Genomic DNA, 108,724 nt, shown 5'->3' with positions numbered 1-108,724 from the left:
TGCTGGGCTGGGGGTTGTGCACCGAGGGCCGGAGCCCTGGGGATTTCGCAGCCTGCGCGCTCGGTTCAGCTGTGAAGCCCGGCGAGATGATTTGAATAATTTAATACCGGGCTGTGACCAAGCCTGGAGAAAGGGTAAAGGAAACAAAGAGGCCCCCAGCCCCGAGCAACAATAGCTCTTGAAACGACAAGCCGAGGCACGTCCGTGTGCCGGAGGCAGAGAGCAGCCCCGGCAAATAGGCCAGTTGCATTCCTCACGTCTGCTGCTTTGTTTCCCTGCAGAAGCTCCCGGTGAAAACTGCAGGTCTCAGGGCTTCTGCCGTGAGCCTTGCTTTGTCCCTGCACCCCGGTGCTGGAAACGCCTGGAAGAGCTCAGCTGCAGCCCAGGGGCTGAGCACATCCCAGGGCCGTGATGGGACCGAGGGCTCCCGGTCCCGGGTGGTGCGTCCCCGAGTCCCCGGCGGTGCTGACCTCACCTGGGTGCCCAGGTCTGTCCATTTACACCGAGATCTGGTCATTTTCACTGAGGAAAAGCTGCCTGCAGGGAGGGCCGGGCAGGAGGAGCCGCAGGCGGGCAGGCTCCCAGGGCTGCAGGTTCCCATGCCTGCTGAGCTGAGCTGTCCCACTGCCCTCAGCCCCGTGCTGTCAGCAGGGAACGGCCAAAACGCGCCCTGAGCTGATCTGGGTTGGTGCTGGCACCTGGCCTGGGCACAGCCCCATTCCCACGAGGCTTCACAGCCACTGTCCGTCTGTCCGTCCATCCATCCATCCATCCATCCATCCATCCGTCCGTCCATCCGTCCGTCCGTCCATCCAGCACCTCGCCTTCTGCAGGCACCAGTCCCCAAAACAGGGAGCGAGCTCTCCCCACTCCTTCCCCCGGGGCAAAAGGCGCCACCTTGGCTTCTTTAGAAGCCAGAGCTTCTGTTTTCTGGTTTTCTGTCCCTAAACACAAGGAAAAGGGAAGGAAGGAGGAGAAGGAAACCTCCCCGAGCCCAGATGGGTCCAGGGGGGGACATGTCCCCTCTCCAAAGGCGAGTGCCCTGCCCGGAGGTTGAGCGTCGCCTTTGTGCGAGACAAACGCCGGGGCTGTGATGTGGAGTGCAGGGGGGGGCTCTCATTAGGGACAGGGGGGGAAAGGAGGGAGGGGAGCTTTGTTTGCAGGGTCTGACACCTCTGATGGCTTTGTCAGCTCCGGGCTAATTAGCAGAGGTTGCTCCTCAGCGAGGTTAGAAACGGAAAAATTGGGGAACATCAAAGAGATGGGGGGAATGGTGACAAAACTCCGCCTGCTCCGTGCCTGCGGTGGGAGCTGGGGGCTCTCCGGGCTCACGGGGAGCTGCTCAGATGCCTTCTGCAGGGGGGAGCCCCCTGGGCGCAGGGCCTGCAGGACCCTCCTGGCCGTCACCCCATCCCACAGTCATGGCCAGGGATGGTTTTGGGATGGGGCCGTGTCTCAGGGAGCTGGGACGGGTGTCAGGCTGTGGTTGTTGTGTGCTTGGTGACTTGGTGGCACAACCAGAGGGACCCAGGGCTGCCACTGGGTCCTGCCCTGGGGGCTCCTGGCTCTGAGCAAACCCCCCCAGGAGAAACCAAATTTGAGCAGCCCAAACCCCCCGTGACAGCTGGCGGGTGGCACCGCTGCCAGCTCCCCGCGCTCACCCAGCTGTCTATTATTATTATTTTATTTTAATTTAATTTTCATTTTTTGCACGTTGTGTTTCCAGGCTCAGGTTTACCCCGCTGCTCCCCGCTGTCAGCGTGTCGGGGCCCTCGGGAAAACCCCGGGGGTGGCCAAATTTTTTTTGTGCTCAGCACACGTGGGGCCAAGCTTTGCCCAGGGCTGTTTGCCACCAAACCCAGGGGATAGGAGCCCCAAAACCTCTGCTAACTGGGAACCACTTCCATGGGGGGACTGGAACCAGTAACCCCAGCTGCTGGGAACGAAGCCCCCCCAGCTGCTGCCCCCATCCTTGGGGCTCAGCACGAGCTCCCCCCGGTACCCCCTGCTACCCCACAGCCCGCCCTCCATCCCCACCACCCCTAAACCCCCTAAATCCACCCCAAACCCATCCAACCACCCCCGGGGGGGGGCGGGCAGAGGGGCTGGGGGCGGTGTGGCTGCGCTTTTGTCGCCGCCCCGGGGAGGAGCCGGGTGTCGGGAGCCGGGAGCCGGGGCTCGGGCAGGAGGAGGAGGAGGAGGAGGAGGAGGAGGAGGAAGGCTGAGCGGGGCCGGGAGCCGGCTGCGGGGCCGGGGGTGGGGTGGGGGGGGGCGATGCCGGGCTACGACTACAAGCTGCTGGAGCGGCCGCGGCGCCGGGTGCTGTGCCCGCTGTGCGGGAAGCCCATGCGGGAGCCCGTGCGCGTCTCCACCTGCGGCCACCGCTTCTGCGACACCTGCCTGCAGGAGTTCCTCAGGTGAGGACCCCCCCCCGGACCCCCCCAGACCCCTCCTTTTAACCCCGCCGGGGTATCGCGCAGGGTCCCCCCCCCACCTCTCCACCGCACCCAAGGGCGCGGGCGCGCACGATGCAGGGGAAAAGGGGGAAATAGGGGGGGGGGGGTGCAAGGTGGCCCCCCCACGCGTGACAGCGAGCCGGGGGGGGGGCGAGGAGGAAGAGGAGGAGGAGGAGGAAGAGCAGGAGGAGGAGGAAGAGGAGGAGGAGGAAGGCCAGGCGAAGCGCCGCGCTCCCAGCACCCTCCAACATCCTGCCCCGGCCGCGCAGGAAGGAAGCAGCACCCCGGAGCCCCCCCCAAAACCCCCTCCCCGGAGCCCCTCGGGGTCCCCCCCCCCCCCAATTCTTTTTCCCCGTTCCCCTCCATCCCCCCCCCTCCCCGGGGTTGCTGCGCCCCCGGCCCCGTTTTCCGCCCGCCGCCGCCCCCGGCTCAGCCTCGCCCCGCTCCGGCGACCTTTGCACGGTCCCCGGGGGGGGGGCACCGGGGTGCCCGAGGCCGGTTTCGTAGAAACCGGGCGTTCCCGGGGCCGGTGCCAGGCTGTGCCTCCGCTCCCGCACCCACCCGGGGCTGTGGGGCTCAGTTCCGGACACGGGGGGATCTGTGCTTCCCCCCCCCCCCCAAAAAAAAAAAAACAAAAAAAAAACTTCTATTTGGGGTTTTGGGGGGGGGTCCTGCCCCTTCGCCCCGGCTCGCCACGAAGGTCAGAGGCAAGGACGGTGCCCCCGGTGCTGCCTCAGCACATTCCCTGCCCGGCCGAGCGTGAGGAATGGGGAGGCTTTGTCGGGGATTCACCCCCCCGGACCCCCGCCCCAATGGGGATTCTGGCCCCCGCACCCCGATACTGGGCAGGGCCGGTGCTGCCACCCCGCTGCGTCCCCTCCCCAAGGCCATGGGGCGATGCCACCTCCCAAAAAGGGGCCTGGGGCTGCTGCTGGTGGCGGTGGTCCCGAGGGAACGCCCAGCAAACACAGCGGGCACGTGGCAGAGTGGGGCTGGATGTGGCCGTGCCCCGAGGGCTCGCACCCCGCTGTTGACCCCATTATCCCTTGGTCCCCAACACTGGGGCTCAGGGGCTGTTGGGGATGTCACCGAGCTGATCCCGGTGACATCCCAGGCCAGCACACGCTGGTGGCACTGCTGGGGTGGCCACAACACCCCGCAGCCCCTTGGCACGCGGAGTGATCGGGGGCACGGGGCCACCTCGTCCCCTTCACATCCCGGGGGGTGCCAGAGCTCAGGTCCCTGCCTGTCCCTGCTGCTGTCCCCAGGGGCAGCACCCAAAGCTTCCCACCCCGGGCACGGTGCTATGGGGTGACGGTGGCTCCGTGGGGTGACCGTGCCCGGTGCCAGGCTCCCCGTTGGGCTCCGTCCCCATCCTGCGCCCAAGGCTGGCTCTTGGCACGAGCTCCCCCGTCCTGCTGGGGGTGGGGTCGCAGCATGCTGGGGGTACCACGGCTCCGTGTGCAGGGCCCAGCTGCAGGTCCCGTGTCCCCCCCACCCCGTTCCCACCTTGCCGGGGTGGCTGGGGGGGCCGTTTCCTGGCGAGGGGCAGCCCCTGGGGCCGGCGCATCCGGGCTGCACATCTGGAGCCCAGCTGCTGGTCCCGGCACCGGGGGCTGCCCTCGGCCTCCTCCAGCCCCTGCCTCCATCCATCCTGGGGAGGGGGTGTGAGGGGGCTCCAGATGGTGCCAACCCCCCCCCACCCTCCCCGACAGCAGGGGGGCAGCCCCGGGGGGGCGTCTGGCGGGGGCATTTCCCAGCTCTGACAGATGGAGCGGCTGCCGCCGGGATTAGGGCTCCCCGAGGGCTGGATTTGGCACGCCGGGTGGGCAGCACGGATGGGCTGGGGGCTGGGGGCTTGGGGGGGGGTCCCATGGGATGCCGTGGATGTGTCACCGCCGTGCCCCCGCCCTGCCTGACCCCCCACCCCTTTCTCTTGCAGCGAAGGCGTCTTCAAGTGCCCCGAGGACCAGCTGCCCCTGGACTACGCCAAGGTGAGCCTGGAGCTGCAGGCACGGGGCCAGGGCACCCCGCTGGCAAGGAAACGTCCCCCATGTCCCCACCGAGGGTCTCTGAGTCCCCCCCTCCTTGGCACGGCCCCGGTGCCTGGCACGGGTGCCCGTGCGGAAGCAAGAGCCCTTTGTGCCGCCGCGCTGGGAAACGGAAACCCACGGCCGACAAAGGGCGCTTGTTCGCGTGCCGGCGGGGGGATCCGGCCCCGGGCACCGTGCCCACAGCTCCCCGCTGGGTTTTGGGGGGGGCGAGGTGGGGGCCGGTGGGGGATGCTGACAGCCCGGTGCCGTCCCGTTGCCCAACAGATCTACCCCGACCCCGAGCTGGAGGTGCAGGTGTTGAGCCTGGCCATCCGCTGCATCCACAGCGAGGAGGGCTGCCGCTGGAGCGGGCTCATCAAACACCTCCAGGTAGGAGCTGGTGGGCAGGAGAGGAGCGGGGGCTGCGCCTCGGGGGTGCTTTAGGACCCCCCCCCCCCTCTGACCGTCCCTGCGCCCCCAGGTCCACCTCGGCACCTGCGCCTTCAACGTCGTCCCCTGCCCCAACCGCTGCAGCGCCAAGCTGAGCCGCCGCGACCTGCCCGAGCACGTGCAGCACGGCTGCCCCAAGCGCAGGGTCAAGTGCGAGTTCTGCGCCACCGACTTCACCGGGGAGGCCTTCGAGGTGGGCACCGGGGTGGGGGACACGCCGGGCCGGGAGGGGGACACGCAGATGGCAAGGGGGGGGTAGCAGGGTCTCAGGGGGTGCAGGGTGGCCGTGGGGGACCCGGATGGGGGACCTCGTGGGGACAGATCCTGGCCATGGGGACAGATCCTGGCTGTGGTTGGTGACGCTGCTGCTGCTGCTGCGGTCCCCAGGGCCACCAGGGGACGTGTCCCCAGGAGAGCGTGTACTGCGAGAACAAGTGCGGGGCGCGCATGATGCGGCGCCTGCTGTCCCAGCACACCCTGGCCGAGTGCCCCAAGCGCACGCAGCCCTGCACCTACTGCGCCAAGGAGTTCGTCTTCGACACCATCCAGGTGAGACGGGGCCCGTGGGGACGGGGCCACCCCGATGGCTCTCGGTGCCACCACCTGACCGCCGTCCTCTGTCCCCAGAACCACCAGTACCAGTGTCCCCGGTACCCCGTGCCCTGCCCCAACCAGTGCGGGACGCCCAGCATCGCGCGGGAGGACATGCCCAGCCACCTGAAGGAGAGCTGCAACACTGCCATGCTGCTGTGTCCCTTCAAGGAGGCTGGCTGCAAGCACCGGGTAAGTGTGGCCCCAGCCCCGTGCCAGCGTCCCCATCCCCATCCCATCCCGGTGTCCTTACGCCACCGAGTGCCCCGCAGCATCCCCACAGCTCTCCTGCCCTGACGTCTGTCCAGTTCCTTGTGGGGTTCCTGCTCTGCTCTGCCCCATCCCTGCGGCCACTTGGTGTCCCCATCCTGTCCTGTGTCACTTTGCCATCCTGGTGTCCTCCCCATGCCATCCTGGCTCGATGTCCCCGTGCCATCCCATCCAGGTGTCCCCGTGCCACCCCACGGTGACATCCCTGTGCCAATCCACCCTGCTGTCCCCATACCATCCCAGCCACCTGTCCCCGTGCCACCCCCTCCTGTCCCACCCCGTTGTCCCCGTGCAGCCCCGCGCCACCCCTCTCCACCACCCCCATTCCCCAACTCCCTCCCCGCGGCCCCCTCCTCTTTCCCCATCCCACCCCCCCGCTGACGTCCCCGCCGTCCCCGCAGTGCCCCAAGCTGGCCATGGGCCGGCACCTGGAGGAGAGCACCAAGGCTCACCTGGGCATGGTGTGCGCCCTGGTGAGCCGGCAGCGCCAGGAGATCCTGGAGCTGCGGCGCGACGTGGAGGAGCTGTCGGTGAGCAGCGACGGGATCCTCATCTGGAAGATCGCCGACTACGCCCGCAAGCTGCAGGAGGCCAAAGCCCGCAGCAACTACGAGTTCTTCAGCCCCCCCTTCTACACCCACAAGTACGGCTACAAGCTGCAGGTCTCGGCGTTCCTCAACGGCAACGGCAGCGGCGAGAGCAGCCACCTCTCCGTCTACATCCGCGTGCTGCCGGGCGAGTACGACAACCTGCTGGAGTGGCCCTTCTCCTACCGCGTCACCTTCTCCCTGCTGGACCAGAGCGACCCCTCGCTCTCCAAGCCCCAGCACATCACCGAGACCTTCCACCCCGACCCCAACTGGAAAAACTTCCAGAAGCCGGGGAGCACGCGCGGCTCCCTGGACGAGAGCACCCTGGGTTTCGGCTACCCCAAATTCATCTCCCACGAGGACATCAAGAAGCGCAACTACGTGCGGGACAACGCCATCTTCATCAAGGCCTCGGTGGAGATCCCCCAAAAAATCCTCGCCTGAGCCCCGCATTCAGAGGGGGGGGGACACAGGGGGCCATGAGCTGCACGCCCAGCCCGGGCTGACCCCCATGGTGCTGAGCCCCCCGCCCCGGCGCTGGGGACCCCGCGGTGGCCGCGCCGGTGGCTCTCAGGGAGGCGGTGGGGGGGCTGCTCCCGTGCCCCCCGCTGGGGCTGGGACCCCGCCGTGCTCGGTGCTCAACCCCTTCTCAGGTGCCCGGGGGGTGCCGGGGGGCTGGGCCCCCCCCAATTTCCTCGCTGGGGTGCCCGGTGGCCCCCACCAGCCTTGCTGGGGACCCAGCTTGGGTCCCCGCTGCCCAGAGCCATATTTTGTAAGCCGGTGCCCCCCCCGGGAGCACGTTTGTTATTTATTACCCTGGGCCGGGGCCCGATGCCCCCTTCCCTGCCTCTTTTATTTGTTTTTTGTTTTTTTTTTCAATAAACTGTTCTTGTATTTATTAGGGCTGCCTGGAGCTCCTTCCTGCCCCCCCCCTCCCCGTGGCTGGGTGCCACGTCCTGGGACAGCACCGGGGGGGGGGCTCCACGTCCCCGTTGCCTCCCCACAGAGGGGCCGGGGGGCACGGCGTGGGTAATCCCTGACCCACATCCCTGCGGCAGACGGGCTCGGGTGCAGACGGTTAATTCGGTAATCACCGGTTTGGGGGGGGCACCGGGCCACCCCTATTATCCTGCAGCCCCCCTCCGATGTCCCCCCCCAGCTCTTCGTTAGCTCAGGGGCAATCAGGGCTCCAGGGGAGGCAATAATTTGGGGCAGACGGGGGGCGGTGGGTGGCCATGGGGGTGTTGGGGTGGTTTGGGGGGCTCGGCTGGATCAGACCCCATGGGGACCCCCCCAGTCATCCCAGTATGATGGGGGGGGCACTGCCCCCAGTCCGATCCCACAGCTGTGTTCATGCTGCCCCACTGGACGTGGTGCCCCCCAAACTGATCCCAGCTGGGCTGGGGGGCACACAGGGCAGCTCCTCCTGCCCTGGCCCTCCCTGGCTGTCCCAGTGCCACACTGGTGCCCAGTGCCAGCTTTACTGGTGCCCAGTGGCCACTCACACTGGTGCCCAGTGCCAGCTGTACCGGTGCCAAAAGCCAGCATTGTACTGGTCGATGCCAGCGGTGCTCAGTCTCAGTTCCCATTGGTGCCCAGTGCCATCCCATACTGGTGCCCAGTAACAGCCTTTACTGGTACCTGATGTAATCCCATAGTGGTGCCCAGTAACAACCCATACTGGTGCCTGCTGCTGTCCCTTGCTGGTGCCTGGTATATTCCTGTACTGGTGTCATCCCATACTGGTGCCCAGTATCAACCCATACGGGTGCCCCACCAGTCCCATACTGGTGCCCAGTATCAGCCCGTACTGGTGCCCAGTATCAGCCCGTATTGGTGCCCCACCAGTGCCTTACTGGTGCCCAGTATCAGCCCGTACTGGTGCCCCCCGGTCCCTCCGGTGCTCGCTGCCGCCGCCGCGCGGTGCCGGGGCTCGGGGCCGGGGCTCGGGGCCGGGGCTGGGGCCCCCCCTCCCGGCCGGCCGCGTTCCCTTCCCGGCGGCTCCTCCCGGAGCCGGGGCCGGGCACAAGCCGGGTTTTTCCCTGCAGAGCCCAAACCCGAATTTCTCTTTATTTTTTTGGGGGGGCTCTCGCTTTGGAGAGCGCACAGGGCGCCAGCACCAAAGCACGGAGCCGGGCTGCCCCCCCCCCCCCCCCCCCCCCCCCCACGCAGCCTTTTGCTGAGCCTTGCACCAAAAAAAACAGCCAACAACCCATGGAATTATGAAAAAGGATTGATAAAATGAGCTGAAAACTGCAGGTCTCACCCCAAAAGGCCAGCAGCTGCGGATCCATGTTGCTGTTGTGCGGCGCGATGCCCAAAAACTGGTGGCACCCACCCCAAAAATAACCACAACCCCAAGCTGCCTTTTCCCCATTTTCACCCCCCATTTTTTTTTTTTTTTTTTCCCCTCTCTCCCTTTTCAATCTCTGGTGTGAAATTTGCCCTCCGCACAGCTTCATCCCGTACCCGCTCCCCTTCACCTCTCCCCTTCCACGTCCCTGCGGGATCCGTTCGGAGCCGGGGAGGGCAAATCCCCGGCAAAAACTGGGCTGAGCAGCAGGAGATGCTCTTAGAATTCACGGGGGGGGGGAGGGAGACAAATCGATGCGCTGCTAAAATTAGATTCAAGCAGAAAGTTTAAAAATAAACTTCCTGGAAAGTTGTGGGAAATTCAGTGCAAAGGACCCTAAAATGTATCGGGGGCTCCCAGCCCCGCTGTGCCCCCGGCTTGGGGACACACCTTCAGCCGAGCTGTCTGACCCAGGCATTAATATTTCATTAAGGTAAAATAAAAAAAAAAAAACACACAAAGACAAAAGTGTTTTTTGCGTCCTTTATTAAAAACCTGCCCGGGCTCGGCCGCCTCCCCCAGCCCTTCCCAGGTCTGCGGGGTTTGAGCACCAGGACATGAAGGGAGAGGGTTTACGGGGTGGGCAGTGAAACCCCCGCTGTGATTTCAGCTCTTCGGTTTTAACACATCTCCCAGGACTGAACCCACGGCTTGTACCCAATTGCCTCGAAATTAGCTTAAACTAATTAGATAAAACACTCCGGGAATTTTATTACAATTTGGCTGTGAGGCTGGATGGCAAATCTGGGGCCAAAAACGAAGAATTAAATTGGTTTTGTGGCATGGGCCAGGCTGGAGCAGTGTGGAGGCACCGGGCAGGAGCCACCCCCTGCCCTCACGCCATCCCCAAGCCCCCTCCCTTCAGCTGGGGGGAAATCTGGGGACACAGCGTGGCATTTGAAGATTATGGGTGAATTTAAGTTTAATGCTGTCCCGTCCCCAGCCTGGTGTTTTATTTGCTACAGCTTCCCGTGTGCTGATTTTCTACACCTCTCCTAGCGCATCGCCTACCTTGGACCCAATTTAATTTTGGCAACGTGAGCCCAGCACAGGAGGAAAAGACCAAACAGAGCAGCTGAACCATCAAAAAAAAAACCCCCAAAAAACAAAAAAAAAACACACTCGACCTAAAGGAGAAGTTTCTGAGGGCTGAGCCCACGCTACCTCCCCCCAGAGGTTGGGTTCCCCACGCTGATGCCAGGGGATGGAAGAGGCTTTGGAAGAGGAGGCTGATGGAGACAGCAGACACCGAAGCGTGGTTCTGGCAACCCCAGGAAAAATGTTTGTTTGTCGTCAGAGAAAATTTAGACGCCCGTGTCTTTCGAGCAAGTGCAGAGGGGGTTGGAAAAAATCAGTTGTGTTTTTCTCTCTTCTTGCAGAAAAAAAAAATCTTTAAAAAAATCTTTAAAAAATCTTTACTTAGTTTTACGCTGAGAACCCAAACTGGGAATTTATTGCACGCGCTGTTGGTGTCAAGGCTTCAAAGGGCATCGCTGGGAGCAGCCCCCCCATAGCCCGAGCCCTTCTCCCCCCCACCCCATACACGCAGACCCGACCTCAGAATTTGTCCCACCCGGGCAGGACGTCAGCCTCCTCGCCCCCCCGGCTCTGTGAGCAATTCCTTCAGCACCTCCCTGCCTCTGAGCATCGCCTCTGTTCCTCCAGCCCCCCCTCTGTGCTCTTAGGGGAGAAGAGCAGCCAGGTCGCACCCCCCGCACCCCGAGCCCCCTCCCCAAATTCCTTCAGGACGTGCCCAACCCCAGCCAGCAGCAGGCACCCGCTGGGTATTTGGGTATTTCCGTACCCCCCCACGGTACTCGCCCTGCACACAAACAGCACAAGGGGCAGAGGGACCAGGGCTCTCTTTCTCTCTCTCTGTTTTTTGTTTTTTCTGCTTTACTTTTTTTTATTTTTCCTGCAGACAAAAAAAAAAAAGATCTAGTTCATACCCGTAGCACATAAGAAGCAGCGTATAGAATCAGTATGTGGTTTAATCAAATACAGCAGCAATTCCCCGTTGTCTCCACCGTGAGCCCCAGCAAACATTTCTGTTTGGTTTCTACGGGAGTGGCCGAGTCCCACGGAGACGTCTTTCACAGCGTAAGCTTAAAGAAAGGAAATTCACAAGTGTCTTTTTTATAAAACGGTAACTTTGGGCTGTAACAAACTGGGCTTGAGATTTAACAGCTTCAAAGCTTCTGCTCAAAAGAAAAGACACGGAGATGGAAGCTTCCTCCTGGGAGGTTTTACACCACTTTCCTGTTGAACCCTTCCCGAAGCTATTTCATGCCAACCTCCGGCTGGCAAGGGTGGTGCCAGAAACCACCAGGATAACGAGATTCTGCTAAACCAGTGTGATACGGGACAGGGGACAGGGGTTGGTGCTGACAACACAGCATAAATAATTCCAAAAAAAACCACCTGCAAAGACCCTGCTCCTTGCTCGAAGAGCAGAATTGCCACCTGCGGGTACCCAGGCTCCGCGCACGAGCGTGGAACCAAAAATCTGGAGCTCGCATTTCCTGTGCTGGAGGTCATGAAACAATTAAGCTAAGAAAAAAAAAAGGCAAAAAGGCAAGAAGGGAAGGATCTGAGCTGGGAGCAGTGCTGTGAACTCCTGGAAGGGAGCTGAGGGGTGCTGGTCCCTGCGCCGCTGCTGCCACCGCGTTGGGCACCGCGCGTGGCACCAGCCTCCGGGCTGTCCTCCAGCAAGGGAAGGACCCACAGAGCGTGAAATAAATGGCACAGAAACAGCTCCTACCGCACTGCGGGGCCACTGGTCTTGGGATTAAGCCTCACCCGCTCCTCCCCGGGCAGTGGTGCCCCACGGGGCTGCCCTGCAGGCTGAGGCTGGGGTCCCTGCGCCTGGGAAGGAGGCAGGGTGGTGGCTGTTTCTCTGCAGATCTGCTGGGGAAGGAGAAAGGAGAAGCTGTCAGCTGCCGTTCAAAAAAGCCCTCGCTCCTAGAACAACAAAAAGGAAGCGTTTTTGCATCTTTGACTCGGAAAGCGAGGGCTGTTTTTTCCAGCAGGCACCTGGCACCGTCCCGCCTGGACGAGGTTTGGGAATATTTTTGCTCGGGAATGGTTTTTGCTTTTTTTGCTTCCCGGTCCTGCGGTGCCAGGGCAAAGTCTCGGGGGTCGTGGCTCTCTGCAGAGCAAATCACAGCGGCTCCCAGGGCACATCCAGCGCTAGCAGCCACAGCAAAACCACGTTGGCAAAGACCACGACAACGGGGCTCTGCTCAGGGCTCTCTCTTAGGAGAAGAGCAGGAAAAGGGAAAAAAAAAAAAAGCTTTAAATAAGAGTCTGGGGTGAGATTTGCAGCAGGCTAACGAAGAGAGGAGATGGCAATATTTTATTTAGTAAAAAGGTAGGTATGCAGGTAGCCAACACCTTACAGGAACTAACTTAGCAGGAAAGGTTAAAGTCATAGCACAGCCCTAGATCGATGTGGGGAGAGGGGAGACGACAGGGAGGCTGTAAGGGAAGCAGCTTCAGACTCGAACCTTGGCTTCCAATATAATGTATTCAGAAAAATATTGCATGAAAAGCCTCAGGGTTTTCGTTCTTTCATAGATGTATATTTACCAGTTTTCACAAAGACTGCAGGAATACGATTATAAACAATAAATTAGGACTTCATGTTGCTATCATTTGGCATAACACAATCAGGCAATTTTTCCTTTTTAAATATAAGGCAACACAAGCCAACACATAATTTAATCCGTCTTTAGTCAAATTGCTTAACTTTGCTAAAGAGTTATCACTAAAGAACGGCTCAGAGTACACTTAAAGGAATTTAAATAATGACATAAGTGTACTACCTTACGCAAGGAGTCAGAAAACGTACTCTGCTAAGCTTTGAAACCTAAATATTTGTTACAGCCCAGGACTACACATCTAAATTAAAAAAATACAAATAAATGTTTTCTAATTTTTCCATTTACGAAAAAACTTTTAAGAATCTCTAGCCAACTATGACGTCACTTCAAAACTTGTAAGTTTTTTTTTTTTGTGTGTTTTTTTTTTTCTTTTTTTTTTTTTTTGAGTTTTTGTATGATGTCTTAAGATTTTAAACCATGCTCGTTAAGGAAAGTTCAAGGAGCAAATACTTAAGGCTTTGTTTTTCAAAGGGCTGTGAGGGAGGCCAGTGGATGGCAGAGGCCAGTGGGTTCACCCATACACAATGCTACTCAAACCCACACTACCAGGCGACATTCATACAGAAATATTACACTTAAAAGTTACAGTGTAGAGCAATAGGTTTTTTTTTTTCTTTTTTTTTTAGCCAGTGTACATATAAAGAATCAATGCATTTATTTGTTGTTTTGTTTTTTTTTTTTTGTATTTTTTTTTTTTTTTAATTTCCAAACTTGATTGTGATCATTATGTTCAAGTATTAGCCTCGTTGACAGAGATGAGGAATTTTCTACTTACAACAAATTCGGCTCTCGGAAAAGGAAAGGTTTCAAGACATGGAAGAGAACAAGACGCTGAGGTTACCACCACTTAGTGTCCTACCGGTCACTGACTCGACTAGCTGCTGCGAGTGATTTGGGGAAGGAACAGAAGGAGTTAGGCACCGAGACTCCGGGAAGAAGAATATTGGTAGGTTATTAACAGCTCCGCTAATTCCCAGAGAGGAGGGGCGGTCCAGTAAATCAGCTGGGGCGTTTTTGCTGGAGGATACGGGACTCTAAAGCCCCCCCCGGGTGTCTCGTGGCCGGAGCTTCGCTTCGGATCCACCGCCTCCCGCTCCACCAGAACCGCTGCTGGAATGTGAGAGCATTGAGAACGTGGCCCCGCGCCCCCGGAGACGAGCTGGAGTTAGGTCTCCTCACCCTGAAATTCATCCTAGCTACAGGAGGAAAGAGGCTGAACCCCTTTTTTGGAGTTGTCAGTGGGTCTGGATTCCCGGCCCTTCGCCTGGGGACGGCCAGACTCCTAGCAGCGAGGGGTTCAGACGACGTTAGCTGGCCAAAGAGGAGCGGGGAAGGGAAATGGGATGCAGAAAAAGGCAGCTACCGACGGCAGCCAGGCTGCCTGGGCCCTAAAACCGCCAATCCCCCTCTCCCCACACCCTGTCTGTAAAAAAAAAACAACAAAAGTGTCGGAAAAAAATAATAAATCTGTTGGAGACTTTTGACTTTGGACAAAGTCTAAACGATAAACGGCTGGAAAGCTTCTTCCTATGTTAATGCCTCAATACGTACCCCTAGCTAGCTCTTTGCAAACGTCGGCTTCTTTTTCAATTAAATAGGCCTCTAGACAGTGCAAATGGTCAATGTTTAATGCATTAATGAAATGGGCTTTCGAGCTGAAAATAAGCCCTGCTTCCTGACAAATTCTGTTGCTCTTAATCTTCAGAGGAAATGGAGATGGAAATGTAAGCGGCTACACTACCTGGCTCTTCGAGGAGCTGGCGAACAGATGCAACTGCGAAACCCTGCAGCAACTCAACATCAGTCCAGCACGCAGTTACTAAGCAGAAGGCAAAAGCAGCACAAAGGGGATTCTGCGGTGAGGAAACAGCTGTGGCGTGGAGTAGTGTAATGAAATCCTTTGAAACAAAAGGCATGTTAAATATTTGATGCATAAAGGAGAGAGAGATAACACGTAGGCAAAGCTTTTCAATATACAGTATGTCTTCTTCCAACGGTTACTATAATGATCACACAAGTTTGCAAGTTAAAAACGCCTTGCTTATTAATTAAAATTAAGACTAAACCTCTAATTTCTGTCTGTGAAAGTGACTGCAGCCTATCTATACCCTGGGTGTTGAATATGAAGATTTCGACTATCGGTTGGTTCAGGTGCTCGGTTGATGGGGGGCCGATGGACTTTTCCCAGCACGGCCATGCTCTGATCTCTGAAGCAAGCCTGCTGGAAGTCCCCGCTTAGGTAATCCATGGTCTGCATCACATTATTCTGGCTGGATGGACCAGCTCCAGCTCTGTAATGAGTTCCCCCCGCGCAATCCAGCGGCGCTCCTGCCGCCTGGCCCCCGTGGAAAGGCATGGCGAGGTCCTGGGACCCGGAGCTGTCGCTGTTGGGGGTGGGCAGGATGTTATTCCACATGGGCTGGAAATAGTGCCCGTTGGTGTACGGCAAGGGTCCCTGCAAGCCGTTCACCGGCGGAGAGGGGGTGGGCTTCTCGAGGGGGGGCTTCAAGCCGAACGACTGGCCCATGCACAGTTCTTGGGGGTAGCCGGCCGTCTTGCCGGGGAAGCTCTGCCCTGCCATCTCTCTCTGAGGGTGCTTCCCCGCGAGCCCGGCGGGCCCAGCAGCGTCCCCGCACATTTGCTGCAGGTGTGCAAGCTGGTGCTGGTTCCAGGCGACCGGTTTGATTTCGTTCGGGTAGGCGGGCGGCACCCTGTTCATATTCACCATGGGCACGTTAACGGAGGCAGAAGGAATAGCAGCAGCAGCATGGTCCGCAGGGTTTACTCCACAGGAAGGCATGGGCGTGGGGACGTTGTGAGTAGATACCCTGGTACTTGCATTGATAAGCAGGTTGCGACTTATGGGGCTGGGGTTGGCGATCTGTCCCTCACAGACTGAGGTAGTGCTAATGCCAGCTCTGGCCTGGCAGAACTGGTTGATCTGATGCACGATGCTGCTCAGGTCCGGTGGCTGGTTCTGCTGCAGGGTGGCAGCCATAGAGAGGGGAATGGTTGAGGTAGACACGGTCACATTCGGCGGCGCGTCTGCATCCGGCATCTTTCTGCTTCCATGTAAACCCGGCTGCAGCAAAGGGGCGGGGGGGTGCTGCAGAGTCTGGTGCGCCATGGGCTGAGGATGCTGCAAGCCCTGCGGCTGCTGCATATTCTGAGGGTGCGGCAGCGCCTGCGGGATCCCCTGAGGGTGAGCTAAGCTTTGTGGCTGTGGTATCCCCTGAGGGTGCTGCAAAGTCTGCGGCTGCGGGATGCTCTGGGGGTGCGGCAAAGTCTGTGCATGCTGGAGAGCCTGCTGGCGAGCAAGCGCCTGGGGGTGGGTTAAAGTGCTCGGTGCAACGTAGGGGGTGGAAGGGGGATTCATCATCGCTTCCGGCAGCAGGCGTGTGCGTGTCCCGTCAAAGTCCTTGAGAATTCCTTTCGCTGGAGATTTGACTATGGCCAGGAGGCCCGTTTTCGTGGTGGCCTGAGACGGGTAAGGACTGTACCTCTGGCCCGAAGTATCAAGTCCGTTCACAGTACGGCGAATGTGTTTCCTCTGGGGAACCTTGACGCTGTTGGGGAAAATCTTTATAGTCAGTGGGTTGTTGGCGACCTTCTTAGCATAAGCATCCAATTCTGCTGGGGTAGGATACTGTGCAGATCTCATTTTCTGTGTAGTGTCCCCTGCGGAGAAAGGAAATTCATCAATGCTGACTCTGGCAAGCCAGGGACCAACCCCAGGACACGACAACCACGCGGCGAGGGGAGGAAATCTCCAGGGAACCGAGAGGCACAGCTTCACCTCCCCACACCAGCAGATCATCCACCACATCCCTCGTTCCCTTTATTACCTGGAGACCAACAGCACCCCCAGTTCAACTTCAGGATAAAACTGCCCAGAGGAGCCAAACCAAACCCGTGTTTTGCTCAGAGCACGTTTACAGCTGGACAAAACCAGGTAACGTGCTCTCAGCACTGCAGCCTGCAGTATTTATTGTGGCTGGTGGTGGTGGGCCAGCCTTTCAGTCTCTTAATTTAAGGCTGCCTCCCCGTGACCCTTCGAGCCATTTGCAAAATCTTTAGCGTGTGATTCAGAAATCAGAAAGTTATGAATTAAACATGACACTCGCGTAACGCCGAGGTGGGAGCCTTACAGAGCACTTCGGCTCAAGCCTCCACTTAAATCTGAGCTCTCTTCTAGATGCTGCCATCTGAAAGCACTCTGAGTGTCTTTTTGTCCATTAGGAAGTCCTCGTCAGTCCAAGTTCAGCAAATGGAAGGAGGCTCCACGTACGGTATTTTACGGCTGGCAATTATTTCTTCGGCTGAATTTTCAGCCTGGCACCTTGCTAGGGACAGCAGCCCGCTATCAAACAGCAGAATCGTGCGATTACCTCACAAGATTAAAACCGTGCTGCTCCGCAGACACAGACAAAAGACTTCTGGAGGCAGAGGTGTGGTTTCACGTAGGCTGATTTACAGATACCTACCTTGCCTACCAGCTTGAAGTGCTTTTGGAAAGAACTTCAGAAATCTGGGGAAGTGCTTGTGCCTCCCGTTGCAAGCTCACTCCAAGCAGAGACTTGGGCCCTTTCCCTACCACGAGACTCCTACTTCAGGAATCATTTTGTAATCTTCAAATAATGGCTCGCAGCTTTTACAATCCCACTTTGCTTTTGCCTTTTTTTCCCACCCCCCCACCTTGCAAACAGGACAAAACGCCCATCCTTTTTGCTCCACTTCTCAGCATCCCCGTGGCTGAAAGGAGGTGAAGCACAGGAGCCAGCTCCTCCAGAGCCCAAGAGCATCCCAGCCCTGCATCTGGCTCTCTGAGCCGCGGAAATCGGAGTGCTTGATGCTCTCAGGCGAGCAGCCTTTCCTTTTGAAAATCCATCTCTGATTCTTCTGAGCAAATTGCCTCCAAAAGGCTCCCGAATGCAGCTGAAGCCCGAGGAGCAGCCGGCTCGCTCTCGCTGTCTCTGCGTCCTGCGGCTTCCAGCCTTCCCGAGCCAGGAGATCAGTGCTGCCCTAAGAGCACTCACCGTCGGAAAGCAAGGGCCAGAAAACGGGAAATGGGATGAATACCGAAAGGAAGATAATTATAGAAGTATTAAAAATACCTTTTGTGAAAGGAGAAGCTCTGCAGGCGGGCTGCCGCGGGTCCCTAGCACAGCACGCACCGCGCTGCCGTTTATGCTCGTCCCCTCTGCGTGCTGCCCAAACACGGGCACACAGCACCCTTCTGCTTAATCAAAGCGCTCATTTGGTATTAACCTGAATATCCTCTCTGTTCCTATCCCCGTATCTTCTGCCGCGGGCAGGTGGTTTCTGTCTGTCCTTTTGAGAGCTGCTGTGTCCCTGCCGGGGAGCAGAACCTCTGAATCGCGTTCATCAGAGGCCAAGGCCTCCGTGAGCTTCCCAACCTTTATTTTTAGCAGTGTCCCAAACTCATCCAGTTCTGTTTCTTCCCCCTGGGGCGACGAGTCAGGGAAGAGCCATCAACAAGGGACAAAGGAACGCATACCTTGCGTACCTGCAATCCTGAATCTGGATGGATTCCTTCCTCTGAGGGTGAAAACAACCCCTCAGCCAGGCTCAAGCAACACACCAACGTCACCTTTGGTACCCTACGAAATGGTAAAGCATCTTTTAAATCCCTTGGATGGGATCTTCAGGAACCAACCATTCGAAACACATCCCTTTTTGTAGGCAGCTAACTCGATGCTCCTCTTACTGTGAACTACCTCAGTCCATCTCCTTAGGCCTGGCCGAGATGCTGGGTCCCAGTGTGCTGCGTAAAACTTTGTGCTGTGCTGGTAGTTCCACAGGCAAGATCTGACGACTGGAATAGTTAAGGCAACAAAAAGAATCATGAAAAAGGAGAAACGTATTATGGGCTGAATATCTGACCAAAACACCCTATAAACCAGTAAAAAACGATTAGGTCTTGTAGCTAAGGGAATGGAAAACCAGAATAGACTGAAAGAAAATGTTGCTATGAGGAAGAACACGTGTGATCTGTGGGCAAGCACCACAGCTCTGTACCAGGCCACAAAGGTTCCCTGACGAATGGGATGGTGAACGCGAGGCCGGACACTTTTTGTTGAAAAGCAATTATTTGCTGTTTACTACAGGGTAAAGCCGTGCATCCGAGCAATTACCCCATAAACTGACGGTGCTAACGCCGAGGCAAGCGGCTCATCTGCTGGCATCCTTGCAGGCGTCGCACCACGCCGGAGCTATTTTTGTCAGATGAGATCCACTCCTCTGCCTCACCTCAGCGCTAATGCAGCATCTTTCAAGTGCACTTCACATTAAGCCTTTAAACCCCACGGCTTTTCGAATTGCCTATGGTTAAATTTTCATCACCGTTAAATAAAACACACCCGGGCCTTCAGGATTCCTGCCCTGTCGAGAGCGGCTGCAGCAGGGTGAGCGAAAAGCAGCCGTGCTCGCCTTGTGCACAGGGGTCTCGGCTGCAGAAGACTTGAAAAAAGGAGCCTCAGCTCCCAGATCGGAGGTGATTTGGGCTGAGGATGCTGCCTTCAGCCTCAGCTGCCCTGTGATGCTGTCATAGGCTGGGATTCGAAGGAAAATAGGAAACCTGGAGTCCCTTAGTGGTTCGGTTTCAAAAGGAAGAAATATAAGTGATCAATCCTCAAAGCTCCTACTCCACGGACCATCTTTAAGAAAAATGTCTCTTATTTGAAAGTAGGAAAAAAAAGATAATCGAGCCAGTGTGGAATTTTAAGTGTGAATAAAAGTCTGATCCAGAAACCGACACTTCAACCGTTAATACAAACATGCTCAGCCTGAATAAAGGTTATCAGGTGGAGTTCTGTGCCTTTTGCTGAAGCAACAGCACCATTATTAAAGCCCTATCCCACCCCCCATCAAAAGTCACGAGTCACTGTTCATTAAAAATACTCATTAACTCAGCTTTCCCTTGGCCAGGGGCTAGAGCACTCGTGCATATCCAGCGCGGAGAGAAACGCACCAATTAATCTTACACACATCTGCAGCAGGGGTGAGCGAGGTCTGTGTGAGCAGTTTCCTCCTCCATATAAATCAGAACAAACTGGAACAGCTGAGCACTACCACCGCCAGCCAGTGCCTGCCAGCTACTTTTGTCCTAAATTCTTTTAACTGCAGTGCCCCGAACACTTCACCAAGCAGCAGGCAGCGATGCTTTCGGCGCGGGGATGCGTCGTTCTCCGGAACAGCTCCGGGTACCATCAGGTTAAAACACTGCCTCGTAAGCTGTGTAATTAGCAAACACCTGAATTATGCACGGCTACGCTGGCATGAACCGAAGTGCTTTGCTTTCAGAGCTGAGCTTTCCAATCCTCCACAGACGCTTCTCGCCTCTCCACGGCAGCCTGCCTTTTGGGTAAGCTGGTTTTAGTCAGCAAAACTCAGACTGGAAATGGGAAGGGAGAAGGGGGAAGCCTAGCTTCGCACCACCTACTGAAGTCCTTTTGTGAGTAAGGATTTCTGCTGTAGCCACAAGTGTGGTTACAGGCACCAAGCCTGTGGAATCGGCATAAATGCTCCTCGAGAGGTGCTGGGGAGCACACGTGTAGGTGAACAGTGTCACGCGCCACCGGCAGGACTGGTATTTTGGGAATGTCACCCTCAACTGCAAAATTAGCTTACCTATTTTCAGCAGCACCTTACCACCTTAACGATTTAGCTCTAACCAGAGTGTTAATTACTTGGTTTTAAAGAGTAACGAGTCCACGAGCAGACCGAGGGCACCAAGATCTCCCGGTGCACGTTTCACGCACAGCTCACATCCCTGTGAGCCACGGACACGGCTCTGACGTAGAAACCTTCTGAAATTTCAGCTGAACAATCAGGGTACAACAATAAAGAGCAGAGAGAGCGTCAGATTTTAAAAACCTCTAGCCAGTAACCCTGTAATCCCAAGTGTAAATCCTGAAAATACCACTTCAGTTATCGACAGGAACACCGGAGTTATCGCAGTTCTCTGCAGACAGATTTTGAGAGGCACCAAAGAGACATCAGAAAGAAGACGGAAACTTTGAACTTTAGTAATTTGGGCTGGATCACTAATATTTGCAGTACGTGCCCCAGGTGTGTACAACAAGAGAGCTGACCTCAAAGGGTTTGCATTAGCCCGGTCTAGCTTTTACGGGTGTCTACGAGTCATTAAACGAATCGAAATGAAAGAGAGTCGGGAAAAAGTTGTGTTAAGGAGCAAGTCAACCAACCGGCACGCTTTTAGCTCAACGTGTTTCCAGCAGAGGCATGAATCTCCCAGAAACCTTGCCTGCATTTTGGCTCGTGGTGGTTCAAATTCCCCTTTGGAAAGCCTTGCTGCACGCACGTGAACCTCCACAGCGCTTTCTCGTAGCCATTGCTGAGGGATGATGCCTTGAAGGCACAACGAAACGAGGCCTCTGACATTAAACGGTTTTTCCACTGTACCCTACATGTTTATTTCACAGCTGTACCAGAGCCAGATTTAACAGTTAACCACATCCTGCAGACAAAACGTCACTCACATTTCTGAAGTCCAGTGTTCATCTGCGTGTAAGAAAGAAGCTGAAAGGAGAGGTCACCTGGTCCTGGCAGACAGGCCAGCATGGCAGACAGGCACTAACACAACATGGGGCATTCACTCCTCTGCACACTGCAACAACAGAGAGACAATTCAAAGTTATAATACACGGAGGAACACGGAAAAGAAAGGCAGAGAGCCGTCCCTGGGTGAAGGCCTGACCAAGCACAGACGCGGGACCACTGGCCTGTACCGAACCTCGTGGCAGCAGTGGAAACGCTTTGAGAAGTGGCTCAGCTACCTGCTTACACCAAAATACCTGTCTTGCTCTCACGGGCTCAGAGTTTCTGGCCCCAAGCCCTCACACCAAAAGCACCGAAGCTGTTTGTATGCAAGCTCTGCACCGCTACGCTCGAACCCCACCATCGGTGTGCCAGTACAAGGTGGGTCCAGCAACAAAACCAGCTCAGGATTCCAGTCTCCCAACATCACCAAGGCTGGGGAGAGAGTTTTTGGTTGGAATAAGGTCTTTAGAGGGCACCTGGCCCAAGCCCTTGCTGCAATCCCCCCTCCTACACAGGACACAGCACTGAGAGCCAGCCACGAGCGCTTCACAAAGCTCAGGAAAATGATGCAGCTGAGCCAAGCTGGAGAAATCCGTCCCATTTTCCTTCTCGCCCAGATCTCCACAAGCATCAGCGCTGCTCTGCAAGCACTAGACCACACGCACTACCAGAAATGGAAGATGTGCAGCTGTAAAACCTTGCAAAACCAACTCCACGCCTGGATTTTCTGCTCGCCCTCTGCAGCAGGCGGAGTGCTCAGAGTCCTTCCCGAGGTGCTGAGACGCAAACACCCATCGCATCCACGACTCAGAGGAACTTTAGCAACTGAGACGTTGCTTGCCGTCCACAGATGAGATTTCCTCATGACTCTAAGTATGCAATATTCAGGGAAAACTTCACAGACATCCTGTGGGCAGCAATTTCTTGCCTCAAATTACACCCAGCAAGACCAAAAGGAAAAATAAGGCTCCAGCTCCTTTTAATCAGGAGACAAAACCACCGTACGCTGCCTGAGCTTTACCTGCGTGAGCAACAGAAATGCTCGGAGTCAGCAAGAGAAAAAAATGTATTTTTCTCATTTCATCATCCTTTTAAGACTAAAAAACAAGAGCTATTTCTCAGTGGAAAGCAGGCAACAAAATTAAGAACCTTCACCGCAGTCAGAAAGCCACCAGATCACATCCAGCCAACTTTTGCTCTCGTAAGGTGTGGTGCCAGTCCAGGATCACTTCTTAACTGCATGGCCAAGAGAGTTTGGTGTCTGAACCATCACTGATAGTGAGTGCAGCCCTGAAAGAGAGCAAAGCCTGCTGCAGAGCAGCACAGCACCCGGGCAGCAATTCCCTCCAGGAGACAGGGGCAGGGGCTGCTCACCATCAGCAGCAGCATCCATGACAGCCCCAGCACCCAGACATGGATTTCAATATTTTAGAGCATGCTGTAAAGGCAAGTTGCTCCTGCAGAGAGATAATCACTTCGGGCAATGCCAAAGGTTCACACAAGACTGGGGTGGCAATAATAATTTTAAACGAAATATCTGACTTTAAAAAAAATCATTTTAAGTGGAAGCATAAAATCGTTCTCTTAGCCTGATTTGCAATAAGCAAATTGATGCCATCTAGGTCACTGCTGAGCATTAAAAAAAGGAATTCAGACTTAGGCAGAAGTGCTGACCAGGACTCCATTACTGAATTCCATATTATAATTAAAATCCTGCTCCATTTTTTGTTCTCCATGAAATTAACATTTCTACCAAACGGGTATCTCGGCACTTGACAACAAACGCATTTGAGACATCTTTACAAATGCATTAATTATTTTTTTTTTGGTTAGAAATTAATTGACATTTATTCCTTATGGGATTTCTCCTGCTGACCCTCACCAGGAGCTGGTGCAGACAGGTCGAGCAGACCACGGGGCTGCCACAAACTGGGAGCTGCTGCGTGTTTGGGTTAAGGCGAGCATCCCTGGCTGCCTCGCACCCTCATTACACCTCAGGGTCCTGACACGGGGGCTGCAGGGCCCATCGCCCCCTCTTGTGCTCGGCTTTATTGCCTCTAATTAGTCCAGAGCTGGAGATAAACTGAACTTGGCACGGCAACAAATCCCACCAGCAGCCTTGGCTCCGCGGCTGCAACTTGTGTGGGCACCAGCACCTGCGAAGCTCCCCACGCTGCCTCGGTCCTGGGAGCACACCAACTGTGTTACTGGGGGAACTGGGAAGGGTCAAAGCACTTTGTACTGTGCCGGGCTCAGCGACACTGTCCTCTAAACTGGTCAAACTGGGCAGCAGGCTGCCCGCTAGGCTCTGGCAGCTGTAAAGCCCTTACCTTCCAAGTTTTTCAATCGCATTGTAAAGCGCTTCTGTGCATCACCAAGCACAGCTGAACGAGCTCTGTCTTGAGAACGTATGTAAAAAGATAACGTACGGCGCTAGAGAAAAACAATCATTAGATTAAATAAACAAATACCTCTCTTTGAAGTGATTTTAATCTCATCTGGCTGCAGGATAAAATCCTACCCGCACGCGGACTGCAGCACGCTCTAGGAAATAGTTAGCAGGTTTAGACACATGAATAGATTTTTTTCCTCCTAAGATGCATTAATAATTAAAATGTTTTAAGCTTAACAAGGATTTACAGTGCTTGGGGTTTCGGAGTAACTATAACGTTGCCACAAGGACTGTTCCAGCCAGCCTTACCTTGGTTTTTTGGTCCAGGCAGCGCATCCTGCGGAGGGCAAGCCAGGGTTCAGGGCACGACGGGGAAACTCACCTCTACCCACCGCCAGGGACACCGCCCTGGATAATTTCAGCAAAACTTACCAAATATCGCCTTTCTGGACTGAATGCATTGCGAAAAAATACACGCATGATTTTTTGGCTGATACTCCAAGCGTACCACTGCCTCTGCCAGGCGGAACTTTGACACGGCGGAGTAAAAGCGAGGTGTAAAGCGACTCGGCACGGGTAGGAAACTTCTCATACTCCAACACAGCTTTATCATCACATAAACAGACCCCACACACCGAGTCATTGCCAGGATTTTAAATACGAGTGCCTGAAGCTCTCGAGAGGCCTTCCAGGGGAAGCACACAAAGGAAACGCTCCCCGTAAACCACCCCCGGGCAGTGAAATATGGGAAGCCGAGCTGCTTTAGACGAAAGCAAGCTGCTGAAGTCTAAAGTTAGGTTCCTGAAAGTAAACACGCATGTTTGAAATTCCAAACTGCGGGCTCGGGGCGGGAGGATCTACCCGCACAAAAAGAAAAGCTCGGAACTATTCCAAGTTTCCAGCACCCCGGGGTCCCGTCAGCTGGGAGTTAAAAGCGCTCGGGGCTGACCGACACGCTTCGTTTCCCCTCCTCATTCACAAGGTGGCCACGTGAGGTTCCCTAACTGGAGGCAGGATTTATGGAGAACCCCGACCACGGGCTGCACGGTCCAAGTTCACCATATATATATGTGTGTATATATATGTAAATGATGCAAACGAGACCAAAAACGAAGGTGGGTTGTGAAGTTTTTTGGGTCCAAACGTTTGCAGGAGCTTTCCAGGGAATATAATTAAATTTGGGCGCATCCTCCTGCTCCAAGGGAACCTCGGTGTCTCATTTACCCCCAGCAGGCTGCTCGGGACCGAACGAGACTCAGTCCTTTTCCTTCTCCTGAAGTAACCTAAACATAAAGGGGGGAAAAAATTTGTTTCCATCAGCTGCACACGCCGAATCCCCTGCCAACCTCGGTGCTCAGGATGTTTTTTTTCCAGCCTGCTGGGTTTTATTCAGCACCCTGGTGGTCCTGCAGCTCCCTGCCTCTCTCCAGCCCTGCACAGCCCTCTCTGCCCGGCCACTCACTGCACCCTCTGCTTGCTCGGGGCTGCTGAAAAGCCAGAGGAAGATCTTACCTTTTCCTGGAGAGAAATTACCAAAGGAGCACCGTGCTGGTAGCTCATCCCCCTTAATGATTTTTTTTCTAAAGGGAAAAGTGCAAAATAAGGTGCGGAGAGGCGGTCTTTTGAAACGGCGATAAATCACGATAGCACCCGGAGTGTTTGGGGGTAAATAAAGAGGAGCACTGAACAATAGCAAGGCACCTTTCCTAACCGTCTGCCTGGACGGGACCTCTTGGCTTCCTGCACCCGGGCGGACCTTTTGCAGAGCCCTGCAACAGTTTCCATCCAAATCAATCCCTGCTCCTCGCGGTTTAATTACCTATGATTTCGCTTGTAAACCGCTTCACCTTTCAGGCTGACCTCCATTTACGACGTTACTCAGGCAACAAAATTAAATAGTTTGGAGTGGAGAGCGGGGAGAACTGAAATGTACGGGGCGTGCTTCGGGGAAAGGGCAGGCACCTGCTGCAGCACAGCTCCCTCCCCGAGCCAGGATGGCAACGCTAGGTGAGTGGAGGAAAAAGCAGAAGCTTTTGGGTAAGAGCACTTAAATGGGACGCTGCTCGTATCACGCTCCTCGTGCCACGCGTGACATCAGCTCCATCAAATCCCCTCCTCGGCTGAAGCGGCAGCGAGCTCAAGGTTATGCTCTCGGAGTTTTAAAAAGCTGTTTTTAGGTCGGTCCCAAGAGATTCTTTTAAAACACGGCACAAGGCAGCTGCTGGAGAGGAGAAGAGTCGGCTTTAATTGTACGATGGGTTTTTACATAGCTTCTGACCTTTCGTCTAATTGAGGCCTGAAGAAGGGAAAAAAAAAAAGAGGAAAAGCTCCCCGTCACTTCGGTTATTAAAATCCATCAGGCTCAGACTTTAGCCCTGGGATAACCGCAGCCAAAAAATTGACTCGCAAGTAATTATCACTGCTATCTGCAATAAAAGTTAATTGGACATAATTGAACTAAAGCCCTAATCTGAATGAAGCTGTTGCTGGCAAGAAGCCTGCTCCTGCCTGCACTTTGCAAATGAAACTGCTAAGCAGGGAAATGGACAAACGCGGGGCTGCTCCCACAGCCTGCAAACAGCTCGTTAGCTGCGCCAGGAGAAAGCCATTAGCGGGGCCCGTCCTCACCAGAAGAACCTTCTGACGATACCCAAGTGGGACAGAGGGAGAGAGTTTCCAAAGCAAGTTTCAGTTTTACAGACCTCGTCGTGCTATTGAGCAAACCCTCGTATGTCAAAAAATGCTCAGTTTGGTGAATCTCCTGTTGCTGTAAATATCGGTACAAATTATGCACTTTTGGAGATGCTAACTCCAAAGGTTTCCAGTGTTGATAATTCACCACCTTCATGAAGTCCAAGAGCCTTTCCTGAGCTAGGACGAGCTGCTCTCATCTCCTCTGGGCAGCAGTGAGCTGCACAGTGCAGGTGGCTGGTGGCAGGGGGTGTGGAACCAAATTCTCGCCGATTTGCCCGTCCTGGTTTGCATTTTTGTGAACTATCAGACCAGAAAAGGGCAGCCGTCTCCCGTGCTGCTTTAGAACTTCCTCCCAGTTTTAATTATTAACACCCTGCCCTTCACCAAAGCGTATCGAAGCGCTTTACAAACATCACCGAGCCCGCACAACCGCTCCGAGACGGGCAAAAATTGCACAGGGCTCATTTTACAGAGGCTTGAGGGGTTTTTGGACCAGCTTTATGTTACAGGACGGGTCTCATGATTATGGAGCTCGCCTATGACAGGAGAGGTTGAGGGCTGTAGCTGGCTCACCACGGATCCCTGATGTAGTTTTGGATGAAGCATTTCATCACCCCATGCCACGGTCGCTCCTTTTGAAAAGGATGGGAGCGGGCGACAGTTTGCTACCACGGGAGAACATCCAGGGAGACAAATTAAACTGCAGAGCATCCAATACCCCCTCGGCGGATCACTTACAAGGTCAAAATCTGGGAAGGAAGGAACTGGAATCGGACCACACTTCGTACGCCTCAACTCCATTTACTCACCGCTGCTCCTCTTCATTTTCATGTGTCAGGACAGAGGAGAATTTTAGCTCAAGAAAGCTGCAACAGAGAACTAGTGATATAAATTCCCTTTCATGACCTAAATCAGTGGCTTATTTTACTTTACTCAAAGCCTATCACCTCTTTTTAAGCCTATTTTTAGATTTAACTCCACATTTTGCAATGTGGCAGGAGCTGATAGACAACACAGCCCTAAGTAGGTCTCGCCAGGTGTTGCAGGTCTCTTCTCAGGCTAAGGGAAGATGTAAAAAAAGACAAGTCAGAACGTTTGCAGGGCCTGGCCACAGCTTCAAAGGAGGATTTCTGGCTGTGCTTGAAACACAGATGCCAGTGGTCAGCTCTGAGACAGACGAGATACTGCCCTCACCATGGGAACTCGAGCAAGAAATAGGAAAATCAGCCCAGATTCAAAGGGAATTTGAATAACTTTGGATCTGCCTCCTCTGAATTTTCGCTAGACTAAAGCACTCTGACCTTTAATTAATTTTCCTTCTCCTTTTAAATGGTAACTTCCAGCTCCGAGGCTTTTAACGCGGTGTTGGCGGGGGTGCAGGAGCAGGCTGGGCTGTACCCCAGTGCACAAACCTGCACGGTCATTTCGGAGAGAGCACAGGGTGCTACAACGGCTGAACTGCCACAATCAGCATCAGGGGCTGGGTAAATACAGCCCTGCCATCGATGTCAGGGCTTGCCCAGGATATTAGGCTTCGATTCTCGTTCTCAGAAGACAAAAAGCTCCCTGCCAGTCACTGCAAAGGCTTCGATTCTTATTTTCAGAAGACCAAAAGCTTAACTTTCACTGAAAATACCACGTTTTTCAACGAGGTACTAAGGGGAGCGAAGAAACATTCCTTCCTCAAAAGCATCCGTTACCTTCACGGCAAACTAAAGCCACGTTCCTCCGATTGCTTGAGCACCATCCCTGCTGTAACGGGGAGCACAGACCCAGGAATCCTACACGCCGGTATTTCGGGGTATTTCGGGGTATATTTAGGTTAGCCCCGATGACGTGCCCACAAAGCAAGCCCCAAACAGCCTCCAGGATGCTGCTCGCACACAGCCCAGCGGAGGCAGGTTTCACCACCAGCCCTTCTCCCTTCTCGTGCACAACTTCCTTCTGCCTTCAAGCGATAAGAAACCCAGCTGCAGGCTGACCCCCTTCCCAGGGCAGAGGGCACGCTGTTAACAACCACCAGCAGCACGCCGTTGTGTGCCCTGTGCCTGTTCCCTGCCCTTTCCCACGCGTTCAGGTGGCCGGGAGCAGCAGGAGGTGTAATTTTGGGGGTTATTTTACCACGAAGGACATCCAGAGCGCCTCCCTCGCGATTTCTCCTGCACCAGCGCTGGACCACAGGGCTGGCTGAAAAGGAAGCTTTGCTTAAGCACAGCCACAGAAGGGGAAAGGAAATGTGAAATACTTCCCTCTCCAGTGGCTGCCTTGCACGGATCACCGTTATCTTTAGCTTCTCTCATTCCAAATAACCCTGTAACAGCCCAGAATTAAAGCCTTAATGGGGACTTGCACAAATGCTTACGGCTGCACAGGACAGAACAACAGTTTGTCCTTTAAAAATACCACCAGAAGTTAGAGATTCTGACAGTTCCCCGAGCAGGAAGGTAGCTCTCCTCCTCTGTTTCGTACAAGCTGGTTATTTAATATTTTTTCAGAGCTAATTTTGAACAATTTTCACCTATAGGCAACACACAAAGAGCAAGCCAGATGCGTTAAGATATCGAAAACGCCGTTTCGAGTCCCGTTTTAAAAATAGACTCGCTTGAAAAACGAGAAAATATTTGCAAATAAGATGAGGCAGAATGAGCTGCACTTCGTGCAAAACCCAAAACGGAACTGGTGCTAAGAACAAAAGCAGTGACTCACCCGCTGAGCAGGTGCCGGGGTGCGGGGTGGACACGGTGGCCGGTGGCACGCGGGCTCTGGGTTCTGCTGGCCATGCACGTGTGCTTTTCTGCCCCGTGCACGCACGCTGCGAGCTGCTGGGCTCAGGGCTGAGCCGTTTGGCCACCGAGCTCGGGTCCCACCTATGGGGCAATGGCAGCAGCCCGCTGACAAAGCAGAGGCGTGCACAGACCATTTTGGAGATAGAGGAGTGGAGATGGGCATCTAACCCGGCACCGTGCCGGGGCTTCCTGCCGGACCCCGGCCGAATCAGCTCGGAGATAGATCCACGACCGTTTGCAAGCTCCAGATAAGACCTTCTTTAGCTAGAGATGTCGTGCAGCCCTGCTGTCGAGATGACAAGCGTTCCAGGAACTCGAACAGAAGCCGCCACACCAGCACACGACACTCACCAGCGGCCAACACACGCCACCAGAGGCACACGGAGGGGATGGACAGATGCTGCTGTGTTTTCCTACCGACTTCCAGACAAGGTGCCACCGCCCCGATGGCTCACACTGACACAGACCTGCCGTCCTCACCAACCTGCCACGGAACTCGAAGGCCGTCTCCTAACTCTACAGAAAAAAGGAGAAGAAATGCACTCTTTGGGAGGTACCATCCAGAGCCCGTGCGCTGCCCGGTGCCTTTCCAAGAAGGATGAAAAGTGGCCAGCGGCACCGCTGACAGTTCAAAACAGCCCCAGGGAAAGCAACATGAGCACGCAAAGGCATTTTCAAAGGCACAAGAACCAGAGATTTTTGTATGCTGGCCCCACAGAACAGCTCTGAGTGATCTCACCTACTTCTCTGAGCAGCCACGAACACATCACCGTCAAGAAGAGCTTACACTCGAAGGGATTCCTTTTCCCACAGCAAGTTTTACTGACTCCAGGTGAGCAGGAGCCTTTGGTTTGTTTGCGTGTCCTTCCCCCTTCACACTTACCTTTTTATATGTGAAAAAAGAAAGAGATGGTGATAAATAAAGCGCGTGGACAGGCCACAGCTGCAGCTGTAACATCCCTTGGATGTAAGCACAACCTGGCTGCAGGGGAGAGAGCCTGGCCGAGCGCCTACCCCAGCAAGTCACCGAGGCAATCCCCCAACGGTTGCTTCATTTCCAGGCAATTTCTCTTCCCTACCATGGAGTAACCAAGCTAGCTGCGGTCAATGAATTCCAAAAGGTAAATTTTTCTACCTTCAATTAACTGCATTAGTACTGTTTATAACCGTGCGATTGATAAACGCTCTGCAGAAGCTGTAATTAATGTATTTTTTTGTCTTGGAACACATAGCGAACCCCTTGGCACTCAGACACTTAATGAAAAGCAATTTATCAACCTGCTTTGAATAGCTCAATCCGACTCCTTAATGCAAAGAGCAGCACGCTTTGCTCAGGGCGCTCCAGCTCTGCGAAAGCAACGCGTGCTGCAGAATCACAAATGCCACCAGACACGGTTTGGATTTCGATAGGGATGACACCAACCAGGATGCTCATCGTGCTGAGGAACGGGTATTTCAGTAGGGTCTGGGGCTTAGCTGGGATCCTGGCCCTGGGTGGAGACGTGGTTTTCCAGGAATGAGGTTTAGAGGGTGCTTTTAGGATGCTGGATGAAGCTCTGGATTCTCCTCCTGTGTCTCACGGCCACGCAGCGCTGACCCACACGGGGACACAGACAAAAATAAAATGCTTATGGAGCATCTGAATGCTAATTCCTCAAATTCGGTGTTGCTTCGTATGTTTGACACATGCAAAAAAATAAAACAACTCCACCACCAACAAAAAAAAAACAGCGTTTAGAGGGAAAGGCTTGACATCCCAGAGTTTTATGTCGGTATTAGCTGCTGGGGGGATTAGCCAGCCTTCAAAGCCTAAACTCTACACTCGCATTTCTGGAAGCACAGGCTCCAAATATTCAATACAGAAATGGGTCTGTCCTCCATATGGCAGCCTGCACGGAAGGATTACATATTTCCATCGCACACGTGAGCCTGCTCCCCGTTCCTGCAGTGTCTTGCCCTCTTCCATTTGTCTTTTGATTCAGATAAAAGCCAGCGCAGATCCTAACTGCTGATACGGAGAAAGGCACAAGACACAGTGTGACTTTGGATGAAGGAAGGAAAAAAAAAAAAAGGACTCGGGTCCAGACTGCTAGAGCATGTCAAGAGATTGGCTTTGAAACTACAGAACCAGAAATGAAAGCGCGGCTTTTTTATTTGATTTGATCAAAGCAACTGGGGACTGGGAGGGGGGGGGAGAAAGAAATCACATCCTACAGATGCAGGCTAAATTTTAACTACTTCACACATAATGCGGGACCAGCTGATCCCACAGAGGCATAAATAAAGAGAGAAAACAAAGAGGTAAAGTCACTCTGGCTCTGAATGCGCTCTTTCCACAGATCGCTGCTTCAGGGTCTGCCAAAGAGCAACAGGAACCCATTTCAAAGCAAGAAAGGCACAGGAAGCATGTACCCAGCACTCTCGCCAGGGGCACACATTTTAAGTCTCCAGCGAAGAGCAGAGGAGCGAGCTCCTGACGACACAGAGAAAATGCTCACAATGCAACGGCTATTGGGGTAAATAACCTGCTCCTCCCTCCGGGACTCTGCTCCCCAGATCCGACTGCGAGGTAGCAGCAGTGTGAGACAATCCTCCAGAGGCAGGCTTTGTGCTGCCCGCTGAGGATTCCCAGCAGGTAATTCTTTCTCCTCGCCCAGAGCATCCTCTCTGATCCACGCTGGGCACAGGAGGAGGAGGTTTTGCGGAGTACAAACCAGAGAGCACGGGTTCTTGCAGGCCCCAAAAGGCAGCAGGGGAGAACCAGACGGCCGCAGCTGCCCCCCTCCCTGAGAGGAAGGGTTATAAATACCTGCCGGGTGGGCTGCGTGCTTGTGGGAATGACTGGCTGCAGAAGGTGAGCCGTTTCCTCTGGGTTAGCACGGCCGAGCTCTTTGCCTTTCGCTAAAAATGAAGCAGGAGTCATTTTAACACGTGAGGCAGACAAGCAGTCGCGCCCAGGGGATCAAACAGCTCTCCAGATGTTTATTTTAAATGAAATTCAGAAGCCAGCATGAACCAGATTTTAAACGCTGAATAATCCGCACCGTAATTTGCATGAGAAACCTAGGAAAAAAGGGAAAAAGGTTGCGTCCTACCGCTCCGAAACCCTCCAGGAACATGCAGGGGTCAGAAAGGACGTCCCGACAAGGAGGGCAGGAATCAGGGAGCGCAGAACTGAGCAGCAGATCTGTTCCCAGGCTCTTCAGCTGACACCTCCAAGCACGAACAGCCCCGCGCTGAAACCTGACGGCTGCTGAGTGCATTTCTGCCTCCTGTGCCGTGTGCTCCGACGGATGCTCCACGCACACATCCTGGGGCATCTCATGTGAGAAGCCTTTGACCTTCCTCACCAAGACTATTCATAATCACGGGCTGAAAAGCGACAGAAAATCTCAGCCCTACATCTTGAAACTCCTTCCCACCTTGCTCCTGGAGTGAATGCCTCCTGATTGTGCGAATATTCAGCCCTCAATCTCGTAGCTTGGGTGTTATGCTGACAATGTCTCCGGAGAGCGGAAGAGAAGCGAGGACAGATTTCCAATAGCTCAGATGCTGCTCTGTAAGAAAAGCTGCTACACAGCAAGAGAGATAAATAGAGAGGGAAAGGAACACGCCGGGGAACTTCTCCCAAGGTCACATCAGGATGCCGAACGCCACCCATCTGCAGGGGGAGATTTAGACGCCGGGTTTAACTACCTCCATCCATTTGCTTGTTGGCAGCCACGGTCCTCATTAAACCAAACTGGTTCTGAGAATGAAAGGAGGCAGGGAAGACGTTGCTAGCTAATAAATACAATGGGAAGGGCAACAGAGGTGGGCCTGGATGGGTGCTCTTTGCAGGAAAACGCAGCCACGCAACGGGCAGAGCCTGTGCGGAGCCAGCACAAGGCTCAGCGACACGGCACATCCCCAGCAGAGCCTCCAAACAAGGCTCGTGGCTCCCGACCTGCAGCAAAGATGAAATTCTGCAACGTGCAGGCACGAACAGCACCGGGATGCCAGCAGGAACCGGAGCTTTTACGACTCTGCTGCCACGCAGGGTCACCTGCCCGTCCCAGCTCCTCACTGCTTCGACACGCAGGCTGTCGACACGTGGCAGATCACCCAGGACAGAGCGTGCCGTGAAGGAAAAGCCCTGCCCCAAATATTAGATCAGTTACTGCTGCGTGCCCTCGTCACAAGAGTGCTTCTCGCCCGTCTCAGCGCTCTGACAGACTCGCTGGGCAGAATTTCAAGCTATGACAAAGTGATCTTATCACTCCTGCGCTGCGCTCGCTACACAAGCCCCTGATTCAGCAGCATGTAAAAAAAAAAATAAAAAAAAATCTTCATTTGCATGAGAAGCACTCGCTGATCACAAAGTCTTCTGTTCAGCACTCCCCTTCCCATCGGCAGCAAGACTTGAGAGCTCTGCTCTCATTCTGCTGGCGACCGAGGTGGAATATTCTGCGTGTGCTCCCCACGTTTTATGGCGATCTTTCCCCAAGATTTTCGTCGTGTTTCGGAGTTAACACAAAAGCTGCACACATCCAGTGCCAAGGCCCTCGTGTGCAATGCTTTCACTGGTACTTTTAATAACCCTGCCGCACAAAGGAGGTTTCATATCAAGGCGCAGCCACCGCAAACACCTCCAAAATGTCTCAACAAGTCCAGTCTTTTCCAGCCTCCGTTTACAGCGCTCGGTGCCACGGCATGCAGAGCTTAAAGAGGACGGACTGCCATGGAGAGGGAGGTGCAGTCATGCGGAGAACAACGCTCTGATTGCAGTGAGATTAAGCTCTGTTGTGGGAAACCCAATAAAACACGTATTTTGTTATCTTTCATGACAAAGGGGCTGTTAAAGCTTAACTGCGTTAGCAAAGTTTTGCCTTTGGACTAAGCCATGAGCCTGCAGCATGGAGGTAACGCACACCAGCAGGGGCAATTAGTCAGTTCTCTCCTGATTCGGAGGGAGAAAGTCCACGGTTTCAGCAGCTGAAGACTTTATGCAACAGTCCCGTGCCCTTTCCCCATCACCAGTGGGTCACTGAGGCTGGTCCCAGCCTCCAGGCAGCTCCAGAGAGCTCCTACCAGCTCTCACCTCCAGCTATCCACCAGAGTTCCTCACATCCCACGTGTGCACCCCAAAATCACACAGGACCCTGAGCTAACTCACCAGAAATACCTCCTATCCACGCGGCGATGCAGTCCCTGTTTGGCAACATCTCCTTTCATCTCAATCCAGCGCTGAGGAGTCAGGATCTGATCCCGAAGAGGTGCCGGGGCTGCTGCTGCTGCCTCCCGTGCGTTGCCGAGCATCTCGGCCGGCGCGTGGCCGCGAGGCGACGGCCCTACGACGGCTGCTGCTCAGCAACTCGTGGAGGCTGCATTTTGGAGCACGCTGCCCTAAGCTGCTTTGCTGGCAATTTCTGGCCCGCGCGGCGTGCGAGAGCACAGCCCCGGCCTCACAAAGAGCAGACCTGTAAATGACATCTCGAGGATTAAACTGATTGAGATGCAATTTGCCTAGCAACCATTCATTAAGCAGAGTTCACAAACAGGCCAGCAATCTATTCCACCTCCTTATCCGAGCAGTAAACAGATAGCAGTCTCTGCTGTGTCCTCTCTCTGCCAGCTCAGACACGTTGTAAACAGATTTTTCAGAAGTTTCAACTCCTACGGTCAACGGCGGAGCACAAATCCTGCCCTCCCAGCGCCTCACCAGCCTCGAGCAGCTCCAGAAGGATGACAACGCAAATCAGAAGGCGAACGGTGAAACATCTCCCCGGGATTTTCTCACCTCAAGCACTAAGTCTTTATCCCAGCCTCCTATCCCAGTCTTTAAAGAAAAATCTTCATCACGCGAGCATTTGGCACTGCTGTCCTGATGGCTGAAAAAGACTCAGTGAAAATCTTATTCCCCTCCTTCGTCTTCTGAAAGGAGTCGAGAGGCACTTCCAAAGTTTTTGATAAAGGTTCCCCCCTTCAGAGAAGGAAGTAAAAGTCACATTCTCCCTCCCATTAAGTGTTTTTCCTCAAAATAAGCACGACAATGCCAGTGTCATCAGCAAACATCAAGCCAGCTATTTCAACGTCAAGAATTCAGCTGGAAAGTTTAAGCGAAATCGTGATTCTGCATCATTGTTTCCCCACAAGAAACACCTGATACTACCCCGTTCTGCCCCAAAATTAACCAACAAAGCTGAGCTCGGACATATTTCAGACTATATACCTGTACCTGCATGGTTTTCCTTTTTTCTTCTGGGAAATCACTGCGACATCCAGCACGCTCTTAGAATTAAATATGCAAGAAAGAAGAATTAAACTGGCTATGAATAATTGATCTCACATAATACTTCTTCATAAGGGGAGTCTGGCTGAATATTCCCACGGAGGAGACGTCCCCAAATACAAGGCACATCACGACCAGTGGCTTTCCTTTTCTTATAGGGTCTACGAGTAACTCCATGGCTGCCGCTCGATTCTGGAGTAGGTTCTTCCCGGCCGTGCCTCCCTTCTCCTCCTTTTCCCTGCCCATCAGGGTTTAGGAAAGCTTGAAGAAACGTGCGAGTGTCGCGAGAGCTGCTGCACCGCTCATCTGCACCTCGGAGCTCGCAGGCTTCCCAAACACTACCCATTAAAAAGCAGAAAGCAATTATCTCCCTTCCCAGTGGAGGACAAAGCAAGTATGATGCAACAATTACTTACAAGATAGTATCAGGCTAAGGTTGGGAGAGAAAAAAAAACAATTAAAAGGGTTTGCAGGAGCTAAGGAATGCAGTTTGCTCTCCCAGAACCTATCTGGAGGAGAAAGATAGCATCAGCTCGCAGAGCAGACCTTCCTGCTGCGGGTTTAGTTTTGGAGGCTACGGGACATAAACTGCAGCAAAACTACGGCCCCATTGCTCCTGGCTCTGCCTCACTAGTTTCTAGAGCAAAAATCAACTGAAAATAGGTTTTTAATTGAAATCCTGAATTGTTTCACCTAATATTTGCTGAAGTCCTCATAAAATTGGGATTCGGTCCTGGGCACTGCGCACTAGACACCCGTGGGGTCAGCTCCATGCTGATCACTTGCTCCACGCGGAAATCCCCAGCTCCCCGACGTTTATCCGAGCAGCACGGCACGCAAACAGCCTCCTGCTGCAGAGCACGACTCCTGGAGACGTGCATTTGAAATCAAACCACACTCGGTGCTGCTTAAAGCAGAGCTGGGCACAGAGATGGTGACAGCCCTACGGCTCAAGGTGGAGGATTCGGCGCTTTTCTCCACCGCAAACACGAGTCGGGGATCCTCATCCACGCAGGCAAAGTCACGTTGGAGATGTGCAGGTTTAATATGAATTTTCTACTAAAAATTAAGACGATTAAATGAAACCTGTGAGCTGGAAGGTGCCACCAGTGTTGCTTTGCTGCCGCGCTCGCTGCCTGGAGGAGCTGGATGCAGAGGCAGACGAGGATGGGGCACAGCACTGCTGGCTTTGGGATCCCCCGCAGACTTCAGAAAGACTCCTTTATTTCAGCAGGAGGTGGGGACGGCGGCTGCACCCCGGTGCTGCTGGGTTTCAGTGGCACGGGGGGTTTATTGCCTGCCTTCTGCTCTTCTTTTTCCTTCATGCATGTGAGGACAGGGCAGGTGGCTCTCCATCGCATCCGGGGCGAGGGCTGGAGGAGCAGAACCCCATTTCCAGGTACTTTTGGGGGTTGTTGCTACCAGCCAGGAGCTGGATGGAAGGTGGAGCCCGTAAACACATCATCCCGCGGCAAATCCCAGCGCCTTCTCTCCTGACATCCAGTCCTCTGGGCACCAGCACCGATCTTCGCCCGTTTGCGAGCTCGTCCCTTTCTGCCTGCCCAAATTAATCACCTTGCCAGGAAGCATCCTGCAAATCCCCGGAGTTTACAGGAGCTGAGTTTAACCTTCAGTCCCTAGGAATGCTAACAGAACAGAAAAAAAATTAACCCCGGCGCAACGGCAACAAGAAGTCCCTATCTGCACTCCTAACGACGCAGCAAAACGCAGCACGTGGCGGTATTTCCGAGCACCTTGCTGGGGATAAAACAGCAAAAGGAGCACAGCTTCCATTTTGAGGAGCAGAGGCAAGAGCAAACGGAGCCGAGGCCGCCAGCAACAAGGCACGAGGGTGGGAGAATGAAAGGGAATAAAGCACCGTGTTTAAGCGATGGTAGAAATGTCACTAATTTGAAAAACAAGTCACCTTAAGCGTTTAAAATTTCGCCATCTCTGGGACTTTTCGTGGCTTAGCCTACTTTTCCCAACCTCATTTGCATCAGCCCAATAGGCCTCCTGCTGGGAGGCATTAAAATGGCAGCCCCCCACGGAGACGGGCTCCCTTCACCAAGCCAGGCTGAAGGACTAATAAGTATTCCTAAAACATTTTAAAGCCATTAATGGTGTTTAGTAAACATTTATTTAGAATTAGTGCCACCGGTAGAAGCTGCCTTAATGTGCTCTGCTGCAGCATCTGAGGGAAAGGTTGGGCAGAGCAGCAGGTACCCCCCCAAAAATCCCAAAAGCCCCAAATCCGAGGCTCCTGCCCTATGCCACCCCACTGATTTGCCATCCCCGACCCCAAAGCCCCTGTCTGGGTATCAATGTGTGATTCCCAAGAGCGCAGGGAGCCTTGCAGACCTCGTGGCTGGGGTTTGCAGGGGGGAATTTGGGTTCCTATGAGCGCCCGTGGCTGGAGGTGCGCCCCCGGTGCCACAACTGGTTCCCAGCAGGGAGCTGTGCAGGATCAGCGCGTGTTTTGTGGTGTTTGGGGGGCTGCAGGACAAATCCACTCCGCGTTTGGCGATTCATTCCACCAGCTGAAGGGAGAGACCAGCACAAACGCAGTGTCCAGCTCGGTGTTACCGATACCTTGAGGATTTGGTACAAATGCTGGGTGCTCTCCACGAGTGGCTGGGCGACGCGTTATCTGCTCGGAGCCATCTGCACAAAACCAGGTAGGGTTTTATCGAAGCTCTGGAAAGCAGAATAAATCATTTCCTCCGTATCTGTGATCCTGACAGAGACAGACGCTGCAAATCCGCGAGCCGGCGAGTGCAGGCTTGTCTGGTTAGCAGAAATAAAATTATATCGGCATCATATCTGATTTATTTTTAATAAAAAAGAAGGCAAACCAGACCTTTAATTTTGAAACAGTCACAGCCAGCACCTCCCCGGCCCACAGGAGACGTCACATATAGGGAGAATTGTGAAAATAAACCCAGGATGGGCAGTGGTATTTCTCCTAGGAAGAGCCATCGCAGTCGAGACACATTTTAATTGTCACACGTAATGAAAAGCACCCGATTCCTTCTTCATTTGCTGTCCTTATTGCTAACAGTGTAGGGCCGTAAGGTTTCTCAGGGTGTTTTCTGACACCACCAGCATGGCCGTGCCCCGTCAGGGGATCAGGAACGAGCCCGGTGGCCACCACCACGCAGTAAAAATAGCACAGCCCCCTGCCACAACGTCCCTACCAGGTTCCCGGCACCGTTCCCCGAGGCATCTCCGCATGAACACCCCGTGGAAATGGGGAAACTGGCACTGGAAACTCACCGAAGGGGAACGCTGATCCCTTGGGACACCACAGCCACTGCTTTAAAGCCTCCTTTCCCCAAAGAGCCCTCAGCTCCATCTCTGAAAGCTACCAGAGGGTAGTAAATAAATTATACTCCCCAAAAGCACTGCGAACAAGAGAAACTCCTCCACCCTCGCTGAATTCAGTCCTCAGCCAGCAGCCACGTCTGAGGGTCCACATGGGGTGACTGGGATCCGTGTTTTATTTCCTGACATCCTCAGAGTAACTTCTAACACCTGGACTCGCTGCTGCCCTGGGTGTTACTGGGTGAGCCGAGCTCTCCAGCGTGTGGATTACAATAAAAGAACCACCAAGCATCTCCAGATCTCACTTTCCTCCACAGATGGAGGTTCCTGCGCTTTCACGGGCAGTGCTGCATCGGAATAAAATCCGATTTAATTGGCTCCTAAACAGCCGAGCAACCGCTTTCATTTGATTTCAGTGGCAGTAATTCCTAAATCAAGCGGCTCAACCTCCAGCACGGGATGACAAGCAAACAGGACAAACAGAAACGGGCATCACAAAGCTACCTGGAGCCCAAATCTGTCAGCCCTGGGATGCCACACAGCCCTGCAGCACCCACTGATTAACCAGGACCAGCAAACGATACGATCTTTGCTACAGGGGAACCGCTACAGCGGCTGGGATTTAACCCTAGGTGCAATTTCCCTCGTGCACGCTAGATGGGAGCATGGAAAACCTTAATTCTCTCCTGCCTTGGCTGGATGTTAAGTGGCTGAAATGTATAGCACGCTGTCACACTCGGAGAAGCCTCTCCTGTCCTTCATCTGCAGCTTGGCTAATTGACACGCTGCGAGTAAGAAGCTGCCCGGAACTATTAGGCTAAGCTGTGCTGGAAATGAGTGGTAAATAGGAGAGAATATACAGCAGAAGTATTAACCATAGCATTCAGACCGCTTTTTAAAGCGCACGTGTTCCATTCCCAGAGCATTTCAATAACCAGCGCTGATGAGATCCATCACAGAAATTGGATTTAGGTTTTAGAAACCTTTGGCTTATTTTCACAACCCAGTAATTCTATAAATACCACCTCGGTCAGGAAGAGGAATGAGAGATGGGAAGGTGCAAGAGGCTTCAGGAATGTTGCTGGAGCTTTCACTGGGAAATAAACACATTTCTGGAAGATACTGGGGGAAGTATGGGGAGAAACGGCACCCTGGAGCCTTGCAAAAGGATCTCAACACAGATGAGAGCAGCAGAGCATCGAATCTCCCTGGGATTTCACTACACAGAAGTCTTCAGGAAAGTCTCATAAAAGTCACTTGTTCCCAAACCAAGCCATTTCTAAATTTAACCACCCAAAAGAACTCGGCTCAGACAATGGCACCACGAGGAAGAAAGGCACTGGGAAGAGCTGCTCCCCCTTGCCCGCTTCGGCCTTTTCACTTATTGATTTTCCTCCACATTCATTCACGAACGCTCAGCACGGCTGTGAACAACCTGAAGTCAAAGAACACACGAATTAGCAGCTCTAGGAACGCATCGTCTGTTCCAGAAAAGCTGAGGGCTCTCCTGGAAGTGCACAACAGGCTGGGGAGTGGATAAAGGGCAGCCAGCAAATGCCCACGGTTCCCTTCCACAATGAAGCCCAAGCATCCTCTGTCATCCCCTAAATGGCTCTTTGCCCCTCAAACCATCGGAGACGAAAGACTTTGCTGGAGAGTGGAGTAAGAAACTGGGCGAAGGGCTCCCCTTTCCAGGTGTTACGTGTTTTTTTTTCCCGTTCCATGCTAAAATAATAGATCAGCAGAGGAGGAAGTCACTCTGGGGAGTGGAGTTTCCATTTTTTTGGAAAGGCTGACACAACGCCCTTTCCATCCAATGGAATCTGAAATATACAGATTTATGGGATTGGCTTGAGACAGCCACCGTAGGACACTTTTCAAAGCCTTCTGCGTGCAGGAGCTGCCTACGGAGAGGAACAAAACGAGCGGCGAGACAACAGCCACAGGAAAGGGCAGGGCTGCGGGACGCGAGTCCTCCAAAAGGCACGTTCCAAGTTTTTAAGCAAGCTGACAGCGAGAAGAGGGATCGCAGGATACAGCCGAGGATGCAGGGGGGTCAGGAAACGAACAAACCCCGCGGCGCTCCATCCTGACTTCTGCAGGCAAGAGCAAACGAAACCACGTACCGCTTCTTCTTCCACTGCGCTCTCCCTCAAGCCCCGAGTGATTTTTCCCTGCCTCCATCCACCCGACAGGGCGGAATTAGGGGGCAGGCAGAGCCTGGCTCCCATCCTAGCTGCTGAGCACAGGACGGGGAGACAGCTCGAGTCTGAGAGGCGAAATTGCAGAAAAGAAGCGAAAGGGAGACGGGCTCCGAGCAGCAAAGCGCATCCCCTCACCTATTTCCACTCGCCCTCACGTGGTTCCCGAATTAGAAACAATCAGAATCCTGCTGGAAACAATATACAGCTCCCTAATTGGGTTGTCTGCGCTGCAGACGTCAGCAGCGTATCGCCTGGTGGATCGCTTTTTGAGTGTTTTTTTTTTTTTTAAATACTAAAAATAGCTCCGCTTGCCTGGTTCACCTTCCCTGCACCGCATCGCTACGAACCTACAAATCCCTCACTCACCGCACGGCGGCTGCGAGCTGGGGGCGGTCAGGATCCGCTCCCTCCGGAGGCAGGATGCGGCGCCTGGAGCCGTTCGACAAAATCTCCCCGCGAGCCTCGTCTGGGATGCGCTGTGTTTACAGAAATCCTCATTTCTAACACATTTCCCTGTAGTACGCCCGTCAGTGCATCTCGTTAGAAGCCCGGAGCAGCTCAGCTACCTCCGAACAAATAAAGAAGCCAGCGGCTCGCTTCTGCTGCCCTGTGTGGTTTGAAAACTTTAAAGCCTCACCCCACCAAATGACACTCCTGTGAGATGAGCCCGGTAACAAAATATCGCTGTTGTCTTCACAAAGCCTGGGAACTTGGATCTTCAAGCACAGCGTCAACGAGTTACACGCTGGGAATCCACAAACAGCATCGTTTCTGAGCACTACCGGAGAAAATCCTAACAATAAACCACATAAAAAATAAGGGGGGAGGCGTGATGGCAGACAGACTGCACTGGAAAGGGGTCTGCAGGGTCTATAAAGCTGGATCAGCCGTGGGCCACAGTCACTGCTTCTTTAAAATGCCCAATTTAAATCAAAAGCGAAAAGAGGCAGCCAAAGATCCTGCCAGTGTCTGGCAGTCCCAAACTGAACCCGGCTCAGGTTGACTGAGGCCAAGCTCCTGTTTTTTGGATAGGAAGTTTAGCTTTTGAGGAACGCGATCCACAGGAAAATATCTTTGGGCACGTTTAAAAAAACAACCTGCGAGGATCCCAGGTGGCAGGACACCTTTGAGTACCTCTGTTCCTCGGTAGCTGACTCAGTATTTGCAAAACAACAAAAAAAAGATGAACAGTGTGACAAACTCCTTCGAGCATTCACAGTCAAACCGATGCTGTGCAATTAAAAATTGCTCACAGAGCCCATTATGATTAAGATTTTACCACGAGTCACAAAATGCAGCGGGGAAGTGGCACAACGCACAAACAACGGGTTGAAATTCTTCGCTTTCCAGCCAGAAAAAAGCTTCAAACGCAGTCCCTTCCAGATTTCACAAGCCTCTGAAACCTGTCCTCACCTCCAGCAGTATCTCACCCCAAAACCCACCCCAGAGGCTCCAGCGGGATGAAGGACAAGCAGCCTGATACTCAAACGGTGGCTGTGGTGTCTCAGAGAACTGCTACGTGCTCCTGAGGCAGTTCTTCAAAAGTTCCAGCCGTCTGCTAAATAAATCAGGCAAGCTGAGCTTTGGCACTGCTCTCAGTGGGGTGGTTAGTAATTCCATAAATCCTGGAATCCTGGAAATGACCAGGCTTTAGAGAAACGCGACATGGACATGACTTCATCGCCCGTCCCCATCAATCTGTGCCTCCCCTCGCTGCCACAGCTCGCCTGCTGCAGATTGGGGTGCTGAGCAGCATGGGTGCGGGACGTGCTGGCTCGGGGCTCTCTTTTCTCACCCCAAAAAGAGGTTTTGGGGTGGCAGGAGCGTGCCTCTGCCCTCTCCATCCCTGTGGGCCAGCCAGGAATGAGTCAAGGGTGAAAACGGGGAAGAATAACCATGAATGGACGAGCCACGGTGGAAGGGAAAAGTGAAGGAGGAAACAAGGAGTTTCCATCCCATATCGTGGTGTTTCGGTGTGCGCAGCTGAGAAGACAAATTAAAGCTCACACACACCTTAAAGCAGCCTGCATTTCTGGAGAGCACAGATACCTCGCTCCTCGACAGAAGCCTTACTTCTCCTCTTCATCTCCAGTAACAGTTCCCAGAAGCAAACGTAGCTAAAGCAGTGTCTCTGTCAGAGGACAACTTGAAACAAATACAAATAAGACCGAATTACGGCAGATAGCCAAGCTGCAAAGAACAAAAGGGGGTTTTAATTTGATGTTTGGAGAGAAAGACAATCCTGCGTGGACGCTCTCCAACGTACTTCTGATGTTATTAACAGCAAGAGCACCTCAGGCTGTGCTAAAGCAGAAGAAGCATGAATCTATTTGCAAAGTGAATGGAAAGGGGGGATCAAAAATACCACCTTATTAAACGGCGTGCGTTTGGTGCTAAGTGCATTATTTATCCGCTCGAGAAATTCCCCAAATGAGAGCGGGTGCCCGAAGTAAGGTCACTGCTCGATGTCAATTCCAAAGCAGAACTGCGCCTTGTGAGGATTTCAGCACATGCCTGCTCTTTTATCTCAGCACAAAACGAGATCTATTTTTTTTTTTTTACACTTCAAAAGCCACGTAAGGCAACAAATAAAAAACACACGCTGAGCATGAAGGCCCAGAAAACATGCCAGCATCTCTCAGCAGTCATCCTTCCCGTGTCATCCGTTCTGTCAGATTTATCTGGTTTTGCTTAATTTGGGTTCCGCTGATAGGCATCTTTCCTCTCTAGACCATCAGGCCGGGTAGACTTGAACTCGATGTGGCTTCTTAAAATAGCAGAGAGAAACTACAGCCTATTCATCAACTGCTCTCCCAGCTCCAGCTCTGCTTAGGACTCTCCCCGAAGAGGGTCAATCTCTGATTTCCTCACCTCAGAAATTCTACCCGACCGCGCCGTGTAAAGAGCACTTGAAAAAACAGATACAGCCTTTCTTTTCTGGAAGCTTTTCCCCCTGAAAGCTGTATTTATTGCGGAACAATCCTATATTTATTGTAAATCCCACTCTCCTTTTGTCCTGACTCATACTTGTTTGTGATCCAAAACCTCCTCTACCAAAATCTACCAAACAGTCAATTTTCCTGGGCTTGCTTTCCGTTCCTGCTGCTTTTTTTCTCCCCTTTTCAGGTCCTCTTGGACCTGTTTTGCACCGCTCCAGACCCACCTGCCTGCTGCTTCTGCATCCTTTGCTCCCTGGGCTGCTGCAGGCGGCGAGACCTTGTTCTCTTCATCTCTAATATCTGTAATATGTTTCAACAACATCTTCCCCGCTGCCTTATAAATCTACTTAAATGAATGCACTTCCTAGCTAAGGCAGCTCCGCTCCTCCTCGCGTTTTTAACCTCTTTCAGCATCAGCCCTTTCCACTTTCATCGAGTCGAGGAGCCTGACGTGAGGATCAGGTCTCTGTGAGCACAGATTACAGGATCGTGCTGTCACAAGAGCAGCTTTCAGGTGTGTTTTCAGAAAATAAAAGAATGAAACGTCCACTGAATTCAGTCCATGATGGCTTTTCCCTCTACGGCCTGCTTTCTAAGCTTATTTTGGGTGAAAAACAGCAAGTGCTCTGCTGCTGCTTCCCATCCACGTGAAATGAGTAAGGCTGGGCTCTAACAAGTCCAGATTCAGGTGGCAAAGACCCGCTCGGAAACGCGTGCGCTGGGAGGAAAAAGCAACCAGCACGGCTCTGCTCCTGCCAAGGCAGCAGCAGCACCAAAAGGACTGAATCAGACAAAGTTCCTCCAGCACGCACACAGAGCCCAGGAGGAGTTATTTGAAGGTATCCTCGCTGCTCCGGCACAGACATCGCTCGGGAGCCCTGCGGGGTGCTGCTCTCTTACAGCTACCCCGAAAACAAAGCAGCAAAGAGGTAAAAGCCTTACAGGAAAAAGTTTTCTAAGCGAGCCTACGTTTGCTCGTGAGTTTAGTCGTGATGAAAATGAACGAGAATGGTTAGGACCATCGCAAAAAGTGGGTGCAAAGTGTTCCTGAACTAGGCACGGCCAGAACCGGGCTGCAGGGGATTTATCCTACGGGCGGTACCGGGCTGGGAGAGGCAATGTCAGCGAGGGCAGCGCACCTCGGCCAGCCCCACGCCACACAGCCCAGAGCTTCAAGCACTTCACCTCCCGCAAGCAGCCCGGCCGCACCTCCTCCAGCTGTATTTCTGCGCTGTTTTTGGTTTTTTTTTTTTTTTTAATGCGTTTTTGCATTATTTTTTTGGCTTTCCCCTTCACGCTCCGCCGTTCAGCTTCCCGTTCAGGTGCTCCAGAGAAAAAGGGCTGGCAGGAAATCAGAGGGCCCAGGGCGGCGTTAACAATGGCTCTTGCAAAACCGCGCCGCCGAGAAGCCGCTCCAGCTCCTTTCCCCCCCTCACACCCCCCCCCATTTTCCACACACCCCTCCCCGGTGCCTCCGGGGAACCGTGGCACAAAGGAATCGCTGCGAAGCTCCCCGGGGAGGGCAGAACCGGGGAGCCCCCCCTTTGGGAACCGGGCCCCGGGGCCTCCCGTTGGGGCCGGGCCGAGCCCGTGCGGGCCCCTCCTGAGGCGGGCACCGGGGCTGGGTGAGGAGGGAGGGGGGGGGGGGGGCCGTGAAGCCTGGACCCCCCCCCCCGGGCGGTACCGGCGGGCTCCGCTCAGGCCGCAGCCCTCACTCCCCCCCCCCCCCTCCTTCTCTCTGTCACCATTACACCTTTTGTCCCGCGCGCGCTGTCGCGACACTCCCCCTATCGCGACAGGCGGCGTGAGGATGCGTGTGTGGAGGGGAGAAACCGGGAAGGACAATGAGGAAAAGAGGCGATGGGGGGGGGGGGGGGGAAAGAACGGAAAAGCCCAGCTCGCCGCTTGTGCCCCCCCCCCCCCCCCTCACAAACACCTCCTGGAGGCCCCGCACTTACTCTCGGTGCCCCTGCCCGGGCCTCATGGCGCCGCCGCCGCTGTGCCCGTGCCGGCCCCGCCGCTCCCCCCCTTCCTCCTCCTCCTCCTCCTCCGCCGCCGCCGCCGCCGCCCGCCCCGGCCGTGGTGGCTGCGCCAGGAGCTGCCGCGCATGCGCCCCGCCCGCCAACGGCCCCCGCCGCCCCGCCCCGCCGCCATTACAGCGCCCCCTCCTCCTCCTCCTCCTCCTCCGCCTCCTCCCTCCTCCCCTCAGCGGCCCCACCGCCATGACAGCGCCACCGCGCGGCCGCCATTAAAGGGCGGGAGGCGGGCTGAGGGGCGGGGGGGGGTTACGCGGTTGAGGAATAAAATGTGGGAATTTGTGACGGAAAAGCGGCTCGCTGTTGAGTTTTTGTTTGGTTTTTAATAAAAATGAAGGAGATGGGGTACAGAAGGGAAGGGGGGGGACGCAGAAAGGCGCGGTGACATGGCGCCCGGGGGCTTCTTCAGAGGGCTGTGGTGGCCGTGAGGGGGGCAGTAACGCAGAGCTCCCCACACAGGGACAGGGACACGGTACTTGTGCTGTCAGAGTAGAATCACAGAGTCATAAAATCATTAGGGTTGGACTAAATGATCTCGGAGGTCTTTTCCAACCATCACCCTCCCGCCAACGTTACCTCAAAGGATTTGGGTTCCCTGTAGGAACCCCCAGAAGACCTCTCCAGATCTCTCCCTTCAGCCCAGAGGTGTCGGTTTGTAACAGCACACGGGATTTCACCCCAATTTTCAGAAGGAAACTATTCAGCACTACAAAAACTGAGCCTGAACTCAAGCCCACAGGCTCAGCCCCACACCCAAAGCGGCACACAGCACCACTGAGCGCCCCCAGCCCCCTTTGCTCAGCCTGCAAGAGCTTTGCCCACACCCTGACCCGTGTCAGACACTCTACATCCTCAACAGCCTCCCCAGCCTGAGCTGCTGCCCCAACTTTGGCCTTTTCTTTAGCTCTGATGGTCTCTAACTTCCAGTCTGCAACCCTGGTGCAAAGAGTAATGACTCTGTAGTAATGTTCCTGTAATAAACTATTCGAGTCCCTAAGAAAAGGGTTGCCATCTGTTTCTGCATGACTAACTAGCCCTTCTGAAGCAAGCACCTACGCAATGCTGCTAGAGGCATCTTCAGACCAAATCCCTCAATGTTCATTCATTAGCCAAACGTCCAAATGGGTGTAAAGCCAGGACACCACTGGGCACCGAAACCAAGATGTGTCGAGGCAGGAAGACACCTATTCCCTGCTCTGCGTGCCTTTCTTACAAATATGCTCCAGCAAATGCTTGTGTGTCCAGGGAGCAGTTCTCTGGCCTCTCTGCTCCCTTCACCTGTAGTCAGGGAAGCAGCTCGTGTACACATCAGGAACGGATCACAGTCCAAGCTCCATTTCTCTGCTTCTTCAATAATCCACTCAGAAGAGGGTGTCACCAGACACATCCCTCCTGAGTCAGCACCACCTGCCAGGAGCAGTGAACTGCCTAGGACACTGAGGGGAAGGATGCCAGGGTAAAGAGAAGGAACACATTTTTATTAGCTAAAGCATAGAAAAGGTCAAAATTCAAGAAGTAGCTGGCAGTCATTTAAGAGGAAGGTGCACACACACCTGTGGCAAGAGCTCCAACACAGCAGCTGGAAAACACTGGCATTCATGACCTATAGAGTTTCAGAGCTCTCTGCCCCACCCCATTATGAGAATGTTTCTGCCAGCCAGCAAACTCTTCCAACTCAAGGTCCCTGGGCAATACTGACTCCCTCACAGCTCTACTCACAACCATGAACAGGGTGCAGGGCAAGGAGCACAACAGAAATGAGAACCTATGGTTGGGGTAGCCCCTTCCTTCTGCATTACCACGGCTGGCATCACTCAGCCTTCAGAAGAGATGATAAATGTGCACTAACAATTCTTCACTGCGACCCTTTGTCTGCTAAAAGACAGGAGATGTTCCCCCACACTTCGAAGAACCACAATATTCACCCTTCCCTTTTTGAGCCAGACTCTTGACTCAAGTCATCCTGAACTTCCAGACACAAACGCTTGGCAGCAGGGATGTGGGACACAGCCCAGAAGCAGATGACAGCTCTGCAAATGCGGTGCTACAACCACACACGCACCAGGTTCTCCGATGTGCGTCCCGTTTCCATATGATAAGGCGTAGAAGATCTGTAGAGTTTATTTCCATTTGGGCCATTCCCCAAAGAATAATATATTCTACTTCAGCCCGCTATCTGGACTCCATCCTCCTGTTTCTGGATTGAGCAAAGGTGTTAAGATACCTGCAGCACAAACTGGGAGCGGTTTCTCTGCATGACCACAGAGCTCAACGGCTGTCAGAGCCTCCTCAAAGAGTTCAACTCTTCACCTCCACCTTGAGCTTCAAGCGGACATCACAGAGGAAAGCGTTCATCAGGTCCTGGCCAGCCTCCTGAGCGATCTTGCTGATAACCGTACCTCTTTTTCCAATCAACATCATCTGTATGAAAACCCAGAGAGAACACCATCACTCTCATTCTTCCTGTGGGGAGGAGTCACCTAAGAAAACAATGGTGCAGGCACAGAAGCGTATAGAATATAGCAGCCAAAGATGTCCTAAAACCAAACCATGGGCAACTGATTGCTTCAGAAAGGTGCAAGGTGTTACTGAACGGCCTGTGACCGTCACAGACCTGGATCTTTCCAACACAGAACCCACTGCTGAGGGAGGAGGTGTCTAACACAGCAAGGGTGCACACATGCAGGAGCTACGGGGCCTCCTTTCACACTCCCCAGCTCTCTCTTACTCACCATATGAGACTTTCTTGGGACCACGAGGTTCTGCACAATGAGGAGCTCTCCGCTTGGCCCTTCCTCCCACAGCTCCGTCACCTGCAACAGCAAGCACAAACCCAGTAGCTCAGTGCAGGACCTCACAATTCAGCACAGAATCTCCGGAGCCACAAATGTGACTCTTTCACAGACTAAAGCTTAGCTCCCTGGCACATGCACATGTGTGACCCCACTTAAAACACAGAAAGTGTCTCAGTGCCTGACACACAAGTCCCAGGTCATCCCATGCAGCCTGTGAAGGGTCTGGCAGATTTCACAAACTCAATAAAAAAGGAATTTTCATCACATTGCCAACAAAATAACTTGAAGGCAAGTCCGCCTGCACACGCTTCCCACCTGAGTCACACCGTAGGGCACCTCCAGGGGCAGGTACTCCAGAATCTTCTCCCTGATGATATTGTCACAGATCTCTTGAGGGGACTGGCTGGTCAGGACCCCGCTGTGAAACTCCCACGGGCCTGGCTTGGCTTGCATCAGGAGGTAGCGCTGTCAGCACAGAACACCCATCACACACCCGTTAGCTGCCGCGTGCCGTGCTTGTAGCACCACAAAGCCCTGTGGTGAGTTGCTATGAGGATGCTCCTGCTAGCCACCAGGGCGGTGGTGTAATATCTTTGGCATGGAATGGAGAAAGGGAAGCTTCTGAAACTGAAACAATCCCAAAGGTCACACCTCCCGAAGTCATTCGTATGAGGTACAAAAGAGTACTACTCGCAGCTGCGTGATGCTGCATCAGGCGTCCATCATTATGGACAGGCTGCTATTTGGGGAGCCTCAACTAAGGCAGAAAACTCTGGAGATGTCAAAAGGGAACACATCCCCCAGCACAGACCCACCCCAGGCCAAGGACAGCAGCGCTGCTGGCTCCTCACAGGAGGAGCAGCTCAGTACGAAGCCCTAGGGTACCATGAGGTGAGTGTTTCACAGCCTAACAGCAGCTCAGACTGCAGTTACCTTCAGCGTATCCACCTCCTCTCCTGTGAGAGCTGCCAGCATGAAGATCTCCTGGAAGCGTGGCCAGCCCTTCCTGTTTTTTAGATCTCTGCATTCATGGGGCTTTGGCCCTTGTGCTTCTGTGACAAGACCACGCTCAGGAGCCCTCGTGTCACTGCTGCTATCCAAGCCAGAGCCTTCTTGGGCTTTAACTGTTTCCTGCAGACAAGGAGATTCGTGGGCCCTGCTCTCAGGTGGAGAAGCCTGAGTGTTTTTAAGAACAGTTTTTGCTGAAGAACTCAGGTTATGTTTAAATGGAGACCTCACTTCCAGCTTCTTTCCGTTTACAATTCCCTCTGTTAGCTCAGTTACGAGTTCCAGCAGGATGTACTTCTTCTTTAGCAGATCCACCTGGTACGAGAGAGAGGTATCACAAACTTGTCCCAAATGAGGCTGGCATCCGGACCCTGGCTGTTGGGGAACTGAAAGAATCCCCCCAGGGCCAGCAGCTGCACCAGGACATCTGCAGCTGAAGCAGACAGCTGGCCAGCTCCACTGTTGGACCAGCGGTTGTTTCCAGACTGATTTAAATTCTGTTTTGCAGCAGACAGCTGCAGGGACACGTGTGTGTGCAACACAGACACATAAACACACAAATATTCTGCAGTGGAGAGGAAAATCAGTGTCCTTTCACATACCCAGAAACACACCAGCATGACTGACTGCTAAAGGCAGGACAAACGAGCTCCTCATTTACCTTGTTCAGAACCAGGACGCTGGGGACGTGGGGAAACTCAGAAAGACACTTCAGCACCTCTTGGCTCAGACAGTTTCGTGTCCAGTGATCCGACACGTCCACCAAAACCAGAACTGCCAGGAAAGTGAGGGAAATATAACGAACCTGTGTTTTCCAAAACCTTAGTTTTAAGCTTCCTTGCAGCCCGTGGTTGAATCATTTCCCTCCTGCTGCTACTTCTTTCTCTTGTAGAGGACAGCATGCAGATGGAGCCAAAAAGGAGTGTTTTATTTGATAAAACAATAAGCCCAATTTATACTTGCTGTCCTAAAGAGATCACACATTCTAAAACGCAACATCCATGCCCATACATTAACTCAAGCTTCAGACCTTGGCATCAGACAATGCTAATCCCCTCCCTTGGTGAAATAATTCAAGTTTTTTCAATGCCCTTCCCTCCTAGTTCACGTTCCCAAGACTGCCTTTACTGCCCAGTAACGCATCCAGATACCGCAGTAGGAGGGCTGTAAGTTTCTGTAGCAGATAAAGGGTTTGGCTTGATGCAAAGGAACTTGAGCACCCACCTAAATCTGCATGTTTCATGCTGTCCCATGGGTCTGTCAGCATGGCCTCTTCTAGTTTATGCCTGAAAGACAAAGGCAGATGGGTAAGCCAGACGTGAGGTGGACGACAACCAGATTCCTTCCCCCTGCAGGGGAGGAAGCAGAACTTTCCATCGTCCCAGCTCACGCCGAGCTGCCTTGCTGGCTATGACAGCCCTCACTGCACACACACGCAGAATCAAACACACAACGGGGCTGGAGGATTCTACAGGCTCTGCGTGCTGCTGAAATAGCAACAATAAAAAGGTGAGAAACCAAAACGAGGCTAAAAATATTAGTTCCTGCCCTTTCTATTTTACAGACTCATCGCTTTCTGCTCTATCAAACCTCAACTCAACAGAACCCCATCTCTCCCTGCAGCAGCAGCAGCAGCGATACCTTTTGGCTTTCAAGGGACTGGTGAGGCCAGGCGTGTCCAGAATGACCTAGGAAGGAAAAAAAACAGATCCTGTCAGTCTGTCTGCAGCCAGTGGTAAAACTAGAACTTACATCTGCGTGATTTATTTTGTAAGAGGTACAAATGAGAAAATCCTTCGCTATCTGGCTAGCACTCCCTGCTGCCTCAGGCACGTCATTTCGGCAGTGCTGGAAACTCACCAGCTGGGTGTCCTCAAACGTGATGACTCCCTGGGCTTTGCATCGCGTTGTGTGCACTTTCTTCGAGACAGGGAAAACCTGCAAGACATTAAAAACATTACACATCCAGGACACGTGAAAAAAGGGATTTAGCAGCCTGAATTTGGTGCTGTAACACAGCGTTCAGTACCTTTCTGCCCAAGAGCTGGTTAGAGAGCGTGGACTTCCCGGCATTCGGCGCTCCAATGATGGCGATTCTTAAAACCTTGGGGTTCTGGGGCTGGTCAGGCCGGTCCCGTAACAGCCGTTTTTGCTCCTCTGTGGGGTTAGGAGCCCGAATGTTGCTAAATCCCCACTGACAGCCCCAGGGACGGCCCCGGGCTGGTACCACTCACCTTTACTGGTGGCCACGGGCGGCGGGTGCTGGCCCAGAGCGCTGGGCGGTTTCTCGGCGGGGATGCCCAGGATGCTGCCGAGCGCGGAGCTGCTCCCGCTGCAGCGGACACCGAGCCCGCTGAGGGCCCGACTCTCCAGGGGACGAGCTGAAAAAGCAGCAAAAGCTCCAAATCGTACTGAAAACGCCCCAAAACTGAGGAGAGCCGTTCCCACGAAGCCCAGCCGGCTGCCCCCTCACAGAGGGCCGCTGGGCCTGCCCCCGCCTCACACACACGGGACCGGCCCCGGTGACCCCCGGGGGCTCCGGTCCCGGGCCCCCCAACCCCAAGGCCCCGGCTCCAGGTCCCCGGTCCCCACCTGCCCCCCCGGGACGCGTCCCCGCCGCCGCCGCCGCCCTCAGGGCCCGGCTCAGGGCCCTGCCCGCCGCCGCCACAGCGCCGGGCGCCGCCATCTTGCCCCGCCGCGGGGCAGGGCGGGAATGCCGCCGCCGCCCGCGCCCATTGGCTGAGAGGGGGCGGGGAGCATAGAGACGGGGAGGGGGTGGGGCAGAGCGCCGCGCTGCGCCGCTAGGGGTTGTGGGAAGGAAGCGGGAGGCTGGCGGGCGGGGTTAAAATGGGCGGGAGGGGGTGGGGGTGGGGTGGGCGGGGCTTAAACGGAATGGGCGGGGCTTAAAGGAGTGGGCGGGGCTTGTGGTGGAGCGCCCCCTGCCGGCCGCTCCGTGTGTTGCAGGAGCGCCCAGTGCTCCCAGTGCTCCCAGTGCACCCAGTGCTCCCAGTGCGCCCAGTGCTCCCAGTGCGCCCAGTGCTCCCAGTGTCCCCTGCCACACAGCCCGGTGCACCCCAGTGTGCTCTGTGTCTTCTGCCATGCAGTCCCCTGCCTTCTGCTGCACCCTCCCAGTTCATCCCAGTGCACCCCAGTCCAGCCCAGTACCCCCTGCAGCACTCCCCAGTCCAGCCCAGTGCACCCCAGTCCAGCCCAGTACCCCCTGCAGCGCTCCCCAGTCCAGCCCAGTGCACCCCAGTCCAGCCCAGTACCCCCTGCAGCATTCCCCAGTCCAGCCCAGTGCACCCCAATCCATCCCAGTACCCCCTGAAGCAGTCCCTAGTCCATCCCAGTGCACCCCAATCCATCCCAGTACCCCCTGCAGCACCCCCCAGTCCATCCCAGTACCCCCTGCAGCCCAGCCCATTCCCCTCAGTGCTCCCCAGTGAGCCCCAGCGCTCCCAATTCCCTCCTGCAATGCACCCCAGTGCCCCACTGCACCCCAGTGCTCTCCAAGTCTCCCACAACACACCCCAGTGCCTCCCAGTGCTCCCCAGTGCCCTTTACAGTGCCCCCCAGTGCCCCTTAGAGTGCCCCCCAGTGCTCCCCAGTGCCCCCTGTGACACACCCCAGTTCTCCCAGCACCCTGCCCGCACCCCCTGCACCCAAATTCCCCGCAGGGCGCCCTGTCCCACCCCACGCCCCGGAGCCCCAGCAGACCCCAGCACCCTGGGGGCACACAAAGAGAAGGAAACCCAGAGCCGTGGTGCCGCAAGCGCCTTTATTGCCCCCAAACCCATTCCGGGGGGGGGCTCCATCTGCGGGTCCGTGCCGAGCCGTGCCGCGTGCCCGGCCGGCGGCAGAACCATTACCATTACTAAACTCAGTAATGGTAACGGTTTCCCCGCCGGCCGCGTTCCCTGGCTGCATCCAGCGCTGCCCCACACACTTGGGGTGCCCCGAAAATCCCTAAATCCCCCCCACCCCAATTCCCCGTCCCCTCCGTGTCCCGCGTCGCGGTCTTCTCGTTGCGGTGGCGGGGTGCAGCCCGGGGGAGTACATCATCTATACTGTAGTGTCTCATAGCCAACTTACAGTATACGATGATATCCAGCCCGGGGCGGCGGGAGCAGAGGAGAATAGGGTCTTGTCCCCCCCCATGAGCACAGGGGGGTCCCCCTGCTGCTGGCACCCACCTGGCGGGGTGCTGCCGGGCCCCCCACCCCGCTGGTTCTGTGGGGTGCCGGCTCTGCCCCCGATTTATAGGAGCTGCCGAGGCTCATCTGCATATCTCGAATCTGCAGGGCACAGCGGGGGCGGCCCCATAACCCCTTCACCCCCCCTCAGTGGGGTGTGGGGGGGCTCGGTCCCCCCCAGCAGCTCCGTGCCAGCCTGGTGAGGCTTTGACACGTTGGGGACACAAGGACAGGGGGCTCCTGGGGGGCTACTTTGTGTTGAAGGCAATGGGGTGGCCACTGTGAGCCCCCCTCTGTGCTCCATCTGTGGCTTGTGCACCCCTAAACTGGGAGCTACTGGTTGCAAACTGGTGCCCAGGGGGTGGGCTGTGGGTGTTGGGGGTGGCAGCCCCATGGGGACAGGGGTGCTGGGCCACCCCCCAGCCGCATGTGGTCCCCGTGTCACATACGGTTCCCTGAGGGACAAATCCCTCAGCCACGTGTCCCCAAGAGGGCCGTGTCACCTCCCCGTGCAGGACCATGGCTGTCCGTGTCCCCAGGCCATGCGTGTCCCCAAACCCCGTGTGTCCCCACGGGGCCAGCGCCATGCCCGGGTGTTTGTGGTGGCGGGGCAGGGACGCGCTGGCATTCCTGGAAGCCACCTGTGGGGACACGATAAGTCCCCGTCTGCGTGGGCACCCCGATAAGCAGCAGCCATGGCTGCTGGGGACCCTGCCCTGGGGTGCGAGGTGTCCCCCAGACCTGCTGTCCCCTCCGTGTGGTGACAGAAATTGGGGCAGCGTCACCTGTGCTGCCACGGCCAGGCCCAGCACGAGGCCACCAGGATTTGGGGACAACCAGGGGTTGTCCCCTGCTCTCTTTGCCCCTCGCTGTGACCCAGGGGTCCTGGGGGGGCTGTAGGACTCCCCAGACACCCCAAAACCCCAAGCAGGGACTTCACCAAAGCGTCCCCATCCCTTCCAGCCCCGCTGCTCGCTCAGCGCCCGTGGCACAAGAGGACAGCCCTGCCCCATGTCCCCACACCCCACAGCACCGAGCAGGACCAGGGGGTCCCCAGCAGCCCCCAGACCAGCACTGAGGAGCCGATGGGGGGGGGGCCCCGGCTGCTGCAGCCCCCCCGTGGTGCTCAGGGCAGCGCCTGGCTGCAGATAAGGAGCCACCGAGCCGTCCCCACCCTCCCTATCAGCAGAGCCACCCCGATGGAGGGGGGAGGACATGGGACAGGGGCCAGCCGGTGCCCCTGGGGGGACACAGAGGGGCTGGGGGCGTGAGGGGGCTGCGGCTGCCCCACAGGAGGCAGCAGGACGGAGCCCCCATTGCTGGCTGTCACTGTCCCCATAGGTGTGCTGAGGGGGGCAGAGCCACCCTGCTGTCCACCAGCAAAGGGGTGCCAGGGGACAGAATCATGGAATATTTGGGGTCAGAAGGGATCCTTAAAGGCCACCGGGACAAAGGATAGGGACAGGGACAGGGACACCTTTCACTCCAAGCCCCATCTAACCAGGCCTCCATCACTGCCAGGGACAGGGCACAAACATCTCCGAGGGTCCTGTCCCTGTCCCTCAGCCCCAAAAACCCCTTCCTTACATCCCATCAAACCCACCCTGCTGCAGTTTAAAACCTTTATCCCTTATCCCGTCCCTCCAGGCCTTGCTGAAAGTTTTTCTCCATTTTCCTCACAAGGCCTCGTGGGCAAGGCCCGGCCGCGGCCTGGGGCTGCTCGGGGACACTGGGGACAGCGGTGGGGGGAGCTGCTGGGGACAGGGGGGCCTTGTGGTGTCATTGGTGTCCCCACAGTGCTCAACTCCGTGGGGTAACGGTGGTGACATGGATGGAGTGGTGCAGGAATGGGATGAGGCCTCAGGCCCAAACAGAGCAGCCCTGGGGATGGGACGAGGAGGCTGTGGGGACGCGGTGATGGCAGAGAGACCCCGATCTCTGCAGGGGCAGCACAAATTGGGACCACAAATTGGGACCACGAGCCCCGATGCCAGCAGGAACACCCAGCCCGAGCAGGGTCCCGCAGCACCCAAGCAGCCCACCCCACGGCCGGCCACGCACCGGCTGCCGGGAGGGCGAAGCCTCCAGTCCAGGGGGACGGGGACAGGAGACACAATTTGGGATCTGGGGCACGTGGTGACAAGGTTTTTATTATCGCACAGCAGTGACACGGCGCAGGCATGCACACGCACATGCAGATAGGGCGCCCTGCCCGGCACGCCCGCCGGCGAGTGCCAGATCGGGGCCGGTGGCCACGAGTCGGGGGCTGATAAGGCCGGCCCCCCCCCCCCCCCCCGCCCCATAGAAGGGACAGGGCGCTGCTGGCCCCACAGCAGGTCACCCCAGCAAAGGGACTGGCCAGTACCTGTGGCATCACCGGGGCAGGGGTCCCCTCACCCCCCTGCCACAAATTGGGGTGGCACCGAGCTGGGGGTGAAGGAGGTTGTGGAGGGACCGCCCCCAGATGGGGTTTTTATGGACACATTTGTTGGCTACACCCACACCACAGGCGGCGAGAGGGATGGGGACAGGGCACGGGGTGGTGGCAGGCACTGTGGGGACACACACAGAACGGACGTTTTCACGCTGGCAGCGGGGACAGCAAAGCCACTGGCCAAAAGACACCAGGGGACTGAGCTTTTGGGGACAAGGGGGGTTGCAGGAGCACTGGTCCCCAGGCCAGCTGCAGGGGCTGTGGTGCCAGAGAGGGAACGTCCTCCCTGCAGTGCACGAGATGCACGGTGGCACTTGGGGACAGCAGCCTGAGCAGTTCTGCCTCCCTTTCAGGATGGAGCAGCTTTGGCACCACGCTACTTTTTGGGATTCTTGCAGGGCTGGGAGGGGATCCAAACCACCCCTAAGCCTGCCTGGCCCTGCAGCACGGCCACCCTGCGGGGGTCCCTGAGCTGGGGAACCTTTGTGTGCCCTGCTGGGGAAGGGGCACGGCAGCCGAGGGAGCTGGCTCGGGGCTGAGCGAGATCCCAGGAGGAAAATCCCTGAGGGAAGGCAGCAGGGGAGCGGGCACCGTCCCCTAGCAGTGCCCCGGTGCCACCCTATCCGGGGTGTGACTGCCACCTCCGGGGAGCCCTGCCCAGGCAGGACAGGGCCTGGTGGCACAGCAGGGCCCCCGCGGGCCAGACAAAGAAAGCTAGCCATAAAAACAGGCAGTGGGCAGCAGCAGGGGTCGGGAGGGTCGCTGTGGGAGGGCAGGGAGCCCAGGGGAGGGCCTGGCTGTTCTCTTCCTACAGCTTCAGGCGTCCTGCTGAGTCTTTTGGGGTGGCCGCCCGAGGCCAGAGAACAGCGAGGCAGCACCAGACAAGCTGCCAGGAGTGACTGCGGGGTCGGGGGGGGCCAAAGGCCGGCCAGATCCAATACATGGTTGGTTACAAAATAAATCTCCTCCCACCCTTTGGAAGAAAGAAAGAGTGGCTGGCTGAGCATGCATCCTTCTGGCCCTACAAAAATAAGGCACCAGAGCTTAAAAACGAAAACTCCGATTGTCTTTGATAGAAAAGGAATTCCCGAGTGTTAAAGGCAGTCGATGTCGAAGTGCAGAACGGGGAGGGCTCTTCACTAGCTTCGGGCCTCATGCCTGGGCCCCGGTGGCTTTCTGGATCAGGGGAATCTGCAGGAGGGGAAGAGAGAAGCTGTTAGGGCTGGTGGAGAGGAGGCAGGGAGCTGCACTGAACAGCGCTGGGGCACGAGGCTCCCCAGAAGCCTCAAGAATTTAGGGTGAGTCCCAGCACCCCGAGAGCCGCAGGGGTTGCCAGCTGGGGGTCCCTGGCTCACCTTCGTGAGGTCCACGCCGGTGATGGCACGCACGGAGGCGGGGATCTCGGCGAGCAGGCGGTTCACCTCGGACGTGGTGGTGCTGCTCTCCCCGCTGAGAACAACGATCTCGTCCACTTTGGAGAGGGGAGCAGCCACTTTGGCCGCGATCTGGGGAAGGAAGGAGGGTGAGGACCCTGTGTGCGTGTTCCCAGCCCGGGAACTCAACACCTCTCACCCGGAGCAGGGCAGAGCCGCCCCCTCCTCACCTCGGGCAGCGCATCCAGCACCAGCGCCAGCTGGGCGGCCTCCCCGTAGCGCTGCAGAGCTTCGGCCTTCAGCTTCATCCCCTCGGCCTCTGCCATCCCGATGGCCTCGATCACAAAGGCCTCCGCTTCTCCCAGCTTGCGGATCTTTTCTGCCTCTGCCTGAGCCATGAGGACTTGCCTCACCCTGCAGAGGGAAAGCCAAGCCCTCCAGCAGCCGGGACCCCCGCAGCCCTCACCCGGCTGCCCTCCCTCCCTCAGCTCCGTGTGTCCCCTCCAGAAGTGGCCTCAGCACTTTGCCGGGGACAGAATTGGACCCTCTGACGAGGTGGGGGCTCACTCACTTCTCTCCCTCGGCGATCTGCTGGATGCGGTAGGCTTCGGCCTCGGCCGGCCGCTTGACGGTGGCGATGAGCTCCTTCTCCTTCCGGATGACCTCTTTCTCTTCGACGTCGATCTGCTTCTTGCGCTGCACCACCTCGATCTCAATTTCCTCCTGGCGGATCTTCTGCTGCTCTCGGGCGCTCTGGAGCTCGTAGGCCAGCTGGGCCTCCGCAGTCTGCAGGCAGGAGAGGGGAGAAAAGGGATCTTGGCTGTGATCTGCTGGATGCAGACGCAAGGACCCTTGGCAGGCTCTAAACCAGATGTGGCTCCTGCTGTGGGCCAGGTCCCCACCCAGGGAACATGTCCGTGTCCCCAGTGCTGGACTCGGGGTCCTTCTCTGTGCTATTATTTGAGCACAGCCAGCTCTGGGCTCAGTTTGGGTGACCCTCCCCATCCTTCCACCTCCTCCTAGTCCCACCTAACTGCTGCAAACAGGGCAGGAGAGGAATCTGCTGTGAGGAGCACACGCAGAAACGTGGGGTCTCCATCTCTAGCTCTGCTAACACACAAGGAAGGAACCTGGAAAGCCCCAGAGCTACCAAGGCCACCACAAACCAGGGAACAGCAGCGGGCTGTCGGGTACCTCTCACCTTAATGTTGACCTCCTCGGTGAAGGCAGCTTTCTGCAATTCAAAAGCACGCCTGGAATCTGCTATTTTGGTATCCGCCATGAACTTGACATCCAGCATTTCCTTCTTGCACTCTGCCTCCTGCGGAGAGCAAACAGAGAGCAGAGCTCAAGAGCCTGCAGCTGGAGCACAACGGGCAGCTGCGGGGAAGCTCAGCACGTCCTGGGACTCACCCGAATGCCAGCGTCTCGCTCGGCTTCTGCCACCCCGATGTCTGCATCCCTCCGGACAGCCGCCGTCTGAGTCTTCCCCAGGGAGCTCAGGTAATCCACTTTATCGTAGACATCCTGGGGAGGAGGAGATAAGCTGTGGTCATTTCACACGAGCTGCTCCATCTCGCTCCCCTCCTGCTGGAGCTCACAGCCACCATTTGTTAGGGCCAGGTTAGAAAGGGCCGTGTCAGCCTGCTGGGCTATCACTGAGCTCCACCAGCCCTGTTTGGGGCTCGCAGGACGGGAGCTGTCATGGGAAGCCCCAAAGGGCTGTAGGTTGTCACCTACAGCTCTGCAGTCACCTACAGCAGGGGCACAGGGCCAGGCTCAGCTCCTGTGTCACATCACGGCTGGCTGCAGCCCAGCCCCATGCCCCTCGCCTGGGCATACCTTGATGGTGAAGCTCAGGATCTCGATGCCCATGCGACCCACGTCTGGAGCTGCCACCTCCCGCACCAGCTTGGCAAACTGGTCCCTGTCCTGGTAGATCTGCTCCACCGTCAGGGTTCCTGCAGAGGGAGGGCAGGGAAAGCACTTTATTAGGGGAAAAAAGCAGCACGAAAACAGCAGCACTGGGCTAAGCTCAGCAACATCCTCACTGTCCAGAACCTCTCCAACCACGAGGTCAGGCCTGGGCACAACGGTGCCTTTTCAGCCCACGCCGACATCTCCAAAGCACAGCCACCATGCACAGGCTACCTGCGACCCCTGGGGACTCGGACATCTCTTACTGCAGGCACTGAAAACTCATTTATCACGACACCCAGCAGCAGCTGCTGCAAGGGAGGAACCGTCTCAGCTGTCCCATCTGCGGGCAGCAGAGGAAGCACTGCCTCAAGGCTGCAAGAGCCCCTCCGCACCTAGGATGGAGCGCAGATGCCCCTCCAGCGTCTGAAGGACCACGTTCTTCACGTCCTGCACGTTCTTCCCCAAAAACTGCTCGCAGGCCACAGCCAGGAGCTCCTTCTCGGTCATTATCTTCACCTGGAGACAGGAGACAAAAAACAAAGGGCTGAATGTGCCTCTCCGTGGTGGGACGTGCACCCAACAGCAGCAGCAGCAGCAGCAGCACCACCACCAGGCTGCCAGGACCCCGTGCCACCGGAGCTCCGAGGACCAAGCTGAGCAGACCCCGTGCCGAGCCACGTCACCTGCCCCACGGGTGGGCTCCTGCTCCCTGCTGCTGGGGACAGCCCTGCAGGCACACCTGAGCCCTCCCGAGCCAAAGCTGCAGCGTTTGAGGCCGGGGAAGGCACCTCTCCAGACCCTGACCGTGGCTCGGCACGGAGAGGTGCTCCCTGAGGCCATCCATCCTGCAACATCTGAGAACAACCCCACCAAAGAGCCCCAAACTACCCATTCAGTCCCTTAACCAAAACCAGACCTGGGAGGAGAGCACTTTCTATCGTTACCCTGTCCAAAAGCCATTTTATTACCCTTCTCTCCCTCCTCCTTCACTAGAATTACTCTTTCTGAAAGGCAGAGCACAAGGAAGAGCCTGGCATGCCCAAGGGACACCTTGGGAACAGGGCCTCTGCTCGGTGCTCCCTGCAAGGAGAGGGGACGAGATGGCCGCAGCACACCAGGTACACCCTGCGCATACCTGGGAGCTCCTGGCCACATTTTGTGTGACTCCTATCAGGCGTGGTGACCAGCACCCCTCCGTCCCACTCCCTGCAACCTGTTAATGGTCCCCAGAGCTGGGCACAGCCACCCCAGCTGCGTTTTCACCTCCCAGCCAGCTCCAGCTGTGACACCACCCCCAGGCTGAGATGAGCCAAGGTCTTAAGAATGTCCTGCTGGTCCTTTTTAAAAGCAAAACGGGTTAAAAATCCTTATGGATTTTTAAACCTCCACACCAGGCAGTGGAGATGCAGCACACGCCTCTGGCATTCAGAGCCCTACAGGTGCCAGCCACAGGGAGCTGCGGCCCCAAATGGTGGCAGCTCCTTTTGGCCAGGCCCTATTGACACCGGGTGCTGAGCGAGTCCCACAGCACCCTCTCATGGAGAATTTGGGGCTGGGCACTGCCTGCTGCTGAGGAAGGGCTCTGGCCCAGGAGATCCTAGAGGCAAGCTACATCCTACCTCCTGCCCCATGGACTGCTGCTGCCCGGCATCGTCCTGGCTCAGGGACCTCCAAAAGGGACCCCGAGGGTCTCGCCATGGGCTCTTGGTGTTAATGACACTCAGCAGCAGTGGTTACGGTGTGTGTCCTCTCCCAACAACCCCACCTTTGGGGAGCCACAGAGCGGACGGTCAGAGCACAGAGCAGGCTCACGGGGAGCAGGGAAGGGTCCTGCCTCTGCAACAAATCCAAAAACCGGGTTCATTCGGGTGCTGCTACACCCAAACCAGCCTGGAGTCAGCTCAACACCACGCAAACCAAAACAGGGCCGAGAGATTCGTGCTCAGCTCATTTCCAGTTCTCATTTTCCCCTGCAACAGTTGGTGCATCTTCAAACGTCTCCAAATTGGAGAGTTTGGCTGGCACGGCAGCAGTGCCTCTACAAACCAACCCCACCTGCAGGAGCAATACTGCCATGTCCAGCTCCAACCAGCTGTGTTCCCCACAAGGGGTGAGCAGGAATAATCCAATGAGCCCAAAGCTCAGAAAAATGGGGTGGAAGACACAGCTCTGCTGGTCTGAGGCAGTGTCCCCCGCACCCCAAGTGCCCAGCTGACAGGAGAAGGAGGCCACTGGAGTGCTCCTCACTTGTGGCTTTAAAAAAGAGCATCCTCGGGAACACTCAGCGCTTCTTTTATTGCAGCAAACATTTAAAAAAGTGTTTATCTGGTAGTAAATTTGCTTTTTTTTTTTTTTTTTTTTTTTTGCACAAGGTTTTAAAAGAAAAACGGTTGCCTCAAAAGTTTTCCCTCTGGACTTCTGCAGAATTCAGAAAAACTCGGCCCTGTACCTCCCAAACCCAACTGTCTCTGGCATGTTTCAGCATGGTAATTCCCCACATTTCACAATCCTAAATGTTGTAAAGTCTTTAAAATGAATGAATCGACAGCAGAGAAAAAAAAAAAAAAAGCAAATGGTGGAAAAAAGAATAAGCTAAATGAGATGAATTTGGAGCTGCGTTTTTAATCAAGGCACCTGGTGGTCCAGCCGTTTGCCAGCGTGCGCTGCCTACTTTTTGTAGGCAATGCCCCAAAACTAAGCTAAAAAGGGAATGCTTCACAGAAATACCTCCCCTGAATGGTGTCACCAAATGCAGGACAGAAAGGACTGCAGAGCTTTGAAACGTGTGGGATGGAGCCATGGGCACATGCATTTTGCCAAGCATGCGAAGACCACTGAGGTTAGGTGACATGTTAGTACCTAAATGGGTAGAAAGAGCTGAAAAAATGAAAATGAGGATGCTTCACACCAGCAAGGAAATGCCCTCAGCCCCTGGAATTATCCGAGCTGTGCTGCTCCTGTCTCAGAGGCTCCAGCAAGAGCCACCCTTGGAGCCAGGAGGAGCCCAAGGAGCTCCCGTGCTGGGGCTCTTGGGCACGGCCACGTTCCCAAGAACAGCACAGCGCAGGACCAGCCCTTTGCCTTGTGCAAGAACCCAAAAAACTACTCCTGGCTGAGCTTACATCCTTGTCTACGCACCAGACAACACACAATTACTCCATGGTGTCAGCTCAGAGCAAACCAACGAGCCTCAGGAGGACTCTGGTGCCCTGCAGAGCGCTGGGTGAATTCCTCCTGACGCTCCCGAGGGGCTGTGGCTGGCTCTTCCCGGGGGAGCCTCTTGACGCACGTGAGATTTTGGGTACGTCACTGCAATCTTCTCCTGCCAGCGTCCCGCCCGAGGCACAGGGACAAGCTGTGTCAGGGCAGCACACCCCAAAGCCTGGGAAATGCAGGTGTTTAAATCAGCACGAGCTGGAGTTCATGTGTGGAGAAGGCTTGAAAGAACCAAAATTCCTTTCAAGCCGGAAATTTTATGTACAAATTTTATCGTCCAGAGGGACCGAGCTCTTTCTTTAGGTTTTAACTCACTGTGAATTACAAGATCCACGTGCTAATGATAATAAAAATAATAATAATGATGATAACAACCCGAAAGACGCCATCTCAGGAGGGAATTGCTCGGTCCTGCGGTGTCACACAGAGCTCCAGGGGCACACCAGCATTTCACAAAGAAATCAGTCACCAGCACACACCTCATTTGCCACGTGGACAAATGAGACACCAGAAAACGAGGGATGATTTTGGGGAGAGGAGGGGTCACCCCCCCGTACAACATGGCCATGCGGTCGTGAGCTGGAATCAACGAGGACAGCGTGGTATTTTTTTTTTTTTAATCAAACATTTCTTTCAAAGCAGTTGGCTTCTGTTCCTGGACAACAGCAACCTTTTAATGGGGAAAAACCAGACGCAGGTTAGAGACATGCAATTCCTGAAAGGATGGTTTGGAGTTACTGTACCTGTGCCACACCTGTGACAGTTAAAGCTACCCCCTCCGCCGTCTCTACGTCCTCACACCTGGGCTGTAACGTCATTATCTCTAGGGAAATCCTGCCAAAAAACGTAAAATATTTGCACGTTTCCAGGTAACACAGGCTCAGCTCTCCCCTCGCATCTCCTGCCCCAGGCCACCTGCAGCTCTCGTCGCAGGTAATGTCAGACAGGCACGGGAGGCACCCAGGGGCTGTGTCCGTCCCCGGAGGCAGACAAAATGCTTTGGCCAATAAAAAATTTCCAAACCATGCTTAAAGGTGATTTATCAGCAGGGAAAGGCCGGGAGCCAGGCTGGCAATGGGACCGTGACCCCACAGGAATGTGGCCAGGAGCTCGCGGCTCCAGGACCCCGTGGGAGGCTGGTGTCAGGTTTAAGAGCACAGCACGGACCCCGGGTGCGCCCACCCGGCATCACCACCCCCAGGGTAACCTTGTGCACACCCTGCTTGGCCAAACCCAGCGCTGCAGGAAGCCTCTGCCCCTGCTGGGCTGGCATTAACACAGACCTGCTTCCTCAGTGCCTCACCCTCCCTATTTTTCCTGTCCCGTAACCCAAAGGCAGACAGGAGAAGCGAGTCTCCAGCTCCTTGGGGCCGTCCCTGCACAGCATCGGGCACCCTGAAGCTCTTGCTGCAGCTCCAGAGCCTTCCGATGGCCTAACCCACACCTTGAATTAATTTCAATGCTGTGCAAGTCCCAGGGAGGGTTGGTGCCAGCACTACGCTGCTTTGCAGCTGCTCGCAGTGCTGAGCAAACACTCAACTCTGGGTTGCAACTCCCCCAGGGTCTCCGTGCTGTGCTGTTAAACGTGACAACATCCCCAGCGGGCTCTGCCTCCACGTGGGGGAGGAAGGGCTCAGTGGAAACCCACATCCAAACCTAGAGAGCCGGCTACAGCTGCAGTTTCCCCACGGGTGCACGGATTTCCTTGTGAGGTGGCACAAATCCTGGCTTCCCACCTTCCCCAGAGGCTGTGCAGAGCCCGGCCGTGTACAAGCAGATGCCTTTCTGCCCTCCACCAGGCACAAGATGTGCTCAGTGCTGCCGAGGGGAGGGTCACAGCCGGAGAAAACCTCTGCAGCACTGTCGGAAGGAGCTGAATTTGGGATCTGCCCCGTGTGCACCTGTCTGCATTACCCACGGACCGAGGAGCGCACCTCGGAGCAAGGGCCGGAGAAGGGGAAGGAGAGGAGAGCTCTGAGATTTGCCCTCTCCCGTTAGAAAACCACTCGTTTTGGGTCATCCTGCTGCTGCTGCTGCTGCTGCTGGAACCAGAGGCAGAAGGGTTAGCCGCGCCGTGAGGAAGCCGGTGGGTTATTACCTGTGCGACCCCCGTTACGTACAGTGGGACGCCCTCCGACGTCTCAATGTTCTCACAGCGACAGAGGATGGTCATAACCTCCAAAGACAGTCTGAGCAGCGAGGAACAAGGGCGGGACAGCAAATACACACAGCGGTTACCAGACAGTCAGACACTCGGTGCAAAGGACAGGCGGGACTTGGGGGGCTCGGCTTTTCCCTGCCCTGTTCTCATTTCTCCCTCTGCCCGCTCCCAGGACTTCGTAATGCCCAGAACAGCCCCCCTCATGCTTAAAAATCACAGCTAGATGCTGTAACGGGGCTGGATGGGGTCTCATCCCCCCCAAATCCCATTTGAAGCTGAGCCATGGATCCCACCCGCACTGCCACCCTGAATTCAGCTGGAATTTTCTCTCACCGTGCTTTTCACAGACAGAAAATTCCTTTTTGTAATCGTTTAAGCGCTTCTGTGCCAACACGTACGATGGGCTAGCAAAATAAAAGCACCAGGGGTCTGGCTACACATCCCTGGCTAAGGCATTGATGAGAGAAGGTGCTTCCAAGGCTGTCCTGAGACGCTGAATACCACTTGGTTCCCTGCTTCTCGGGCTTTTATTGCTGACCCCTAACCAAGGACAGGATTTTTTACTTTTTTTCCCCAATCCTCAAGGTTGCGGCAGGGCAAGAGCCCAGCTCCCTGCCAGCTCTAACTGTTCCTTTTGTCCCCGGGTCAGTGCTACCTGGCGGGGTGCCGCTGATGGCGACACAACGGCCGCTGCCTCCTCGCGGCACCGGCAGCTCCAGAAAAGCTGGCCTCATTTTGCGAATCAGCCTCAGCTCTTCACGTGCATGCAGCAGGCTCTGTTTGTGGAGCGCAGCTTATGGGATTGGGCAAGACTCTGGTTTGCAAAGGAGAATTAAGCCCCGTATCCCATGGCATGAGCTGGGGGTAAAGATTTTTAAGTAAAGGATTTTTTTGGATGCTGGCAGTGCTCTCCGAGCCCCGTTTGCCAGGCGATGCAGGGACCTCCAGCTCGCTCCTGGCAGGCAGTTCTTCGCCCTGGACTCACCCCTTGCTGAATTTAGCCTCCTGAATGGGGCTGCATCTCCTGCAAACAGCAGCTCAAGGCCCTGCACTGCTCTCTGGGCTTCTCCCACCGTGAGACGAGCGGGAACAGCAACCAAAATTTGAGGAGGAAGCCAGACCGAATGCACTCCTCGAGCACTGTGCCAGAGCGCAGGGCCTTTCCTTCCCCTCCCACCTTACACAAGCATCGCTAGGGACCCCGGGCCGAAGCAGGGGGTGTTAGCTGGGGTCTCTCCATGCAGCCAGTGAGCTGTCATAGCCCTTGTAGCAATCCCTTGTGGCAATCCCACGTGCCAGCCAGCCGGGAGAGGACCCAGAGGCGTCGTGAGCCCATCGCCAGCAGCAGCCAGGGCTCCTTTGAACCACGCAAGCTGGGTGACCCCGGGTGAGCAGCTCCTGCAGGAGGGCATCGTCTGCAGAGCAAGGGCAGCAGTGTGCTAGCTTTGTCTGCTGGTGGTGACACGGGAGCAGGGAGGAGAGGTGGCAAGGGCAGGTGGTAAAAGGTTAATTGCAACCGCTGGGCTTCCCTCAGTGCAGAACCCCAAAAGTCACGTCTTTGGGTTTTTCCCTATTTTTTTTTACATAGATAGACAAAACCTGCATCAGGGAGCGTGAGGGAGGTGTTAGGACAGAGGCACACTTAGGAACATTGCCACAGGTCCTAGGGATGAGGGGCTACATCAGCGGGGCAGCAGCAATGACAGCATGTTAATTGAGAGCAGTAATGAGCAGCAAGCAGAATCCACGGCTGAGGAAAGGGAGAGAAAGGAAATCCCGTGGTTTTAAACAGGAACGTGGTCTGCTCTTGTGGCAACAGCAGTCAGCACACCTTTAGCAATCCAGGCTATGGGGGCAAGGGCCCGTTTGCTGCGGGGTGAGGGCTGGGGCCACCCTGGGCAGAGCGTGGCAAATCCTCCTGGTGCTCAGGGCTCACGGTGCTCACAGCACCTCTGCCCTGGGCAAGCTCAGCACTCACAGAGGACAGCCAGAAGCTGTGTGGGTGAACAGAGGGTCTCTCACAGCAAGGGCATGAGACAGGGCCCACGCTGCTCCTGCCACGGCTGTACAGGGGGAGCCTTCCTCTGAAGGGCCCGGAGGTGGCTGCAGATGAAGGCAGAGGGCTGGGCTGATGCTCAGCTGTGGTTTCTCGGGTACTGGCCAGTCCTGTGCTCCTAAAAATCCTGCTGACAGCCCTGCTGGAGCAGCTCTGCCTAGCCTGTACCCTAAAACCTCAAATAACCGAGCTCTGCTTACCTTTGGGTGTCGGTGATGCACCACCACGCCCAGGCCCAGCCTCCGTACACGTACTGCTTCACGTCAGAGCCACAGCAGCCACCTGCGGCACAAAGCACAGAGATTGAGGGATTACATACATGTGCCAAGGAAAAACCCGCACCCTAACGGGGTGAAGCACAAGCTGAACAACCTCAGAGCACTGAGGAAAGGGTCACCAGCTCTGCCAGCCCCTCGGAGCAGGGAGAGCACCTTGCATCAGCTGCCTTACGGTGCTGCGAAGCCCCGCTCCACAACATCACCCAGGTGAATCCCAGCACGCTTGAGGTGTCTGATAAATAATGAACACAGAAAACTCTTCCCAGGGCCCGCAGGGAAGAGCTGAGACTGTCCCAGCACGGCCCCAGTAAGCAGTGCTGGAGCTGGAGCTCCCTCGTGGTGGACACGGGGAGCCCCGCGCTCTCCTCCCCTCCGCAGCCCTTCCTTCTCACAGACATTTCCCAAAGGCAGCCTTTTTTATAACTGGCCTACAAATCCAGAAAACCATATTTACGATAAATTGCTATGACAAACAACACCACACAAAGCTACTCTATTTCAAACCAGGGTTGTATTTTACTTTCGTAAGGCAGTGTCAAGCAAACAGAATCACCCTAAGCTGTGATGCACCAGCTCCGGCACGGAAGGCCACGTAAGAAATCCTTCTCCTTTCCCTCACCAGTCACCTCCACTGCAAAGCAACAACCCTGAAACCTCCCAAAAAGCCAGCAGGTCAGCGTTAGAGGCAGGGAGAACCTTCAAGCTACCCTGCAAACACCTCCTGGTTCTGGCTCTGGCTCGCACAAGCACTGTGGCACACGAGGCTTTGAGGGTTCATCACGGAGCCGCCCACGAACAGAGCATGGGCAGCCCCCAAATGTCCTCCAAGAGGCATTTCCCACCCCGCAGGGCTCTGACCAGGCAAAACAGAACCAGCGTGGGGGTCTCTTGTGCTCCACAGCACAGAGGAATCACCTCTCTTGACCTTCTTCTGTAGCTGGAGGGCTACGTCAGGCGGGCAGGGTTACAGGAGCTGGTGTCACAGCCCCACGAGGCAGTAACTCCATGCCTTCTAACATTTCTTGGCGGACGTGAGCCCGGCCAGCTCGGCCGGCCAGCCAGGCCCTTGTTTTCCAGGAACAGGAAGGGAGGTGTTGCTGCAGCTCCGCGTGGAAAGGCCTTTGGGTCTGCGGGATCGACGTGGTCCTCTGCTGCTGCACGGCTGGGAATTGTTTCATAACCTCCTGAGAAAACTCCGCGCCCTCGAGCCGCCGCTGTTACAAGGAAGGAACATGCCTCTGCACACAGGTTTTTGTTTTTTTGTAATATTTCTTCTGCAGGCAGCGCAAGGAAATGCCTCGTTTAGGATCACACCCAAAGCCAGCCCTGTGCTTGTCTCCAGGAGCGCGTAGCGCAGCTACACAGCTCTGCTCACTGAGCTATGCTGCGTGGCAAGAAGTGTTTGAGGCATAAGAAAAACAGGGAAACCTAAGACATTAACCAGGGGAAGGACGCCAGCTGGTAGCTTTCATACAGGCTGGGTGTCTGAGCTGAGCAGAGCTCGGTCCTGGTAACACCTCAGAGCAGCCGATCGCTGATTCCCCACTGCAGCTCTGCAGCCCCGCTTCCCAGGTCTCAGAGATCAAGTGAAGAAAAGGAATGACCAAAGTGAAACCCTTGCAAGGCTGAAGAACAAACCCTCTAGCACGATGAGATCTGGAAGAAAAATTGCCTTTTCCAGCTATAATATGCCCGTTACTTGAACTTGGCCATAGCCTCCACGAGCAGCCACCACACCTCGTCTGGGGGCACCGTGCTACAAACGGAGGATTCACGGCCTCTGCCCAGATGGAGGGGTCCTGTGTTCATGCAAGAATCCCCAGAGCCAAGAGAAAGCACGTTGTCTGTTTTTTTATGAAATCAGATTAACCATTTGAGATAAACAGTTCCCTGGGACACACAGGAAGCCTGCGCTAACGGATGGCACGCAAGGAAGAAGACAAACCCCGAGGGTTAAGGGAACACGGGGCTCAAAGCATCAAGGCCAGCCTTGCAGGACAATTTAGGCTCGTGAACAAGCTCCGTGTCCTTTGATCTCCCAAGGTAACCTGAGGCTTGTAAGGTGGCAGGAAGCGGTGAGCGTTCAGGAAAGCAAACCATCAGAGCAGGCTGCTCGGGTGGCTGGGCTCCCTCCCAGGGGCTGCCCAACGCCCAGCACAGGTTCAGAGAGCGATGCTGCTGCCTTCACGTGCACGGGAGCTTCCATCTGGCACTGGGATCGCCTCCTCTTGCTGCTGGAGGTGGAAACAAACAGCTCGGTCATGTCGGGATGATGCCGGGCTGGCTGGAGCATCGGGCTTGTGCTGGGAAATGTCACGGGGTGCTAACAGCCGGGTGCAGAAGGACAAGGCACAAATTGGTAATTGGAAAAAGGCATAAAGGGGAGGGGAGAAAAAGGCGAAGGCATACGTAAAGCATCTCATGGAATAAAGCATAGTCTAGACTACAGTCAGTGTCTGCTTCCTGCGTCCTACCGTGAATATAAATCAGGCTTTGTCCCATTGCAGAAGTGGTGCAAGGTTAACAAGAATTTATTTCAACAGATGCAGCATTCTGAGCGGATCCACTCAATCCTTTGAGGGTCACTACAGCAGGTGAAAGTAGGTTGTGCTGGTTAGCTTGGTTTGGAGAAACTGAATCAAAATCACTCATTTTAAACTACGAGCACCAATGGTACAGAGTGGGTTTAAAACCACACCTTTAGTTTAACTGATCTTGTAAACAGAAACTGCAAGAAGCTGAAGAATTAGCTCCTGAGAAGGAAGTCAGTGTCCCTCGGGGGCTACAGAAACCTCCGTAGGGTTTCTGTGCTCATGTAATCGATTGTCCTCACCTAAGAGCCGCTCTTTCACATCGCCAAACCGCATCGTGTTTCTTTTGGGCCGTTCGGGCAATCTGTTGAGTTCATTTCGAGCCTAATCCTGCTCTCCAAAGCTCTCAAATCCATTCCCAGCTCGCTGCCATCTGCAAACTCAATAAGCACATTCTCCATTCCATTCTCCAAGCCAAAACAAGAAACTCGATAAATCCTTCCAGCCGAACAGTGAGCCACTGTTACGTTCCCTGGCAATGGTTTTCCAGTCACTCTCGTACCAGTTTTGAGAGCTGAGAGCTCAGCTCCTCCTCAGGCTGCAGGCCTCTTGCAGAACGGGAAGGGTTTGCAGAACTTTCAGAAGCCTTTATTTCAGGCTTTCAAAACTCATAAAAGAGCCTGTTCTCTTTTTATGGTACATTGGCTCAAAACCGTGACCTCTTACGGGAAGAAGGAAGAGGGATGTGAGTGCTCAGATTAGATCTGGAAGGGTTAATTATCCCCAAGTGCTGGGGCCTGGCATGAAATGTTTACATAAACTAGGAATAAAATGCCAGCTCTTCTTTGACTTTGGAAGAGATTAAAGAGCCCCAGAGGGACCTGACTTAAAAGTTCGAGAAACTGAGCTGGATGCTATTTCTCGAGCTGACTTCTGAGAAATCACAAGCCAGCGTAAGAAGCCTCAGTAAAGGCGAGGTGTGCCTCAGCTGCTGCTCTTCCCCACACTTACCTCACCTGAGGGGGAAGGCAGATGAGCTGGATGTGGCTTATATTCATCAAATATGTGTCAGGTGTTTTCTTCCGAGCAATATTTGTTCTGGTGTTCTCCTAGGAAATAAAGCTAGACCGACTGGGCTGTCACTTCCTGGCTTTTTTGTTTTTCTCCTCCTCTCACATCACGAACTTTAGCTGAAACAGCAGTCTGTCCTGCCCCAAAAACGCTGTGGACTGCCCCTGTAGCACGCCTGCAGGTGTCCAGCTCGAATTTGCCACCCTGCAGCCCTTCCAGCCAGGATGGAAGACGGCCAAGCTGCAGAGATGTGGGCATCGCTGCCTGCCCAGGGGAGCTGCAGGATGAGCAGAGCCATTAAATATCGCATCTCCTCATTACGAGGCCCTGCAGAAACCTTACAGCGCCGTCTTTCAAAAGGAGCAGATCGATCCTCAGCCACAAAAAGCTGCTTTCACCCAGGCTGTAACCCAAAACCAGTGTCACGGATTGGAGAGAATCTATTTATCTTAGTGGGAAGAGCCTGACGTCAGGATGAGCAGATATTTTCTGCTTCCCCGAACTCTCGGCTGGTTCCAGCCGTGCTCAGAGCAGCCAGGAAGGAGCCAGAGACACCCGTCAAAGGCTCCCCAGGGCTTGCACCGAGCCTCACTGGCAGCTCCCAGCACCACTGCTCTTTGGCAACGCCAGAGCCACGTCCCAGAGGAACCATAATCACCTAGGTAGGGCTCCACGGAGCATCCCTGCCATGCCTGGCCTCTGCATTTCACAAAGGGATTGCCTGAGAGCAGTTTCTTAGAAGGAGAGGAGCGTTGCTCAAGAAGGGCAGGACGTTGCTCAAGAGGGGCAGGACGTGAGAGCCAGCAGGCAGCTTCCCAAAAAATGCCACGAGGCTCCTGCACGCACACAAGTTCCCAAAGCACAGCTCCTGCGGGGCTGGGGGAGCTGAGATGTGCCACGAGGAAGTGAAAAGAAAGAACACCACTCCTCAAGGAACAGAAAAAAAACACATGCCAGAGGAGGCACGTGACAGAACTTCCTTCAGCAGGCCCAGCTAAGTTTACAAGAAGGAAAACTTTCCACTTTGCTTCATGATTTTGAGGTGCCTTCCTGCAAAGCGAAGCCTTGCAGATAACATCCGTATGACAATTCAACACCGCAAGCCAAAAGCCTCTCATTAACGTAATTTGCTGTCGGGTTATCCTTCCCTTCCCTCCTCCCTCCCCAAACCTGACCTAACCCCATCCAAATAAGCTCTGGGCCATGAGGTCCTGTCTGTTTTTCCCCAGGGACCGCCTGAGTTCCTGGAACCAGAGCCTTCAGGGGCTGCATCCTCCTGCCCCTGCCCTGGCATGTGGGTGCTGAGGAGCCGTGGGGTGGCTGCAGGGCTCTGCCACCCCCGAGTCAGTGCTCTCAGGGGACAGTAAGGGCTCACAGGTCACAGTGGAGGGCAGCCGGGTCTGGTGGCAGCACCGAACCCAGCTCCGACCCCCAGGGCCTGCCATGATTTGTGCTTTCCCCCCAGAAGGCGGCTGTGTGCTGAGGGGCATCCTCGGCTCGCTGGCAGTAGGAGAATGCAAGCAGATGCCACAAATTCCTGCCGGCCCATCCTACAAAGCCCTGTTTTAACTTCAGAAAGGAACAGGGGTTAAACCAAGCTGTTAAAACAATGCCATCCTTGCACAGCCCCTCGGTTCCCCCGCTGGATGTGGCGTTTCACCAAGCTGCGCTGCTTTTGGAGGGGTCTCTTGGAGGGAGGCGCAGCATCAGCTCTAGATTTGCGGACCAGATCCCAGCTGGAAGCACCCAATTTCTTCAAGGTTTTCATTTTTTTTCCCAGCTTTGGGACCACAGACGTGCAGCAGCTGCTCACGGACCAGGAAAGCTGCAGGAAACTGCTGCTCCAGCCAGCTGGCGGGCGCGGTTTGCGACCCCTCCGAAGCGGCGGTCAGAGGGCACATTTGTTTCCCAAACTGCAGCCTGTTCCTGCCATCCCTTCAGAAATTCCCATAATTATCCGAGAGATGAACTGACAACAGCCCAGCCGGGCTGCGGCCTGCTGGATATTTTGGTCCAAAAGCATGACGATGTGGTTTCACCACAGAGCTGCCACCACAGCATCCCCCTGGCACTCACCCCCATCTCCATGCGAGTTTAGGTTCGAGGATCACAGAATCGACCTCAAAGCCAGCCCGGCGGTGACAAGAAGGATGTAACATGACCGAGGGCACATGAAGTGACACCAGCATGAACCTAACCCCGTTATTTCCTTGCACGTGGCCCCATAACAGCGGGGCACGCAGCCCTCACAGCAAGCCCTAATGTCACCTCACCAGCCCTGCCTGCAGCCTGCCCTGCGCTAATGCACGGACTCAGGGGATTTTACTGGTTTAATTAACACCAGCCTAATTAACCAGCTCACCTGGTGGGCTTCCAGCATCAGCACCCCTGTGCAGCACTGAAGGCTGCCAGCCCCAGTGTCACGCCGTGTCCCCACCTGCTGCCACCCACGGCGGGGACATGGCTGTGACAGTGCCCCCCGCCACGTCCTCCCTCGTGGGGCACCCCAAAAACCCCTCGTCCTCCCTTCTCACCCCCAACCAACCCCCATGACAGAACCACCCCCACACCGCCTCCCCGCTGTCCCCCCTCACAGCCCCCTCAGGACGGGACCCCCGCAGCCGCAGCGGCTCCCCAAAAGCCCCCTCCCCGGCTCCCCCGAGCCCTCCCCGACCCGTACCTGACACCACCAGCGCCTCGTTGGGCCCCACCGTGTGGCAGTTGCCCATGGTGGCGCCGCCGCCTGCCCCGCCGCCCGCTCCCGCAGCGCCCCGCGCCGCCCCGCCCGGCCCCGCCTCGCGGCCGCCATCTTGGGAAGGTCGGGGCCGGCCGGGGGGGCGGGGCCAGGGGAGCGCGGGGCCGCCGCCATCTTGGGGGCAGCGGGAGGGGGGTGTGCAAGGGGGGTGTGCAAGGGGGGAGTTGGGTGTGCAAGGCAGGCGTTATTGCAGGGTGTGCAAGGCAGGTGTTACGTGGGGTGTGCAGGGCTGGGTGTGCAAGGCTGCGTGTGCAAGACTGCGTGTACAAAGCTGGGTGTGCAAGGCAGGGTGTGCAAGGTGGGTGTGTAAGGCAGGTGTTATTGCATGGTGTGCAGGACTTGGTGTGCAAGGCAGGAGTTTTGTGGGGTGTGCAGGGCTGGGTGTGCAATGCCCAGTGTGCACGGTAGGGCAGGCTTTATTGCACGGTATGCATGGCAGGGCAGGCTTTATTGCAGGGCGTGCTTCATTGCAGGGCGTGCACACTTCAGTATTTGCAGGTGTGTAGGCAGCAGGGCATGTTTTATTGCAGTGTGTGCACACTGCAGTATTTGCAAGCATGCGCACAGCAGGGCATGCTTTAGTGCAAGGTGTGCAAGGCAGGGCATGCACACTGCAGCATTTGCATGCATGTGCAAGCTGGTGCATTTGCTGCAAAATGTGCATGTGCAAGCAAAGCAGGGCACGCACTGTGCGAGGTGCAGCACGTGGCTGTCTGTGCCCGTACGTGCAAGGCAGAGCGTGCTGTACTGCAGCACATGCCCACTCTGCAAGGCTACACGTGCTGTTTCACTGCCAGTGCAAGGCGGGGTGACCCGTGTGTGTGTGCACAGAAGCTGTGAGGTGTGCACGCTGCTCAGCAGCTGCTGCAGGGCAGCTCAGGGCGCTGCAGCCCGCGGTGCCGGAGCAGGAAAGCAGCCAGCACTGCACACACGGCCACCACCTCCCCAAAACGAGGGCACCTCCTCCACCTCCACCACCTCGCTGCATCCTAACCCTGCTGGCAGGTGACACCATTGCAGGACGCTCGGCTTTATTGCACGGGGGACACGGGGAGGGGGACAGTGGCTTGGGGGGGGTCACGGCGCCAGCCCCGCCAGCCTCTCGCTGGCCTCCCACAGCTCCCGGGCCGCGGCGTCGTCACGGGCGTGGGGCCACGGCTCCTGCAGGCGGCAGTCGGCGAAGTAGCGGCCGCTGAAGCGCTCGAGGCCCTCCTGCGTGGCGCAGAACAGCGAGGTCTCGGCGCCCTCGGCGGCGTCGCGGAAGAAGAGCCAGGCCAAGGGCACGAAGAGAGGCTTCAGCCAGAGCGGGAGGTGGCGGAACAGCTCCGTGTTGACAAAGCCTGGGGCGAGGGGAAGGGGCGGTGTCGCAGCCGGGGCCTGGTGGGGAAGGGGACACCCCCCCCCCCCAGGGTGCTGTTTGCTCGGGGTGCTGCCTGTGCCTGAGCTTGGCCCGGCTTTGCAAAGCTGCTCTGCAGTGCACGGGGCTCTGTGCAAAAAGGATGCGCTGCGCAAGGAGTGCACTGTGCAAAGGGATGCGTCGTGCAAAGGGATGCACTGTGCAAAAGGTGAGCTGTGAACAGGGATGCTCCGTGCAAAAGGACGGTGCACACAAAGGGATGCAAAAGGACACACCATGCGAGGGGATGGGCCGTGCAAAGCATGCACTGCACCAAGGATGTGCCGTGCAAAAAAGCATGATGCAAAGGGTGCAACGTGCAAAGGTTGAGCTGTGCGAAAGGTGAGCAGTGCACAGGGATGCACCATGCAAAAGGACAGTCCACACAAAGGCAGGCACTGTGCAAAAGCACACATCATGCAAGGGGATGTGCCATGCAAAGCACGCACTGAAGGGATGTTCCATGCGAAGGGTGCACTGTGCAACAAACACATCATGCAAAGGGCGCAACGTGCAAAGGGATGCTCCATGCAAAGGGACCCTGTGCAAAAGCTGAGCTGTGCAGAGGGATGCTCCATGCAAAAGGACGGCCTGCACCGTGCAAAAGGACACACCATGCAAAGCATGCACTGCACCCAGGATGTTCCATGGAAAGGATGCGCTGTGCAAAAAAGGCATCATGCAAAGGGTGCAACGTGCAAAGGGATGCTCCACGCAAAGGAATTCTCTGTGCAAAGAACTTCTCTGAGCACAGACTGCACCATGCACAAAGCAAAAACCCCACGCTCTGCACAGGTGCAACGCAGGCACCGCATGAAGGAAGCTGTGCCCAGCGGGGCCCTACCTGGGTGCACGGCGTAGGCGGTCACCTGGGTGCCCTGCAGGCGCGTGGCCAGCTCGCGGGCATGCAGCACGTTGGCCAGCTTGCTGTCGCAGTAGCCCTGGAAGGTGGGCAGGGGGCCGGGCGGCGGGCGACCCAGCGCGGCGGGGTTCAAGCGGCCGGCACGGTGCGCGGCGGAGGCGACGATGACCACACGGCTGGGAGCACTGTGCTGCAGCCGCTCCAGGAGCAGCTGGGTGAGCAAGAAGTGGCCCAGGTGGTTGACCTGGAAGGTGAGGCTGAAGCCGTCCTCCGTCGTCCCCCCGGCGCTCACCCCTGCGGAGGGGCAGCGGGAGGTGGGGACGGTGCTGGAGGTTGGGGAAATTTGGGGATGGTTTTTTGGGGGGGTCCCCGTGCAGCCCGGGGGCTCACCGGCGTTGTTGACCAGGAGGTGCAGGTGGGGCTCCTGGCGCAGGAAGGCGCTGGCGAAGGCGCGCACCGAGCGCAGGCTGGCCAGGTCCAGGGGCATGAAGAGCACCTCTGGGTTCCCCGTCTCCTGCGGGTGCAGCAGGGGGGTGCTGGGGGTGCTTTGGGGTGTCCCGTGGGGGTGTTTGGGAGGGGTACTGGAGGTGCTTGGGAGGATACTGGGGGTGTATGGGGGGTACTGGGGGTGCTTGGGGGGATACTGGGGGTGTATAGGGGGGTACTGGGAGTACTTGGGGGATACTGGGGCCAATGGTGGGGCACTGGGAGTATTTAGGGGGTACTGGGGCTGTATGTGGGGGTACTGGGAGTACTTGGATGTTACCGGGGGTGTATGGGGAGGGGCACTGGGGGTTTTGGGGGGGTACACTGGGGATGTGCTGTCAGGGTGCCCAAGGAATGTCCTGGGGGTGCCCAGGGATGTCCCATGGGGGTGTCCTAGGGGTGCCAGGGGGGGATTTTGGAGGTGGCAGGGTACACTGGGGGTGTTGTGGGGGGGGGTACACCGGGGATGTCCCAGAGGGGTGCACAGGAAGGCCTGGGGGGTGCACTGGGGGTACTCAGGGGGGTGCTCGGGGTGGGGGGCGCAGCGGGCTGTCCCATAGGGGATATTGGGGTGTCGAGGGGGTGCCCTTGGGGTGCAATTGGGGGGTGTGTGGAGCACTGGGGGGGGTGCACTGGGGGTGTCTGGGGTGGGCACGGTGGCGATGGTGCCCAAGGGCCATCCATGGGGGTGCAGCGGGGTGCCCGGGGGGGTTATTTATTGGGATGCCCGGGGACGTCCCCCTGTGGGGGTGGGCTTTATGGGGTTTCGGGGTGTGTGTGTGCGCGGGGGGGGCGCTCTCACCGTGCGGATGCGGCGCGCCGCCGCCTCCCCGCGCCGCGCACTGCGCGCAGCCAGCACCACGCGCGCCCCGCAGCGCGCAAGGGCCCGCGCCGTGGCCTCGCCGATGCCACCGCTCCCCCCTATAAAGCACGGGAAAGGATGGGAGGGGGGGTTACAAACCCCGGGGGGGGGCCGTACCGGGCCGTTCCCGGTCCGTACCGTGCCGCTCACCCGTGACGATGGCCGTGCGGCCCCGCAGATCGGGCCGGGAGCGGGGTTGCGCCGGGGCGCGCAGGCGGTGGCGCAGGAGGACGCCGAGCGCCAGCAGCAGCCCCGCGCCCAGCAGCGCCCACCCCATGCCCGGCCCCGGTTTTTCCGTTCTCGGCTCTGCGCCGCCTGCAGGAGCAGCCCCGGAGCCGCCCGGCCCGGCCCCGGCCTCCCGGCAGCCCCGGCGGGAGGAGGAGGAGGAGGAGGAGGAGGAGGAGGAAGAGGAGGGCACGGGGGGGTGCTGCGCTGCTCGCTCCCACAGCTGGAATTTGTCCCCCGGAGGAAGGCGAGCTGCTGGGGAGCATTGGGTGGTTGCAGCAGGATGGGTGGAAAAGAGGGTAAAACGGTAAAAAAAATAAGGCTGGAGGTGTGCAACCCCCTCCTCCAGGCCTGGAATGGGGAAAATGAAGTTCTCCCCCCCACACCCCGTCTCCCCAGGTGGTGGGCACAGAGTGAAGACAGACAGGCAGAGAACGGGATGTGAAGTATTTGTTTTTATATACAGAATACAGGAAAGTTTCTGTAAAGTCTAAAACGTTACAATTACTATGTACAGTGGAGCTAGCTGTTCTGCGGGGGGGGGGGGCGAGGGGGGGGTGGCTTATAAACAAAAGAGACAGACAGGTTACGACAAACGAGCTGCTACAATAAGACAATTTGAGGAACGTCATACCACATGTAGCACTGTACACAGCTTTAAAACATTGAAAATGCCATCACTGATGTATTTACACAGAATCCCAACACTTTTCCTTATTCGAAATAAAAAAAAAAAAAAAGAGGATGGACACCAGGAAAAGAACTCATTTCTCACTGCCCATAATACACAGTAGCTACTTGTAGTGCAACCATAGCAGGGAGGGATGGGAAAAAAATAACTGTGGGAAGAAGAGCGCTTCTTTACATTAAATAAAACAATGATATTGTATAGATTTGCTGTATGAAAACTGTATTTCTCTTTTAATATAAAACTATTGTCACTGGCACAAAATAGAACAAGTTTCTGATTATTTTACAACTGCATGGGAACTATCTGTCAGAGAGAGTCCTCGAGTCAGACAGCGGTCGCCCCTCGCTCTGACGCGTCCTGCTCTCGCTGCAGTTTTTCCTTTTAAAATGAAATGTATAGTACAAATATATGTGCAAATGCCCCTAAAACTTGAGCAAAAAAGAAAAATTAAAAAAAGTTAAACGTTCTTCATTTCATGCAAACGGCGTGTGAACAGTCTCTGGGCTGACATAGAAAATCCCACCTCGGTTTGTACATTTTTGCATTGCAAGAGTCTGAGGGCGTTCCCCTTGCTCCAAAGCTCTCTTCCTACAATTCCTAGGGAACAGAGTTGGACCGCAGCACGGGCACCTGGTGGGGTTTCAGAGAAAGCTTCTCCTCCAAGTCCATGTCTTGTACTAAGGCAGTGTCCCCCTTGGGCTGTTTGGTCGCAAATTCGGTAATGCTGAACACAAACTGCAGGCAGCCCAGCTTGATGTAACTGCCGTGGTGGAGCAGGGCCGTGCCCTCCCAGCCGGCCCCGCTGCCCCCTATCAAGCTGGAGCTGCTGGCTTTGCAGTTGCAGGGTTTCCGATGCTGCCCTTGTGCCTGCGAATTCATCACAGTGGCTTCTTCATGCGGCTCCTCTTCCTGCTTCCTGCTTTTATGGCGCTCTGGAAAAAGGAAAAGCGACGTCAGGTACAGGCTGGACGGAGCCAGGGGGTTGTTTTCATCAACGGGGGCTGCTGCTGGGGTGCCTCGGGAGTAAAACCCTGCAGCCGTGAGGCATTTGAGCAGCAAGAGGCTGACCCCAGGGCTGCAGAGAAAAGGAGACACCCCCGAGAGGTGCAGCAGCCCCGAGGAGGAGCGACGTGCACCCGCTCCTGTCCCCCTCCAGCAGCTCCCCCATGTCGGGCCGGCCCTGTTTCCACACTCACTTATCACGCTCTGCACTTTGGCAACAATACTGCTGGGAGGAGTGGGCGCCATCTTCTCCGAGAAGTCACACGAGTAGAGAACGTTGTCCACGGTCGTCCCATGCTCACTGTAGTTCAACAGCTCGTAATGTTTCGTATTCTGAAACGAGGGAAGAGGAGGAATAAAGATACCAGGTCAGAAAGGCTTCTGCCCATCGGGAGGACTGAAACACGAACCCCTCTCTCCCTACAGCTGTTGATGGTAAAATTGGAGCACTTAAATTGAGTTCTGACTTCAGAGAGCAGCACCCCCAAGCTGGTACACGGCTCACAGCACAGCTGGCTTCTCAACCAGCTGCTGCCCGGGATGCTTCCCAGCAGGCAAATAGGGCCGGGCAGCTTTGAAGAGGAGTGGGTTTTACCTGCTGCACTTGAACCGACAGATCTTTTGGAAATGGATTCCAGCTGATCCGTGCACAGCAAGCATTCTGTTTTAACAGGCTAAGTTTGTGCCCAGTGTGGCTTAGTCCCGTGCCTGGCAGGAAGAGGTGTGCTTTGGGAAGCAGGCACAAGATGGACAGAGGGGTACCGGTGTGCAGCAGCAGACATGGGGTACAGTGGCTTGGATTTACAGGTCCTCCACAAAGGCCGAAATGCCAGGAGACATTACCGTGACATAGAGCGTGACACCAGCAGCCTAACACTCAACTGAACTCCTCAGAGGATGTTGACAGCATAGAAGAGATTCCAGGTTAGCTCAGAGGAATCATCTGACAGCAAGAGCTTGTCCTGCCAGGGCTATGGAACCTCAATCGAGTTAACAAAAACTCGCCATGCACAGGGGAGCAAGTTTTCAAGTAACCTGCTCGACTGCAAACCCCCAGGCCAGAAACTGTAGACAGAGCTAAGCAAGGGAGCTCTGCCTCTTTTTAGAGCAACCACAAGCATGGGAAGATCTCCAGAGTACAGAACAAGTTCAGTGATTCCTTTGGATCGACCGCTGTGAGATGTTTTGGCTCAGATTTAGGATCTGGATCCCATTACCACGTGGGCTCTGGAGCTTGTAGTGCACCCAAGGAGCAGCTAAAGCAGTTTGTGGGTTAATCCTGGATCCTGCACAGCAGCTGGTTGACAAATAGGGACAGAAAAGACTACCTGGCTTCAAAAACTGTTGCCATGCTAAGAGACATCTCCGGTGGCACTTTTATTGGCAGACCAGTCTGTTCACTTCAAGAACAAACTCATCTCTGGCCTGTAGTTAAGAGGCAACCGTAGACCTCTGTTTACACTGAGAGCTTAACTAAAACTTTAGTTAAATAAGAGGCATGAAGCAGCTCCCTGTTTTGTTCCCGTCGAGGTTCTACGTAGGCAAGTAAAGCTTAGCTTTTATTAGCACAGCTGCATCAAAAAGTATCGAACCATTTCCATGATTTTTTTTCTTCTTCCCCTGGATGCCAGCAGTGACAGTGCTTACTTGTGGTCAGTCTTTGTCCATGAGCAGTTAGCTCAGAGAAATCCTGCTGGCAGAGCTCTGTGCTTCAGAAAAGGGGTTTGACAGAAAATGCTGACGCAGCCTTCACTGGAGTGAAACCATTCACAGCTCTGGCTCTTACTTTGTAGCCCACAAAGGAGCACCACACAAAGACAACCTGCTGCCTGCATCTCCAGCTCTCACTGCCATGCATGCCAAATAATAAAAAAAAAATAATAATAATAAAAAAAAGGACTCAGGCACTCACCTCATCGTAGAATATGCAGGCATGTTTGCCGGACACGTAGTTACAGTGACCATAGCTTGTAAGGCACACATCCATATCAGCTCCTGTCAATGGGGAGGACAAAAATACTGGGTTTATTTCAGGGAAAAAAAAAGAAAACCTGTCAGGCAGCAGAGAACAACAGACAGAATTAAACTTCAATTAGCAAAACAACAGGGGAGCAACTGCCTTTGTCCGCACTCCCAGGCCTGCATGAATAATGCTGCGATAAGCCACGAACAAAGTTTCAGTGGGGGAAGGGAGGGCTGGGGCTGCACGAGGCAGGAAGGCTGCAGAGTATTTTGGTGTTGCTGGGCCTTCTGGAGCGCCAAAAGAATCTAAGCAGAGAAATAAAACCCACAAGCAACCCTTAACTCTCCTCTCCATCAGCCAGTTAACCTCTAGGAGCCATCCTGCTGTCATAAAGGTGGAAGATTCAAGTGGATGAGGAATTTCCACCCTTCTTGTTAGCAAAAGGGGTCCGTTTTCTTCAACGCCCACTTGGCAAACAAGCAGGGAGGGCTGGGAAGAACCACCCTGAATCTTAAAGGTCACGCTGGGGAAAAAGCCACTCACCTGTCCCGATGTAGAGGGTTCGATAGCACATATTGACTGCACCCCCCAAGCCCATCAGAGGATAGAACACAGCCCGGGCTTGCACTTCCTTTCTTTGCGCTGCAAGATAAAGAGAAAGGACTTGAACAATCTTATCAGCTACACAGGCTGCTTGACGCCAGGCTCTCCAGAAAGCACAGATCCTAAGAGGGATGCAGGCAGCTTTGGCCTAAAGGTTTCCCAACCCTCTAGGAATGCGTGTGGATTAAACATCTTTGTCACCAGGGAAAATTGTTCTTCCCAGTAACCCACACAAGCCATGCAATCGTGGAATGAGCACAACGGAGCCGTGCTGGGGAGAACACAAGCTTCCTGCCACCAGCTTCTTTCTTAATCTCTCCCAGTTTGAGTAATCAAAGACCTGCCTCTTGTTGTAAAAGCACCACTTTAAAAAAAATAAATTGGTGAACGTCACCAACTGAGCAGCTGAGATTCAGCTTCCAGTGAAGCTGCAGGAAAACCACACGGGTTGAGCAGGGTCCAGGACCGAGTCTCCAGAGCAGCTCCCTGGCAGCAAAGTTCAAATCACACCTTCTCCCACACCCCAGTGAACTGGGCAGAAAATCGTCTTCTGTGGAAGAGAGATCACACTCCAGACCCCACAGGCCTGCCAGGATTTCGGCAGCTGCCTTTTGGAGATAAGCCCCTTATGCAGGCAGAGCCTCTTCTGATAGCACATCTGGGTGGTAGTTCTGCAGCAGGAGCGTGGTATCAAAGAACAGAACACGAGGATTACAAGAGATTGTTTGCAGAGTCACCTGTGTCAAGAACAGTGGGGTTGGATGTGCAGTGCTTAATGCAGCAGAAACACGCAGCCTCCCATCTCTGTGCAGCTGCCCTGCAGAGTCCTTTCAGCTGTCCAGCTCTGCTGACTCATCAGGGCTCACTAGAGGTTTTAGATCTGATTTTTATTTCATCAGCAATGCTAAACAGTCAGCTGGATGCATCATCCTGCCCGGAAAGGGCCAGGGGTTAAGACAGCACCAAGCTGCCTTTTGGGAGGGAGGCTGCTGAAGGATTCCCAGGGCAGCACAGGAAAGCAGCTCCAAGCACAGCCTGGTGCTGCGTCCTACAGCAGGGCTCAAAAAGATTGACAAAGTGTTTAGAGAATGCTGTGATGCTACAGCAGGCAGGCAGAGAGTTTCAGAAGGTGGTTACTGGTACTAGCAGGCTTCCCAAGATCTTATCTTGGGTATTTAGCCCCAAAACCCATAGCAGGCAACTGCTCCTGCACCAAGGCTGTCCGGTTGGTGCTTGAGGGCAGATTAATCCTGACTGCATGCAGAGGAAGAGGAAGACACGATCCCCGTGCAGATTTAGGCGTTGGTAATGTTCATAATATAAATCAAGTGACCATAAACAAAGCCAATGCCAAACTCAGGCCCATGGAGATTGTTTTTATTGCTATAATTTGAAAAAAAATAATTACAGAGGGACCTGTAGGATTTTCTGGCCAGTGGAGAGCCAGAGCAGGAAATGCAAGGAAAGAAGCCTGAGAGGTGGCACGAGGCAGATACCAAAAGAGCAGTGAGGATCTTCAACCAACAGGCAAGGGAATGCCAGAGAGCTACGGCTCAACCCAAACCGATTGCTCTAGGGCTGCTCTTACCTTCGACGTGGTTTGCCACGGGAGACTGCTGATGGGCACTGACACCGCTTGCTAGAGACTGAGCTTTGGAAGGGAAAAGCTGATGTATTCTCTGCAAGGCCAGAAACTTGATCAGCTGCTCATCCAGCATATTTATCTCAATCTCTGTTAACAAACAAAAAGCAATTAGTCAAGTTATTCGCGGACAGGGTGCCATCTGAGCTGGATTTAACCGTCCCATTTTCAAGCGTGCCATTTGCTTCTCCAGCAAAGACTGCCAAATCCTGCAACACAAGAACGTTACGTACAGGCCGTCAGGCTTCATACCAACACCTCACGTGAGCAGCACGTGAGGAGAGCGTCAGCTCCGGCTAGAAAGCTGCAGTTCAGGCAGCAAGCACAAGTTCAGGGCAACGAGGTCTGATAAACCGAAAATCTGCTGTTTCAGCTCAGAAGCAACAGGTCTGCAGAAGTGGACATTGCCCCTTTTGGCAGCGGGTTGGGTCCTTCATTTCCTAGCCTGAAAGGCTGACTCTGTGCTGCAGAGGAAAGCAGTAACCACTCTGGGGCAGCTACACGCTCCTTCTTGAGTCACGCGCTGTCAGAGCGGAGTCAATTAACCAAAACAAGGTAATTCAGGCATGATTTTCAACCAGCTTTGAGGCAGATCTGCTGCTGATAGCTGCGGAGTGATCCCATTTGTGAAGCCCCACGGAGATCTGCCTTCTGGGAGCAAAAGCAGGCTGCCCGACCTCTTCTCCACGTCAGCAGCAGTTCAAACAGCAGGCAGAAGAAGCAGAGCCACGAGGGCCCTTCCCGAGAGCAGAGAGGCAGCCTGGCCGAGGGGAGCAGTCGGGGCTCACCCAAGAAAAGAGGGTGACCACGCCAGAAAGGCTCTTGTTGAGAAGCAGGTGCTGGCGACAGCCTGCATTGCTGGGTAGCAATCTCCTCCTCCTCGCGTCGCTCTGCTAAGACTCTGCATTTCTTGCCAAGTGCAACAAAAGGAGAATAATAAAAAAATAATCATGCCAGTCTAGGAGAAGACTGACAGAAGCAGAAATCAATCGGAAAATTAACGGAGCCAGTAAAGCCTCACGAGCCGGGTGACCGCTCGATGGCACGATGGGGAGCTGTGGGCTTCCTGCACGTCGGGAACCCCTGCGGGGTGCAGGCAGCACCAGGGCACGGCAGGGCTGCAGGTTTCTGCACGCGGATCCCACCTGGAAAGCAGCCCGTGCAACAGCACCGTGATTGTTCCCCAGAAAAGCTTCAGGCAGGAACACTTCATTGGCCTCGCTGCCTTGGCAACGCTCCGAGCAGGGAGAGCAGGGAAGCATGTGGTATTTAAGGGAAGGCATTTCCAGCCCCTCCCTCACCTGACTGCAACCCTTTCATCTCGGAGCTTCTCCTGAAGCAGAGCCTGGGCGCTCGGGAAGCAAAGAGGCAGGGCTAGCAGAGACTGAGAACGAACTAAATACTCACCGCCGTCCACAAACGCTTTCAGGGAACTGCTGAGGTCCAGCATAGCTGCGGAGTTTGAAGTGAGTGATGAGGGCAGAGTTAAAGCGCTTCCTATGGATAAGGTGCTGGGACTGACCTTACCATCTACAGAGAAAGATGGTGCAGAGAAGATATGTCACTGTGACGTTCGCCAGACATGCAGCCAGCCCCTCGGGCTGCTCGCAGCTTCCACGCTGCTCAGAATGATTAATTCTGCTCGGAGCCACGCTTTGAAAAAGGCCCGAGTTACAGGCCGAGTGCTTTCGGCCCCTCGCAGAAGGATTAGCGTGTGCCTCGAACGCAGGATCAGCTCTCGGGCTCTGCACCTAAATATTTAAGGCTCTGCTCCCCCGTCTGAAGGAGCAGTGATGAGAGGCTGCAAGCGATGTCATGCTACAGAGGCCGGGAAGATGAGCACCGAGCCCCCAGCAGCTCCAAGAGCTGGCTAAACCTTTGCCAAGTAGCTGGGTCTAGGCCTGAACATGCAGAAAAAAAGCACGTCTGCTGCATCCTTTTGATTTCTGGACGATTATCGGCTGCAGGGTGCAGCGCGCTGCCTGGTAGGAATGTGACAGTCGTTGGCAGAATTTGTTATCCACCAAATACAATCCCGCTGCCTCGGCAGTGACTGCGCAGCCCAGAGAGGCAAATGCCAGGAAGCAAAATCCCTTTAAGGCATGGTTGATACCAGTTCTTCTCAAGTTGGTTTGCTTAGAGCTATGGTAAGCCTGAAGCTTATGAAAAAAAGGGTCACAAATCATTTGTATTTTTGTCAGTTTGCACCCGCTCTGCAGAGCACCATTTAAGATGTAAGCACACACGTGTGGTGTTAGATGTAGTCCATCTGAACACATTTACGCCTTTCCCAAGAGAAACTGCATCCAAATGATGGTTTAATGGGCGTTTTGTAGAACCCAAACTTCACGCTAGAAGAAATTTAACATCTTAAGTAGCTGCAAAATGATGGAGGGGTTGGTTTGCATTTGCAGTGCTTTTCAAGCCACAAGGAAGAGGCTTCCTACAGCACAGCCCCTTTTCTTTCCTCCTCCTAAAGGCCCCCCAGCCTCGCATGTCTAAGCAGGGCACCAACTAACAGCCCTGGGGTAACTCGGTTTGTTTGGCAATAAGCAAGGAGACCAAGTGCTCTGGGGACTGCTTCCAAACACGAGATAAAACCCAGAAGCTGCCTGTAATCATTTTTTTTTGTAAAGAACAATAAAAGATGGTGCCTGCGCTGCCTGGATTGCTCCACCCAAGCCTGCCATTGAGCAAGGACTGCAGGAGAAGTGACAGACAGCCCTGGCGCTTGCTTTCCAGCCACTGCTTCCAACCCAGCCTGCACGAGGGGGCTAACAGCTTGAGGTTAGAGCTGCTGGGGCAAAGGGAGGAGGAGAAGGCTTCAAGTGAAAGCTTATTCCAGCAAAATTTATGAATTATGGGCCGTTACTCCTGCCCTCTCCTCCCAACATCTTTGACTTGATGGTTTTATGCTGATGAATGGGTGCAGGAACCTCGGCAGCGAGGTTTTCGGGTGCAACCCAGGGCAGAAGCAGTACATCCAGCCCGTGACTGCCCCGTGTGAGCAGACTGGCAGGCACTGAGCACACCACAACACCCCAAACCCACATTTCTCTAACATCGAGGCTGTGCAGCTGAAGATTTCTAATACCTCTGTACCAGAGGATGCAACCATCACTAGGACAGAGATGAGAGGTGCAGGAGAGCTGTTCTGGGAAAGGCCTCGCAACCAGCCAGTCCTTTACAGCAGCCAGCTGTTGAGATGTTGAGAGCAGGATTTACACCCGCTGCTGCTTTCCAGAACCAACTGGATCTATCACCCTGCTTCTCAGGGTGGAGTTCCCTGCATCCCATGGCTCCCATGAAGGGACCTAGGACACAGAAGACCTAAACTTCCCCCTGTTCTCTACAGAAAGCCGAATTCCCCATTAAGCAAGGGCGTGCTGCTAGAGCCTCGAGGTTAGCTGAACGCCTTCTCAGCCCTGGGGGCCAGCATCAGCCCTTGGGCCCTTACCTGAAGGTGGTGCTGGTGAACAGAATCTGTTTGTGGACCCAACAGCTGAGATCCCATCTCCTGCAGCCTGGGGAGGGGTGAGAGCCCTGGTGGCAGTCAGAGGGGAGCCCACGGATCGCAGGTCTGCTGTCAGCGGCGGTCCGATCTGCGTCTGCACATTCTTTCTTTGCAAAGTGCTGGTGGTGTCCAGGCTGGCACAGGAGCTCGATATGGAAGTAGGCATACTCGTGACCGGCACAGAACCCCTTTGTGCACAAGAAACGGGTCCCGCGACGTTCTCCGTTTTGACGACGGTTCCGATCGTGTGATTCAGCAGCCCGCACGTCGCTGGGGGCGTGAGGGGCCTGGGCCACGTTTGCCGGTGCGACAAAACAGGGATTGTGTTACCCGACCCGATCAGCCTCTGGGAGTCAGTCAACTGTGCCGCAGGTTCGGACGAAACGCCGTAGAAATGAGGCCCGTTGACCTTCACGTCAGAGGCTGTGGGCCCGTTGGAAGTCCCGCAAGAAGCCCCCTTCTTGGATTTGTCTATACAGGAGCTGCAGTTGACCTCTTCCTGTGACAAAGTCTGCTGGGGTTGCGAGGAGCTCAAGGAATTCTGAGTGGTAATCCCTGAGGTGCAGGATGACATGGAATAGAGGGAAGGTGTGGGTGCCTTGTCAGCTGCCTGGTAAGGGTTGGCGAGTGCGCCGTCTGCCACGATAACAGGCTTAATATCAGCCTTCTCTGTTTGCTCAGAGTCCCAAAGCGAAGTCATCTGCTTAGCAGATAAATGTTTCAATATGCTGCACTGGAGCGCAACAACACTACAGAGCCACTGGGAGGAAGACAGAAAAAGAAAAAGCACGTTAGTTCTACAAGCAGACGCTGCTCCAAGCCTCAGCCACCCCATCACCCCCCCAGCCCGCAGAAATCCAGCTGCCCGACTGCTGCAGACCGCTCAGCATCTGTTCTGGTGCTCATCTAGCACCAGGAGAAGACTTGGTTCAGACATACACGTGCACATCCAAAATTAAGTGCTGTTTATCTCTGTGCTAGGGACAGTACAATGAGGAGCAGAGATTAAAGGAGAGGGAAGGCAGCAGACAATGCTCTCTCCCAGCCATTTCCCTCACTTCACATTTAAAGCATTGCAAACTTTTCAGCTAGTTACGTACGTATTTTCCACTGACACGGGCTTCTCTCCAAAGAAAACCCTCTAGCTTACTCTGTTTCACGTTGGAAAGAAATGCTGATCTACCTCACGTTACTGGGAGCCACCTGCAGGGGTGGAGAGCACCTTTTCTTCTACACCAGGTAGAAGACGACCAAAAAACTTAAATTTTTAAGCTTCACGGTGAATGTGCCCATGCCATATATAAGAATCCTGCCCGAGCTAACAGGAATCAGACCACGGCACCGATGGCAAAGCAACGTGCCTTCGCCTTGCTGAATCCAGCAAGAAATTTCATGCGAGACTTGAACACTCACTTGACCTTGATTTGAAAATCTGAGGCTGTCGGCAATAAAAAGCAGCCCAGAAATGTGACGTTAACACACAAACGTGTCAGAGAGCAGCCTTACATAATCAAAGAGGAAAGTATTTCCCCTCAGCCAGGAAATAAAACTGACATCTAGACAGAAAGCCCTCAACTCCGCCGTTCAGACCAGGAGACTCTCTCACCACTTTCCTGAAGTGTCAAACGAGGAGCTTTACATTTCAGCTGCAAAGCCAAAATGAAGTTTTAATGGGCGAAAGTGTCAGAACCAAGACGAGCTATCACCTTCAGACGCACGATTTTGAGACCGGTTTCCTAGACAACTGCTCTGATCACGACTGAAATGGAAGAGGACCGTCGTACCGAAGCGACTACAGAGTCCAAGCATTTTGACTTCATTTACCTCCTGTTGTTCTGTCTGGCTGGCTAAGTGCTCAGTGTTCAAAAGGTGCTTCTGCAAGGGTTCCTCGGGGATCCCGTTACAGATCAGCTCGCCGTCTCTAATTGCTGCAGGCGCAAGTAACGGGGGCGGAAGCCGGTATTGGGACTTTATAGCATCAGGAACCTACATTGTGGAGAAAGAAGATGACACATGAGAACAATTACTCAAGAATGACTGGTTAAATGAAGTGCCTAACCAGCACTGTGCCTTGTGTTTGCTGCTTTCTGACCCAGAGGAACCCTGCAGACAATACATTAGAAGTTTCAAGTGCCGAGTACTTTAATTTAATGCAACTATGCTGAAATTAATAGGTTTCATTCCCTTAGGTCAGGCATGACTTCAGCATAATGTGGTGGCTCCAGCATAAAAAAAAAAAAGTCACGCAAAGAAAAGGCGAGGTAAGAAGGGAAATGTTTAGAATACCTATATGGCATTTTTCAGGCATTCTGGCAGAAAATGCTTTTTGTGGTTTAACAGGGAACATGCGGCAGCCCAGATTCTGCCTCTAGTGCCACCTTCAATGGGTTTGTGTTGTACTTCTCGTGCCTGTGTCAGATTTACAGGCTTGCTTCTAAGAGCTGAGCGTCATGGTTGCTGGAAAACGAGCTTCTTAAATCCTACAAGTAGTGAAAACTGCTCTGACTGCCGACTTCCAGACCTCTCACCACACGTTTATTCAGACCCCACCTTCTTCCTCCTGCCCCGACAAGGCGATCCCTATGGGGCACGCTGGATTCCCTTCCAAATTAAAGCACGCGCGTGGGGAATTCTGCCAGTACCTACTTGTTGACACTCACCTTCAAACCCTTTCTCTTCACTGACTGAAGAACTCTGCGATTCGGAGGATGTTTCTTATGGATTCGGTTTAAGAAATCCACTTTGACAACATGCTGAGATATGGTATCCTGGAACCGGTCAAATACTCGGCACCGATTACTCAGGGTCAAGTTCTTCTGGTTCAGCTGGGTGATCAGATAATGCCACAGAAGTTAGGGATCTGCAGGTCACTAAGGCACCCTAAGACTCTCATAACGCCTCGTAGCACTGGCAGTACAGCATCAGCTCAGCTTTAGACTATTCGCTTCCTGCGGCACTAACCCTTGCTGTTAAAGGGCACATTGCTGGAGGTGAATACAAAAGCACTTAGAGGCCTCCGAAGTAGCATCAATGCTCTCAGAAGCAGTTTCTCTGGGCACAAGCCCTTTGTTCCAGCCCCCTGTTTCCTGAGTATTTAGTCTCAAGTACAATGCTCTTCCACAAATGAAAGCTCCCGCTTGGAATGAACGCTTTTTGGGTTAAGCATGCAAAGAATTACTTCCCCTATTTGTAGCACTGTGCTGCTTTGTATCACAGTTCTGGAAGCTCATCTAGATCTTAAGGAGTCCAGTCTGAAAACTAGACAAGCTGCCAGTGAGTCACAATCTGAGCTGTCAGCTTCAGTTACGGGAAGGAGTTCCCCCATCCTTATATTTTATTGCAGCGAGCAGCATCATATTCCTTTGGAGAGCGTGTTGCTTGCAGCAGGAGCTTTACAAGCGTTACAGGGAGCAATAAGAGCTCGGAAGCTGTTTTACATTTGTTGTACTTTGTCCTTTAATGGACCTGCCAGGTTCCACTCCAGCATCCGGTTACCATACTGCAATCATAGTCCTGCTTACCACCACGTGCTCTATGTGATTTGGGCACATCCATCTACCCAGAGGCATGGCAGTAAGAGGTGGCTCCAGACAATCCATGTGGAACAGGAGTGGGCAATAATCACACTGAATGAGAGGTGCCACTCTGCAACTCCTGCAAAGAGAGAGCCATATCTTATTTCCCACGCAGAAAGCAGAGCATTAACTGAACGTGCAGGCAGGCTCGGCTGACCACTTCGGCTTATCTTTCCCCACCAACTCCCCTAACGCCGTGTTACTTGCATCTAAAATTAGGCTTCAGATTTGTAACTCGATCTATATGGACCTTCTGCAAGGCCCACTCAGGGCAAAAGGACCTGCCCATACACGAGGGTTCCTTGGTTCAAAAGAAGTCCTTTGGCAGGAGGAGATCCCATTGCTGGAAAGCTGCAAGAACCTGTCTGAGTCACATAAGAGACTTTTCAAGTTGACCTTGTGCGTTAGTTCTGAATGGCTGCATTTAGAGCAAAATTCAGAGATCCAAAGGAAATCTCAGATTATCACAATTTTCCTCAGACCAATCTTGTGTGAAGCTGGGACATTCACTTCAATAAGCCTGAGATGTTCTCAGAACACACCTCAAACTCCAGAAAGCTACTACCCGCACTGCTCTGGGTTCTCTAAGCAGTCAACTCTATGACAAAGCCATCAGCCGTTTCCCACAAAAGCCCACCTGAGTCTCCAGCTTCATTCCAGAAACTCACCCTGACTGGGTTCCTGAAATAAAGTTTTTTGGTTCTGCTGACATTTTGAGCCGAGATTTATCGGTGCCATTTATTTCTGCAGTTATAAAAGAGCACAGCAGTATTTTACACTAGTTCTAAGATTTACTATTTCAGCACAATACTCCTGTTTGCCTTGGGCTTGTATCTCTCTGTAGATTTCTATTTCCTAAAGGTCACCTCCCCACATATCTCCTTCACGAACCATAAACAAACATCTCAGTTGTCTAAACAACCATCACTAGAAGTTTTCCTTGTAGAAAAACACTGAAGGCAATATAGCTTGCTCTTTTCAGGCTACACTTTAAAACCTTTACAGCCATGCAGGACTGCAGAAGCCACACCTATACGTGTCACTAAGCATTTGTTATTTAGCAAGGACAATTATTCCTCCATTTGTTTAGCAGATTGTAAGCGAGAACTGACAGGAATGGAAAAGGTAACAGATAGTTTGCTTTTTTCATCAAGAACTTTGTTCCTGTGAAGGGTGCAGCTACAACAACGGGCTTCCCTGGAAGAGTGAGCTTCCCTGGAAGAGTTACGTACCTGTTGCATGTGAAGCAGACTTTGACCGGCAAGGGAACCAAACCATTGTGGTCTAACTCGTGTTGTGCTTTCTTGACGTTCTTTCCTGTGGTTTCTTCCTTTCTCCTCCTCTTGCTAGTACCTGAAAGTAAATTTTAAAAGGCTTTGGGTTACCCACATAGCAGAGATTCGCTTCCTGGCTGATACATATAATCTTCTCAGGCAGAGGCAAACAGAAAAGGCAGGAAAGAACTGCTTCAGGAGCCCTTATCAACCACTAAATCTAGAGTCAAGTGACAGAAATGGGCTTTAAAGGTAGACACACTTTAAGCTTAAGGCACAGGATGTCACTGAAACAATTACGCTGTTACTCGACTAAGCTATTGTACCAAGAGTCAAAATCAAGTATTTGGTCAACTGGAAACTTTTTCTTCAGATCAATGATCTAGACTAGGTTGAATACAGAAAACATCTATTTCAAGGAGGTGCAGCTCCCAGCAGCATTCCCACCGGGGAAGCCAAGAGGCCACTTGCTGTTGTATGAGGACCAGGGGCACTTCTGCACTCTATTTTCACCAGACAGCATCACTAAAACCACAGCTACCAAGGAGCAAAGAGGGGAGAAAAGGCAAGTTGGCAGCAGGATGCAACTTTTGACACCTTTACCAATGCTCACCTGGAAGTGCTGTGGTGCAGGTCAGTTCATTCGGCAACTGGAACTGCGTTGGGTTCCTTTCCATGGCAGCAGCAATAAGAAGCTCAAAGGGTCGCTTCAGCTGGGGCTGCCCACAGTCCATTTCTGCAATGGCAGAGTCATCATCCACGTCAATTATGTCCTCATCGACATCATTCTGCTCCGAGTTGGGGGTCTCGGTGCTGGCATTGGATGTGGGAGTGCCAGGCCGGCTCGCTCTCCTTTCCAAGATCCTGGCATGCGCATTAGCCCTGATGCTGCTGCTAGACCTGTCCAAGAGGTCTGCGTCACTGGTTGGGGAGGTGGTCCTTTTCCCAGATTTGTCCACCAATCCATTTACCTGCCCCAGCTCTTTCTTCTGTTCTCGCTTCTGCACGACATGAATAGGCAGGCTTATCATGGAGGCCACAAACAAAGCACATCAACCTTGACAAATAAGCAATCGAAGACAAACAGCATCTGAAAAGGCGTCAGCCACTTCCTACGACTTCCCCTGTGAAGTCACCATAAAGCCTTGACCTAGCAAAACCAATTTGCTTGCAGCTAACACACAGATGACAAACCAGCTGAAGGGAACCAAGCACAGGGAGGAAAATTAGCATGTCTCTCCTTTCAGGACAGCCGTATTTGAGTCCACATCAGGACAATGTTTCACAGCTTCTAGTCCTAAACACTTGACAGATCAGACAACTCTGTTTACTTTGCTAGCCAACAGAGAAACTCCATGGTAGACCACTCATTGTCGACACAGTCTATTAACCCTGGCAGTGCATCTGAACCCATTACAGAACAAGGAGCTTGGGAACACAAGCACAACGTAAAACCAGCACACTATCTCTTGACGCCAGGACTCTTGAACAAGGTGGGCAGGGAGGACTGCAGCAGAGGAAAACATTACATGGCAATCACTGAGGGATCCATTTTTGCAAGAGAAGGGGGCAGCTGTACAGCCTGGTAGTGGCAGCTGAACTGCTCCAGTGCCAGCATCACCAGTCTATAAGATCACTATGAAATGGTCTGTAAAAGGAGAGAAGTGTTATCAGACAATTTTTAATAGAGAATTCTTTTCGTTGGTGTTGTGGTGTTTATTTGTTTTTAAATTTGTGACCCTCCTCTGTGCTGTTAGCAGATGACTGAACAGTACCCTGGAAACAGAACAAGGAAATAGCTTGGGGAACAAAAAAGACTGAGTACAGAGTTTTCTTCAAATCTGTTCTGGGTGTCACTTCAAGGGAACAGTTGCTAGTTGGTTGGTACAGTTTCTAAACCCTCTGGTACGCAGTCTTACGTACTCACAGCAATAAGATGTTTACATTGTGCAAGACAGCTTCCTGGAGAAAGAGTATCAAGGAAAATAAGACAAGCCACAATCTTGCCCAGTCATCTCCTCCCCATCCTGTTCAACAGCCCAGGAAATCACAACTCACTGTGATTTCACCCTATGCTGATGTGTAACTGCTGTGAAGTCACGCTCCTAAAAAACGCACATTAACCAGAATCACAGCCCTGATGCCAAAGCTACGTTATCAGGCCACCTGTTTGACCTGAACACAGCTCACCTCCTCCAGCATGAGAGCCCTTCCCTCTGTGCCTCAGTTCTCCCTCCCTTCCACAATGGGAGAAAAGGAAAGCAGGTTAAAAGGCACAGCTTGACACAAACAGAGCAGGCACTTCAGTTTTGTGGTTCTTAGTAGCAACGTTAAAAAATACCAGGACAGTCTCATCAAGACACCTTGGCTTTCTTGCAGCCTGTTCCTAACAAAGCCCCCTTTACGACCCTAACCACAAAAAGCAATTCTGGTGGCGTGTACGTTCACATTAAGGGGAGAGGAAATCTTAAAATAAAGGGTTCACATTTCAGATGGACAGTTGGAAGGGCAGGGAGCACGGTTGTTACAACAGACTTTACCTTTCGGCGCACAGTGCAGCGGTGACACATCCACTCCCCTGGAGGCAGCATTTCCTCACTGAGCGGAGGGTTGCTAGAAGAGAAATAAAAAGCAAAGCTTTACTGTTATTTCTGGAACATCTCATTTACACGTAGCCCAAGTCAGGGCAGCTCTGTCACCAGTGACGTTAAGTCTTCCATGACACCCGTCTCATCTCCACGATGCAGCGTGCTCCATGTTTTTAAGAGGACAGTCTTAGAACTGAACAGCAAAGATAAATGGACAATTCATTTGCGTACCATAAGTATACCTTCCCCTGATGCTCAATCCGCTTTAAATAACTTGATTACTTGATGTAACACTACAGAGATTACTGTGCAGCAAGCACAGTCATACGGCGAGGCATTTCTAGCCCTTGAATTTGCAGTGAGTGCAACTGAACAAGCTGCCATGAAGCCTACCCACTGCTTCTCATGTACTCCATCCCTGGGCACACTAACTTCATGGTGGAAACCACCTCCTATCTTAAGACAACCCAAATACTCTTAAAAGTGTCACCATGTACAGCTTGCCTTGGCTACGAAGCACAAGATGCATCCTACTCATATGGATTTGCACTTACTATAAAGGCTGTATCACATCAAAATGACATTCTCATTTTGATTCTAGAAATAAACCCAAGTAAATTAGACGAAGGAGCAAGGAAGACTATTTTGAGAAACGTTTTTTCCTCGGTGAAAGGCAGAGCAGCATATGTTAGATGATACGCTTCCCTTACAAATCCTACTACTAGCTCGAGTACTTTCCAACACCTCTTTATCATTAAGTTTTGTTATTTCAGCAAACTGCTGACTCTCGCAGGAAAAACATCCACGCTGTCAGATCAACAGCTAGTTACCACGCAGCACGGCTTTCAGATCTGCTTGAAAGAGTCCTGCCTATCGATGCTGGAGATAATTACACAGGAACTCCACAAAGCAAGGCCTGTGCTGTGTGCTCAGCGGATGCAGCACCACCAGAAGGACGTGGAGGCTCCTTCACCCACGCCAGCATCACCTCGGCTATGGCAGGGTTACAAGATGACCGCTGCGTGGCCACACCAGCGAGGAGCTCACAAGGCCTTGCCCAGGAAGCCGTGTGGGCAGCCAGCCTGCTCCAGGAGACTTGTTCCTAGCACACTGAAATCACACAGGGTCCCAGGCCGGGCTCCCATGCTTGAACTATAAAAACAAACGCGTTTCCTTTGTTCAGGCACGGCCCTGGCAAGCCTTGCCCTGTGTGCATGCTGTCGGTCCCACAAAGCCGCCTCAGGTGCCACAGCCAACAAGGGCCATGCTCAACCTTGAGCCACTTTGCCTGGGTGACCGGGGGGAGAACGGAGCGAGAACCAAAGCGGTGTGAGCCGCGGCGTTTCTGGTGTCAGGCCCCGGGGAATTCAGTAGAGCCAAGACATCTGGCAGCCATTTTGAGGAGCAGCGCAGGGTTTCGGAGGCCTCAGCGTTGCAGGCGGCTCCAGAAACGCCGCGCTCTGCCCGTGCACAGAGACGTACCTGCAGCTTCTGTTTCTCATTTCCTGAAGGGCCGGGATGAACAAGAGATCGGGCTCTAGATGACAGCACCAAAGCCTCAGCCACCGCCTGCTTTACACCAAGCCTCAGGTGTTTGGCTGAAGCGGCGACTCCCCCCTCCCCGGCCCACGCTAATCTCCTGCTAACAGAAGCGTGGAAAGGGGGTGGAAGGAGGGGAAAGGAATGAACGATCCCCATGTGTTTTCTGCCCTGTGAATCCAGGCTCAGCCCTGAAACAGCTCAGCTTTTACCCCTGCTGCCAGCAGGGTTTGTAGGTCCGCAGCCACAGTCAGCACACATTGCCCGGCCCACCTCCGCCTCCCCTCCCAGCACCCCGGGGAGGAAAAAAAAAACAAAAAACCCACAGCCTTTGACTCGTGGAGGAAAAAACCCACAGCCTTTGACTTGTTTGCGGTGGATCTGAGCCCTCTGAAGCCGCCGCCGAGCGTGCCTCAACTCCTGGGAACACGTCTGCCCCATCCCAACGCACGCGCGGCCTGCCAGGCGTCCATGCGCTGCCAGGTGCCTGGGGGCATCTGTTTTTACCTGCTGCCTTCGTCTGACATGCCTCACAATGAAACAATTAATACCGCCAGGAATCTGGAGAGGTGGCTGGAAGAGTCAGAACGGGCTCCGTGGTGAAAAAAACCCACGGCCATAACGCACGCCTTCATGTTTGAACTATCTGCTAGGGCAGCCCTGTGTACACAGTGCCCTTACGGGACGGCTCACCCAGGATTTACAGAAATGCTTCTTCCCAAAAGGCCTGGGAAGGAGGGGAAAAGACGAGCCTCAGAGCAGCAGCGAGGTTTTGGCTCTCAGACTAGCCTCCTGAGGTGTTTTTTTTTTTTGCTCGCTGTCAAGGCCTAACTGCTCCAGCAAGTGTATTAAAAGACTGATTCTGCTTCTCCTGGTTAATGAACTGTTCATCAAGGCAGCTCGCTGCACTAACAAAGACTGATGAATGCTGTTCCTGGACTGCTGGCCTCTCCGCACGGAAAGAGCATTTCCTGGGTCTTCACATAAAGCCAAGGAAGTGCTAAAGAATGCTATTTTAATTGACTAGTTATGACCGCATTCTTCAACCTTTTACTGTAAGCATAAGAGAAACTCATTTTTAAATCCGACCAAGACGCTTGATCTTCATAACCAAGGTAAGAATTAGCACTTTGGCAGGAACACCACGGCCGCTTTCTCCCTATCTTTCATACGTTCATTAGCATGCAGATCTCCAGCCGCCAGTGTTTGCTGCCAACATGACCTGTAGCTGCACAGCACCAACTTTATCCTCACTTCCAGCACATCTCCTCTGAACCACACACCACTCCATTGTGCTGCTCCGCAAAATTTTGGCAAGCATTCACTTCGGAAAGGTCCCCCCCTTCTGTCATCACAGGCAGGAGCGATGACCGGGGCTATTTAACCTGCAGGGTTTGGTCTGACCTGAATCAAATGTGCTCAGACAAACACATTTCTGAATTTAAGGCAAAGACAGATCCAAAAAATGGAGTCTGATTTTTAAGGTTAATATCCACACAAACACCGGGAAGAACAACTCTGAAAATGACACATGTTCATCACTGCCTATTCAAAAGCCACTACACCAAATTGCTTTATTTATTTATTATTTATAATACTAGTCTAATAGCTTTTTTTTTTTTTTGAAATAGCCAAGTAGCATCTCTTGAAATTCACCAGATTTATGCTTTCACGACTTGCTTTTGCAAACTTTTGGACTAGCTCCCATGGTCTCAGTATTATGCAGAGCCCCACTTAAATAAAATTTAAATAGCTATGATGCAATCAAAAATCTCCAAGAGTCATCTGTGTGTTCGGAGTTTTTAATCAAGCAAACAATAGCACCAAGCCACTCAGCTTTTCAATTTCACACTCTGGAGCTCTCATACATCAGCTGCCTGATGTTCGTCTAAATCCCATAATTACTCTTCACTTTGCTGACCTCAATAAATAAGTAAACACGCTCAAAGAACGGCACCTTTCTCAATGCAAGCCGGGCCACGGCTCTCGGAGGGAGCGTTACAGGCAGACCCGTGGTTATTTACACACGGCGTGCCTGGTGGCCATCTCACGTCAGAAGCATGTCGAGGCCGCAGAGCGCATGCCCCAGACCCACCGGGCTGCAGGCTGCTGCTCTCAGGCTGGGGTAAAGGTGGCAGGAAAGCACCATGGTGTCTGGAGGAGCTCTCTGCAACGACTTGCCTTTTATTTTAGTTGTTTTCAGCAACTGGGCTTAATATTTTTGCTGTGCGGTGGAAAATAGCAACCTTGTGGAAAAAATCTAGGTAAGATTTCTGAGTTTTGTGTCCTCAGAAAACTTCCCTTTACCTTAGCAAGGCTCAGTGACAGGCTCGTGATGAAGGATGCCGGTTACGGCTGCCAGTAAGGCAGAGGAAGAAGCGTTCGGCTCTTCTATCGGGCTCCTATTTATCCTGATGATGGATAGAGGTACAGCTGCTCTACCGGCTTCATAAAGAACAAGGCTCCCTGGCTTCCTACGGCAGGGCCTCAATGGCAGCCCGAGCTAAAACAAACCAGGAAACCAACCACGCTGCCCGCGCATTACAAGCGGCCCATTGAGAAACAGAGAAGGTTGCATCACTGACACATTCAGGCCTCCGGAGCGGTTTTGCTGAGCCCAATTTCCACGTTTCTGCTCACAGCTGCTCCCAAACCCTGCAGGAGGACACCTGGGACGCAGCGCTTGTAGCCCCAGCCGAACCCATAAAACCCCACAGAACAAGGCAGCAGCTGCAGCTTGGTGTAGGTTCCCTGCTGCAGCTCCCTTACCTTCCTACTGCAAGTCCTGGATCACAGAGGAGTTTATTATTTTCCATGAAGAAAGAAGTGAGGCTTCGTTACCTTAAGATAATTACTGGGAATACTGTCAGCTCTCCATTCCATCAGCGTCTACAAAAAGTTCTTCAAACTCCCTCTGCTCCTTAAGACGAACAAAGTCCTGATGCTCAGGAGCACAAGAAAATCCTCCTGATGAACACACGGATTTCTCAAGCACCGAAGCAGAGACCACCAGACTTGAGACAAGCTCAGCACAATTTCTGTTCCTTGCAGACCTCTGAGCGTGACCCGACCGTGTTAAAACCAGCAGAGTTTTAGGAACTTTCTGATCTCGAATAGGCTCACATATTGTATACGTTATACCTACTTAAGGCCAGCAGTGCAATTCACACGAACTGCAGAGCATCAGCTGCTGTACTTCTGTATCTGCGGTACAGATTCCCTTCCCCTAGGGGAATGAGTGGGAAAAAAGCTTAATAGCAGCCAGCCTACGTTTGTTTACATTGAGGTGAAAGTATTGAGCATGTATAGGAAAAGCAAGGAGAGCTGTGTACATCAGCAAGGAGACCTGGGCATCACTGGACAGGTCAGTAAACGATTATTTCGGCTGCCACTAAGCAAGGCTCGTGAAAGCCTGCATTACCTGCCTTACTTCACCTCTCCTCCTCTTCATCACCAGTGCTCCGGCATCTCCACATGCACATGGGCACCCCTTAGGCTCTCAGAAAATCAGTAAAGTTCTCTCCAACACAAAGATGTCTAATTTTTTTTGTCTTGAGCCTGACAATCAGGAGCTTCCAACAGATTGGTTAGGCTGCATGAAAAATGTGACCGCCTGATGCCACGGGTTCCTTCTATTCATAGGAAGAACCTGGCCTAGAGAGCATTCCCCAGACAACCCATTAGTTATTATCCTCATTAACAGCTGACAAAAAATAAAAAATAAAAGCACTTTTCCCCTTAATTTCAGGTGTTGGATTTCCATATAAAAAAAATAAGCACGTATCTGTGCAAGTAGATATGAATGAAAAAAATATGTATATTGTCACGTGTACCCTCTAAGTACTTTTTTTTTGGTTTTAAATTTGGTTGGTTGGTTTTGAGCTCTGATATTTGGGACATACTTGCTAGCAACTGTCTGGCTTTGTATTTATAACCAGAAATCAGAGAAGTCAAGAGGAAGACTTGTTGACTTTGGAAAATTTGGGTCATACCCTGAAATTCAGACGTTTTGCACATCCTATTTCTTTCCTGCACATCACTCCTTACGCCTGTACCACAGACAATAGTAACAATAGCCCGAATTCAATGGCCAGATCCATCATTAAGTGTTCAGATCTTTATAGCACCATCTTCTTAACAGATTAGAAGTCATCTCCTCAAAGCTGGCTGACACATAGGGCAGCAACGGGGAGAAGAAAGAGGGCTGAGGAACAACACAGCTCTAGCGAGAATCGGTTCACCCGATCGTGTCTCTAAAGAACAATAAATGAAGAGACAGCTCTGGGGAAAAAAAAAAAAAATCAAAACAGGTTGGAGAGGTTTCTGAAAGGTGAGCACATTCAGCCCTCGCGATACTGAATGTGTTCAAAGGAGACGGGGCTGAAAGGACGGAAGCAATAAGGTGGCAAAGGGAGACCAGACGCAGGGAAAGCAGAACATCAGAAGAGGCTGAAATGCAGGCCCATAAAAGCAAGGATACGAATTTGCTGTCACACGGCCAAGTGCAGCACAATTCTGACACCTACACGGGGGCTAGGTTTTCCCGAGAACACCGGGGAGGAGAGGGAAATGAAGAGCATGAAAAACAGCCCCCCAACCCCAACCAAAAGAAGAAAGCACAACCCAAAAAGCGACCTTACGCCGGGGTATAAATCCTTTTCTGCCTTTTTCCCCGATCACCTTCATATCCTGCTCCCGTTGCTATTCTAGACTGAGATCACCGGGAGGTTCACATGACGCCCTGCCCCAAGTCAGAGGCTGTACAGGCAGGTGTTTCACACCAATCACTGCCGCTTGCCAGAAATTCAGCATGGGGTTTTCAGCCTGCCAAATTGCATCCTCAGGCCACTGCTTTCTGCGGGGTTCAAAGGCAGTAATCTCCAGCTCCATCTAGTTTACTTCAAGTGACTCGTGCAGAGCAGACGTCAGCAGAAACGGGTTAGAGTTGGGTTCAGGCGCTCCATTTCCCCCAGCCAGCTCAGAGGCTTTTTGTACTCGAGATTTGATGCTGGAGGGACAATTTAGAGGGTTTTTCCTTCCTCATTTCTGACTACAGGAAGCGTTTACTCCGTACCCTAAACAAAAATGTGATCGCATTACCACCAGTGCTTCATTAAAGAGAAGGTGCAGCACTGTTGTTACGCAGCTTACAGACACCAGGCCCCGCAGCACTCCTGGGAGAAGCTGGGCAGACATCTAGCGTGCCGTGGAGCTGCAGGCAGCGTAAGGAAAAGCCGGCTCCAACCGTCTGACTGCGTCGTAAAATCCCAAGTTTAGCCAGTAACTCGACGTGGCAAGCGGCTTTTTGCTTACACTCACTCCTTTCGGATCCAGCACTTCGTACTCCCAGAACAAAGCCATATTATGTTCTGAGATACGTTAGCATTTTCAGAACTCCGAGCTCACTTCCTGACTGGTTTAAAAAACAACAACAAAAAAAAAAAACAGGTAGCTGAGCCATTCTCACATGTGATTTATATTGCAACAGGCAGCGTTCCCTGAACGTTCAGGCTTTGCAACGCCTGCTTTCAGGAAGATACACACCTCTTTCCTGCTCTGCGAGGAGCTGCTTGCTTTCTTTGCAGCAGATTCCTGCCGCTTGCTACTCACAGGGGCTCCAGAGCACAGGACAAGCTCAGGAGCCTCACGAACCACTGAGTCAGTCCAGAAAGAAAGACAGTTTAACACCCACTTGCACTACACACAGGGGTTTTTTACACCACCACCACGACAGCAAGTGCAAACCAAGTCAAAAAGGTCACTTTCAAGGGGCAAAAATGCATATTTGACCCTTTCTCTTCCTAAAAATACAAAGTTTGTGGTTAAAAATCGGTAGCTGACAACAGCACGGGAGCACTCCCACACACCAGCCCTACCAGAAGCACAGCAGGAGGTCAGACACGCTCCCCGTTTACTATCCCCACCTAAAGCAACTTTGGGAAATGGAGAGAGGGGAGAATTATCTGAGCGTCACACCACTTGGTGCGCTCACACGGTGGTCCTTCTCCCACCCCCAGCTTGAAGATCTGCAGGCAGCTGCACTACCGAGCTCGCGTGCAATAAGCAGGCAGCAGGCAGGCTAAATGAAGGTGAATATATTTACAAGATAGCGCTAAGATCTCCATAACAAACAGTCATTAGCAGATTAGTATTCTGAATCTAATCCAATTAAGAATTTCCTTTGCAAATGCCTGGAGGAGATGGAATTCCTCCGGGAAGACCTTTCCACGTTTTGAAATGCTCCCGTGAGTCATGCCTGCAGGTCCCACGTACCAGGAAAGACCAGCTCCCAAAGCCACTTCATCCAAAGGAACTTCGTCAGGCTCAAACCTCAGCTCCAGGACAGCACCGAAGGAGTTCTCAGCTCCACCAGTCCCAGTCACCGTGAAGCTGGCAGCTCCCCAAGCAAAGGGATGAAACAGCCGAGAACTTTCCTTATTAACAGCCTCACGCCGTGCCCTTTTACAGGATCAGGCCGGATGTTTGCCACGGTGCTGCTCTGTACACGAGCTGCCTGCAGACAAAGCCTAAAGTGAAGCAGTTAAACATCCCCTCGTTGATTTTCAGGATCCTCAGGGCTTGCAAGTCTCACCCCTTCAGGCTGATGGTGGCGATTCACAGCTTGATCCCAACGCCCGGCTCGGGCCAACTCGTGCCCACACTGCAGAATCCGCTCACGGTGCCGGGAGCTGGGATCTGCCAGCCCCCCAAATTAGATCAGTTCGTCCGCTTCTCCTTATCGGCGGTTTTCTGGTGCCCTCGGCTTAAGGTCACAAATTCAGGTTGACCTTATCTGGTTTTGCACCAAGAGATTTAGGCCGAAAATAAGGGGGAGAGAAAAGCTTTCATTGGTACGAGCTCTGCAGAGAACTGCCAGGACCGATCATGTTACCACATCTGCAGACACATGCGCAGTGACCCCGCGCTGGGAAACCAGGCCAGTGAGACTGCTTCCTTCTGGTTTGGGAGCCAGACCACGCTGGCCCCAACAGCACCGAAGTACCAGGACGGGAGATGCAGGGAAAGAAAAGCTGCCTGCCTCTTTTTGCCCCTCTCTTTCCTGTTCTAACAAACTCCATCGGTTAAGACTGAGGGAGTTAAAGCGACATTTTGCACAGAACTGCACTCATACAGATGTTGGAGCAGGCTTTTGCCAGGCGTTTAATGTAAAAACCAAACCAGGAAACCTCAAAATAAAAGCCTTCACCGAGTTAAACTACACGGTTTTTGAAACTGTCGGAAGCACAACGCACACAAATCTCACCATTTATTTAATTCAGAGTCCGGGAGCTGTGCTCCTCCTCAGGTCACTCAGGGCTGAGATAAGCCTCTGGGCAGCTTCCCGGCCACCCTGCCACTCCCGGCAGGGGCAGATGCTTTGGGTCCTTTCAAAGTTTCACCTGAAAGCCGGAGGAAGCCCAAGAGGCACCTTCAGGGCAGGATCAGCAGAGACAATAGCCGGGCTGATGCTCCCCTCCCCTCACCCCCTCCAAAGAATGGGGATTTATGCAAAACTGAGACGGAATGCCGAGATAAGGCAGGGCGGTTTAGACCTGAATGAGGCACGGAAAGAGTTACTAATGTCCCACCAGTTAAACCCAACTCCTTTTTCCATTCTATGCACCGAGCATTTAACCCATGCGACTCAGAGAACATCCCCAAGGCTCAGCTCTGGCTGCTCCTCTTTGCAGCTCCTTTACTCCAGTTCTTCGACAACAGCAGTGCTCGGGAGGAGGCTGCCAAATCGGAGAGGAAACGGAGCCAAACGCTCCAAATATAAACACGGCGAGAGGCAAGTGCTGCAAGGAGTCTGATGGAGCTCGCGGGCCCCGCTCGGGATTTGGCGTGCTTGTCCCAGCAGGGCTGCGGGGAGATGCAGCCCGGGGGGGAGAAGCTGTTTTGCCAGGCAGCATCCCGACACCGTGTGCTTACGGTTAAGGGGCAGTCGGTGGGATTTAGGCAGCTCCCACCCTAGCAGCACAGCTCCCAAAGCCAGCAGCAGGCGGTTTTAAGAAGGACTCGGAACGGCGGCGCCCGGCGAGGTGAGCGATTTCCAAGAGGGCTCCTCCAAGCAGAAACTCGCAGCGAGGCTTGAAAGGGAACACAACACTGGGCTGCCGTTGCTCCCCTCCCCCAGCTCGCTCCCGAAACTTTTCCTCTCGCAGGGATCTCTCTAATCCTCCGCTGAGGCTGGAACGAATTCGCAGCACCGCTCGCTCCGCGAACCGGCTTCGACACGAACTCTGTTTACCCACAGCTTAAGAAAACACAGGGAGTTCTAGCAACCACACACCAGGAGGGGGATGTAAGTGGGAAGGATAGCAGAAGCGCTGGGAAATAAAATGGTTTTTCAACTGCATGAAGGCAGGGCACACACACACCGTTAGCACAGAACTCTGCTCTGCTTCCACCAAGTACCAAGGGGAGAAAAAAGCCTCTCTGGAAGTTCAAACCTGAAGACAGTCACCTGGCTGCGATATTAATCCAAGTTTGTCAAAATTAAGTATCCGGAAGGGATTGCACACTTCCCCAACCGAGGCAGGTTATCTGTGACCTCCCGCAGCAGCACCCAGAGGAGCCATACACCCAGCGAGTGATTTGAGTGATTCGGAGCTGGTGCTGTGAGAAGAGCCCAAACCCTCCCAGCAGCCGAGCCGGGGAGGCGCTTCCACCCACGGAAACTCAGCCACTTCCACGGCAGAGCTGGGTGTCTACCCTCAGAGACACGCAGCACCACCAGCTGCGAGATTCTCAGCATTTTGGCCGAGCATTTTCTGGTTTCTGTAGAAGACGGAGGGTTTGGGGGCTATGTTGCTTGTTCTTATTTATGCCAGTTCTTATTTCCCAGCAGGGCTCAGCGGAACAACTGCAAAGAGCGCGAGGACCACGTGCGGCGCCTCGCATACCGACACAACCCCAGCACAGCAGCACTGCGTGACCCGTGCAGCTCCTTTTTCAAGGAAAGGCAAGCTTGGGAGCCACGAACTTCTTCCCTAAAGAACCAACGTGCAGGTGTGCACAACACGACACCGAGGAGCCTTCCCTACACAGAAACCATTCTGGTTTCTGGGCCAGGCTTGTCTCCAGCCCGCTGCATTAACCCAGGCCGATCACACCTTGCCTTTCATTTTCCATCACGGTACCTCTCCCACACAGCACCGACCACAACCCCTTGGCCTACGAGGAGCTTTTTGTTTTCTATATTGATAATAAATGCAACCTGGTGCTAGAGCTGGCAATAAATATTTAAAGAACGGTTAAGCTGTTGACACAATTCAGCTACCATGCTACAGCAGCGTATTTAAAGTGCTGTTCCAATTACTTAAAACAAGCATTGCATTACAGCTGCTGCTCTTTAAATAAAAAAAAAAAAAAAAGAAAAAGAAAGGAGGCAGAAAGGAAGCTGCAAGTGCTGCCTTTATGCCTAAGTTTATATCCAGAACGGAAGTTTACTTTAAGCAAGATGTAGGAGGTAAAGGGGAAGAAAACATGGAAAGAAAAGCCCAGCATCCCTCTGACACAACCTGGCCTGCTCGGAGGACTCGGCAGGAAGGCAGGACGGGGCCCTCAGGAGCAGCACACAGCAGGGTTTGGGCTTTTGCTGGTCATCCGAATGCTCACCACCCAGGAGATATCCCAAGGAAGGTGAGAAAAGCAGGAACAAACAATCAGAACTGCACCTTCTGATCCTGTCCTGAAGGGCGACTAGTTAGCCAAAGGGTTTTTGTGATTATAACGCAAACCAACTCAACCCTGGTACAGCCAAAGCTCCCCAGCTGCCTGGCTTACACGGCCATTTCCCACCGACCAGCTGCAAGAAACTTCCCAGATTAAGTCACGAAATTTAGCCAGATTTAGCCCTGCACCGAACAGACTCGTTTACAGCCGAGGTTAACCAGGATCCAGAGCCAACCAAGAAACTTTGCAGCCTTCGTGACAGGTCTCCTGTCTCAAAATCTAACATCCTAGCCTCAGCAAGAGAAAGCTCAGGATGTGCTTGAGAGTATCTGAAAGCAAACGCCGCGTTTTAACCAAATACGCCCAAAATAAGAAGGAAAAACCTTAAATTAAAGCCCACCGAGATGGTCGGATGAAAAAAAAACCTTGGTGCCATTCTAGCAAGCGCGGAGGATGTGCAGCACCAGCAGCAGCACTTCCCCGGGGCAGGAGGGATGATGTCATGGCTGCTACAGCATTGTCGGGTGAGCCTGGCCCTGCGCTGCTAACGGGACACTCCCTGCACGGCTGCGGCCGCACGCTCAGCCTCCCCGGTATCAGCAATCCCTTTAATAAGTGCTCAGAGACCTGCAATTAGCATAGAAACACGGCATAACCACCAAGCAAAAAAATAATAGGAGAAAAAAAAAAGAGACAGCTGGAACAGGGCAGCAAACAAAGCTCCAAAGCATGAAAGAGAGAAAGGAATGCGGTTAAAAAAAAATCTCCCCTAAGGAAGAATCCTCCGTGCGCCCGAGCTCCAGCTGTTTGACTCGCCCCGCTCCCTCCTCCACCCCATTTCCCCGCTCTGCCTGCGCTCGTTTCGCACCAGCCACCAGCCCCGTGGTAACTGTTGAGCAGCCTCTGCCCCACCTGGGCTCTCCCCCCCCGCGCGGGAGAGGAGAGAAACTTCGGGGCTGGGAAAAAAGTTCAGGTGCTTTTTCTCCTCCGCCGTCAGGCTTTTGTGCGGACCCGGTGCCCTCCTCCCCGCTGCAGCCTCGCAAACCGCCTCCGCACGCGCACCTCCGCGCCACGGCCCCGAGATTTGCATGCAGGAAAAAAAAAAAAAAGCAAAAAAAAATAAAAAAAAAAAGCTCTGCCTTTTTATCAACAAAGCCGCACCGACTCCGGGCACGGAGAAGAGCCGGCCGCCCCCCAAAATCCACGGCGCTTGGATGAGCCAAGCAGGTCTCCGGAGTCAGGAGGAAGGCAAAAAAAAAGGAGGGAAAGGAATAAGCCGGGCCAATTTTTAAACTCCACAGGCCCGGATTTCCACGGAGGGGGAGGAAAAGGGAAGGTATTTGCGCCGTTGAGCTACCCGGCGAGGGCCGCGAGGGTTGGGGAGTCATATATGCAGCCAAAATGGCGCTGAGAATAAAAATATAATTTAAAGGAAGGTCGCCATATTGTAAACAGTGAGGCAGGGAGACACAGAGGCAGCAACCTCCATTATTCCCAGCAGCTGCAGCAGCACGGAAGCGCTGGGAGAACGTCAGGCCCCACGCGGGGGGGAGACGCGGCCGCGGCTTCCACCCCACATCCCGGGGGGGCTGGAGACCCCCGGGGGGGCGTCCCCCTAGGGGGTGAGGGGTGAGGAGGGGAGGCCGAAGGCCCCAGGGGGAGGCGGCAGGGCTGGCGCGGGCAGGAGCAGCCAGGCTGAGGCCTCGCCGCTCCTCGGGGCCTCTCGGCACAAAAAGAAAAGAAGCTGGAGGTGCCCTGGGGGGTGTCGCGGTGGCTGCACCCCAAAAAAAACACAGAGGGGGTGCTGCCTTCGTGCTGGGGATCTCCCAAAGGGGTTTCATTCCTCCTTGATTTTTTTAAGGTTGGCCTCCCGGCCCCGTTTGGCCCTGCTGGATCTAACGGGGAGCTGCCGGAGGAGGAGGAGGGAGGGAAGGACGTGGAGGGAGACGGAGGAAGGCAGCGACGGCGGCGGGAGCCTTACCAGCACTGGAGGTGGAAGGCGGCGGGGCAGTGGTCGCAGCAGAGCAGGTCCCCTCCTTCCTTGCAGCTATCGCAGCTGTCGTGGTTGGTGGCCCTGCCGCTCCGCCGGGGCTCCTTCTCGGGCCTCCTGCTCTTCTTCTCCCCGTCCTCGCTCTTGGGGGGAGCCAGCAGGGCCTGGATTTGCTGCGTGCACGCACACAACACACACAGAGAGACACAAAAACCCCCAGCGGGGCTCTCAGGGGCTGCTCCACACCCCAACCCCACCCCCCCCCCTCAACCCCACGACCCCCAGCACCACCCCACGACCCCCCCACACCCTTCTCCTTGCCTCAGAGTGGGGGGGGGGATGGCGGCGGCCGGGCCCGCCCTGCGCCCTGCAGGGGCCTCTCCCGGGGGCTGGGCGAGCCGCCGCCTTCCCTCCACACTTCCTTCTATGGCCACAGGGCTTTTTTTTTTTAATTTTTAATTTTTAGGGGGGGTCCCCATGTGTGTATGTGTGTGCAGACACCGGGAGCGGGGTGGGCAAGCGGGGCCCGGTGTTTGTGCCCCCCCCCCCCTTCCTTCCTCCTCCTCCTCCTCCTCCTCCTCCCGCCGGCCGGGCCTCACCTCCATCAGCCCCCCGGAGGTGTCCAGGTCGTAGACGATCGTCTTGGTCTCCATCTTCTCCCACATTCAGCCAGCCCCGGGAGCGGCCCCCCCCGCCCCGAGCCCTCACACACACACACACACACACACACACACACACAGAGCACCGGGCAGGCGGACAGCAACCGGAGAGGAGCAACCGGGAGAGGAGAGAGGGCACCGTGAGGAGAGGGCACCGTGAGGGGAGCCCCCCCCCCCCTTGCCCAGCGGCCTCGGCCCTACCCCACGGGCCTCCGCGCTCCGCCCGCCGCCGTCCTCCTCCTCCTCAGCACCCAGCCGGGCCCGGGGGCGGCTGCGGGGGGCCGGCCGCCCTCTGCCATCACCGTCACAGCGCGCAGGGCTCGGGGGCTGAGGGGATTTTTGGGGTGAGGGGGGAGCGGCCCCGGCCCCAGCAGCGCCCCCGGCTCCGCTCCGCACCCGCCCGGGCCCCGCCGCCGCCGCCGCCGCCCCCCGCGCACGCGCAGCCCGCGCCTCACCGCCCCCCCCCCCCCTCCTCACACTGCGCATGCGCGGCCCGCGCCGCCGCCGCCACCGCCTCCCGCCCGCCCGGCGGAGGAAGGGGGTGGGCACTGCGCATGCGCGGCGCTCGCCCCGCCTCTTTTTCCCGCCCACCCGGCTCGCCCCGCCTCTTTTCCCGCGCAGGCGCGGCGCATGCGTAGTGGGGGGGAGAAGGAGGGTGCGCGCGCGCAAGCGCGTGGCCGCCGGCACGTTCGCGGTGACGTCACGGCGCGGGGTTTGGCGCGCCTGACGTCACCGCGGCGCGGGCCCCGC

At 54.4% G+C, this 108,724-nt stretch overlaps 6 protein-coding genes across 14 annotated transcripts; 1 reads left to right on the top strand and 5 right to left on the bottom strand.

Moving 5' to 3' along the window:
* The first annotated feature begins 2,206 nt into the window (after window positions 1-2,206).
* TRAF4 (TNF receptor associated factor 4) lies at window positions 2,207-7,291 on the top strand. The gene is made up of 7 exons (XM_038165614.2): window positions 2,207-2,417; window positions 4,399-4,450; window positions 4,775-4,879; window positions 4,971-5,132; window positions 5,327-5,488; window positions 5,567-5,722; window positions 6,202-7,291. Exons 1-7 carry the CDS (start codon window positions 2,275-2,277, stop codon window positions 6,832-6,834), a joined length of 1,413 nt encoding a protein of 470 aa, XP_038021542.1. The 5' UTR covers window positions 2,207-2,274; the 3' UTR covers window positions 6,835-7,291.
* Window positions 7,292-10,716: 3,425 nt separating this feature from the next.
* Window positions 10,717-45,718, bottom strand: FAM222B (family with sequence similarity 222 member B). 5 transcript variants are annotated; one of them, XM_038165612.2, is made up of 3 exons: window positions 45,557-45,711; window positions 20,928-21,055; window positions 10,717-16,083 (listed from the first exon to the last, which is right to left on the bottom strand). In XM_038165612.2, the coding sequence occupies exons 2-3, from the start codon at window positions 21,007-21,009 to the stop codon at window positions 14,504-14,506; spliced, it is 1,662 nt and encodes a 553-aa protein (XP_038021540.2). In that variant the 5' UTR covers window positions 21,010-21,055; window positions 45,557-45,711; the 3' UTR covers window positions 10,717-14,503. The 5 variants fall into 5 exon arrangements, with proteins under 5 accessions (XP_038021540.2, XP_012955448.3, XP_027328507.2 ...); XM_013099994.5 differs by lacking the exon at window positions 45,557-45,711 and adding an exon at window positions 23,813-24,846; XM_027472706.3 differs by lacking the exon at window positions 45,557-45,711 and adding an exon at window positions 22,138-22,434.
* A 1,373-nt stretch (window positions 45,719-47,091) lies between these two features.
* On the bottom strand, window positions 47,092-52,190 carry ERAL1 (Era like 12S mitochondrial rRNA chaperone 1). The gene is made up of 11 exons (XM_027472703.3): window positions 52,030-52,190; window positions 51,672-51,818; window positions 51,467-51,594; window positions 51,298-51,375; window positions 51,079-51,125; window positions 50,662-50,723; window positions 50,099-50,211; window positions 49,363-49,752; window positions 48,745-48,894; window positions 48,367-48,447; window positions 47,092-48,055 (listed from the first exon to the last, which is right to left on the bottom strand). The coding sequence occupies exons 1-11, from the start codon at window positions 52,121-52,123 to the stop codon at window positions 47,933-47,935; spliced, it is 1,413 nt and encodes a 470-aa protein (XP_027328504.3). The 5' UTR covers window positions 52,124-52,190; the 3' UTR covers window positions 47,092-47,932.
* Window positions 52,191-55,760: 3,570 nt separating this feature from the next.
* FLOT2 (flotillin 2) lies at window positions 55,761-73,502 on the bottom strand. 4 transcript variants are annotated; one of them, XM_027472664.3, is made up of 11 exons: window positions 73,351-73,502; window positions 66,991-67,072; window positions 64,672-64,762; window positions 59,750-59,873; window positions 59,280-59,398; window positions 58,851-58,964; window positions 58,639-58,758; window positions 58,009-58,223; window positions 57,668-57,851; window positions 57,420-57,569; window positions 55,761-57,255 (listed from the first exon to the last, which is right to left on the bottom strand). In XM_027472664.3, the coding sequence occupies exons 1-11, from the start codon at window positions 73,397-73,399 to the stop codon at window positions 57,217-57,219; spliced, it is 1,287 nt and encodes a 428-aa protein (XP_027328465.1). In that variant the 5' UTR covers window positions 73,400-73,502; the 3' UTR covers window positions 55,761-57,216. The 4 variants fall into 4 exon arrangements, with proteins under 4 accessions (XP_027328465.1, XP_027328464.1, XP_027328467.1 ...); XM_027472663.3 differs by lacking the exon at window positions 64,672-64,762 and adding an exon at window positions 63,317-63,407; XM_027472666.3 differs by lacking the exon at window positions 64,672-64,762 and having other exon boundaries at window positions 73,351-73,380.
* A 937-nt stretch (window positions 73,503-74,439) lies between these two features.
* Window positions 74,440-77,405, bottom strand: DHRS13 (dehydrogenase/reductase 13). Its single transcript, XM_027472668.3, has 5 exons — window positions 77,182-77,405; window positions 76,972-77,090; window positions 76,074-76,197; window positions 75,666-75,977; window positions 74,440-74,765 (listed from the first exon to the last, which is right to left on the bottom strand). The coding sequence occupies exons 1-5, from the start codon at window positions 77,306-77,308 to the stop codon at window positions 74,503-74,505; spliced, it is 945 nt and encodes a 314-aa protein (XP_027328469.2). The 5' UTR covers window positions 77,309-77,405; the 3' UTR covers window positions 74,440-74,502.
* Window positions 77,406-77,696: 291 nt separating this feature from the next.
* On the bottom strand, window positions 77,697-108,420 carry PHF12 (PHD finger protein 12). Of its 2 annotated transcripts, XM_027472661.3 has the most exons (15): window positions 107,915-108,420; window positions 107,307-107,488; window positions 94,061-94,133; window positions 92,134-92,521; window positions 91,479-91,599; window positions 90,193-90,325; window positions 89,332-89,496; window positions 88,496-88,657; window positions 86,615-87,431; window positions 84,565-84,687; window positions 83,104-83,247; window positions 81,456-81,554; window positions 80,862-80,944; window positions 79,144-79,282; window positions 77,697-78,879 (listed from the first exon to the last, which is right to left on the bottom strand). In XM_027472661.3, the coding sequence occupies exons 1-15, from the start codon at window positions 107,978-107,980 to the stop codon at window positions 78,545-78,547; spliced, it is 3,030 nt and encodes a 1,009-aa protein (XP_027328462.1). In that variant the 5' UTR covers window positions 107,981-108,420; the 3' UTR covers window positions 77,697-78,544. The 2 variants fall into 2 exon arrangements, with proteins under 2 accessions (XP_027328462.1, XP_027328463.1); XM_027472662.3 differs by lacking the exon at window positions 84,565-84,687.
* Between the last annotated feature and the right edge of the window lie 304 nt (window positions 108,421-108,724).

This window comes from Anas platyrhynchos, chromosome 20 (assembly GCF_047663525.1).
Source record: "Anas platyrhynchos isolate ZD024472 breed Pekin duck chromosome 20, IASCAAS_PekinDuck_T2T, whole genome shotgun sequence".
NCBI classification, from domain to species: domain Eukaryota; kingdom Metazoa; phylum Chordata; class Aves; order Anseriformes; family Anatidae; genus Anas; species Anas platyrhynchos.
The sequence above is the reverse complement of the archived record's forward strand: the minus strand, read 5'-3'. Positions and strand labels throughout refer to the sequence as shown.

Bases quoted from the DNA above. Each gene is read 5' to 3' on its own strand.
- TRAF4 (XM_038165614.2), top strand. From the start codon at position 2,275: ATGCCGGGCTACGACTACAAGCTGCTGGAGCGGCCGCGGCGCCGGGTG. The intron at 4,880-4,970 runs GTAGGAGCTGGT...CTGCGCCCCCAG, and splicing joins GGCTCATCAAACACCTCCAG to GTCCACCTCGGCACCTGCGC. The intron at 5,723-6,201 runs GTAAGTGTGGCC...CCGTCCCCGCAG, and splicing joins AGGCTGGCTGCAAGCACCGG to TGCCCCAAGCTGGCCATGGG.
- ERAL1 (XM_027472703.3), bottom strand. From the start codon at position 52,123: ATGGCGGCGCCCGGCGCTGTGGCGGCGGCGGGCAGGGCCCTGAGCCGG. The intron at 51,819-52,029 runs GTGGGGACCGGG...CTGCTTTTTCAG, and splicing joins GACGCGTCCCGGGGGGGCAG to CTCGTCCCCTGGAGAGTCGG. The intron at 48,448-48,744 runs GTGGGAAGCGTG...TTGCTGTTGCAG, and splicing joins TGCCCTACGGTGTGACTCAG to GTGACGGAGCTGTGGGAGGA.
- FLOT2 (XM_027472664.3), bottom strand. From the start codon at position 73,399: ATGGGCAACTGCCACACGGTGGGGCCCAACGAGGCGCTGGTGGTGTCA. The intron at 67,073-73,350 runs GTACGGGTCGGG...TTTGTGCCGCAG, and splicing joins CGAGGCGCTGGTGGTGTCAG to GTGGCTGCTGTGGCTCTGAC. The intron at 58,965-59,279 runs GTATGCCCAGGC...CCTCCTCCCCAG, and splicing joins TCCTGAGCTTCACCATCAAG to GATGTCTACGATAAAGTGGA.
- PHF12 (XM_027472661.3), bottom strand. From the start codon at position 107,980: ATGTGGGAGAAGATGGAGACCAAGACGATCGTCTACGACCTGGACACC. The intron at 84,688-86,614 runs GTAAGGGCCCAA...CTTTCTCTGTAG, and splicing joins TTCACCAGCACCACCTTCAG to ATGGTAAGGTCAGTCCCAGC. The intron at 83,248-84,564 runs GTGAGTATTTAG...GTTTGTTAACAG, and splicing joins GAAAGCGTTTGTGGACGGCG to AGATTGAGATAAATATGCTG.
- FAM222B (XM_027472704.3), bottom strand. From the start codon at position 24,023: ATGACTCGGTGTGTGGGGTCTGTTTATGTGATGATAAAGCTGTGTTGG. The intron at 16,084-23,812 runs GTAAGTTTTGCT...CTTTCTCCGCAG, and splicing joins GTCCAGAAAGGCGATATTTG to GGGACACTACACAGAAAATG.
- DHRS13 (XM_027472668.3), bottom strand. From the start codon at position 77,308: ATGGGGTGGGCGCTGCTGGGCGCGGGGCTGCTGCTGGCGCTCGGCGTC. The intron at 75,978-76,073 runs GTGAGCCCCCGG...GCCCCTCCGCAG, and splicing joins CCTCCTGGTCAACAACGCCG to GGGTGAGCGCCGGGGGGACG. The intron at 74,766-75,665 runs GTAGGGCCCCGC...CCCTCGCCCCAG, and splicing joins CGCCTACGCCGTGCACCCAG to GCTTTGTCAACACGGAGCTG.